The sequence below is a fragment of the Furipterus horrens genome, unplaced genomic scaffold, assembly GCF_987537825.1.
Source record: "Furipterus horrens unplaced genomic scaffold, mFurHor1.1.pri manual_scaffold_9, whole genome shotgun sequence".
Lineage (NCBI taxonomy): Eukaryota > Metazoa > Chordata > Mammalia > Chiroptera > Furipteridae > Furipterus > Furipterus horrens.
Window position 1 is genome coordinate 66333608 of NW_028327179.1, and position 144179 is coordinate 66477786.

At 36.7% G+C, this 144179-nt stretch overlaps 1 protein-coding gene across 1 annotated transcript; it reads right to left on the minus strand.

The window, feature by feature from the left end:
* Window positions 1–19421: 19421 nt before the first annotated feature.
* Window positions 19422–94860, minus strand: PPP1R3A (protein phosphatase 1 regulatory subunit 3A). Its single transcript, XM_090287391.1, has 4 exons — window positions 94055–94860; window positions 26721–26779; window positions 26501–26625; window positions 19422–24638 (listed from the first exon to the last, which is right to left on the minus strand). The coding sequence occupies exons 1-4, from the start codon at window positions 94837–94839 to the stop codon at window positions 22326–22328; spliced, it is 3282 nt and encodes a 1093-aa protein (XP_090143517.1). The 5' UTR covers window positions 94840–94860; the 3' UTR covers window positions 19422–22325.
* Between the last annotated feature and the right edge of the window lie 49319 nt (window positions 94861–144179).

Consider the following 144179-nt stretch of genomic DNA (forward strand, 5'->3'; position numbering starts at 1 on the left):
TGAAATCAGCTCTCCTTACTTGGAATATATAACATATTTAGACTCTTCATAATCTTAAAAATAATCTTTGCATAAAATTTTCTCTTACTCTATGGATTTGTATATGTATTTTGAGGAGAAAGCATTTTCTTTAAATTTCTTGTGGAGGTAAGATATAAAAATATACACAATAAAATCAATGCATTTTTCATTTTACACAAGCAGTGATAGTAAAACAGATAATTATTTTAATTTAATATATAAAATTTGTTCTAAAAGCTGCTAAACTTTTCAACCATAATTAAAGCATGTAACTTAATATTGCCGTTAATGAATTTAACAAGTAAATATTATTTGGAACCTATGTGATATGCTAATTTCTGTTCAAATAAAAATATAAAATGTGATTTTCATTTTAATTATTTTATAGTTAGTTGAGAAGGACAAATAAAGTAAAAATCATATAGTATTATGAGACAAATGATGTAAATATTAAATAATATTAATAATATTAAATAAGTTCACAGTTTCTTCTATGTATTTGAGATTAAGGAGAGAACATAAGGAAGATTACATGAAGGTGGAAGAAAATAATGGAAAGTGGCTCAAATTATAGTGTTACTAAACACAGTGAGATTTGGCTGCCTGCTGCCATACACAAACATTAAAATTGGTGGGAAAGGAAAAACAGTTTTTATTAAAAGGTTGCTCAATTTGGGGGCTCCGGGGTGTGTGTCCTCGGCCCTAAGCCATTCTTTTCCTCAAGACACAGAAATAATCCAGCCACCCTAGGACCAGAATCAGTGTCCAGACACTGGCTCTATCTTACTTGATCTCCTGGGTCCCAAGGCTGCTACACACACAGGGACACCTTTCTGGCTTCAGGCTTCCTCTCTCTCTGGAGCATTCATTTGTGGGGCCAGTATCTTTATTGCCTTGTCGGAGCACCGTCCCTCTTCTGGGGCCAAGGCACATTGCCAGATCCGTGCAACTGGTTATGCGAGATGCTATTTTCCATGGAGCCCTGGTGCCCAAGGCTGCTCACACCCCTGGGGCCACATGTCTGTCTACTGGTCTCAGAGGAGAGAAAGAGAGCAGTCTGGGACCTATGCTGTGAGTGTCAGGGCCACAGTGTCCTGAAGACTTCTTCCGGGCAAGGCGCAAGCTTGCTCCCGACTGGATGACCAAGACAAGAGCTACAATGGGGCCTTGTTTCTGTCAGGTCTTCTAAATGCATCTGTCTCCCCTATCCCAAGATTGGGCAGACAAGGAGAACCCCCCAAAAGGGACAAGTCTCTCCATGCTCTCCGTTTGAATATTTTGTCCTAAAATCCCACACAAGGCGAAAGTGTCCAAATTCCAAGCCAATCTAGGCTGGCACCCACCATGTGAGTCAGCCTTCACAGCATCTCTGCCCCTGCACCTGCCACCAAGACCCAGAAGAGGGTAGGAGGATTTCTAGCCACACCCAGCCTATGTAGGCTCTGTGCAAGCCGTGTCACATGGTTTCAGTTGTGCTTTAAATCTGCTAATTTTGGCAACTCCTCACCCTTTTTGTGTATCCCTGCCCTCTGCCCAGTGATCTGGAAAGACCTCTCTATAACAATAAAATAGTTCATATTATGTGCTTTCTTGATTGGATTACAGGGTAGTTAAGATTATGTGTTCACTGGAGGGGTCTGAAAGGGTGGTCAGGTATTAGAAGGAGGGGGTGTATTAACCTAAGTGCACAGAAACAATGGGTAGGGCTTGCTCAGAGCAAAGATAAGCCTTTTATAAAAGAATTTTTGTATTCACCATGATCTATCTAGTAAAGAATTTGTGATCAGATCACATTGGGAGACTACTTTCTGTAGAACCCCCTTTCGTCATCTACACACTAAATTATGGCAGCATGCCTGAATTTCTTTGAATGTCTGTAGTAATAATACTCTTCCCTTTCCCTCCACTCTATGACCTGTTACCAAAATGACCTTCAAAAATGTGTTTGATTTGTCACTGACTTGATTAAAGATCTCTAGAGATCTGAATTTAAGGCTTCTTTCCTGGCTTTTCTTTCACCCTCCTTCTCTTCATGCAACCTAAATGCAAGACAAGCTTTTCTCCAGACATGTTCTGAATGTTTTTAAAAAACCATGCCTACGTGCACATTGTCTTTTTATTCCACAATGGCTTCCTTCTTATTTCTTATTTTGCAAGCTTATCCATCTATTGTTAAACCCAAAAAATATCTATAAACTCTTTCTTAATCTCTTTCAGTTTAAATTAATCTTGCTTATACTTAATCTATTATACCTCTGAAGTATAGATCTATTGTTCTTAAAAATCTGAAAGTTTATTGAGGACTGAGACCTTCCACTTATCATATTTATCACTTGCAGTACATTGAATAACTTACACATAGCCACATAGAAGCAGCAATCTCATAACAGTTTATTAGTAACAACAATAATAAACATAATTAAAACTGTTAACATTACACTTTTGGCCAAGGCGGAGGCTTAGACTGACATGCTCTGTCTCCCTCTACAACTAAGTAAGAATACAACTACCTCAAAACCAAAGATAACCAGAAATTCCAGAAAACAAAACTACATGGAAGCCAAACGTATGAAGTTATAAACCAGCGGTGCTCGTCTGGATGGGTAGGAGGGGCGAAATCGGAATCGGGATGGAAAGGTCGGGCTGTGCTGTCTGCGGTAGCAGCAGAGATAGCAGCAGGAATGTGAGAAATGCCAGGGGAGCAATCCTGGTTGTAGTCGAGACCCGGCAGCTCACGATTCCAACGTTGGGGAAGGCAGACCCCCCATTGCCTTGGACGGTGAGGCTGTGGGGAAGGAGCCTCCCGGTCTCTCAGTGGAGAGTAATGGCAGGAATCCATCTTGGACACCCGCCCCCACACAAAGCGCCACAGAGCATGTAAAAGGTTGCCAGTCACCAGGTAGTGATGAGTGCACAGGGCACTTCCCCCTACAGCCTGCCCAGGAAACAAAGGTAAACAGAAAGCTGACAGGATGAAACAGACCATGATTGAAATCCTGGTGACACAGCTCACCAGGCAGCAGATGAGGGACCTAACGGATGAGCAAATAAGAAATCTTTCTGAGGCTCAGTTCAGAGCTATAGTCATAAGGTGGCTTACAGAATTAACAAAAGATTTGGAACAAGATGGGGAAGGAATGAAAGTTACTCATACTGAAAGGAATGAAAACACATATGAGACAAGTGTTGAGGAAATGAAAACTAGAGATCAAATTAACAAATCGGAACATAGGGAAGGAACAAACAGTCAACCAGTGCAGAAAGAGGAAATAAAAAGGGAGGAACAAGAGGAGAGGCTCAGAAACCTCTGGGACAGCTGCAAGTGAACAAACATTCAAATAATTGGATTGCCAGAGGGCGAAGAAGAAGAACTAGAAATAGAAAAATTATGTGAAAAAATAATGAAGCAGAACTTCCAGAACTTGGGGAAGGAAATAGACTTACAGGTCCAGAAAGCACAGAGAGTTCCAGAAAAACTGGACCCAGGGAGAACCACTCCAAGACACATTATAATCAAATTGTCAAAAATTAAAGATAAAGAGAGAATCTTAAAAGAAGCAGGAGAGAAGAAAAGAATTATGTACAAAGGGGTCCCAATTAGAATATCAGCTGATATCTCAAAGGAGACCCTGCAAGCAAGAAGGGACTGACAAGAAATATTCAAGGTAATGAAAATCAAAGACCTACAGCCACGAATACTCTATCCAGTGAAACTGTCATTCAGAATAGAAGGGCACAGAAAGTGCTTCCAGGACAAAGTAAAACTGAAGGAGTTCATTAGATCCAAACCACTATTATATGAGATGTTAAAGGGACTGGTTTAGAAGAAGGAGGATCAAAATTATGAACATTAAAATGAAAATTGCATGACAACAACCAACAACAAAAGCTAGGGAATCGAAACAAAGGCAAACTAAGCAGACAACGAAAGTGGAAAAAGTATTATAGATATGGGGAAAATTTTTGCGGGGAGGTCATTAGGGAGGGGGAAGGAGAAAAGGGAGGGAGATGGTACAGGAATTAAGAAGCATAGTAGGAGGGAATGGAGTAGGCAGGGAGAGGTTGAGAAAAACTATATGCACAACGAACGGACATGGACTACGGGGGGAGACAACTGGAGGGAGGGGGTCACTGGGTGCAGGGGAGCAGAGGGAAAAGAAATTGGGACAACTGTAACAGTATAATCAATAAAAGATATTAAAAAAAATAAAAACGAAAGAACCCACCTGTAAAAGAAAACTGTTAACAGTCCTTAAAAAACAAAACAAAACAAAACAAAACAAAAAAAACAACCCATTTTCCTATTGCATAACCAAAACAAAGCAAAACAAAAAACAGTTAACATAGTTTGTTACATCATGAGGCAGGATCTAATCTAAGTGCTATAGGGAGAGTCAACATTTGAAGCTAGGCTGTAGATGCCAGGATCCATGTTTTTATCAAGGTGGGCTCTGGAGCCAATTGTTATGATTCTACCTCTTGATAGCTGAGTGATCTCTCTGTGTCTCAGGGATTCACTTATAAAGTAAAAAATATTAATAGTGTCTAACTCATAAGTTTTTAAATAGATTATGTTAGATAATTCATGCCTAGTACACAGCCGTGCTGATTCGGCATTAACTCTATTATCATTTGTTCTAAGTATTTGTTGAGTTAAATGACAAATCTTAGATAAAGTTAAACTTATCTTACCTTCTCACTTCCTACCAAAATCTTATTCTAGTTTAAGGACCTGTCCATGAAACAGCTCCTTTGGAAAATCATTTCCAGCACAACTAGGATTATTTTTTGAGTTGTACACTACTAACTTTACACAGTAGTTAACTATAATGTCAATTAGCTTTTGAAAATAGTTATGGTCAACTAAAGTTACCAATAATGTGGTAAATATAATAATGACCAACTTTTCCTAGTGATGACAACAACAACAACAACAACAAAATAGATTGTCTAACCTTTTGTGCTTTGAATTTAATCAGTGCACTCATTTGCCTAAACATGTAAAAACTCTTCTTGTAGTAGGCAGGATATTTTGAAAGACCTGAGTGGGAATATAAAACTATACTTGGTCACAACTATAACAGAATTCAAATTAATAAATTGGAAGAAAAAATACTCCCAAGGCCCCCAACTAGTGTTAAAATGACAAAGATGAACTGTTTACTCAATATGCTAATAAAATTGTAACTTAATTCAATATTTTCGATTACAGAAATTATTTTCGTATCTGGGGAATCACATTCAATTTTTTCAGGTTACAACAAAGCAGGTTTTTGATTTGGTAATCCATATAGATATATTGTCTTATAATAAAATATAAATATATATTAGACATTTCCTCTGAATAAGATGAAAGGAATTTTACAATTTTCAGAACTTGATAGTTTGTTAGGTCAGCCATACCTGAAATGTGGTTCAAGACAGTGACACAAATATCTAAAGGGGATTTTGCAATGAGATATTTTGATGCTGTTGTATTTTTGGTCATGCATTGTAAAGCTGAAACATAAAGACAATCATTAGGTAATGTGTTTTCATCACTGAAATAATTTTTCATTACTTTTCCTTAGTTATTTAATAGGTAAAATGTACATAGTATTAGGTATTATTTTATATTTTAATGGGATCATAGCAAACACTAATCTATCTTGACCCAGTCCTAAAATATTCTGAGATTTTATATTTTTTACATACTATATATTATTTTATAAGTGGCTAATACAATCTGGAGGTAATAGTAAGATACTCATAGTGGCAATGATTAAGAAAAAAAAGAGAGGTACAGTAGTCCCTCTCTATATCGTGGTTCACTTATCGTGGCCTCACTATACTGCAGGATTTTAAAAAATATTATATTTAATCATTTATCGCGGATTTTTCACTATATTGTGAGATTTTGTGGTACTGTATATGTATGTTGTTAAAGTTATGTAGGTTTAAGAGTGTAGAATATGTTTACTAACATAAGTAGTGTTTATAAAAGTGTGGAAAAGGTTAATAAGGGAGTGGGGAAGGTTAATAAGGGACCAGGAAGGGTTTATAAGTGTGTGGGAAGGGTTTATAAAGCCTTAAAATAGATATAAATACTAAAATAAATGTAAGGTTCTTACTTAGCTGATTTTCACCTATCGCGGGGGGAGGGGTGGGGGCTCTAGAGCATAATAACTGTGATAAGTGAGGAAATACTGTATATGAAATGAAAGTGAATAAGAAAAAGATTAGAAATCTAAAAGCTATATTTCTTCCAAGTATCTCTATGGAACATTCTTGTATAAATCACTCTCAGTTTCCTTGTTAAAAGTGTGAAGAATTTAAGAAAAATAATATCAACTACCTCAAATGCATGTTTCTAGATTTCATGGCAAAGGGGGCTTGATTACAAGTCATTCAAGCACCAGAGAACACTTGAATTACAATGAAATAATCATTTTATCAAATGTCTAGGAACCTCTAATAACTTGGAGTAACAAGTTTTAACCTAATTCTTGGTTAGTTCAATTTTTCAGCTGTTTCAAACTTAAATAGACATGCTGATTTCAAAACTGCAGTTAGTTTTCGTCTATCATGTCAAGGTTTTCCTGTACAGCTTATCTTAATGCAACCATTCTAGGCTGGATCGAACCTGGATCGAAAGAAGCACTAGTGCATTCCTATTAGCTGAGAGCAAACCTCCCTTGAGTGGGGAGTGATGACCTTGGGACAAGCAACAGGTTCATAGTTGTCTAGGCTATTCAGTTACACATGAGAGTATGGTGAGAGGTTGTGTGCCACTCTGTATAGTGAATCGTATTCTTAAGGGTGGTCCGAGTTCTTACCTGTATACAAAGAGTTAGCAGAATTTATTTGTTTATTTACATATGCACTTATTTCCTTTCCTTCAGATCATGTGTGCCTCTGCTGTTTCTTGTCCTAAGTGCCTAAACAACCCTGATTCATTTTGTTATATCTGTGGCAGTTTCACCATTCCCAGTCAAAGGACAAACATCAGCGCATTTGTCAGGTAAGCCTATTTTGCATATTTTAAAGTAAAACTTGGTGATCAAGATAAGTCTTGGGCCCCTTACAAGGTGTGCAAGCAGTGTGTCAAGAGTTTACGGATGTGGACAAAGGGAACATGTGATAAATTCCCATTTGGTATACCTGTGGTTTGGTGAGAGCCCAGAGATCATTCAAGTGACTGTAACTTTTGTACAGTGAAAATGTCAGAATATAACAAGAAAAATAAATGTAAAATAGAGTATCCTAGTTTACGATCAGCTATATGCCCAGTGCCTTCAGCTGAAATCTTGGTGCCAGTTTTCATTGAACAGACCAATAACAAAGAAGGAAATTGAAACAGTAATTCAAAATCTCCCCGCACACAAAAGCCCTGGACCGGATGGCTTCACAGGCGAATTCTAAAAACATTCAGGGAAAAACTAACTCCTATCCTCCTCAAACTGTTCCAAATTATCCAAGAAGAGGGGAAAATCCCAAACTTTTTCTATAAAGCCAGTACTATCTTAATCCCCAAACCAGATCAAGGCACAACAAAGAAAGAAAACTACAGGCCAATATCACTGATGAACATAGATGCTAAAATCCTCAATAAAATATTGGCAAACAGGATCCAGCAATACATCAAAAAGATCATACATCATGATCAAGTGGGCTTCATTCCAGGGATGCAAGGATGGTTTAATATTCGCAAATCAATAAATATAATACATCACCTAAACAAAATGAAAGACAAAAATCACATGATCATATCAATACATGCAGAAAAGAATTTGATAAAATACAACACCCGTTTATGATGAAAACACTCAGCAAAATGGGAATAGAGGGAGCATACCTTAACATAATTAAGGCTATATATGAGAAGCCTGAGGCCAACATCATACTCAATGGACAAAAACTGAAAGCATTTCCCCTGAAATCAGGAACTAGACAAGTTTGTCCACTCTCTCCACTCCATTTCAACATAGTGTTGGAAGTCCTAGCCACAGCAATCAGACAAGAAAAAGCAATAAAAGGCATCCAAATTGGGAAAGAGGAAGTAAAACTTTCATTATACGCAGATGACATGATAGTATACCTAGAAAATCCTATAAACTCCACTAAAAGACTACTCGATATAATAAGAGAATTTGGCAAAATCGCAGGGTACAAAATAAATATACAGAAATCTAAGGCATTTCTGTACACCAACAATAAAATATCAGAGACAGAAACAAAAAAAAAATACCATTTACTATAGCAACAAGAAAAATAAAGTACCTAGGAATAAACTTAACCAAAGAGATAAAAGACCTGTACTCTGAAAATTACATAACATTGAAGAAAGAAATTAAGGAAGATACAAATAAATGGAAGCAAATACCATGTTCTTGGATGGGAAGAATCAAGATCATCAAAATGGCCATACTACTCAAAGCAATTTACAAATTCAATGCAATCCCTATTAAAATACCAATGACATATTTCACAGATCTAGAACAAATACTCCATAAATTCATATGGAACCAAAAAAGACCCCGAATAGCAAAAGCAATCTTGAGACAGAAGAACACAGCAGGAGGAATCACAACACCAGGTATCAAACAATACTACAAAGCCACTGTAATCAAAACAGTCTGGTACTGGCATAAGAACAGACATATAGATCAGTGGAACAGAATAGAGAGTCCAGAAATAAACCCAGGTCTCTATGGTCAACTAATATTTGAAAAAGGAGGAAGAAAGATAAAATGGAGTGAGAAGGGCCTCTTTAACAAATGGTGCTGGGAGAACTGGATAGGGACCTGCAAAAAAATGAAACTAGACCACCAACTTACACCACACACAAGAATAAACGCAAGATGGATCAAAGACAAATGTAAGCCGTGACACCATAAAAGTCCTAGAGGAAAACATAGGCAAGAAAATATCAGATATTTCACGTAACAATTTCTTCACGGATACATCTCCTAAAGCAAGAGAAATAAAGGAAAAAATAAATAAATGGGATTACATCAAACTAAAGAGTTTCTGCTCAGCAAAAGAAAACATCAGCAAAATGAAAAGGAAACCAACCATATGGGAAAACATATTTGCCAATGACATCACAGACAGGGGACTGATCTCCAAAATATATAAAGAGCTTATATGACTCAACATCAAGAAAACAAACAACCCAATTAAAAAATGGGCAAAGGACCTGAACAAACACTTCTCTGAAGAGGACATACAGAAGGTCCATAGACACATGAAAAAATGCTCAACATCATTAGCCATCAGGGATATGCAAATAAAAACCACAATGAGATACCATTTTACACCAGTCAGAATGGCCATCATCAACAAATCAACAAACAACAAGTACTGGTGAGGATGTGGAGAAACGGGAACCCTACTGCACTGTTGGTGGGAATGCAGACTGGTGCAGCCACTATGGAGAACAGTATGGAATTACCTCAAAAGATTAAAAATGTCACTGCCTTTTGAACCAGCGACTCCACTACTAGGATTATACCCAAAGAATCTTGAAACACCAATTCAGAAGAACTTATGCACCCCTATGTTCATTGCAGCACTGTTTACAATAGCTAAATGCTGGAAACAACCTAAGTGCCCATCTGTAGATGAGTGGATCAAAAAACTGTGGTACATTTACACAATGGAATACTATGTAGCAGAAAGAAAGAAGGAACTCCTGCCATTTGCAACAACATGGATGGAACTAGGGAGAATTATGCTTAGTGAAATAAGCCAGGCAAAGAAAGCAAAATACCATATGATATCACCTAATACAGGAAACTAAAGAACAACACAAACAAAGGAACTAAATAGAACAAAGAGCAGAATAACAGTCAATATGTGGGAGGGGAGAGGGAAAGAAGGGAGATAAGTAAGGGAAGGGTTTAGTCAAAGAACCCGTATAAATGACTCATGGACATGGACAACAGGGAGAGATATGATTGTGGGAGAGGGGGTGGGTTGGGTGGGGGATAGAAATTGGTGGAAAAGGGGACAACTGTAATTGAAAAACCAAAGAAAATAAAAATAAAAATAAATAAAAACAAACAAACAAACAAACAAACAAACACGAAACCTGTACTGAGAAAACTACATAACACTGAAGAAAGAAATTAAGAAAGATACAAATAAATGGAAGCAAATACCATGTTCTTGGATGGGAAGAATCAACATCATTAAAATATCCATACTACCCAAAGAAACTTACAGATTCAAGGCAATCCCTATTAAAACACCAGTGACATATATCAAAGATTTAGAACAAGTATTTCTAAAATTTATATGAAACCAAAAAAGACCTCTTATAGCGACAGCAATATTCAGGAAGGAGAACACAGTAGGAGCAATCACAGTACCTGATATAAAGCTATACTACAAAGCAACCATAATCAAAACAGCGTGATACTGGCATAAGAACAGACATATAGATCAATGGAACAGAATAGAGAGCCCAGAAATAAACCCAGGTCTATATGGTCAACTAATATTTGACAAAGGGGAAAGCAACATAAAATGGAGTGAAAAAAGTCTCTTCAACAAATGATGCTGGGTGAACTGGACAGGGACAGGCAAAAAAATGACACTAGCTCACCAACTTACACCATAAACCAGCATAAACTCAAGATGGATAGAAGATTTAAATGTAAGAAATGGCAACCTAAAAATCCTAGAGGAAAACATAGGCAGGAAAATTTCAGATATCCTATGCAGCAATGTTTTCACCAATATATTTCCAAAGGCAAGAGAAATAAAGGAAAGAATAAACACAGAGACTACAGCAAATTAAAGTGTTTCTGCTCAGCAAAAGAAAACATCAGCAAGATGAAAAGAGAACCAACCATATGGGAAAACATATTTGCCAATGATTCTTCAGACAAGGGATTGGTTTCCAAAATATATAAAGAACTTACACAACTCAATAGCAAGAAGACAAAAAGTTTTGTTAAAAAATAGGAAAGGACCTGAACAAACACTTCTCCCAAGAGGACATACAGAGGGTCCAAAGGCATATGAAAAAATGCTCAACATCCCTAGCCATCAGAAAGGTGCAAATTAAAGCCACAATGAAATATCACCTCATACCAGTCAGAATTGCTATCATAAACAAATCAACAAAGTTAAAGTCGCTGGTGAAGATGTAAAGAAATGGGAACCCTAGTGCACTGTTGGTGGAAATGCAGACTGGTGCAGCCACTATGGAAAACAGTAGTGAATTTCCTCAAAAAACTAAAAATGGAACTGCCTTTTGAAACAGCAATTCCATTGCTAGGATTATACCTGACAAATCCCGAAACACCAATTCAAAAGAACCTGTGCATCCCTATGTTCATAGCAGCAGTATTCACAATAACCAAGTTCTTGAAACAGCTTAAGTGCCCATCTGTAGATTAGTGGATAAAAAAGCTATGTACATTTACACAATGGAATACTATGCAGCAGAAAGAAAGAAGGAACTCCTACCATTTGTGACAACATGGATGGAACTGGATAGTTATGCTTTGTGAAATAAGCCAGGCAGCAAAAGAGAAATAGCATATAATATCACCTAATACAGGGCAGTAATGAGCAACATAAAGAAATGAGCAAAATAGAACCAGAGGCAAATAAACATGTAGCAGGCTGACAGCAACCATGGGGGCGGGGGGAGGAGAGAAGGGGTGAAGAAAGGGGAAGCTCTTAGTCAAGGAACTAGTATAAATGACACGTGGACATGGACAACGGTGTAACAGGGCAGGAATGGACTGTGGGAAAAGGGGTTGGTGGGGAGGGTTGATGCGATGGGGGAAAAAGTGGGACAACTGTAATAGAAAAAACAATAAATAAATTATAAAAAACAAATAAAAAATAAAAGAGAGAAATATTTTTGGAAAAAAATAAATATAAATATATATCTATAAGTCTGACCCCAAATATTAAATACTACAAAATAAATATGGAGGATATTTTTAATCTCTTACATCCTCTTTTCCTATCCAACTTCCAAAAAGGAGAAATGTATTTAAAATATTACCATTTATGTTTCTGAATGTAGAAATATTTTTTTAATCAATAACCATCTTACTTAAACATGGGGAAAGTGTATTTACATAATAAAAATGACAAGTGCATTTTCTGAACATTTATGAATTAATGGGGAAGACTACTTAGTGTTTAGAATGAAAAAGTAAAAGCACTTCTTTCATGATGTTGTAAAATATAAATGGGTTATTTCACACAAAGAGCTGAACAAGGTCCAATTATTTTTAAAAACTAAGAGTCAGCTATGGTCCTATTATAATAATAATTATAATTATTACTATGGTTAAAGATTGAAACTCATATACACAGATCAATGAAGATACAGAGGTAGATGTTGTGCTCAAACATTCAGACTATAAATTGGGTTCTTTGTTTATTCATTTAATAAAAATTCAACATGATGCATCTAAATTAAATGCTAACAAGGTAAGTCAAATAATTCGCATGCGAGAAGACAGCTGACTTAAATTGAAATCTATAATGAATTACCAGAAATGGAAACTAATAAAAGAATACTGTTCTCAATTGCTTCAAAAAGAATAAAATACCTAGGAAAAAATTTAATTGAGGATGTAAAAGGCCTGCATTCAGAAGATTATAAGACACTAAAGAAAGAAATTGAAGAATATACAAATAAATGGGCATATACACCAGGTTCATTGAAAAGAAGAATTAACATCATTAAAATGTCCATACTACCCAAAGCAATTTTTAGATTCAATGCAATTCCTATAAATATACCGATGGCCTATTTCAAAAAAATTGAACAAGCTTTTCAAAAATTTATATGCAACTTCAAAAGGTCTCAATTAGCAACAGTGATCTTGAGAAAAAAGAACAAAGTTGGATAAATCATGCAAAATGAAAACAAGCTATACTACAAAGCCATAGTAATCAAAACAGCATGGTACCAGAATTAAAAACAGACATACAGATCAATGGGAAAAAAATGAAGAGTCCATAAAGAGACCCATACATTTATAGTCAATTAGTATGTGACAATGGAGGCAAAAACACACAATGAAGTAAAGATAGTCTATTAAATGAATGATATTAGAAATATTGGACAAATGAGTGCAAAAAAATAGACAACTTTCTTACACCATACAAAAGGATGAATTTGAAATGGATTAAAGACTTAAATGTTAGACTCAAAACCACACAAATTCTAGAAGAAAGCATAGGAAGTAAAGGCTTATACAATTTTTGTATCAGTATTTTTCTGATATATCTTCATAGGCAAGGGGAAAAAAATAAACAAATTGGACTACATCAAACTAAAAAGCTTTTGCACAGAAAAAGAAACCAGCAACAAATGAAAAGACAGTCCACTGAATGTGAGAACATATTAACCAATGATACATCTAAGGGGTTAATATCCAAAATTTATAAGGAAATTATCCAACTAAACACCAAAAAAACCCCAAAACCAAAACAAAACAAAACAAAAAAACCCCCCCAAAACCCCCACAAACAATCCAAATAAAAAATGGTTAAAAGACCTGAATAGACAATTTTTCAAAGAGGACATACAGATGGCCAATAGACCTATGAAAAGTAGCTCAATGTCACTAATCATTAGAGAAATGCAAATTAAAACCACAATCAGATGTCACCTCCTACCTTTTAGAATGGTCATCAATAAGTCAACAAACAATGGTTGGCCAGAATGTAGAGAAAAGAGAACCCTAGTGCACTGTTGGTGAAAATGAAGACTGATGAAGCTACAGTGAAAAACAGTATGGAGTTTTCTCAAAAAATTAAGAATGAAACTACCCTATGATCTGGCACCCCATTTCTGGGAATATATCTGATGAAACCTGAAACACTAAGTCAAAAGAATATATGCACCGCTATGTTCGTTGCAGCATTATTTACAATAGCAAAGATTTGGAAACATCCAAGTGTTCAGTGGATGAGTGGATAAAAAAGCTGTGGTGTGTTTACACAATGAAATACTACTTGCCATAAAAAGAAGAAAATCTTACCCTCTGTGATAGCATGATGGACCTGAAGAGCATTATGCTAAGGGAAATGAGCCAATCAGAGAAAGACAAGTAACATGCAATTTCACTCATATATGGAACAAAATGACTTAACAAGCAAAATAAAGACAGAGCCATAGATAGGGAGCAGGTTGACAGCTGTCAGGGACAGTGAGTGGCCTGGGGGGTTTCAGGGATTGAGAAAAAAAAAACAGCCAAAAAGAAATAAATAAAACTCATGGATACAAACAACAGAGTGGTGATTGTTGTGGTGGTGGAGGGAAGGGTAGAAGAGGATAAGTGGTAATTAACAGAGACCTGACTTGGGGTAATACCGCGTACAGATGATATGTTGTGTAATTGTACACCTGAAACTGGTATAATTTTGTGAGCCAGTGTCAATCCAAAACATTAATAAAAAGGAATAAATAAATAAAAATAAGTAAATAAATAAACCTCTAGGCCTGACCCTAAACATTAAAGATCGCAAAATAAATATGGAGGACATTTTTCATTTCTTACTTCCTCTTTTCTTATCCAAATTTTAAAGAGTAGAAATATATTTAAAATATTACCACTTACATTTCTGAATGTAGGAATGGTTTTATTTAATGCAGAACTGTTTCGCTTAAGCATAATGAAAATGACAAGTGCATTTTATGAAGATTTATGAATTAATGGGAAGATCACTTAATTTTTAGAAACAAAATATTCATTTCATTTTAGGGTGTATGTATAGAAATAAGTTAAATGTGTAATATTTTTATAAATGCCTTATGTTAAAAATATTTTATAAACTGTCTGTTGAAAATTTCCTACATAAAATTGTTAAAAGTAGATTATGGATTACTTAAGTGTCTACAAAAAGAAATTCTAACTCCTTATAGTGGTTTTTAAGTATCATCTCTCTGCTGTTTAATATTATGTTTAATAGAGTATGTCTTCAGAAAATTCTAAGTGTTTCCCCTCAGAGTGAAGTCAACTAATACAAGATGCTGATGAACTCTACAATATAGTAGACATCTATCTGGCTTTGATTTAAGTCTTAAGAAAATAATTACTGGTGGTCATAAGCTATTAGATAACATGCTACTAAATTTCCAGGTCATAAATGGCTTTTCTTTAGAGTCTGACTCTAAAACAGGCACACTTCTGCATCATCATTTTAATTTTATATCTAAATATAACATGAATTTCTTAGAGAAAGGTATAAACTTCTTACATGTTATATACATCATAATACATTGTATTAATAGAGTACATTCACTGTTGTTACTGTTGTCAGATGTTGGAATACTGTGTCTGCATGTATGTGCATGTATGTTTGTGCATGTGTGCATATGGATGTGGTTTTGTATATACATTCTTTTATATGTTAATAAAGCAAACATTTTCTTTAAAAAAAGCACTGACTATTTTTGTTATCTGTTCTATTTGCTTACCCTAAAATTTGACCTGCAGAACAGGTGTGATATTGGGAGGTCAGCCATTTTCAAAGGGCACGGCAACAGTTGGGAAGATTGAGTTTCTTACACCTTATACCTTGTGATGTTTGTTGATTTTAAGCTACTGAGATACTTTATCTGAACACATGTCTTATTCTATTAATTATCACATGAGCCAGTGAATGAAGATATGCATTATTATTCTTCTAATGTATAATGTGTGTATATTTCTTATGAAATCAAGTGAACAGAAAATATTCTGTGCTAGGAATATAGATATCAATTTAATTATTAAGAGAAATTGAGAGAAAAGATGGTCTCTCACTTCCTACAACCCAAATCCACCATACTACTATGTTTTCTCTCCATATTCTCTTTGAGTCTTTCTATATTCTCTTTGGTAGTTTACTAAAACATTCTAGCTTTGTGTTGATTAAATCTATTCATTTTAAAATAAGACCTCAGAGTATTCTGTCCCCATTTCAGGAGCAAGATACAAAGGAGACAGCATTGCAATTCAATTCGAGCCACAAGTATTGACTAAAGATTCCTATCAAACAAACTAGGTCTTGTGGGGATAAAAGGGGAAAATAAAACTTTGTCTCTGTCTTGAATAAGTAGGCAGTGCAGTCAGGATAATTAGTCAAATACCCAGGGTGCGCAAAGAGAAGTATGTCCTTAGAGACATGAAAATAGAGTGACCCGTCATCTGAAACAGTAGGAGAATTCAAAAGGATGAGGACTTGAGCTGTACACAGAAAAGGTGCAGAGTTGAATATGGAGAAGGGTGAAAAGACAAATGAAAGTGACTTCTAGATAGAGGGGCGACATGGCCAGTCATAGAGGAACCAGATGAGTATGTTCTAGGGATAAAGTAACTGGTTTGACAAACAGAGGACTTGAAGCAGAAAGCAGTAGAAATAAGGCTGCATGATGCAGACAGGATGATATGAAGTGCAAAGAAGATGCACAAATTCCAACCAAGACCAGTAACTTAATCAGGCACTGAAATATGTTGCAAAATCAGATCTTGGAGTCATCTCAGCCAAATAAAAATAATTTCTCTGTAAGCCATTGTTGATTTGTCCATGACCCACTAAATTATATTATAAATATAAAAATTTAGGGACTTCTGGCCAAGATGGAGGCATGAACAGACATGTTGTGTCTCCCTCATGACTAAGAAGAAATACTACTACCTCAAAACTAGATATAACCAGAAGTTCCAGAAAATAGAGCTGTGTGGAAGTCCCACAAAGATATAAAGGAGATATACTCATCCAGACAGGTAGGAGAAGCGAAGAGAACATTATGTGGTGGTGGCAGCAGTGGCAGACTGGCAGAAAACGCATTCATGCTTTTTAAAAAGTCAAGAGGGACACCTGGGGACCATTCCCAGCACCAGACCAGACCACACAGCTCATGGTCCTAGCACTGGGGAAAATAGAGCTTCATTGCTTCTGACTGCAAACCAGTGGGAGTTGGGGCAGAGGAAGAACTGCCAGTCTCTCAGCAGAGTCTGCCCGTTTAAAGGACCCCCATCACCCTAGAACATCCACAGACCCACTCACTCTGGGAACCATGGCCAAGGCAACAGCTAGAGATGCACCAGTCCCATACAGGAAGTGGGAGAAGTGCCTGGAAGAGGGGTGAGGGCCGAGCAAGCATCATTTTTCCCTCTCAGACCCATTTCCCACACACAGCGCCACAATATGGTGAAACGGGTCATCCTGACAAATACCTAAGGCTCAGCACCTTACAATGTAACAGGTGCAACAGCTCTACCTAAGACACAGATGCAAACAAACACAGGAGCCTGTCAAGATGAGGAGACAGAGAAGTATGGCCAGAAAGAGGAAATGGATCAAGGTTCCAGTAGGAGAACTAAGCAATGAGGAGATAGCCAACCTAACAGATGCAGAGTTCAAGACACTGGTGATAAAGATGCTTACAGACTTGACAGATATGCTTAAGTATGGCAAACACATAAGAGAAGAAGTGAAGGCTATGCTAAATGAAAAGAAAGAAAATCCACCCAAAACCAATGGTGAAGAGAAGGAAACTGGGGTTCAAATCAATGGTCTGGAATATAAGGAAGAAAAAAACAGTCAACCAGTACAGGAAGAGAAAACAAGAATTGAAAACAAATGAGGAGAGGCTTAGAAACCTCTGGGACAACTTTAAATGTGCCAATTTCTGAATCACACAGGTGCCAGAAGGAGAAGAGAAAGAGCAAGAAATTGAAAGCTTATGTGAAAATATAATGAAGGAAAACTTCCCAAATTTGGTGAAGGAAATAGACATACAAGTCCAGGAAGCCCAGAGTCCCAAAGAAGCTAGACTCAAAGAGTACCACACCAAGACACATCATAATTAAAATGCCAAAGGTTCAAGATAAAGAGAGAATCTTAAAAGCAGCAAAAGAAAAGCAGAAAGGTACCTACAAAGGGGTACCTATAAGACTATCAGCTGATTTCTCAAAAGAAACTTCTCTGGCAAGAAGGGAGTGGCAAGAAGTATTCAATGTGATGAAAAGCAAGGCCTTGCAATCAAGATTACTCTATCCAGCATTTAGAATGGAAGGGTTGATAAAGTGCTTCCCAAACAAGGTAAAGCTAAAAGAGTTCATCATCACCAAGTCATTTTATATAAAATTTTAAAGGGACTTATTCAAGAAAAAGAAGATCAAAACTATGAACATTAAAATAACAACAAAGTCACAACTATCAACAACTGAATCTAAAAAATAAAAACTAAAACTAAGGAAACAATCAGAATAGGAACTGAATCGTAGGTATGGGGATCATTTTGGAGGAGTATCAGCTGGGTAGGGTAAGGACGAGAAATAGAGAAATGGTGCAGAGATTAAGAAGCAAAATTGGTTGGTACAAAACAGACAGGGGGAAATTAAGAATAATGTAGGAAAGGGTGAAGCCAAAGAACTTATATGCATGACCCATGGGCATGAACTAAGGGGGGTGTGATTACTGGAGAGAATTGGGGTCCTGGGCAGAGGGGAGCAAAGGGCAAAACCCAGGAAAACTGTAAATACATAGTCAGTAAAATATACTTTAAAGATTTAGAAAAAGATTTAGCGATTTTTTTCTTAAATTTCTACATAATATATGGGTTTTTATAATTTTTATTAAATCATTTTTTATTGTTATTCTATTACCGTTTTCCCAATTTTTCCCTTGCCCCCTCACACGTAGCCCACCCCTCATTCCCAGTCACTTCTCACACTGTTGTCCATGTTCATGGGTCATTCATTTATGTTCTTTGTCTAGTTTTTTTCCCTTCATTTGACCATTATCCCCCTCCTCTTCTCCTCTGATCACTGTCAGTTTGTTTCATGTTTCTATGCATATGGTTCTATTTTGTTTGTTAGTTTATTTTGTTCATTAGATTCCTCTTATAGGTGAGACCATATGGTATTTGTCTCTTGCTGACTGGCTTATTTAACTTAGTATAATATGTATGTATTTAACAAATATAGAAATGACACAAAATAAAAATGCTGAACTTTTATGAGTTGTTTAATAAGGTTTTAACACTCTACAATAATAACTTTTTTTTTCAATAATGACATTTCTTGTATAATGTGATCATTCAAAGCTAGGCTGAAAATCTAGTGAAAATTTAATTTACTGTTTTAAAGAGGTTTCAGTAAAGTTATGGATACATTGGCTTAATGTTAAAATATGTTTTTAAAATATAAAAATTATGTTGCCATAAAGTATTATAAATTACTTTTGAAAATAGAAAAATAATTAATTTAATCAAATTAATGAAAAGAGCCTTTTATAGCTGTTCTCTTCATATAGGTATATAACTGTACATATACTGGAAAAGCACTCCCGAGTCGGACTGCACAGCCATTCTCGGCGGTGCAGATAGACTCTTAAGAAGCTACACCATCGTCTCTTGAGACGGACGGCAGCCGACGACGACTGGAAAAGCATGGCTGGTCATATGTCTTTCTTACCTTGCTGCACAATTAGAATAGATTCTATTCTTCCATTCCATAAGAACTAGCTAAGACAGGACTAATAACCAAAGGTGAGTCTTGTTGCATAGTTCAATTTCTATATTCATTCAATAAAAAGGGAAAGAATGATCAGAGATCTTGATAAGAGAAATAAATAGATGAACTGGCCCTAGAGATGACACAACCATCCTGCCTGCATCTGTATTAGTCCTGTTAGTTTTTCTTTTGCTTTGTTGTCAGTTTTGATTTATGGATATGCAAAATGTGAGCCTAATAAAGAAGACAATGACCCTGGTCATAATATTCATAACTCAAAGAAATTATTAAGAAAACAACATGAATGCTATTTAGAAGAAATAAAGTATTTTATTTATTTCCCATATTTGGTGTGTATATTTAATCAACAGACTGATTTAAGATGAAAAATAAAACATAATCCTGTTTATCTCACAAAATTATGACAGAATATCTATATATATATTTTATATGATATAATTTGAGGCTCAGAGGGAAACACAACTACATTAATTCAGTGTTCTTAAATGTTGAGAGATTAATATCATTTCAATGACTTCTTTCTTCTTACAGTGAAAAATATATTTGGCTTATACAAATGTGAATTTTTAAGATAATTTTACTATCTGCACTTGCTAGACTTGCCAATTAATTTTTTAGAGTTCTTTTTCTAACAGATAGAAGCCCAACAAGATAAAAGGTTATGGTTAGTATATCACATTTCTTACCCACTATAAGAAGTAAATGTGAAATGTATTTTAGCTTATTTTAATGCCATGCTCTCTTTTAGCTCTTAACCAATGCTTGAAAGACACAGCAAAGGCAGTTATGCTTGCAGAGAACATCCTTGTCATGATGATTCACAATCAAATCTTTATTAACCATGATTTGCCATGTCTTCCTGAGATCTACTTTTCTTGTTCAACATGGTGATGCGACTAAGTCTTGTTTCAGAAATCTACCTTTCCATCTAGCAATAGTCTTTATGTCTATGACTATTTCAAATGCATTATAAGTAACATTTGGGAAGTCTATTGAATCACCATATTTTTTAATTGCAGGCAGAGAAATACACAATTATTTAAATCATTTGGTTGTCATAATACAAATATGCATGAGAATGTTTAGTAAGATAATGTTACCAAAAGTGAAACAAAAGAGATAAAAGGGATTACATTTTTTTTGTGAATAAGGGAATAATTACTGTCCACACACCTATAATGAAGTAATGTAGCATTCTTTGCATTAAAAAGATATGATATTTTGACTAGAAATATTAAAGGTAGAAAGAAAAAAAAAACCCAAGCTATTAAGAACTGAAGAAATGTTAACCTTACCACCATTGTAATTTAGATCTGCCAACAAAGTTAGCAGAATAGCAATTTGAGAGATAACATTCTAGGTATGACCTACGATATTCCACTTATATTTAATAAAAGTGTACTTTCTCAATTAAATATTTCTCTAAGCTTTACTTCAAGATTTTTGTGTTTGTTTAACTAAAAAGTTAAAGTCAAGCATTTAATTTTAGTGGGACTTGAGACAGGATGCAATTAGGGGATTTAGAAATAGTTGTGTACGGAATAAAAATTATGGAAATCAAAGGGAGTGCTCTGCCATAAAACAGAGCACAGGGTTTTTCATATAGTAGTCTTTCAGTAAGTATTTGCATTACCCCCATGTGACTAAAATGACTAATTTCATTATTTCACAGACTTAAGTCATAGATAATAATAACAGCCACACTTCATACTGATTTCTCCTTCAGTAGATTTCCATATCTACTTATCTGCTTAGTTTAAAATTTGAGTTATCAACTAACAACCTGATAGTTATATAATAAATATCACTAATGATTAGTTGTTATCAAAATGCATGTTGAGGACAAATTCATTGTCTTTTAATGAGAAAAAAATTAAAATTTGTGTGAGGACAAAAATTAGGATAATTCCTTTGGAAGTATTTTAAAATTATTATTATTATTTAAAGCTTTATTGGAACTAATTCATTCTAAAGCAATGTTTGTAGAACTTCAAAATTTTCAACTCTGAATAACAGTTGACACTGAAGTTGTTCAGCTATGTTACACAGTCTCCATTTGTAAGAGAAAAAAGCTGCTTAAAGACCATTCACAAAATTTTGTAGAATTGAAAGATCATCTGCTGATTGTTTGTCTGTCAGATTTGACTCATGAATGCCTTGACTTTGAAGGTATAAAGGAGGTGAAAGCTATGTATGTGTATTAACTATTATTTAATTCAAGCAAATAATGTGTTTCTTCAATTTAAATTTACATATTTTAATATACATGTGTGTTCTTAAAATTTTAAATTGAATTTGAAAGATTTGATCTATCAAAATGTGCTGATAAATTATACAGTGGCAAATACAAATTTCATGGTCATTACTGAATGTTTTATCTATTTTTAAAAAACATAGAGGGAAAAATAGTCTTAGGGGAAAAAATGGAGTTTTACTGCAAGAGAAATGAATGCAAGAAATGGCACTTTAAGTAGTGAAGAGACGCGAATCATTGCAACTTCATAGACTGCTAAGGAGCAACAGTTGTACCTAATTTCAACTTGACATGCTTCAGAGCTCACATTCATATTGGCGATTAATGATCCAAACATAATGGTGCTATATAGAATAATTACTTATTGAAGGAGCAAACTTCATATGCATTTTTAAAAAAATCATCATTTAAGAGAAAACTGCACTGACTCATTGAACAATGAATAGTCTTTTCACCAATTCAAATGTTTGAGGTTGAAAAGCTTATCTTTGAAGAAAATTTTGCCAAGGTTACTTTTTTCTGGCAGACTTTTTTGGCCTCCCTCCTTCCCAAGATAGGCACTACCATAAAAAAAGGTAGAATGCCAAGCTGATCATTAAGTCATACTGGTAGGTGATTACAAGAAATATCAGAAACAAAAGGAAATAAGATATTTTTGAGTTGGTGTACTTCAAAAACAGAGATTCATTGCTTTGAATATGACATTCTTGGGCACGGAGATTAGCAGAATCAGAGCTCTCAGATTCCTTGTCACTTGAAGACCACACCGGTTGTCCAGAGTTTAGCAATACTTCATTTTTATGCCTTGCCTCTTCTTTGTTTTCAGTATCTTCAGTGATTAAAATCATTGGCCCTAAATATTTCTTCAAATTGCATTCTCCTTGTTGGAAAATCTGATCTATACATTTTCCACTTCTACAAACTGATGTCATTATTCCTGAATGTTTGGAAACTTCTTCAGGTATATCCCAAGGATGTGAGTATTTCTCAATACCTTTGATTTCACTTGATGGATTACAATTATATTCTGATTTTAAAGGAATAGATTGGAGAGTCATTGTAGTAACTGTATTCTCTATAGCAACTGCCTGTTCATAAGATGATACTGAAGTTTTAACATGGTAATTGGAAATGTGAGAGCCATACTCAGACAGTCTATTAGGGTCTGAGTTTAAAGCAGAATTAATCATGGCATTTAAATCTACTTCTCTTGATAATTCTTGGACATGCCCATGATCTCTATTTTTGGGAAATATTTTTTTGTCTGTTGGTAACATTCTCAAATGCAAATTTAGTTTTGAGTCTGCCTTTTCATTGCCTCTAATTTCCTGTAAGGATTCTTCTGCACATGTTATATTTCCAAAGCCACATTTCTTTGGAGGGTTGAACATAAGCAGGGTTTCTTCACTCTTCATTTCATCTACATGTACATTATAAGTATCTAAACATGTTTTTTGTTCAAAATCATTGTCATAGATTACACCTCCTTTATTTCCTTGACAAAAGGTATAATGTGAATCATCATTTCTCCCTTCATGTAGATCAAACACTGTTTCTTTTACCTCAATGGGCCTGTCACTTTGTGCTGTCTCTTGAGGGAGCTTGGCAATTATTGCTTTTTCTCTAGCAGACATGCTTTCTAGAGCACTTTCTGATGTTGTCTTAATTACATAAGCTGTACTTATTCCTGCTTTCTCAGTAATATGATCTGCTAGAGAAGACAGTTCACAGCTCTCAGTTTCTTGGAAGGTAAACAATTCTTCTATAGGAGTAGCATTCAAACTCTTTGTATTACCTCGTTTTTCCCACATGTCTTCACAATCTGCTTGTTCTTTGACCTGCTCTGTTGTATTTGTCCTACTCTCTCTTGCTTTTTCCTGACCTTCCAGAAAATTCCATCGTTGTTTATACTCTTTGTTCTTATTCTGATCTTCAGGATCAATCCAATATGAATTTTCTTCTTCAACTTGGAAATGATAATCTTCCCTCAGAACATTCCTTTTTCTTGAACAAACTCGACCAGGCATCTTTCCTAAAGTTGTGCCTTTACTAGTCAAGAGCTCACACTCTGGGGTTGTTAAGACAGCTTCTTCCCAACTTAGATTTCCTGTTGGTGATTGAAATAAATCTATTCTAATTGCCTGGTCAGGAGTTGTGGTATCTTTACCTGGCAGAACAGTTAGTTCTCTGCTACTAGCTCTGATTCTTTTCACACTTATTTCAGAGTGGCTCATCTTCTCTCGGTTGTGTAATATTGATTGAAGACTTTTGCTTTGTTTTTCATTAACTCCTAAGTGTTTCTCCTTCTCATTTGTACCATTACCATAATATTTCCTGGACGATCCTCTTTGTATTGATTCCTCCAAATGGAAATCTGAATCTAAATCTCTTAAACATCCCCAATCTTTTATTTTAATTTTCATAGCTTCTTCTTCATGTTTTTTATTAAGATTTTCTGCCATTAGTTGATCTGAGGAGGGACAAGATATTTGTACTCTGCCTCTTTTTTGAGCTGGATTAGCATTATCATGAAATACTTCTTTGATACTGATATGTAATTCCACTAATTCATCACTGTCAATATTTCTCAATGATGTCTTTATTTTTCTCATATCTGAAGTAATTTCCTTTGAAGGTTGATGACTACACTCATTTCCTGAGAAAAAGTTTTCATTGTGGTAAAAATCTCTCTTTAAAGAGCTTTCTGGTGATGAATTTGATGACAAAGTCCTTTTAAGCAAGTCAATGTATACTTCATCATGAATATGCTTCTTCTCTAATCCCTCAGCTTTATTTTGAAAATTGACGGTATCTGTTGAAAATATATTCTTTTCATCTTTAGAAGCAGGGCTTTCGATTAAGCGTTGATTTGCCTTAAGAAATAAAAAAAGAAATAATGACCAAATGATTTTAAATATACAAAATGAATCAGGTAGGTTTCATTAACTTGGCTACTAATTACTTGGTATTTTCTGAATTCATTTCATTTAGGGATTTAGTACAAACTCTGGAAGCTAGATGTTTTGGGGAGATCTTTATAGGCTATGACTTGGAAATGAGATTAATGAGAAAAGGGGCCAAAATTAATCATTCTCCTTCTCAGCTTACAAGAAACACATTGTATTATTCAACTATTCTTGCTTGTCATTGCGCTTTCTCATCACTTAGAATATACACATTGATAGCTCCATGCTAATCAATGAGAGAGTAGCTTTCTGGGTGCCCCTTGCTGCATTCACATTTGCTGTAGGTGCCCCTATTACAGTTTCTCTTATTAATATGTTTTCTGCAAAATCTCTCCAAACTATTAATAGCAAAACGTCACTCAAAGAAAAGTGAGAGAGTTAATGTCTCTGAAAATTCTGTTTTAATGGCCTTCTGCCAACGGGACTCAAATGTATTTGAGCTCTTCAGTGATGCCAACTGTCAAGATTTAACAGTGAGATGCCTGTTTTTTTTCTCCTCATAACTGACATTTGCATGATCTCAATAATTATATGCAAATCTTACGTTTTCCCCTTCTTTTCACATAAGGCTCATGCTACTTGTCAACTGCACAGCTGTCTTGTAAGCCAATGCCTGTGGGTTCTACAGATTTGGTTGTATTTCCATCTATTATAGAGCTTCATTGTTTTATGCATTAATGTCAGCATAGAGCAAATTAGCTTCCAAATTACAGCTCCCTGTTCATTTATTGGCATACAATCTCAGTAACTCCTAAACAAACTTTTATATTTGAGCCTGTTCATTGTAATGAGGTGTATTTGTGAAGTATGTAATTTTTCAGGGCCCTTTCTTTATATTCTGTGGTTTGAAAAATGGTAATGTTAACTTTCTGCTGGTAAGAATTCTCACAAGGGGTGACAACTTTGTAGTTTCTTAAAGTTAGAACAAAGTAAATTGCATACTTTAGTGATGCAACTCCCATATCACTATAGAAAGGGGAGAATGTGTGGAGAAAAGATGAGCTCTATTTCTTTTCTGTTTCAGGCCTGACACTTGAAGAGGCAAATGCCATTTTAATCTTAAGTAATTATAAACTTATGTGTTCTAATGACAAGAGCTCCAACCAAATACACAATAAAGAATAAATTATGTGATTCATTTACTCATTTCTTCCTTTTAAATAAAAATAATATGTAAACCACTCCCTCCAAATTCCAAATAGATTTAATGTTCACCAAGTGTGAAATTTATAAAAAAAATTAATACTAAATTGTACAATACTGTGTTTGACTCCTGTTTTTTAAATATGGCACAGGAAAGTTCCTCCATATTTTGTAATTTATTACTTTCCAGTGATATAAAACTTTGAGATTCTTACAAAGATAAAAGTGAAAACAAGTGCTGCTAAAAGCCATGCTGTTGGTCAGATCCCTAATAATCATCTAGTCCAACCCTCTATTGTTACAGATAAGTTTACACTAAGTGTACCCTTGTCATAAAGATTAGAAATTCACATCAGAGTAGTGCTACCACTTCTGTAATTCCTAAACTGTTACTCAGAGCTACTGGTAAAAGAGATAAAGAATGAATGTTATTAATTTACCACTGCAGAGAACAGAAGCAGCATATTGAACTCAAAGTGCCTTGTTGATCAAGCTAGGACAGAATAGGCTGTATTTGCACATTTGTGAATTTCATTAGTTGAAGATATTGAAAGGCAGGCATTGCAGCATCTTTGAAGCATAAATGGATTCATCTTCTCTAATACTGTGGCAAACAGAACACTTACCATAAGCTTTAATTCTTTTTCATTATCTTCACCACATTCCCTGTTTACATCTTTTACATCTTGATTACCAGTTTCTGAGTTTTCCTTCTCCTCATGAGAACAAACAATTATTGGGATGTAGGTATCTGAAAAGTTAATATAATTGTACCTATGTAAGAGTGTTTTAATCATAGACTTTAACAAAAGCAACAGATTTTGTTTAAAAATTAAATAATATTACCTGTAATCCTTGAATTCTCAAAGTTATTCTCATATGATGTTACTGATGATTCTTCTTTACTGTTAAATTTAAAACAAAATGTTATACATTTTTCTGAGGTTATATCTTTTAAGTACTTTTTATACATGAGGAATTTCAAATAAAATAAGTATAATATAAACTTTCATTTTTTTGCATTGTTTTGCATATTTTTAAGTAAAATTGATCTCTTGAAATGATGCAAAGGTATACATTAATTGTAGAAAAATTTAAAAATAACTTACACAATGCCATGTTTCTAAATAAGATTATGTTGTTCATATTAAAACTTATAAAACCAAAATAAAAATATATTAAAATGTAGATTATTTCATCATTAATAAATTTAATATTTGTAAGTGAGAATATTTTTCTCTCAGTTTAAGTGATAAAGTTTTATGACTGACAGTTCATTTGTGGTCATGGAAACTGTTGTCTACCATCCTAATTATTAATATTTTGTGTTCCATCTTAATCAAAATTCAGTCAGACTGTAATAATATTAGCTCTATCTCTCCAAAAAAGAAGAAGAAATAAACTTATTAAAAACTGAAAAGAAGCTAAATTTATACTGTTAAAGATTTTATGTGTGTATTGCTACAGGCCAATTTTAAAACCAAGACTTCAGATTGCTCATAAGAACGCATATATTTTCAAGTTGCATTCCCTTTTTTATTGTATTCTGATACTGATATAAAAAGATAAATACCTTTTACTTTAAAATTTAATCTGTTTGTAGGAGTATTTGTTGAATTATTAAATTTAGATTTGACCATAACATTCAGCAAAAAAAAAAAAAGTTAGTGAAGAAGCCCACTGTGTGTATAGTTACAAGTCAATCTATCAGATTTTTCTTGTTCTGTTTCAACTGACTCTGCAGTAAAAGAAATCTAGAGAGTCAGAAATGGCTGATAAATTTATGTAATAGAGTCTATTTTTCAATGGAAAATGTGATCCAAATCCCAGAAAGCCTAAACCTAGTTCAAAAAATCATGAGATAATAACAAATTCTTTCATACTGACTATCTAAGAAGGTATTTATTATTGTTTGTATTTATGATCCTTAATTTAAAGTTAACTGAAAGCATTTGGTACCTTTTAGTTGGTCTGTGAATGAAAATAATGTGTCTACATAAATATAACTTAATTAGAAAAAATATAGTATATAGTATATAGTATTTAAATGATTGATATTGACTTAATCTATAAATCTATATTTTTTAATGAGACCAATAACTATGTAAGATCAATTTTTTTGTGAAATACAATTGCAAGCTGTCACATTTTTTCTTCTCCATATATAAATATATAAACCATTAAATATCACTTAATTGTTTCTGTTTCCTCTTCATTTCCATAACAATGCAGAAAATTCATTTGTGGAGGGAAACTAGCCATTTAAAGCATTTTTGTTTTTTCTAACCAAAATGCTATTAATTGTTCTTTAAATTAAATTCTTTAAAATACCTCAATTTAAGAATGGTTGTGTCAAAACAGAAGAAACTTACTTTTAACTCATTTTGGAGACAAATAATTAATTAGCAAACTGTATATTATTATATTGATGTCTTATAAAAACATGTAAATACAGAAATATAGGGGGAAATATTAGATTCAGTGATAAATACAAAAATGAGAAGCTGAAATAAAGTTTAAGTATATAAAATGTCTATAAAAACTAATAGAAGAAATACAGTAAGACTGAAAAAGAATAAAACTGTATCAAGACCTCAAAAAATTGAGTAGTATACCATGTTCAGAGATAGAAAAGAGATGTTATGAAGATATTAATTCTCTCCCAAATTAATCTACTTTCAATTAGATTTTAATTAATATTCCTATTCAGTTTTTCACAATATTTAAAAATATGATTCTAAAAAAGTATAAAAATCTAAAGATACCTGGAATATTTATGAGAAATAGCAAGAAGGAGGAACCTCCTGTACCTGATTTTTTAAAGTATATTTTATTGATTATATTGTTACAATAGTTCCTCCTGTACCTGATTTTAAGAGTTCTTATGAAGTTAAGGCAATTACTTTGGCACAGAGACAGATGAGAATTGAGAAGCTTAGTAACACATCTAGAAATATTAAACCAGTATATGAGAAACATAGCATGTCAGACAGCAGGGAAATAAGCAACTTTCAGAAAGGGAGATTGAAAGAGTGGCAACTCCTATGAGAATGAGAAAAGGCAAAATTAGCAAAACATATATTCAAAAATCAACTCCAGATTGATTATGATCATAAATGTAAAAAAACCTTGAAATTATTAGTAGAAAAAATATATAAATATCTTTCAGATCTCAAAGTAGAAAATGTTTTCTTAAATAAGAAAAACACAGAGATTATAAAAAAAGATTACCATTTTAACTTTATCAAAATTGAAAATTTGTTCATTAAAATATATCTTTATAATGAAAAATATAAATTACAAACTGGGAGAAGATGCTCGCATTACTCAAAATAATCACAAGTAAGTTACTAACAAATCAAGAACTCCAACAAATCAATAAAAAAGCACAAAAATTTCAATAGAATCAGGGGAAGGAGGCAGACTTTTTACGAAAGACAAAATACACTTAGCCAATGAGTACATAAAGGGATGGTCAACATTATTACAGAACAGAGAAATGCAAATCAAAACCATAAGCAGTACTCTTTTTATAGCACTTAATTGATAAAAATTGCTATCAACTGCATAAACTTGTAGTAAACCAAATGTCCATCAAATGATTAGACACAAAACCATACCATATCATAAAAAATATTATATAAACCACAGAGAGCTACAAAAATATGAATAAATTTTACCAAAATAATATTAAATGGACAGTTCCAAAAAATTACATCAGAGAATGTTATTTTTTATTAAGCTAAAAGTAACTAAAATAATTTAAATATATATGCGAAGGAGCACATAGACTATAATAAAAAGCTACATAAACAAGAAAGTTTCATTTTTGAGATATGTTTTTAATCAGATGGGGCATGTTAGGGGATAGAAATGAGGAAAGGAAATTGTTAGAGCCAGTTACTGTTTTGAGTGGTAGTTTTGTAGGTGCTTATTACATTATTTATAATATCTGATTAATTAATTCTAATTTCAGATAATTAAAACAAATGGTTGTTTTATGGCCAAGATTGGAGTATACCTATAAATAAAATTCCACTCTAAAATTCAAGATATCCATCACCTGACCAATTACATCTAAAGAGTATAATTAAAACAAACATATAAAATAAAGCAAAAGATAAATTTGATGTTTGATGATGAAAAGGCTCAGATTTGTATATAATTGTGATATAAATGAAATATTTAATGTTTCTAGTCTCCCCTTTTTGTTTCTTGAGTTATTTTTGAATTTCCCAATGACTAACATAGTGCTTGACACATAATCTTGGCATAATAAAGGCTCTTGAGTAAATGCACAGCATCCCTTGTACTCTTCTCTCCTACCTCTTGTCACATTATCATAATATTGTTCTCTTCTTTCTTCATTAAAATTTAATTTCAGAAAAGGTTCTATCCAATAAATTAAATTATGTATATTTTGGATGTTTTTTTCATTGTTGTTAATTACAGTTGTCCCAATTTTTCCCACATTGCTCTCCACTACCCTGCCCATGCCCCACTCCCACAGTCAATCCCCACCCTGTTTGTTGTTAATGTCCATGGGTCCTTTATACTTGTTCCTTGATTAGACCCTTCCACTGCCTTCCCCATTATCTCCCTAATCCCTCCCCTCTGGTCACTGTCAGTTTCTTATTTCCATGTCACTAGTTTCATTTTGCTCATTTGTTTGCTTTTGTTCATTAGGTTCCATTAATAGGTGAGATCGTATGGTATTTGTCTTTCACTGCCTAGCTTATTTCACTTAGTATAATTCTCTCCAGTTACATACATGCTGTCATGAAGGGTAGGAATTCCATCTTTCTTTCTGCTGTGTGGTATTCATCAATATCACTAACCATCAGAGAGGGGCAAATTAAAACCACAATGAAACACCACCTCACGACAGTCAGAATGGCCATCATTAGCAAATCAACAAGCAAGCACTAGACAAAATGTGGAGAAAAGAGAACCCTGGTGCACTGTTTGTGGGAATGCAGTGGAAAACAGTATGGAAACCACTGTGGAAAACAGTATGGAATTTCCTCAAAAAACTAAAAATGGAGCTGCCTTTTGATCCAGCAATCCTACTTCTGGGATTATACCCTAAGAATCCTGAAACACCAATTCAAGAGAACCTAAGCACCCCAATGTTCATATTTTGTATGTCTTATAAAGCTTCAAATATTACTTCTTTCAAAGTTTAGGACGTTACTTCTAATTATGGTTCAAATAATAAAAAATTTAAAACATATAAATTTCAAAATTAAAAAGTAAAGAAATGAATATACTTTGTGGAGAAACAATTAATTTTCAGTGAACCTTAAATCATATAATGCAGTATTATTTAATCATAATATGGGTCATTAATTTTTCTAATAGGTATTTTGAATACCTATGATATACCATAAATTACAAGTAGTACTAGGAAATCACACATGAATAATCTATAGCTTCTTACCTCAAGAAAGCTATAATGTAATGATAAAAACATCAATAGTTGATTGTTATAATAAAGGGTAAATATTATAATAAATAATGTTATTTGATAGATATTCTTTTAGGAAGAAAGAGAAGACAGGAATGAGGAGAGCATTCTGTTGGGTGAAATCATAGAGTTTTTCACAAAAAGCAACATTCTGAATTAAATTTTAGGGAAAATAGAAGTCCCCAAATTAGAATAAAATGATAAGGTAATTCCAATCAGATGGAATAAACAAGCAGACAAAAATTTAAGGGTAAGAAAGCCCCAAAGAACAATACACACCTGGAATAAATAAAATGTTCAGTATTTGGACTGTGTTTTGGGGAAAAATTCAAACAAACAGAACTAAGGTTTGATTCAGCCAGGTTTAAAGGTCTTAGCATGCCATACAAAGTGATGCTGAATTCTTCATGCATTTTTTTAATCTGTGTGGGGATGTGTGGTGGTTGGGTGTGGAGGGAGAGTTAAAAGGGAGAGAGCAATAGTCAAATTTACACTTGGGGATCAATCTCTAAAGATACACTTAGAGAGCCCGGATGGAATAAGCAACAATATAGCAGGAAGGCTATTTATAAGTTTCCTGTAATATTTCAAGCACAAAATGATGATTAAATGTGACACTAATGAGGAAAGAGAAAGTTTGAGTAATTACAACTTTTGATGTAGCATCAGTATGATTTGTCGATAAATCTCCTGTAAATAGATTTTTTAAATGCCTCTCTCTGACTGAACTTGGCTGCACTCATGTGCTTTAGAAATCTAGTGTTTTTCCATTTTAAGACCTTGGCAATTCCAAGGTCTTAAAAGGGAAATTTTAAGGGAGAATTAAGTCAGGGATTAACTGGGGCTCCTGCACTATAAGTCAGTAAGGTCCTAAATTAATCTGAAGTCTGGGTTCTAATGTCTTATGGGCTGTGTGATTTGCTTCTCAGGTGCCCATGAAAAGTACCCTTGTCCCTAATCTCCGGTACATGTGTCTGAACAGTGGATCAGCAAGTTATGCCTAGGTTCCTGGCTTTTATTCTACCTAGCCTTTCACTGGGGAAAAATAAAATGCCTTTTCAGCCATATTCTGTTCACCTGGGTCCGTACCATTTTAAGTAGTTCTTAACCAACCTGGAAGTGATAACCAACCTGCTTTGCTAGATTTAGGCACTCTATTGAGAGGAATTTCTAAGAAACTAGAAATTAAGCTCATAAAAGAATTTTAAGCATCTTAGTTGTTCAGGATCCTTGCTACCGTGGCCCTTCTTTTTCCCACGAATACTATAACATTTAAATATAACAATAGTTCCCCAAATTACCTTTTATATCAGAAACACCAAGTCCTATCTCTGTAAGTTATAAATTAATAGACCTGCACATGAAGGTGGGGAGAGGGAATTGAGAATGATGTTAGTGGGAATCTCCTAAATTGGTTTTGATGTGAGGCCAGATTTGCAAACTCTTGATGTACACAATAATGGATCTCAGGACACTAAGCCCTTTGGACTTTGCTATTTAGAGTGCCCCTTCCCTAGGTACCTTTAAGAGTAATTCCTTCTCTTTAGTTCAACTTCCAGACACCAAACCTATTTCTTCTACATTGTACTAGTTTTATATGAGTATAGCATGCTTGTCTACCATCTAGACAATATGTATGAGTAGAGAAAAATAAAGGATGAGTCAGAGGCTTCTAATTTGAGAATTTAAAGATGGAACTCACATCACCTGAGATGGAGAATTTAGATTAGAAGGTCTTGGAGATATGGGCTTTTGATCAAATTGGAAGGAAAAATTAGTGCTTGTTAAATTAAAAATGCCTAGTTTTTGTTTTTCTTTTATCTCTCACAATATCATTGAGCAAAGACTGGCACCATCTTCACAATTTGAAGAAAAAATTTCCCCACTTCAAAGAAATGGGACATAATATTATGATGGACTTACATAAATATTAAACAAATATGTGCTGAATATATGAAGAAGTGAATGTTTTCAGCTAATGGTGATCCTTATGAAAATTAATAGTTATTTAAATATATAGCAATCCATTTTCATTAAATCATCAATCACTCATCATTTAACAAATATATATTCAGTGCCCACAAATTTCTAAATATTATACTAGATCACAACAAATAAGACAGAGAGTCCCTGCTATAAGAGGATTCACAAGGCAGTAGGGAAGATGGACAATTAAATAAGGCAATGCAGTCATCCCCCATTATCTGAGGCTTTGCTTTCCAAGGTTTTAGGTACCTATAGTCAACCATGGTCTGAAAATATTAAATAAAAAATTCCCAAAATAAACAGTTCATAAATTTTAAATAGCACACATTTCTGAGTATCATGGTGAAGTTTTGAGCAATCGTGCCCCATCCCATCCAGGATGTGAATCATCTCTTGTTTGGCATTTCCATACTCTAAATGCTCCCTACCCATTAGTCATTTATTAGCCTTCTGGGTTATCAGATAGACTATCACACTATTATAGCACTTGTGTTTAAGTAATCTTTATTTTACTTAACAAAGTCCCCAAAATGCAAGAGTAGTGATGCTGGCAATTCAGATATACCAAAGAGAAGCCAAAAGTGCTTGACTTAATAATGAATGTTTCTTGACTTAATAATGAATGTAAAATCCACATGCTAAAGTTACTAAAATATTTGGTAAGAACAAATCTTCTATCAATGAAATTGTGAAGAAGAAAACATGAATTCAGACTAGTTTTTTCTTCACATCTCAAACTGCAAAAGTTACAGTCATAGTGCATGATAAATTTTTAGTTAAGATGGAAAAGCCATCAAATTTGAGGGTGGAAGACATGAATAGAAAACATATATAATAAGGTTTGGTACTATCCATGGTTTGAGGCATCCACTGAGGTCTTGAAACTATCACTTTCAGATAAGCCAAGACTACTGTGACTGCATAATATAATAAATGTGTGCTCAGTGTGGTGCAGGATGAGGCAGGAAAGACTTCTAGGAAGACATGGACTCTAAGTTAAAACTTAAACAAAAGTAATATTAGAGAAGAAGAGAGCAACAATTTCAAGCTTAAGATATTATATGCAAATGCCTTATCAGTAAAAAAAATTGATTTTAGCATATCAAGAAATTCAATAATGAAAATATAAAAGCCAGAGCACCTTTTGATAGTCAATTAGTTCAAAAGACACAAACTTAAATATTAACAGTGTCTCTTAAAATGTAGTTCACAGACCTTCTCTGTGAAAGTCACCTGGAACTTATTACATATGCTACTTCAGGGGCCCCAAAACAAATCTACATAATTAGCATCTCTGGAGTGGGAAGTCAGCATTTCTTTTTTCTACTGGAAACTCAGGGGTATGTAAGTGCACTAGTGCATACAAAAGGGCAACAAGCAGATATTTAAGACTCTGGGAAGTGATGCAGGAAGTGCTTCTTTATGTCTCAGATGTTTTAACATGTCACATCCAACTATGTAAGGACAGCTGCAGCTCTACACACAAAAGAAAATCGTTTATCTGTCACATGTGTATCCAGGAAAGAAGAAACACATTGAAGACTAGACCACTCTATATGCCTTACAGAATGAAATAATAAAACATTGATGAGGTAGGAAATGAAACGTATTTATAAACTATCAAATAAATTAATAAGCAAACAACAATTTTTGTTTCTGAGCCAGCTGTTGATCATCCAAAATTGAGTCCTAGAGACTCTACCTCTGTACCTTATGTAACTTACAAAAAGTTTATTTTACTTTCTATGTCATAAGATCTCAGACCTGTAAGGGACCTCATACCTGAATAGTCCCACCCATCATATTATAGAGAAAGAAACTGAAGCCTAGTTAATATGGCAGAAGTCACAGAAACTAACTAGCAGTCAAGCTAGAATTAGACTCAAGTTTCTTGTTTATCATGTCAGTGTCTTTTTTTTTCAGCAGAAGGTCAATCCATAGTGATGTACATCTCAATCTTTCCTGTTATTTACCACTTACTGAGCCATTTACTATTCATGTGAGCACAGGCAAGGTACTTAACCCTTCCATGTCTCATTTTTTTCCCGATATATTGCCTATTTCTTACAAAGGGCATTTATTTGGCATAGTTCTCATTATGTGGAGTGTATTACCATATTACTACTGTAAATTATAATTATTAATATGTGGTAAATACCACAATGATTATTAATTCTATGCTACTGGAGTACCCAATTCCAATGTTACTCCTTTTACTTGGAATTATCTATATTTTTAATGTTTATTCTAATTTTGTATAAATTTAATTCACAATTTACTTTTAAGTGTAAAATTTGCAATCCATAATAGCATATTTGCTCAGTCTTTTATAATATGCTCCAAAGAAAAATCACTAAATCGTTAGTGAAATTAACCTTTTTTTAAAGCATCTTCTTCAAATGCAGTTTACATAGGAATGCTAATTCACCTTTCTGTTACTACACAACCAATTTATTCAGTGTCAGAATTAGGCAGCATATTAATATTACTGCAGTTTCTGGGTATATGGCTCTTCTGCTTTTTAAGTTATGGTTAATTTTAACACTTTCAAATTCTAGTAAATAAAATAAGTAGTAACTATATTATAAGTAATAATATGTCTTTCTTAAGATCCTGTAATTTCATTGTGCTAAAAGCCCCAAATCCTCTTAAATATGAGTGAATCTCTCAAAGACCTGTTTCACACTACCTAAGTCTGATGTGATGGAGTTTTCCAACCAGACATTAGTTTGTAAGCAGCAGAATTGTAACTCCATGTGGACAACTGCTTCTCAGGGTTTAGGGAATTGTAGCCCCGGCCTGAGCATGACTGCCACCGGCAATCCTGGCCATGCCTGTCTTTTAGTCTCAACATAAGGCTGTGTGTGGAACATGACTGAAAACCACTCAGAGGGTTGCCATGGGAATTAGATTTGAAAAATGCTTATTATGCTTTAGAACTTGCTCCGCTTTCTTTATCTGTAGTATAATATAAACAATTTATAGATAGGAATGTATGAAACCTTGCACCTAATGCCAGTGTGGCACCAAGATGTTTAATAAACCATAACATAGACTGGTCACTGTGCCCCCTGTACTCATACATGTAATCTGTTATTGTTAGCTGTAACCCTAAAGCCTCCAAACTATTAATGATTCATGAATCTCGACCTTGTATCTCTCATGTGTATCCTCCCCAATAAAAGGCGTGAGGGAAGAAGGTCTAGCTGCTGGTCTCCACTAGAGAGGCAGCCACCTTCCTTCCCCCAGACATAACAAAGTGTCCTGGGTAAAAGTTTGTTCCGCCGTGGCCATGAAGCCTCTGCTGGACAGAGCCTAGGGTGAGTGCAGCACCTTCGCCATAACTGCACTAAGGGGTATCAAAGAGCTGACATAAGAAGGAGCTTTCAGTCAAGATGGCAGAATACATAAATGCTGTACTAGCTTCTTCTTACTACTACATCAAAATTACGATTAAACTACAGAACAACAATCACTGAGAACTGCCTAAAGCCTAGTTGAGAAGAAGCCCTATAACTGAAGACATACAGAAGAAGCCAAGTAGAGACTGGTAGGAGGGACATGTGGTAGGTAAGAATTGGGAAGGATATCTCAGTCCTCTGAGGACTGAGGAGTCCTAGACCCACACCAGGCTCTCCATTTCAGGGTTCCAGTGCCAGAAACAGAAGTCCCCATAGCTTCTGTCTGTAAAAACCAGTTGAGATTGTGACTGAGTGAGATGAAGGGCTGCTGGAGTCCCAGTAGTTCCTGTTAAAAGGCCAACACATGAATTTACTCCCTGAATACTCACCTGCTAATAAATTCACTTGCTCAGAGATCCAGTACTTAAGCAACAACTTAAGAGACACTAGGGATATATGGGGAAGAATTTAAATGTCTGATATCAAGATGAGGGCTGGAAAGGCTGTTTTCTCCCAGAAAAGTGCTGGGAGAAGAGAGAGAGCAAGTGATTGAAAACATATTTGAAGAAATAATAATGAAAAACTTCCTTGGAGAAGGAAGGACCAGAAAGTACAGACAGTCTGAAAAAAGATGAACTCAAAGATACCCTCATCAAGACACATCATAATTAAAATGCCAAAAATTAAATACAAAGAGAGACTATTAAAAGCAGCAAAAGAAAAGCCGTTACCTACTCAGCTGATTTCTTAACAGAAACTTTGCATGCCAGAAGGAACTGACAAGAAATATTTTAAATGATGAAAAGCAAAGACTTACAATCAAGATTACTCTACTTAGCAAAGCTATCATTTAGAATCAAAGGGCAGATAAGGAGCTTCTCAAAAAAGAAAAAGCTAAAATAGTTAATCACCACCACCGAAGTTGTGGGTTCAATCACTGGTCAGGGCACATACAAGGAGCAACCATGGAGCAGGTAGGTGACAAGAAATAAGTGATTGTCTATGAGTCTTGCTACCTCAGAAGTCTGACATTTTTTATTCTCCACATTTTCTCTGTAAAGTGATTGGTAAGATCTTTACGCTCTTTCCACCTTTAGAAAATAACCAGAGTACTGTTATGTCTATTTTTCTTTTTTTAAAGTAATATTTTATTGATTATGTTGGACAGTAGGTCCAGTTCTTTTCCTCTTTGCTCCTCTCTGCCCAGTACCCCCCTTCCCTCCAGCAATCCCACACCCCTTAGTTCATGTCCATGGGTCCTGCATATAAGTTCTTTGGCTTCACCCTTTCCTATATTATTCTTAACTCCCCCCTGTCTATCTTGTACCAACCAATTATGCTTAGTCCTTGCACCATTTCCCCATTTCTTCCCCTCCGCCCTCCCAGCTGATAACCCTCCAAATGGTCCCCATACCTATGATTCTGTTCCTATTCTGGTTTGCTTAGTTGGATTTTGTTTTTATTTTTTAGATTCAGTTGTTGATAGCTGTGAGTTTGTTGTCATTTTAGTGTTCATAGTTTTGATCTTTTTCTCAAGTAAGTCCCTTTGACATTTCATATATAATAATGGCTTGGTGATGATGAACTCCTTTAGCTTCACCTTGTCTGGGAAGCACTTCATCTGCCCTTCCATTCTGAATGATAGCTTTGCTGGATAGACTAATCTTGGTTATAGGTTGCTTTTCATCATATTGAATACTGCTTGCCAGTCCCTTCCTGCCTGCAAAGTGTCCTCTGAGAAATCAGCTGATACTCCTATAGGCACCCCCCTGTAGGCAACTCTCTACCTCTCTCTTGCTGCTCCCAGGACTCTGTCTTTATCTTTCACCTTTGACATCTCAGTCGTGATGCGTCCTGGTATAGTCCCATCTGGGTCCAGCTCGCCCGGGACCCACTGTGCTTCCCAGACCTATATGTCAATCTCTTTCTCAAAACTTTGGAAGTTTTCCTCATTCTTCTGAATTCTTGCTTCCTCATTCTGCACTGGTTGGCTGTTTTTTTCTTCCTTATGTTCTAAATCACTCATTTGAAGCCCAGTTTCCTTCCCTTCACCATTGGTTTTGTGTGGATTTTCCTTTGTTTCACTTAGCATAGCCTTCACTTCTCTTATGCATTTGCCGTACTCAAGCATATCTCTCAAGCCTTTGAGCATCTTTATCACCAGTGTTTTGAGTTCTGCATCTGTTAGGTTGTCTATCTTCTCATCTGCTAGGTTGGCTATCTCCTCGTTGCTTAGTTCTCCCACTGGAACCTTGATCCATTTCCCCTTTTGGGCCACACTTCTCTGTCTCCTCATCTTGACAGGCTCCTGTGTTTGTTTGCCTCTGCATCCCAGGTAGAGCTGTTGCTTCTTTACTTGTAAGGGGTGGAGACTTAGGGATTCATCAGTAGAGGGTGACCTGTTTTACCACGTTGTGTCTCTGTATGTGGGGGAGGAGTCCGAGAGGGAACAATGCCACCTAGTCAGCACTCACACCTTTTCCAGGCACCTCTCCCACTTCCGCACCAGACTGCCACCCCTCTAGTGGCTGCCTTGGCCATCGTTTCCAGAGTGGGTAGGTCTGCGGACATTATAGGATGTTGGGGGCCCTTTAAACCAGCTGACTCTGCTGAGACCAGCAGTTTATGCCTCCACCCCAACCCCCACTGGTCTGCACAGTCAGAAGCAATGAGGCTTGATTTTCCCCGGTGCTGGGACCATGAGCTGCGAGGTCCGGTGAGGAGCTGGGAATGCTCCTCCCCAGGTGTCCCTCCTGACTTTTTAAAACATGTGACTGCACTTTCTGCTGGCCTGCCACTGCCACTGATGCTGCCGCCACCACTGCCACCACCACACCATATCCTCTCCACCCCAGCTCCGCCCCTCCTATCTGTCTGGATGAGTATTTCTTCTTTATATCTTTGTTTGCAGGACTACCACGCAGTTTGATTTTCTGGGACTTCTGGTTGTTTCTAGTTTTGAGGTAGTTGTACTCCTTCTTAGTTGTGGAGGGAGATGCAGCATGTCTGTCTACGCCTCCATCTTTGTTATGTCTATATTTTCTAAGGATACTAAATTTCAGGCATTATTTCTCTATAATGATATTGGTTTGTATGTGGTTGTATAAAAATTTATTTTCATGAATGTTGAGCCAGCTGGTTGAAGCTAAAGATGCTGATTAAACATGTTTTCTCTGTGGACTCTGCATTAAGCATCACCTAATTTATTTGGTTTGTAAATACTGAGCTTTGACATCCAAGTTCTATAGCATTTGTGTTACTCAGTGTCTTGAAAACTGTTTTAAGAAAAAGCAAAAAAATAGAAGTAGACTACAGTTTGTCCCCATGTACAAAAGTTAATTCAAAATAGATTAAAGACCTAATATAAGATTGGAAACAATAAATTACATAAAATACATAAGTACTAAATTTATGGACCTTGGTCATATAGATGATTTTATGAATTTGACCTCAAGTGCAAGTAAATAAAAGCAAAAAAAAAAAAAAAAAAAAGCCCTATCTCAGATAAAAAGCTTCTACACAACAGAAGGAACTGCCAACAAATAAAAAGACAAGCAATTCACTGAGGGAAAATATTTGCAAGCAACAGCTCTAACAATAAATTAATATACAAAATATATAAAGAACTCATACTACTCAACACCGGATGAATAAAAAATTCAACTTAAAAAATGGGCAGAGGATCTGAACAGACACTTCTCCCAAGAAGATAACAAATAACCAACAGACGTATGAAAAGATGCTCAACCTCACTATCTATTAAGGAAATGCAGTAAAGACTAAAACAAGATATTAGCTCACATAGTTAGAATGGCTGTTATCACAGGATCAGTAATAACAGTCTTGGAGAGATTGTAAAAAAAAAAAAAAAAAAAAAAAGGAACCCTCATTCAGTGCTGGTGGGAATGTGTAATGGTACAGCCGCTATGAGAAACAGTATGGAGGTTCCTCAAAAATTAAGAATAGAGTTACTGACTTCTGGCCAAGATGGAGGCTTAGACAGACATGCTCAGTCTCCCTCTACAACTAGAAAGGAATACAACTACCTCAAAACAAAAGATAACCATAAATTCCAGAAAATAAAACTACATGCAAACCCAACGGATGAAGTTATAAACAAGTGGTGCTTGTCCGGTTGGGTAGGAGGGGCAAAATCGGAACCAGAACAGAAAGGTCAGGCGGTGCTGTTTGTGGTAGCAGCAGGGATAGTGGCAGGGGGAGCAATCCAGGCTTTGGTCAAGTCCTGGCAGCTCCCGACCTCAACGCTGGGAAAGGCAGCCCTCCCATTGCCTCGGACAGAGAGGCCCAGAGGGTGGGGAGACAGAACCCGGGCTCCCAACAGAAAATAACAGCAGGAATCCATCTTGGGCCCCCATCCCCACACAAGGCGCCACAGCACTGCGAAAAATGTTGCGACCACCACCGGTTGCCGCGTAGTGATGAATACATGGGTCTCCGCCCACTATAGCCTGCCCAGGAAGCAAAGCAAAACATAAATCTGTCAAAATGAAGCAGACAACGATTGAAATCCTGGTGACGCAGCTCACCAGGCAGCAGATGAGGAACCTGACAGATGAACAAATAGGAAACTTTTCAGAGGCTCAGTTCAGAGCTATAGTTATAAGGCGGCTTACAGAATTAACAAAAGATTTGGAACAAGGCAGGGAAGAAATGAAAGCCACTCATACTGAAACAAATTAAAACACATACGAGACAAGTAGTGAGGAAATAAAATCCATAGTCAAATCAACAAGCCATAACATAGGGAAGGAACAAACAGTTAACCAGTGCAGAAAGAGGAAACAAAAAGTAAGGAAAGTGAGAAGAGGATCAGAAACCTCTGGGACAGCGATAAGAGACTGAACATTCAGATTATAGTATTGCCAGACAGTGAAGAAGAACTAGAAATTGAAAAATTATGTGAAAAAAATAATGAAGCAGAACTTCCAGAACTTGGGGAAGGAAATAGACTTACAGGTCCAGGAAGCACAGAGAGTTCCAGAAAAACTGGACCCAGGGAGAACCACTCCAAGACACATTATAATCAAATTGTCAGAAATTAAAGATAAAGAGAGAATCTTAAAAGCAGCAAGAGAGAAAAAAAGAATCATGTACAAAGGGGTCCCAATTAGACTATCAGTGGATTTCTCAAAAGAGACCATGCAGGCAAAAAGGGACTGGCAAGAAATATTCAAAGTAATGAAAATCAAAGACCTACAGCCATGAATACTCTATCCAGTGAAACTATCATTCAGAATACAAGGGCACAGAAAGTGCTTCTAGGAAAAAATAAAACTGAAGGAGTTCATTAGATCCAAACCACTATTATATGAGATGTTAAAGGGACTGGTTTAGAAAAAGGAGGATCAAAACTATGAACACTAAAATGAAAACTGCATCACAAGAACCAACAACAGAAGCTAGGGAATTGAAAAAAAGGCAAACTAAATAGGCAACAAGAGTGGAAAAAGAACTGTAGGTATGGGGAACATACTGGGGAGAAGTCAGCAGGGAGGAGCAAGGGGGAAAGGGAGGAATATGGTACAGGAATTAAGAAGCATAGTAGGAGGGAATGGAGTAGACAGGAAGGGGTTGAGAAGAACTATATGCACAACCAATGGACATGGACTAAAAGGGGGGGACAACTGGAGGGAGGGGGGCCACTGGGTGGAAGGGAGCAGAGGGAAGGGAAGTTGGCACAACAGCAAAATCAACAAGACATTTAAATAAAACAAACAAAACAAAACAAAACAAAAGAATATGACTTAGCAATCCCTCGTCTGGGTATCTACCTGAAAAAATTGAAAACATTTATTTGCGAAGATATATGTACTCCTATATTTATTATACCATTATTTGTGGTGGCCAAAATGTGGAAAAAACCAAAGTGTCCTTCTATAAATTATTGTATAAAGAAGATATGGTACCTATTTACAATTGAATACTACTCAACCATAAGAAAAGGTGAAATACTGCCATTTGTGGTGTCATGGATAGACCTTGAGAATAATATGCTAAGCATAATCAGAAAAACCTGAAAAGCATATGATTTCAAACAGAATAATATTTACATTTGGTTGTTTTTAAAAATTTTTTATGGGCAACAAAATGCCAAATGTCTCCAACCTTTTTTTTTATTTTGTTCCATTCTTGTTTCTTGACAAAGAATGTTAAGCATCTATCTATATTCCTCCCTTTATCTGGAGAGTAAATCATGTGAAATAGTGTATACTTCAATACAAATATTAGAAGAACAATTTTTCAATATTTCTTATAGGAGATCATAGATTCTATGTTTGTAAAAAATTACCAGATACTTAAATACAATAACTGGGATCAACAAAAGTCAAAGCATGCCAAATCATGTTAGAAATGTTAAGATACTTGATGTCATCTTATAAATACTTTTAATTAAATGTTGCATTTAAAAGTTATGAAGTCATATTGGAATCATTTATTTATTGTTATGTAATCAGTATATATCTAGTTCTCCTTTACAATTTTAAGTGTACTATACTATTAGCTACTGCCTTTTATTTTAAATAAGGTTTTTAATAACTTCTATGATATAAAATTTTCTGTAATTCATTTTCATTTTTAAGTGGTTTGGTTTTACAAATATATTTTCAAACTTACTATTCTGCTTATGCTAATCACAGCATAAATTGATATATCAGGAGAAAAAGAAATATGGTAAATTGGATTTGATGGTTTTGTTAAAATCCAAATAACAACCCTATGATCAAAGTGGATCAGTATTTAACTGCATTTGTAAAGTTTTCTAGGAAGAATCAGTAAGTCTTAAAGCATTTTTTCTAAATTTAATGTTTTTGTTAATTTGCCCAGCACATTCAAATCATCTTACTGCATCTTTTTGCAAATTCTTCACAATAGTACTGTAAAGAAAGGGAGGAGAGGATACATTTAAAAAGCAAATGAAAAAGAACTCAGTGGAAGCCCAAGAGGCTACCTGTTGATGAAAGCATACAGGAAAGTCATTAACATGCAAACAATTGACCTGATAAGGGGTAATAATTCCTCCAGAGAAGGTTCAGTCCATTGTGTCAGAGACTAGTTAGGGATTTTTTAACTTGAAGATTGGGTCTTCTTAACATGCAAAGTATTAATGCAAAGCACTGAGGAATACTGCAAAATGTCTACATTTTGTGTTACGTGTTTTTTATTTGCAACCCTTCACCTACACTTTAGTAAAATATTTTCTATCTTCCATTTTCTGTTACATATTTATTCACAAAAGAATTTATACTCATGGACTCCACCACTTCAAATAAGATTCCTTCCCTTTATCCCACATTTCTTTAAGGCAGGCTTACATTTACAAACCACTTTAACATATTGACTAAATCAGTCAAAATTCAGCACAAAATCTATGATATATTTTCCTAATTTTAAATTGTTTTTTAGCTAAAGGAAGAACATTGTGAACAAAGTACTTTAAAAAAAAAATGAGACTCTGAAACATGAATAGTATGACCAGCAGCCAAATAGTTTGGACTGAAATTGGGTGGGGAAAGAGTAGTGCAGTAGAGAAAAGAAGAGCAGGGAAAGGCCCAAAATAAGTGCAATTAAACCGAGTTAGAAGTGTATTTTTATCAGTGTAACACATTAAATGAGGAAATAGATTCAAACCATTCAATGCCTGGCATACAGCAAATAACCAATAAATATTAGCTATTTTTATAAGTGGGCATTTTACACTTATTCAAAGAGGTGAAGTTAATATCCACATCACCTATTGAAATAACAAAAAATGTCATCGAGTAAAAGTTGTTCAGTCTTTGAATTAAAATACTTTGAATAAGGGGATCAAAACTATATTCCCAATTCTTATAGTGAAATTAGTTATATAATTCATGGAAAGTTACTTAAATATTTTTGAATCTTATCCACATACCATGTATGTAAATTATGGTATAATACAACTCTTTATCTGGAACTTTATATGCTACCTATATTTATTTCTGCAATTTTATTACTCTAGCCTCATATATAATATAATACAATTTTTCACTACTATTTTTTCCAAAATTTCAGGAGAAGTAGACCCTGATTTTTGAACTTAAAAAACTCCATGGATTCTAAACTTTGCAGCAGGTCTACAGAAGTCCATATCTATGTATCATAAAATGTTTGTATCCTCATACAAAATCAGTAACATATTTTTAAGTTAACAGCTTTACTGAGGTATGATTTATATACCACTAACTGACCCATTTTAGTGTTCAATTATATTTATAAAGTGCAACCATTACCAAAATCTAATTTTAAAACATTTCCAGCACCCCAAAAAGAAACCATGTGCCCATTAGTGTCATTCCTCATCCTTACCCTCAGTCCTAGGCAACCACTAATCTTTCTTCTGTCTTTATATATTTGCTTATTCTGGACATTTCATAAACAGAAATCATGCAATATGTGTTCTTTTGTGTCTGACACCTTTTGAGGGGCATGTTTTTCAGGTTATTCAATGCTGTACAACAAATTGATACTTCCTTTATATTGTTTGAATTGTATTCCAGACTTCATTTATTAATTCACCAGTTGATGGGCATTTGAGTTGTTTCCACCATTTGGCTCTTGTGGATAGTGCAAATGTTTGGATATATGTTTTCATTTCCCTTGGGTAGATACCTAGAAGTTAAATTGTTGGGTTTATAATAATTCTATAATCTTGATTTCTCCACATCTTCCCTAACACTTATTATCTGTCTTATTAAGTATAGTCATTCTAGTGGATGTGAAGTGATACCTTATTGTGGTTTTGATTTGCATTTTCCTAGTTAATAATGATGTTGAATATTTTTAATGGGTTTATTTGTCATTAATATATCTTCTTTGGAGAAAATTCTATTCAAATTCTCTGCCAATTTTTAAATTGGGTTGTCTTTTTATTTTTGAGTTGTGAGAGTTCATCAAAATACAAGTCACTTAGTAGACATATGATTTATTCAACAATTATTTAATATGTGTTAGGCGTCATGCAAGAAGTTAAACCATAGAACAAGGCAATATTAAATAAACTCTGCCCTGCACAATCCCAACACAGCAAAAACAGAAGAGCAGGATCCCCATAGGCTCTAACAGTGGACCAGACTTGGGCTTCCTGGGAGGATTTCATTAATCTAGGAGACAGAGAAAGGGAGCTTTGCCATCAGGCGGGTCTCTAAGTGCCTAGTCCCAAAGGTTACCTTGGGTCAGAATTATTATAGCAAGTGACTCTCCTAAATCAACAGGAGTGGAGTTGAAGATAAGTTTGAAGTTGGAATCAGATGACTCGAGTTCAGGGTGGTCTTACTCCTGCATGTATTCAATCACCTGTGCATGGCACTCTTTCTCAAGTGCTCCTGCTCTCAAGAATGTCTAGCCAACACTGTTGAGCAGTGAGGAAGCATCAAGCTCACCCAAAACCCAGCTCTGAGACTATGAAGATTTTATATTGGAGAGTCTCAAAAGCTCCCAAGGGCCACAATGCCTTCAAATAAAAAGGCCTCTCAAGAGCGGCTATTCAGGAAGCAGATAATTCTTTAATTTGATTAAAAAGTGATCATGATTAGATCAAATATGATAGGAGAGTACAGTATTCCCTCACTTATCACGGGTATGACATTCTAGACCCCTCCTCGTGATAGGTGAAAATTCGTGAAGTAGGAACCTTACATTTATTTTAGTATTTATATATATTTTAAGGCTTTATAAACCCTCTCCACACACTTATAAACCAGTCCCAGTCCCTTATTAACCTTTTACACTCTCTTATTAGCCGTTTCCACACTTTTATAAACACTACTTATGCTCTTAAGCATATTCTACACTCTTAAACCAACAACATACATATACAGTACCACAAAATCCCACAATATAACAAAAAATCCATGATAAATGATTAAATATAATACTTTAAAAAAATCCCACAGTACAGTGAGGCCACGATAAGTGAACCACAATATAGAGAGGGACTACTGTAAATGGAAGCTACACTAACCTCTTGCCAGAACCAATCTGTAATTACAATGGAATTATAGAGAAATCATCCAGAATAACCAACTGACCACTAACTGGAGAGAATCTTTATGACCAAGATCAGACAGAAGAAACCACGTCACCATAATGAGACTGGTAGGCAGGGTAGAGGTAGCATGAGAGGGCTGAATGGACTCCCACATGTGACAGCTGTAGTTATGGAAGGATATTTAAGCAGAAAGGGGGTTCCCCCTGAGAAGTGTGGGGCCTAAACTCAAAGCTGGGCTCCCTTGCCTACCACAATAGAGCTGGAAAGGAACCCACATAACATCCAGCTGTGAAAAGCATCACAGTTTCTGTCTGTGGAGGGATATGGCTGGAGACTCTGAGAGCCTCTTAAAGGGTCAAACACAAAATTTTATTTGCAGCCACTTACTCTGCACCCTGGCAGAGGGAGGGCAGAGTGGACTAGATATGCTGGAGTTGAGTCTGGGGTTGGTGGTTCTCAGGAGAGAACTGATGAAACAGCTACCCTGTGCTGTCATTCTCCATACTGAAATAAAAGTCATCCAAATTGGAAAATAAGAAGTAAAACAGGATTCCTGCCAAGATGGAGGCTTAGACGGACACGCTCGGTCTCCCTCTACAACTAAAGAGGAATACAACTACTTCAAATCAAAAGATAACTAGAAATTCCAGAAAATAAAGCTACATGGAAGCCCAACGTATGAAGTTATAAACCAGCGGCGCTCTTTGGGCAGGTAAGAGCGAAAGGGGGTGGAGCTGTTTGCGGTCGCACCTGGGACAGCGGCAGGGAGAACAATCCCAGCAGCAGGGATAACAATCCCAGCTGCAGTCAAACCCCGGCAGCTCACGACCCCAACGCTGGGGAAAGCAGCCACCACATCGCCTTGAACAGTGAGGCCCAGAGGGCGGGAGGACGGATCCCGGTCTCCTAGCAGAATAACTGTGTGAATCCATCTTGGACCCCCGCCCCCAAAGAAAGCACCACAGGGCTGCAAAATAGGTTGCAGATAGGCGCCGGTCGCTGGGTTGCGACAACAAAGCACCACGGCGCAGCGAGAAAGGTTGCGGATCGGTGCCGGTCTCTGGGTTGTGACGAGTACACAGGTACTGCCCCCTATAGCCAGCCCAAGAAAACAAAACGCCATCTGTCAAAATGAGGCAGACAACTATAGAAGTCCCGGTGGCACAGCTCACCAGGCAACAGATGAGGAATCTGACAGATGAACAAATAAGAAACCTGTCAGGGCCATTGTTTTCAGGTGGCTTACAGAATTAACAAAAGATCTGGAAAAAGATGAGAAAGAAGCGAAAAACACTCATAACGAAAGGAACAAAACCACATACGAGACAGATTGTGAGGGAAAAAAATCCAGAGTTCATTTCAACAAACCAGAACATAGAGAAGGAACAAACGGTCAACCAGTGCAGAGAGAAAAAACAGGAAGCAACGATGAGAGGATCAGAAACCTCTGGCACAGCTATAAAAGGCCCAACATAAGAATCATTGGCTTGCCAGAGAATGAAGAAGACGAACTAGAACTTGTAAAAATGAGTGAAAATATAATAAAGGAGAACTTCCCAAACTTGGGGAAGGAAATAGACTTACAGGTCCAGGAAGCACAGAGAATTCCAAAAAAACTGGACCCAGGGAGAACCACTCCAAGACACATTATAATCAAAATGTCAAAAATTAAAGATAAAGAGAGAATCTTAAAAGAATCAGGAGAGAAGAAAAGAATTATGTACAAAGGGGTCCCAATTAGACTATCAGCTGACTTCTCAAGGGAGACCCTGCAGGCAAGAAGGGACTGGCAAGAAATATTCAAAGTAATGAAAATCCAAAACCTACAACCACGAATACTCTATCCAGCGAAATTGTCATTCAGAATAGAAGGGCAGAGAAAATGTTTCCAGGACAAAATAAAACTGAAAGAGTTCATTAGATCCAAACCACTATTATATGAGATGTTAAAGGGACTGGTTTAGAAAAAGGAGGATCAAAACTATGAACACTAAAATGAAAACTGCATCACAAGAAACAACAGAAGCTAGGGAATTGAAACAAAGGCAAACTAAACAGGCAACGAGAGTGGAAAAAGAACTATAGGTACGGGGAACATATTGGGGGGAGGTCAACAGGGAGGGGGACCGGGGAGAGGGAGGGAGATGATATAGGAATTAAGGATCATGGTAGGAGGGAATGGAATAGACAGAGAGAGGTTGAGAAGAACTATATGCACAACTAATTGACATGGTCTAAAAGGGGGGGACAACTGGAGGGAAGGCGGGCACAAGGTGGAGGGGAGCAGAGGGAAGGGAAATTGGGACAAATGTAATATTATAATCAATAAAACACATTAAAAAAATAAAGATCATTAATCACTTAAAAAAAAAGAAGTAAAACAGTCTTTATTTGCAGATGATATGATACTGTATATAAATAACCCGAAATATTACATCAAGAAACTACTAGAGAGAAACAAGATGGCGGAGGAGTAAGTGGAAGCTACACTAACTTCCTTCCAGAACTAGTCTGGAATAACAACGTAATTTTGGAGAAATCATCTGGAATAACCAACCGAACACCAGCTGGAGAGAAGCCTTATAATCACGGAGAGACAAAAAAGGCCACTACATCACAACGTGACCGGTAGGGAGTGTGGAGACGCGGAAGGGCTGGCTGGGCTCACACGGGTGGCAGCTGAAGGGACTGAGAAACAGCTCAGCAGCCGGGGATTCCCCCTGAGAAGGGCAGGGTCCAAACCCCCAGCCGGGCTCCCCAGCCTACAGCAACAGAGTGGAAAGTAAAATAGTATCCAGCTGAGAAAAGCGAAAAGCCACAGGGTTTCTTGCTAGCCGGAGAGAAACAGCTGGAGAAAAAGAGCTCTTAAGCGGATCACATACAAAAATATTTTGGCCCCCACTTACCCTGGGCACAAGCAGAGGGAAGACAGAGAGGACTGGAAATGCTTGGGGAGAGTTTGGTGTGGTGGCTTTGAGGGGAGAGCTGGGGAAGCGGCCGGCCGGATCCCAGGGCTGACTCATCCCCACATTGCAGGCAGACCATTCCCGGCCAAGTGCCATCAGCCTGAGGGGAAGCAAAGGCCCTGCCTACAGGAATTAAGCGGCCACACCCACGGTCCTTAAGCCTGACAACTAATCACAGATTGAATAGATTATCAACTAAAGGAGACAGACAAAGGCAGTAGATCCCTGGAAGTCTCCAACAGGCTGCCTAGGCCCAGACTGGTACAGGATCTGACGCCACCAGGGGCAGACCCAGGAAGTGCAGATCATTCTAAGAAGCACCAACAAACAATAGGAGTCACAAAAATGGGGAGACAGAGAAACAACCCCCCATCGAAAGGAAAGGTAGAGTCCCCAGAAAGAGTGCTAAATGAAATAGAGGGGAGCCAACTATCAGATATGGAATTGAAAGCATGTATTATGGAGAAGCTCAATGAGCTCAGCGGAAACTACAAAGAACTCCAGAAAAACTACAGTGAACTCCAGAAGAACTATAAGGACCTTACTGAGAATTATACCAGCATCAAAAAGGACATGGAAGCTATCAATAAGAGCCAGGAGGAAATGAAGAATACGATCTCTGAATTGAAGAACACAGTAGAAGGAATTAAAAATGGGCTAGAGGAAGCAGAAAATTGGATCAGCGAGCTGGAGGACAATGTAGACAAAAACTCACAGACAGTGCAACAAAATGAAAAAAGGCTGAACAAGACTGAAGAGGCTCTAAGACAGCTGCAGAACAAAATGAAACGTAATAATATCCGTATCATAGGAATTCCAGAAGGAGAAGAAGAAGAACAAGGAATAGAAAACCTCTTTGAAAAACTAATGACAGAAAACTTCCCTAACATGAAGAGAGAAAGAATCATGCAAGTCCAGGAAGCACAGAGGGTCCCAATGAAGATGAACCCCAACAGGCCCACTTCAAGACACATCATAATTAAAATGGCAACATTCCAAGACAAAGAGAGAATCCTAAAAGCAGCAAGAGAGAAACAACTAATAACATACAAGGGAGCTCCAATAAGGCTATCATCAGATTTCTCAGCAGAAACACTACAAGCCAGAAGGGAATGGCAAAATATATTCCAAGTAATGAAAAACAAAGGCCTACAACCAAGAATACTCTACCCAGCAAGGCTCTCATTCAAAATGGAAGGTGAAATAAGGAGTTTCCAAGACAAAAGAAGGTTAAAAGAATACATCTCCACCAAACCAGTATTGCAAGAGATGCTAAAGGGTCTGCTTTAAGAAGATGAAGAAACAGAGAGAGACAGAGAGGAACACGAGTACAAAGGGGGAAAATGACATTGAATAAGTACTGAAAGAAAGAAGGAACTTCTACCATTTGCAACAACATGATTGGAACTAGAGAGAATTATGCTTAGCGAAATAAGCCAGGCAACAAAAGAAAATTACCTTATGCTATCACCTGTTAAAGGAAACTAATGAACAACACAAACAAATGAGCAAAATTGAACCAGAGGTATGTAAACGAGGAATAAACTAACAGTAACAAAGGGGGAGATGGGAGGGAGAGAAGTGGTAAGAAGGGGAAGGGTCTAGTCAAAGAACATGTATAAATGACCCATGGACATGGACAACTGGGTGGGGACTGAATGTAGGAGAAGGGAGGAACAGGGTGCAGAGAACCAAGAGGGGCAAAAAAGTGAGACAACTGTAATGGAAAAACAAACAAACAGAAAAATTTTTAGTGGGGGGAAAAATAAAAATATAAAGAATAGAAATGCAAGTTCAGTGAATATTAGGACAAGGATTTTCCTTCACACTGTATATATTTTCTCCCTATCTGATCCCTCCAGAATTTGGCATTCTAAAGAAGTAAGTAATGACCTAAGTTTCTTTGCATAAAACTAATAAGACCAGTTGTTAATAACGATTTTTTTTGACTAAGACTTTGACTGGAATGTCATGCCTAAAGGAGACATGCTTGGGCTTTGGTTGTTACCAAAAAGCCCTGAGCAACTGGGACTGACTTTCAAAGGTAATAAAAGTCTACGAGATAAAAGGCCTGGTACCTTGGATGGATGAGCGGTCCATAGCAATCTTTCCAGGGAAGGAACGAAGGTTGTTTTCCTGAAAGATGGCTAGAAGGGACCTTAAGGCACAATGGAAAACCAGGAGGACCTGGAAAAGACAGGTGTTTACAGGCAAGGCTGAATGCCAGGTATGTGGGTCAGCTTCTGTGCCCTGAAGGGCAGACTGAAGGTCACCCTAAATGTTCCTTGCGTAAGTTCCAGCAAAGCAGAACTAAAGATCATAAGTGGTCATTTGCTGCTCTTGTTGTGTTTATGCAAATGAACAGGATAAATTAAAAATGAACTTAATGCAGTCCCTTTAATGACAAGGAGGGTAATCTTAGGGAGAAAAATCAAGATTCAAGGAAGATCACAATGCCCAATGGTAGACTATAAAGTAGTGCAGCTAACCGTCTTTAAAGTTTCTTTTCATTTAAAATTTGTTTTCATTTGAAAGTTAAACTATGTCTGTGGCATTATCAAAGATGTTTAATTTACAGGCAAGAAGAATGTCAAATGCCTTGCAACTGGATGTCTTTCCGATAAGACAGTCCTACAGTTTTAAAGACTTGTATGTGGGTTATGTTACATAAATTAACATGTGTTTTCTGTTTTCAAAGGGCATAAGCCTACGATCTCATTACCTGAGTGATTGTCTGTACGTATAGGCCTCACTTAATCCTGTCTGCATTGCTGCCTCCTGAGACTCAATGGTTTGGCTGAACTAAGTGGCTGGGTTGGTGAAGAACGGGGTGGTCTGTGGGCTTCACTTTAAAACTGGTTTCTCTTTTCTATCCTAATGGCTTGGACAGAAAGAGCCCAGAGGCCTGAGAGGGGGGAAACCTAAAATATTTCCCTCAGTCCAAACTAAGTATAATGGGCAAAAGTGTTTTGGACAGGTGAGATGTACCTGGCATACCTTCCTCCAAAGAAACCCTTCTTTTCCCTAATGTGGGACATTGAAAAATTAACACCTGTCTTTTGTCATCTAGTGGTTACAGATTGAATGATGTTCTTTAACCCTGTTGCCAAATCTGCTGCCTCCAGAATACAACATGGATGCCAGCCGGTTAAACCAAGCATGCCGTTGTCCAGAGACAGCCAACCAACCTGGAGTCTGCACGATCCTTCCCCTTGTGGGAAGGCCACCCTCCCCTCCACACCCCCACTCTTATTAGGGATTTCTTGACCCAAGGGTAGGTAGGACGATGACCATGTCCAGCTTGAAGCAGCTAGAGGAGCTCGAGACCTTCGTCCATTGTCCTTTATAAGATTGTAAAGGGTCTTAAGTCTGAGAGGAAGGGATTGTTATTTTTTATTGTTAAAATATTTAACTAATTAATTAATTATTTAAAAAAAGAAGAATATATGAAAGGGTGAGCCATGGGCATGGACTTGGGGAGGGGATTGTCAGGGAAGGGGGGTGCTGGGTGGAGGGGAGCAAAGGGGAAAAAATTGGAACTATTGTAAATATAATCAATAAAATATACTTAAAAAAAAAACTACTAGAACTGACAAATGAATTCAGCAAAGTATCAGGATACAAAATCAATATCCAGAAATCAGTTGCATTTTTATATACCAGTAATGAACTAATAGAAAGGGAAATTAAAAAAATAGTCCATTTACAATTGCTTCAAAAAGAATAAAATACCTAGGTATAAAGCTAACCGAGCATCTAAAAGACCTGACAATTGAAAATTATAAGAAACTGAAGAAAGAAATTGAAAAACATACTAATAAGTGGGAACACATACTGTGTTTGTGAATAGGAAGAATTAACATCATTGAAATGTTCATACTCCCCAAAGCAATCTATAGATTTAATACAATTACTAACAAGATTCCAATGACACACTTCACAGAACTAGAACAAATATTTCAAAATGTTATATGGAACTACAAAAGGCCCCACAAAGCAACAAAGATTCTGAGAAAGAACAAGGTTGAAGGAACCATGCTACCCTATGTCAAACGATACTACAAGACCATAGTAATCAAAACAACCTTGTACTTGCATAAAAACAGCCATATAGAATATGAGACTTCTGGCCAAGATGGAGGCTTAGACGGACACGCTAGGTCTCCCTCTACAACTATAGAGGAATACAACTACTTCAAAACAAAGGATAACTAGAAATTCCAGAAAATAAAACTACACGGAAGCCCAACACATGAAGTTATAAACCAGCGGTGCCATTTGGGCAGGTAAGAGTTAAAGAAGGCAAAGCTGTTTGTGGAGCGGCGGGCGGGGTGGCGAAAAATCCCGGAGGCAATCAAGCCCCTGGCGTGAGGGACTCCAATCAAGCCCCTGGCGTGCGCGACTCCGGCGCTGGGGAAAGCAGCCGCAGCATCGCCTTGAACAGTGAGGCCCAGGGGGGCGGGAGGACGGATCCCGGTCTCCTAGCTGAATAACTGTGTGAATCCATCTTGGACCCCCGCCCCCACAGAAAGCACCACAGGGCTGCGAAATAGGTCGCAGACAGACACCGGTCGCTAATTTGTGACACGTACACAGGCACCGCCCCGGACAGCCGGCCCAGGAAAACAAAACGCATCTGTCAAAATGTGGCAGACAAATATAGAGATCCCGGTGGCACAACTCACCAGACAGCAGATAGAGAACCTGACAGATGAACAGATAAGAAACCTGTCAGAGGCTCAGTTCTGGGCCATTGTTATCAGGTGGCTTACAGAATTCACAAAAGAGCAGGAAAAAGATATGAAAGAAGCGAAAAACTTTCATAACGAAAGGAACAAAACCACATACGAGACAGAAGGTGAGGAATCCAGAGTTCATTTCAACAAACTGGAATATGGAGAAGGAACAAGCAGTCAACCAATGCAGCGAGAGGAAATAGGAAGCAACAATGAGAGGATCAGAAACCTCTGGTACAGCTATAAAAGGCCCAACATAAGAATCATTGGTTTGCCAGAGAATGAGGAAGATGAACTAGAACTTGAAAAATTGAGTGAAAATATAATAAAGGAGAACTTCCCAGACTTGGGGAAGGGAATAGACTTGCAGGTCCAGGAAGCAAGGAGAGTTCCCAAGAGACTGGACCCAGGGAGAACCACTCCAAGACACATTATAATCAAAATGTCAAAAATTAAAGATAAAGAGAGAATCTTAAAAGCAGCAAGAGAGAAGAAAAGAATTATGTACAAAGGGGTCCCAATTAGACTATCAGCTGACTTCTCAAGGGAAACCCTACAGGCAAGAAGGGACTGGCAAGAAATATTCAAAGTAATGAAAATCCAAAACCTACAACCACGAATACTCTATCCAGCGAAATTGTCATTCAGAATAGAAGGACAGAGAAAGTGTTTCCAGGACAAAATAAAACTGAAAGAGTTCATTAGATCCAAACCACTATTATATGAGATGTTAAAGGGACTGGTTTAAAAAACAGAAGCTAGGGAGATGAAACAAAGGCAAACGAAACAGGCAACGAGAGTGGAAAAGGAACTGTGGGTAAGGGAAGCATAGTGGGGGGAGGTCAACAGGGAGGGGGAGTGGGGAGAGGGAGGGAGATGATATAGGAATTGGGGATCATGGTAGGAGGGAATGGAATAGACGGAGAGAGGTTGGGAGGAACTGTATGCACAACTAATGGACATAATCTAAAAGGGGGGGACAGCTGGAGGGAGGGGGGCCACCGGGTGGAGGGGAGCAGAGGGAAGGGAAATTGGCACAAATGTAATATTTTAATCAATAAAACACATTAAATCTGAAAAAAAAAAAAAAAGGAACTAATATGAATGACCCATGGACATGGACAACTAAATGGGGATGGACTGTGGGAGAGGGGGGATGTGGGTGGAGCAGGGGAGAGCAAAGGGGGAAAAACTGGAAAACCGATAGAAAAACAATAAAAAATAAATTAAAAAAAAAAACAAAAACAGCCATATAGATCAATGGAACCAAATAGCCCAGAAATAAATTCATATATTCATAGTCATTAATATTCAACAGAGGAAGCAAGCATATATACAATAGACTAAAGATAGTTTATTCACTAAATGGTGTTGGGAAAATTGGACAGATAAATGCAGAACAATGAAACTATACCATCTTTTTACACCATACACAAGAATAAATTCAAAATAGATCAAAGACTTAAATATTATAACTGAAACTATAAAAATTGTAGAAAAAACGTAGGCAGCAAAATCTCAGACATTGCTAGTAGAAGTTTTTTAATGGATATATCGCCCCAGGCAAGGGAAGCAAAAAAAAAAAAAAAGAAGAATAAACAAATGAGACTACATCAAACTAAAAAGTTTTTGTGTAGCAAAGGAAATCATCAACAAATAAAGGACAACCCACAAAATTGGAAAACATATTAGCTGATACATCTGACAGGGCGTTAATACCCAAAATTTATAAAGTATTTACAAAATTCAACACCGAAAAACAAACAACCCAATTAAAAAATGGGCAAAGGATCTTAATAGACACTTCTCCAAAGAGGACACACAGATGGCCAATAGACTTAGCAAAGTAGTGACTCTGCTTAAAGTCACTACTCATCAAAGAAATGCAAATGAAAACCACAATGAGATATCATCTCAAACCTGTCAGAATAGCTATCAACAAGCAGCAAGAACTGGCAAAGATGTGGAGAAAAGGGAACCCTTTTGAACTGTTGGTGAGAATGCAGATTGATACAGCCACTGTGGAAAGCAGTATGGAGATATCTCAAAAAATTAAAAATAGACCTTCCTTTTGACCTAGTGATCCCATTTCTGGGAATATAGCTAAAGGAACCCAAAATGCTAATCCAAAAGAACATAAGCACCCCTATGTTCATTGCAGCACTATTTACACTCACCAAAATATGGAAGCAGCCTAAGTGTCCATCAATAGATGAGTGGATAAAACAACTTTGGGACATTTACACAATGGAATACTATTCAACTGTAAAAAATAAGAAAATTTTATCCATTGTGATGGTATGCATGGACGTGGAGCAGATTATAATAAGTAAAATAAACCAATCAGGGAAAGACAAATACCATATGATTTCACCTATATGTGGAATCTAATGAACAAGTTGAACTAACAAGCAAAACAGAGACTCATAGCTGAAGAGCAGATGACAGCTAGTGGTGATGTGGGGTGGGGGGTTAGCGGGTAGAGGGTAGAGGGATTGAGCAGAAAGAAAAATGGACTCATAGACATTGACAGCAGTGTGGTGATTGCTGGGCAGAGGGGGGGTGATAAGGGGACAAAATGGTAATAAAAAAATACAGTAAAAGTTAAATTTAAAAAAACCCTCTCCTTTATAAAGTTTGCATTATAATGAAGGATAAAGGCTAATTAATAGCTTAAAATCAAAATTGTATCTTCTTTGATTGGGGTATTTGGGGTCCTGTAGAAGTAAATAATTAAAGTGCTAACTCAAACTCAGGGAAGACAGTAGCAACTGTGTATATACAGATCAGATTAAAAAATTTGATTTTCTGAATCATGAAATACTCATTTTTAAAAAAGAAAAAATAAATATTTTCTACAGTTTTGCTTTTTCTAAATGAAAATTAACTTAACCACGCTACTTAATATGTTCTTTTCCTCTTCCTCAAGTTGGCAAATGAGCAAAAAAAAATTTAACAAATGCCTTATTTGTAAAGCTTACCATTTGTATGTCAGTATCCCACAATCCTTAATGTTGGTATTATTGGCTAAAGATTTCTCACACCATATTTACAAAATTATTGTTTTGTTTTGATTTACTAATTTTCCTTTGTTTAGTATTTTTTGTGGATACTCATAATAAATGACTTTCAATCTCAAAAATAATTATAACTCAGGACACTTGTGTTTATGCTTGTTTGTACCAGTCATTCTGAACCCCTGTGCATATCTGAATCACATCTGAAGCTTTATAAAAATATTTATCTCTCTGGGACCTCTCCTAGACCAATTAAATTAGAGTCTTTGAAGTGGGATCTCAGTATGGATACTTTATTTTCCTTTCCCTATGAGCAGACAAGTTTGAGAAGTCCACCAGTGTTTCTCAAAATACAGTATAGATATTGAATTCTATACTAGACTTAACTATATGAAGGCAGCTGAGTGAGAAATTAGGTCTTTCAGTAAAAGTACTCTGCTCTTAAGGTATTCCATGGACTGTGGAGAGGAGAGGGCACACAAAATCAAACAGGCCAAAATTAATGTAAATTATATATGGATTGTACTTCTGATCCTGTTAGCTTCATAAAACAATTTTCAGTCATCATTGAGGTTCCATATCTATACTTCGGTAGATTTAAATTTACTATTATTATTATTTAACATTATTTATGTTTTTCTATTACAGTTGTCCCATTAACCCCCATTGCTATCCCCACTCTGCCCACCTACCCTCCCACAGCCTATCCCTACCCTGTTGTTCATGTCACTGGATCATATATATTAGTTTCTTGACTAGAACCTCCCTTTTCTTTCTCCCCTTTTCCCTCTCCTCCCTGGTCATTGTCATCCTTTTCCTTGTTTACATGCCAGTGGTTCTATTTTGCTCATTTGTTCGTGTTGTTCATTAGTTTCCTGTATTAGGTGATATCATATGGCATTTGTCTTTGGCTGCCAGGCTTATTTCACACAGCATAATAATCTCCAGTTCCATCCATGTTGTCACAAATAGTAGGAGTTCCTTTTTTTTTCTGCATCATAGTATTCCATTGTGAAAATGTTTCACGTTTTTTTGATCCGCTCATCTACTGATGGGAACTCAGACTGTTCCCAGCACTTGGCTATTGTAAATAGAGCAGCTATGAACATAGGGAGAAAAGGTTTTTCTGATTTGGTGTTTTGGGATTCTTCAGGGGTAAACCAACAATGGAAGTGCTAGATCAAAAGGCAGTTTTATTTTTAGTTTTTAAGACATTTCATACTGTTTTCCATATTGGCTGCACCAGTCTGCATTCCCACCAACGGTGTACTAGGGTTCCCTTTTCTTCACATCCTTGCCAGTAGTTGTTGTTTGTTGATTTGTTTATGATGACCATTCTAACCACAGTCAGGTGGTATCTCATTGTGGTTTTAATCTTCATCTCTCTGATGGCTAGTGATGTTAAGCATTCTTTCATATGCCTATGGCCCTCTGTAAATTCTCCAATTCTCCTTGGAGAAGTGTTTGTTCAGATCCCTTGCCCATTTTTTAATTGGGCTGTGTCATATTGGTGTTGAGTTACATAGGTTCTGTATATATTTTAGAGATTAAACCCTTCCCTGAGGTATCATTGACGAATATGTTTTCCCATATGGTTGGTTACTTTTTCATCTTTCTGATGTTTTCCTTTGCTGAGCAGAAACTCTTTAGTTTGATGAAGTCCCATTTGTTTATTCTTTCCTTTATTTCCCTTGATCTAGGAGATAATTTGGCAAAAATATTGCTATGTGGGATATCTGAAATTTTCCTGCCTATGTTTTCTCCTATGATTTGCATGGTGTCACAGCTTACATTTAAGTGTTTTATCCATCTTGAATTTGTGCCAGTGTATGGTGTAAGTTGGTGGTCCAGTTTCATTTTTTTGCATGTCTCTGTCCAGTTCTCCAAGCACCATTTGTTGAAGAGGTTATTTTCACTCCATTTTAAGTTCCTTCCCCTTTTGTCAAATTTTAGTTGACCATACAGACCTGGGTTTATTTCTGGGCTCTCTATTCTGTTCCATTAATATATATGTCTGTTCTTATGTCAGTATCAGACTGTTTTAATTACAGTGGCCTTGTAATATAGTTTGATATCAGGTATTGTGATTCCTCAAGATTGCTGTGGCTATTCAGGTTCTTCTTTGGTTCCATATATACTTTTAAAATATTTGTTCTAAATCTGTGAAATATACCATTGGTATTTTAATAGGGATTGCGTTGAATCTATTAATTGCTTCGGGTAATATGGACATTTTAATGATGTTGATTCTTCCCATCTATGAGCATGGTATATGCTTCCATTTATTTGTATCTTCCTTAATTTCTTTCTTCAGAGTTCTGTAGTTTTCCAAGCACAGGTTTTTTACCTACTCAGTTAAGGTTATTGCTAGGTACTTTATTTATCTTATTGCTATAATAAATGGGATTTTTTTTTTTTTTAGTTTCTACCCCTGATATTTATTGTTGGTGTACAAAAATGCCTTTGATTTCTGAACATTGACTTTGTACCCTGCTATTTCAAAAAATTTACTTATTAGGTTGTGAAGTTTTTTAGTGGAGTCTATTGAGTTTTCCGTGTACACTATCATGTCATCTGCAAATAATGATAGTTTTATTTGCTCTTTTCCAATTTGGATGCCTTTCATTTCTTTTTCTTCTCTGATTGCTGTGGCTAAAACTTCAAAAACTATGTTAAATAGGAGTGGAGTGAGTGAATATCCATGTCTTGTTCCTGACTTAAGTAGAAAGCTTTTAATTTTTGCTTATTGAGTATAATGTTGGTGGCAGGTTTCTCGTATATGGCCTTCATTGTTACAATATGCTCCCTCCACTCCCACTTTGCTGAGTACTTTCATCAAATGCTTGTTCAGCATCAATTGATATGATCATGTAATTTTTTTCTTTCATTTTCTTTATGTGGTGTATTACTTTTGTTGATTTGAGAATATTAAACCATCTTTGCATCCCTGGGAAGAAACACCCTGATTGTGGTGTATGACCTTTTCAATGTGTTGCTGGGTCTGTTTTGCAAATATTTTATTGAGGCTTATAACATCTATGTTCATCAACAATATCAGTCTGTAGTTTTCTTGCATTGTTGTGTCTTGACCTGGTTTTGGAATTAGGATTATACTGGTCTCATAGAATGAGTTTAGGAGTCTTCCCACTTTCTGATTTCATGGAATAATTTGAGAAAGATAGGAATTATTCCTTTCCTAAGTGTTTGATAAAATTTGCCGTGAAGCCATCAGGTCCAGGTCTTTTACCAGGAGTTTTTTCATTACTGATTCAATTTCACTGGTTGTTATCAGTCTATTCAGGCTTTCTGCTTCTTCTTGATTCAGTTTTGAAAGATTATATGTTTCCAGAAATGTGTCCATTTCATGAGGTTGTCAAATTTGTTTGTAGTAATTTCTTACAATCATTTGTATTGTTGTGGTATTGGTGGTGATTTCTTTTCTTCCATTTCTGATTTTATTTATTTTGGTCCTATCTCTTTTTTTTTCTTGATGAATCTGGTTAAATGCATGTCGATATTGTTTACATTTTCAAAGAACCAGCTCCTGTTTTTATAAATCTTTTGAATTGTTTGTCTAGTCTCTATGTCTTTAATTCTGTTCTGATCTTGATGATTTCCTCCCTTCTGCTCACTCTGGGTTTGTTTCTTGTTGTTTCTCTAGTTCTTATAGCTCTTGGGTTAGGTTTTTTTATTTGAGATTCTTCTATCCTTTTTAGATAGGCTTGTATTGCTATGAACTTCTCTCTCAGGACTGTTTTCACTGTGTTCCCTATGTTTTGGGCTGTTGTGTGTTCTTTATCACTTGTTTCCAGAAACCTTTTGATTTCTTCCTTGATGTCATTGTCATTCATTATTTTAAAGCATGTTATTTATTCTCCATGAATGAATGTTGTTTTTTTTAATGTTTTATTGATTATACTGTTACAGTAGTCCCAATTTCCCTTCACTCTGCTTCCCTCCACCCAGTGGTCCCCTTCCTCCAGTTGTCCCCCCCTTTTAGCCCATGTCCATTGGTTGTGCATATAGTTCTTCTCAACCTCTTCCTGTCTACTCCATTCCCTCCTACTATGCTTCTTAATTCCTGTACCATATCCCTCCCTCTTCCTCTTCCCGCTCTCTGCTGACCTCCCTCCAGTATGTCCCCCACACCTATAGTTCTTTTTCTAATCTCGTTGCCTATTTAGTTTGCCTTTGTTTCAATTCCTTAGCTTCTGTTGTTGGTTCTTGTGTTGCAGTTTTCATTTTAGTGTTCATAGTTTTGATCCTCCTTTTTCTAAACCAGTCCCTTTAACATCTCATATAATAGTGGTTTGGATATAATGAAAATCCTTCAATTTTACTTCGTCCTGGAAGCAGTTTCTGTGCCCTTCTATTCTGAATGACAGTTTCATTGGATAGAGTATTCGTGGCTGTAGGTCTTTGATTTTCACTACTTTGAATATTTCTTACCAGTCCCTTCTTGCCTACAGGGTATCCCTTGAGAAGTCAGCTGATATTCTAATTGGGACCCCTTTGTACATGATTCTTTTCTTCTCTCTTGCTGCTAAGATTCTCTCTTTATCTTTAATTTCTGACAATTTGATTATAATGTGTCTTGGAGTGGTTCTCCCTGGGTCCAGTTTTTCTGGAACTCTCTGTGCTTCCTGGACCTGTAAGTCTATTTCCTTCCCCAAGTTTGGGAAGTTCTGCTTTATTATATTTTCATTTAATTTTTCAATTTATAGGTCTTCTTCGCCCTCTAGCAATCCTATAATCCATATGTTCGATCTCTTATCGCTGTCTCAGAGGTTTCTGATCCTCTCCTCACTTTCCTTACTTTCTGTTTTCTCTTTCCACACTGGTTGACTGTGTTCCTTCTCTATGTTCCAGTTTGTTTATTTGACCTCTGGATTTTATTTCCTCACCACTTGTCTCATATGTGTTTTCATTCATTTCAGTATGAGTGGCTTTCAATTCTTCCTGGTCCTGTTCCAAATCTTTTGTTAATTCTGTAAGCCACCTAATAACTATAGCTCTGAATTGAGTCTCTGAAAGGTTTCTTATTTGTTTGTCTGTCAGATTCTTCATCAGCTGCCTGGTGAGCTGTGTCACCAGGATTTCTATAGTTGCCTGCCTCCTTTAGACAGATTTGTGTTTTGCTTTGTTGTCTGGGTAGGCTGTAGGCGGCGGAGTCCTGTGTGCTCGTCACTATCCAGCAACTGGCGGTGATCCGCAACCTTTTTTGCCGCACTGCGATGCTTTGAGTCAGGGCAGGCGTCCAAGATAGATTCCTGCCATTATTCTCCACTGGGAGACCGGGATCCATCCTTCCGCCCTCTGGGCCTCACTGTCCGAGGCAATAGAGGGGCTGCCTTTCCCTGTGTTGGGGTCATGAGCTGCCAAGGCTTGACTGCAGCCTGAATTGCTCCCCCTGTCACTATCCCCGCTGCTACTGCAAACAGCACCACCCGATTTTGTCCCTCTTACCCTTCCAATGAGCACCGCTGGTTTATAACTTCATATGTTGGGCTTCGGTATAATTTTATTTTCTGGAATTTCTGGTTATCTTTTGTTTTGAGGTAGTTGTATTTCTTTCCAGTTGTAGAGGGAGACTGAGCATGTCAGTCTAAGCCTCCAACTTGGCTGGAAGTTGAATGAATGTTCTTGAGTTTATTCCTTGATGTTGGTTTCCAGTTTCAAGCCATTGTGATCTGAGAAGATGCTTTATATAATTTCAATTTTCTTGAATTTGTTGAGGCTTATTTTGTGTCCTATCATGTGGTCTATTTTTGAAAATGTTTCATGTGCACTTGAAAAACACCCCTTCTTTGGGGTGGAAGGTTCTATATATATCAATTAAGTGCACTTGATCTAGAGCGTTGTTCAATGTCTCAATATCCTTGGTGTTTCTTTGCTTCGAAGATCTGTTCATTGTTGACAGTGAGATATTAAAATTTCCAACTATGAGTGTGCTGCTGTCGATACCCTTCTTTTAGACTTCCAAGATTTTCTTTATACTTTTGGGTTTCCTATGTTGGGTGCATATATGTTTACCAGGGTTATATCTTCTTGATGGATTGTTCCCTTAAGTATTATAAAATGTCCTTCTTTGTCTCTTTTTATGAACTTTTTTCTAAAATTTATTTTGTCTGAAATAAGTGTTGGTATCCCAGCTTTATTTTTTTTCATGTCCATTTGCTTGAAATATTTTTTTCATCCCTTCACTTTCAGTCTCTGTAGATCTTTTGTTCTGATGTGGGTCTCTTATAGACAGCACATATATGGGTCATGCTTTATAATCCATTCAGCTACTCTATGTCTTCTGATTGGAATATTTCATTCATTTACATTTGTTTATTATTGATAGGTACTTATTCATTGTGATTTTTCCCCCCTTTGTACCTGTGTTCATCTCTCTTTTTCTTCTTTTTTTAAAAGCATTTCCTTTAATATCTCTTGTAATACTGGTTTGGTGGAGATGTATTTTTTTAGTCTTCCTTTTTCTGGGAAATTCCTTATTTTACCTTCTATTTTGAATTAGAGCTTTGCTGGGTAGAGTATTCTTGGTTGTAGGCCTTTGTTTTTCATTGCTTGAAATGTTTTTTGCCATTCGCTTCTGGCTTTTAGTGTTTCTGTTGAGAAATCAGCTCTTAGTTTTATTGGAGCTCCCTGGTATGTTATTTGCTGCCTTTAACATTTTGTCTTTGAACGTTGCCAATTTAATTTGGAGGGGGCCTCTTTGGGTTTCTCATCATTGGGACCCACTGTGCTTCTTGGACTTGTGTGGTTTTTTCTACCCTGAGGTCAGAAAAGTTTTCTGTTATTACTTTTTCAAACAGGTTTTCTATATCTTGCTCCCCTTCTTCTCCCTTTGGTATTTTTATGATACAGGTATTGTTATGTTTCATGTTGTTCTGTAGCTCTCTTAAACCCTCATCATTCCTTTTCATCTTTTTTTCATTTTGTTGCACTGTCTGGCAATTTTTTTTTACGTTGTCCCCCTGCTTGCTGATCTGATCCTCTGATTCATTTAGCCTGATTTTGATCCTTCTGCTGTGTTCTTCAGCTCAGAAACTGGATTCTTCATTTTTTTCCTGGCTCTTATTGATAGTTTCTATGTTCTAAGTAAGGTCCTTGTAGCTTCTCTGAAATTCTTTGTAGTTTCCTTGGAATTCTTGGTAGTTTTCCTGAAGTTCTCTATAATTCCCCTTGAGTTCATTGCAGTGTTCTCTAAGTTTATCAATTTCACTGAGCTTCTTTTTAACTATTCTTTTGAATTCCATGTCTGATATCTTGCTTGCCTTTGTTTCATCTAGCAGGATTTCTGGGGATTTCTCCTTTCATTTTGTTGGGGGATTGTTTCTTTGTTTCCCCCTTTTAAGTGACTCTTCTTGCTTGTTTTTGTTTCTTAGATTTGTCTGCTTTGATTTCTTGCCTTTGTGGTGTGACCTTCTTTAATAGACCTGTAAATTCAGTGGTGCAGTCTCTTTCATCTCCTGATCTTGATGCTCTTGGGATGCCCATTATGCTGTTTATTTGGGCTGTTTGGTTATATTTCTGTATTGGTTGTTGTCATGTTGCTTTCTGATTGACATTCACTCCACTCAGCAGATCTTGAATTTTTTTGTGGAACTGCATTTTCTTATCTTTCTGGATCCACCCCGGGTCAAAGTTTCAAGGTTTTTGTATCTTCCTTTTTGGCAGTCTGTGGGGAGATCTAGCTGTTTTCTGAGGTTGTTATTCTCTTGCTCATGGGTCTGCCGACCTTTCCCCTTACTGCAGCTCTCCACTGTGAGCTGCACAGGGTTGGGTTCGCCTGACTGGTCCTGTGGGGCCCTCTAGCAGCACTCTTATGATGGTAAGCTGGTGTGCATGCCCTGATTCTTTGCCAAGTCTCAGGTCTTGTTTAAGCTATTCTTCCACAAAAGTGTGTGGCTTCCAAACTGCTGCACTGGGTCTACGTTTTGGTTTAGCAGAGCCATTGTGCCTGAGCATAAGCCTGCCAGTCTGGGGTTCTTTATCAAGTCTTTGTTCCCTCCTCCACCTACCTCTGTGTGGGCCACCTCTTTGTGGCTTCATTCTGCATTTTTGTTCAGCGGATCCCTTGTGCTCATGCACAGGCCTGCAAGACCAGGGGTCCCTACCATGTCTCAGTCCCACCTAAGCTTTCCTTCCAAAAGAGGTTCCATGTGGTCTTCATGCTTCAGCACCAGTCTCCATGCTCTCCCCTACTCAAAACTCACACAGTCTTTCACAGTCAGGGCTGGACTCTGTCTTCTTGAGACTCCAACAGTTTCATCCAAACTTGACAGGGCACCTCTAGTGGGGACGCTGTTTCCAGGCAGGTCCCAGCTAATGAGCCACTACGTGGTGCACCAAGAAGTGCTGAGCTGGGCAGCCCAGTGACTCCATTTAGGAACTGCAGGCCTCAGTTTCTACTCTCTCCCATGCTGTTCCCACACGCTTGTCCCTGTTTGCTTTTTCTGAAAACAGCTCTCACTCACTCTCTGCTCTATGTTTGTCTCCAGGTCCCTCTGTGATAGGAGCAAGCAGACAAAACTGCGACCTACACTGCCACCATCTTTCCCCCCAAATTTATTATTTTTTAACTGAAAGGAAGTCTAATTTTGTTTGGGGTAATAGACATTCATCATTTCTATATGAACAACTATATTGCTCATCATAAAAATGATAATGTTTATGAAGATTTAGACCTAAGCTAATAAAATGCTTTCCAGGTGTACTATATAGCAAATTGCCCAAATAATTATTATAAATGAAAACATACAGTATACTGCCAAAGACACTAGTAGATTAGAGCTCATAAAAGAAACAATTATAGTCCAGAAGTAAAAATAATAGAGATAAAGTGATAGTTACTTAAAAAATGTACACTCAATTTAATGGTTTAAAAATGAATTTTGTAACACTGGTAGTTTAACATGTCAGAAGTTTATCATATGTAAGAGAATGTTTTATATCGTCGGCAGCCGTCCGTCTCGAGAGACGATGGTGTAGCTTCTTAAGAGTCTATCTGCACCGCCGAGAATGGCTGTGCAGTCCGACTCAGGAGTGACACGGTATCTGTCTCCTCCCGTGTTGAATCGACATCTTGCGATGATGCTGGAGTGTCATCTCCAGTGGAGCTGAAGCTACAGAGCCTGGGCAGGGTGATATGGAGGGTCTGCTGTTGCCCATGCAGCAGACCCCCCCTCTCTTCGCAGCTGAAGGGTCCAAGGGAAAGACGGAGTCAATACAGCTTGGCTTCAGGTGCGCTGCAGGAGTTGCCGGTGTTGACTACAACGTCAAACCGCCTTAGGGACTCCGGCTCCGGATTTTCTGTTGGGGTTTACTCCCTTAGCCTTTCCCCCGAAGAGGTATGCCGCAAGGCAGCGGAGGTTTTTTAGAATCAGAGTTTTCCTTCTCTGATGTGCCCTGACTGGAAGATCGAACCAGCGACACTTAGCTCGCAGGCCGACGCTCAATCCACTGAGCCAAACCAGCCAGGGCATATATCTCCCGAGTATATATCTGGGGTGGAAATGCTAGGTCATAATATGATGTGATGTTTAATTTTGTTTGAGGAACTGCCAGGTTGTTTTTCAAAATGATGGCACCAATTTTCATCCCCCTGCCAACATGTTAGGAATCTAATTTCTCCACATCCTTGTCAACACTTGTTATTGTCTGTCTTTTAAGGTAGAATGTTTTATATAAAAATACAATAATAACATATTGTGGCCTTATGTTTTCATGATTTGGTAATAGTGAAGGCACTTGCAAGAGTAAACTTTATATCTTTCAGAAAAGTTATTTTATAATGGTTTGCTTGATGTATATATATTGTATATGGTGTTGATATTGTTAATTAATTAATTTACATGGTATAAATTTTATTAAAAGTTTTCCTCTCAGAAGTGCTAATTTACTTTTTAATTATAATCTATTGATCATGCTATTACAATTGTCTCAATTTTTCCCTCTTTGTCCCCCTCTACTTAGCACGCCCCCCACTCCCTCAGGCAATCTTCACACCATTGTTGATATCCATGGGTGATGCATATAAGTTTATTGGCTACTCCATTTTCTATACTGTCCTTTACATCCCCATGGCTATTCTGTAACTGCTTATTTGTACTTCTTAATCCCCTTACCTCTTCATGAATTCCCCCATACCCCCCCATCTGGAAATCATCAAAACACTCTCCATATCCATGATTCTGTCTTTGTTCTTATTTGCTTAGTTTGTTTTATAGATTCAACTGTTGATAAGATATGTATTTATTGCCATTTTATTGTTCATAGTTTTGGTCTTCTTTTTATTAAATAAGTCCCTTTAACATTTCATATAATAATGGTTTGGTGACGTAGAATTCCTTTATTTTTTTCTTGTCTGTAAAGCTCTTTATTTGTCCTTCAATTCTAAATGATATCTTTACTGGGTAGAGCAATTTTGGCTGTAGATCTCTGTTTTTCATGAATTTGGATATTTATGCCAGTTTCTTCTATCCTGAAATTTTCTTTTGAGAAATCGACTGACAGTCTTATGACAACTCCCATGGCTTGGAGTGGGCCTCTTTTCATCCATCTTGCTTGGGACTCTCTGTGCTTCCTAAACTTATATGTCTATTTCCTTCACCAAATTATAAAAGTTTTCATTATTTTTTTCAAATAAATTTCTAATTTCTTGTTCATTCTCTTCTCCTTTGACATTCTTATGATGCAAATGTTGGGACACTTGAAGTTGTCTGAGAGGATGCTTACACTATCCTAGTTTTTTTAGATCATTTTTCTTTTTCTTGTTCTGATTCGTTTTGTTTTGTTTTTTTGCTTCCTTACATTCCAATTCATTGATTTGATTCTCCGCTTTATCCACTCTAATGTTGTTCCCCTGAAAATTGTTCTTTATTTCAATAGTGTATCATTCACTTCTGACTGGATCTTTTTATACTGTTGAATTCCTCAGTAAGTTCCTTAAGCTTCCTCATAACCAGTGTACTAAACTCTGCATCTTATAGATTCCTTATCTCCATTTAGTTTAGGTTTTTTTCTCTGAAGTTTTGACCTGTTTTTTGATTTGTGCTGTACTTCCTTGTCTTTTCATTTTGGAAGCCTCCCTGTGTTTGTTTCTATGTATTAGGTAGAGCTGCTATGACTCCCTGTCTTGGTAGTGTGGCCAATTGTTGTAAGTGTCCTGTAAGGTCTGGTGGCACAGCCTTCTCTATAACCCAAGCTGGGTACTTGAAATGCATCCTTCATGTGGACTTACACCCTTCTTTTATAGTTGAGTCTTGATTGCTGTTGGCAAGTCAATGGGAGGGACTTACCCAGGCCAGTCAATTGCAAAGACTGGCTATGACAAATGACCACCAACCTCAGCCCTTTGTGGAGGATCAGCTGTGCAGGGTGGTTGTGGTGGTGCTCTGAAGTGGGCTGTAGCTGTTCACTGGGTACGCAGGCTTTGGTGTTTCCTGGGTGATAAAGGCCAAGGTCAGCCCCAACCTGTGTTCTGCTCAGGGCCACTCTGCATGAACTATAAAGCAATCTGAGATGGCTGCTACTTGTGCTGAGCTTAGAGATTCCCTGGTGAAGCCAAGCTCTGAACCTAGGATGCCTACTGCTAGTGCCAGACCTGGGGCCACTTAACAATAGGCACAGAAAATGGAAGCTCACTGAGGTTGGCTGTTGCTTGTTTGTGAGGATTTAGGAAGTTGTGAAGCATGAGCCAAGACTAGGTATTTATATGGAAAAGTCACTCTTAGTAGCTTAGGTGGGCCCATAAGTTGGGTAGGAACAGAATTTCAGGGCATCTCCAAGGAGGGGAAAACAGTGTTAGCCAAGCTTGGTGGAGTTCCATATATGGTATCTACCTGCCAGCTCTGTGGCTCTGTGGCGGGGGTGGGGGGTGGGGGTGGGCAAAGGAGGAGTTGAAAATGGACAGTGATATCTGCCTGCCTTTTTATCTGAGAGAAAGCTTTCCCCAGCTCTTGCCTTAATGCCAGACACTTCAGTTCCTCCATGTATGTCTCTGGTGCCTCTGAAGCTGCTGCCCTGGTGCTGGAGCTCAGAGGAAGTGAGTCTGAGTAAGTCTGTAACGTATGTTAACCATAACTGCTTGGGATTCTATAAATTTCTTCCATTCTCAATCCCCACCGGTTTTTGCAGCTTAAAGCTGTGGGGACATATCTTTCAGGCACTGGGACCCTGGGGTGGGGACCTGGAGTGGTGCTGAGACTCCTCACTCCTGAGATACCCTCTTGAATTTTTATCTACTGCAAGTAGTTATGGGAGCAACCCATTTCCCATATCCACCTCTCATACCAGTCTGGATGGATGTAGTTTCTTTAATTCCATAGTTGTTGGACTTCCATTCAACTAGATTTTTGATGCTTCTGAGTAATGGTTGTTATATAGTTTAGTTGTGATTTTGATGTGGTTGTGTGAGGAGGAGAGCTGTGTTTACTTATGCTGCCATCTTGACCAGAAGTCTCACTCCCACCACAAGTGTTAAGTTACAAAAACTTATCTGACATGTATAACGCTAGTAGTCTATATCTGAGATAATCAAAACATTTTGAAAATAAAAATAATGATACAGTTATTTAGTACTTATTAAGAAAAAGCACATATCTGATTAGATTAACTGGAACAGAACTCTACCTTCACTAACACAAAATTGCAACTGTATCTTTCAGTGGAAAAAATGAGCCTCAAAGATAAGGTATGGGGATCTGTGCAGCTAAAAAGCAGCCAGAGAAAGGAGAAAGGGACTCTAAAAAATATTGATACCAAAGACAAACTTCTGGTTTCTTGTTTAATCTGTTTTTTCTGCACTCTCCCTTTCTTTCAGAGACCCTGATGGTAGTGACTAGTCCTATGGAAAATAAGTTCAAGAGTATATAGGAGACCTAAAGATCAAGAGAACCCTATACAAACAGAATGGAAGGTTCACCACTTGAACTTGCTTAGTGTATTTGCACTGGTTGCTTCATTCAACATGAAACTCTTGTTCCCCATATTTGACTATCTTTGAATCTCTATTCAGTTATAGCCTTCTCAGTGAAGTACAGTTTTTACTCCTTATTCTTATTATGCTGCTCTGCATTTTATATTCTCAACTGCATGTATTATCTTCTAACATATTTATTTTATATGTTTATTACTTACTGGTTTTTCCTACATTAAACAATAAGCTACATGAGGACAAAGACTGTCATTTTTTTTTTTTTTTGCTGATATATACTCAGTGCTTAGAATAGTAACTGGCACATATTGTGTATTCAATAAATATTTATTGAAGGTATAAAGATATATAGTAATTTCTTCCATCAATGCACAAACTACAGACCATTGTAAGAGCTTTGTAACTGATATAATTATTTTTATTTCATGTTAAACAAAACCCATACCTTCTCAGTCTTGAGGTCAAGATTATTATAGAGGAAAACATATTAGTGTAATTCAAGAAGATAAAATTTTAAATACCTGAGATAATATTTTTACTGTTAAAATATAGCCCTGTCTGGTGTGGCTCAGTGGATTGAGCAGCAGCCTATGAACCAAAGGGTCACTGGTTCGATTCCCAGTCAGGGCACATGCCTGGATTGTGGGCCACGTCCCCAGTTTGAGGTGCATGAGAGGCAACCACACATAGATGTTTCTTTCTCTCTTTCTCTCTCCCTTCCCCTTGCTCAAAAAATAAATAAATAAATTTAAAAATTTAAAAAATATATAAACCATAACATTTTAAAGGAAAAGTTGAGATAAAAACTAATTGCAAAAATAAGTTCTTCTAAGCACAATAAAATTAAAATGAATCAACTATAGGTTTTATATATATAAATATATATAAAAAATATATATTTATATAATTTATATCTACTGATATACATTAAAAATGAACTATAACAGAATTCAATAATTAATATTGAGATAAGGATAAAAATTGTTTTAAACATTCCAACATGTAGGACAATAAGTATGAAATGGTTATAAACATATACAAGATAACTTAATCCATGATGGAAAACATCTAAAGAGAAAAACATTAAGGAAGTTATACTTAACACTTACAGTTTTTAAAGACTATGAAAACAACAAAAGCATTCATTATTAAGTGATCCCACTTTTGGGAATACGTCTTAGGAATCCTAAAACACGAATCAGAAGAATATATGCATCTCTATGTTCATAGAATCATTATTTACAACAACCAAGACCTGGAAACAACCCAAGTGCCCATTAGTAGATGCGTGGATAAAAAAGATGTGGCATATTTCAATGGAATACTATGTAACTGTAAAAAAAGAAGGAACTCTTAGCCTTTGCAACAGCATGGATGGACCAGGAGAATATTATGCTAAGTGAAATAAGCTAGCCAGGGAAAGACAAATACCATATGATTCCATTCATATGTAGAATATAAAGAATAAAATAAACTGATAACAAAATAAAACCAGAGGCATGGACACATGGAACAGACTGATAGATCACAGAAGGGAGTAGGGGGACTGGACAAGATTAGCCAAAAAACATATATGCATATGTGCAAAGCCCATGGACAAAGACAACAATATGATGAAAGCTTAGAAAGGGGAAGCTTGGTGGGGAGGGGATAAAGGTATCTGTAATAGTGTCAACAATAACTTTTTTTAATGAAAAGAAATAAAAGTTAAATTCAAAAATCTATAATAAACATAATTAATTATCTGATAATTTAGTGATACTTTGTATTTTCTAGGCCTCAACATTTTCAATGATAAAACCAGTTGCCTTTAATATCTTTCATAGCTTTTTATGTGCTAAACACTGTTGGTCATTGAGGGGAATTATTTTTAGACTAATATATCATGATTGACCTCAATTTGGGAAGTTGGCATACATGTCAGATATTTAAAAGTTCAGGAGACTGTTAAATTTTGTTAACCAGTGTCACCCCAATAAATTCAATAAAAAGGAAAATATATGAAAAAATGCTAGAGGAGGAAAAAGTCACCATTTTATAAATGCCATCATTGTAAAAATTGTGACTAAACATATATAGAAGGCCATATGGCAAAACTAATCTTCTTTCTAGACTTAAAAATATCTGATAAACATTAGGTCTTTGTTAAATGTTAATTTTGTTGCCAATAAATCAATTGCACCAGATGCAAACATGACAAATAGCAGCCCTTTCCTTAAAGAAATGTTGTTTTTTTTTTTGCACCCTTTAGGTAGCTACTTCATAAATATTCTCAGAGATACTGCTAATTTAAAGGAAGTATAACAAAGAAATGAAAGGGCAAAAGCAAATCCCATAATATAGATAAATCAACAACTGGAGTAGGGATTCTGCTGAATGATGTGAGTTTCATAAGATTTAGAAACAAATGTTTTGGTATGTTCATATAACTAGCATTGTCTAAAAATTTGGTTTGTCAAAGTTAACTTTGACAGGAGGTAAGATGGCAGAGGAGTGAGGAGAGGTTGCGGTTTCAGGCTCCCGAGACCCGTCTGTAGTTTGGACTAATTGCAGACAGAACATCTCAGTGAGCAGCTGGACACTGGCAGGAGTCGAGCCAAGGCACTGCTGGATTAGAGAAAATCCATCAGGGAACAACCTGTTTAGTGAGGATAGCGGAGGAAAAGGGGATGAAACGGGATTCCTGACTGGGGCGGCTGCCCGAGCTGCAGCAGGAAGCACACAAAGGCTTTTTGGCGAACACAGGCTTCCCCGGAGAGGAGTTGGGAGGAGAGCGGATCTCTGCCCGCTGGCAGAGATGGGACTCGACCAAGTGGCATTGGCGCTGAAGGACAGGAGACAGCGTGCTGCCGGGCAAGTGAGAACATAATTCTCCTTTATATTTTTCTCTAGTAGACGGTGGAGAGGGGAGGAAAGTTTGGGGGTGGTAGGCCATTCTTGAGGAGCCCAGGCGCAGAGGCGCGCTCATCCACTCCCCAACCCTACCCTTGGGTTGCGGGGGCACGCATAGGGAAGTGCTCTCACTCACTGGCCCAGGTGCATGGGGCTGTGAGCCCAGGCGCCCCTTGGACACTCCCCAACAGACATAAGATCAGTGCCCCAACGGGCACAGGGAGGGCCCACTGAACACACAGAGGACCGTGCGCAGATACCCCTAGACAGCTCCCGTGGGCGCTGGGCCCCAGGCCGGAAAGCAGACCACTAGCACAGGCTCTGTTTGTGCCCACCCAGATGGGTGAGGGAAGGCGGGTGGCTGCAGCACTGGAACAGCTGGAGGCAACGACTCACTGACGCTCACTTCCACTGAGCACAAATGTCCGAGGCCCCGCCCTAAGAGGCAAGAGACCAACTCCTGGAGCTCCACTCAGCGGGACTAAGGGCACAGGCGGTGCGCGAGCATGAAAACACCTCAGCCCGGGGACAATAGGCACCAATCTCGGGGCAAGCTCTCGGGCCGCCCGCGAGAGCAGGGACGTGCGCAGGGAAACCTCCGCTCGAACGCTGAACCACCTCGGCCTGGCAACAATAGGCTCCACCCACAGGACAAACTCTCGGGCCGCCTGAGCGCGCAGGGGCTTGCTCAAGGGCACCTCAACTGGCTCCAGGGGGCAGCAAGGGAGCGCGCCGTACCGGCAACCGAGGGTGCACGCCATTGCGGCAACTGTGGGCGCACACCAGTGCTGCAAGAAACAAGAACCTCTGACCTGCCACACTAGACCAGCTGCGGACGCAGAAAAAGAAGGCAACACACCAAGGCTAAAACAGAGTAAAAACATTGTTTTTGTTTTTTTTTCCAATTCTTTTCTCCCTTTTTCTTTCTTTCTTCTTAATTCGTTCTTTCTTTCTTTCTTTCTTTCTTTCTTTCTTTCTTTCTTTCTTCTTTCCTTGGGTTTTTTGGGGTTTTTTTTTTTTAAGGGGGTATAATTTTTTTTCCCATTTTTTTCTTTTTTCTCCCTTTTTCTTTCTTTCTTCTTAATTCATTCTTTTCTTTCTTTGTTTGTTCTTTTCTTGGGTTTTTTGGGGGGTTTTTATTTTTAGGGGGTATAATTCTTTTTTCTTTTCCAATTTTTTTCTCCCTTTTTCTTTCTTCTATATTCTTTCTTTTCTTTCTTTCTTCTACTTCCTTAGGATTTTTTTGGGAGGGGGTGTTTGTTTTTCTCCCCTTCCAAAAAGAATAACAAACTTTATCTCTAACGTGTTGCATATAACCTCTCTTTCTCATCCTTTCTCTTTAATCGTTGTTTATTCATTTGTGTGTCTAGTTTAGCCCCCCTATCACTCTAAATAATAGAATATAATTACTATATAAACCCAATACAATACAATCCCACTTTCTTAGTATATTATGCATTTTTCTATCCTTTTCTTCTATTTTTATTAACATACAATGTAAATATTACCTACTGGCTTGCACAGTCTCAAATATTAGTAATCTATCACCCCCTCTATCAAAAATTATATTTTTCATCCCCCAAAACAACTCTTATCTATTCTTCTTATAGTATAAAAGCTCTAATCTCTTTACATTTATATTAATACGGGCTCGTTGGCTGACGATAGCAGGATAAAGTGGGGGATACTTGTTGAGGGTGTGGGTCTCCTGCCTGGGCTGTGTGTTTATGCTTTTAACAGCATATCCACAAAAGAACTCAAGACAAAGCGGATAGAGTGACTCTCAACCAACTAGCCAGAAGGAAGATCCTATCAAAGAACATCTGAAATATAACCAAAGAGCATAAACAAACGACATAAAGGGTAACTCAAGAACATCAGGCTCAGGATATCAAAGAGAGTGCACCACTGAAACCCCCAGATCTCCGATAAAGAATCTCACACCACAAAGGAGGGAAGTCAAAGCAGACTACCCCCCCAAAATAAATAAATAAATAAATAAATAAATAAATAAATAAATAAATAAATGAATAAATAAAAACAAAAAGAATCCAACATGGTAAGATGCAAAAACAACCCCTCAATGAAAAGAAAAGAGGAATCCTCAGAAAGAGAGATAGATGAAATAGACACAGCCCAAATGTCAGACATGGAATTCAAAACAATGGTGGTAAAGAAGCTCAATATACTCGACATCCTTAAAATCAACTATGACAACCTTCAAGGAAGTTACCAGCAGCTCCAAGAAAATTACAGAGAACTTGCAGAGAACTACACCAGCATAAAAAAAGACATAGAAACTGTTAACAAGAACCAGGAAGAAACAAAGAATGCAATCTCTGAACTGAAAAACACAGTAGAATCAGTCAAAAGCAGACTAAATGAAGCAGAGGATCGGATTAGTGAGTTAGAAGATAATGTAGAGAAAAACTCCCAGACAATAGAGCAAAATGAAAAAAGATTGAAAAGATATGAACAAGATGTAAGGGAATTACAGGATAGCATGAAAAGAAATAATATCAGGATCATAGGAATTAGAGAGGGAGAAGAAAAGGACCATGGAATTGAAAAACTGGTAGGAGAAATAGTGACAGAAAAATTTCCGAACCCGATGAGAGAAAAAGTTATACAAGATTAGGAAGCACAGAGAGTTCCAATGAAGAGGAACCCCCAAAAACCCACTCCAAGTCACATCATAGTTAAAATGGCAACATTCCAAGACAAAGAGAGAATCCTAAAAGCAGCAAGAGAAAACAGCAAATAACATACAAGGGAGCTCCAATAAGGCTATCAACTGATTTCTCAACAGAAACATTACAAGCCAGAAGGGAATGGTCAAAAATATTTCAAGCAATGAAAAACAAAGGCCTACAACCAAGAATACACTACCCTGCAAGGCTCTCATTCAAAATAGAAGGTGAAATAAGGAGTTTCTCAGACAAAGGAAGACTGAAAGAATACATCTCCACCAAACCAGCATTGCAAGAGATGCTAAAGGGAGTGTTCTAAGAAAAAAGAAGAAAAGAACAGGAGAGGAGAGGAACAGAGGTACAAAGGGAAATGAATAAATATACGTCAATAATAATCTTAAATGTAAATGGATTAAATGCTCCCATTAAAAGACATAAGGTAACGGAATGGATAAGAAAACAGGACCCACATATTTGCTGTCTACAAGAAACACACCTGAAAACAAAAGATTTACACAGGCTGAAAGTAAAGGGATATAAAAAAATATTCCAAGAAAACGGACCGGAAAAAAAAGCCAGGGTAGCAGTCCTCATATCAGACAAAACGGATTTCAAAGCAAGGACAATAAAAAGAGACAAAGAAGGACATTTCATAATACTTAAAGGAACAATCCATCAAGAAGATATGACTTTCATAAACATATATGCACCCATCATAGGAGCACCCAAATACATAAAGCAAATACTAGAAGACCAGAAAGAGGATATCAACAACAACACACTCATAGTAGGGGACTTCAACACTCCATTATCAACAATAGACAGATCATCAAAGCAAAGAAACACTAAGGATATACAGGCATTGAACAACACACTAAACCACATGGATCTAACTGATATATATAGAACTTTTCACCCCAAAGAAGCAAAATATACATTCTTTTCAAGTGCACATGGGACATTTTCAAAGATAGACCACATGATAGGTCACAAAACAAGCCTCAACAAATTCAAGAAAATTGAAATCATATCAAGCATCTTTTCAGATCACAATGCCTTGAAACTAGAAATCAACCTCAGAGAAAAAAATCAAAGACACCCAAGCTCACGGAGATTGAATAACATGCTATTAAATAATGAATGGGTTCACAATGACATCAAAGAAGAAATCAAGAAATTTCTAGGAACTAATGATAATGAGCACACAACAACCCAAAACCTGTGGGACACAGCAAAAGCAGTCCTGAGAGGGAAGTTCATAGCAATACAGGCATATCTGAAAAGGATAGAAGAATCTCAAATAAAAAACCTAACCATAATGCTACAAGAAGTAGAACAACAACAACAAACAAAGCCTAGGGCAAGAAGAAGGAATGAAATCATCAAGATCAGAGCAGAACTAAATGACATAGAGACTAAACAAACAATCCAAAAGATCAACAAAACTAGGAGCTGGTTCTTCGAAAAAATAAAATCCACAAGCCTCTAGCCAGTCTAATCAAGAAAAAAGGGAGAAGACCCAAATAAACAAAATCAGAAATGAAAGAGGAGAAATCACGACTGATACCTCAGAAATACAAAAGATAGTTAGAAATTACTTCAGACAACTGTATGACAGGAAATTTGACAATCTAGAACAAATGGACAAATTTCTAGAAACATACAACCTTCCAAAACTGAATCAAGAAGAAGTGGAAAGTCTCAACCAACCAATAACAAAAAAGGAAATTGAAACAGTAATCCAAAATCTCCCTGCACACAAAAGCCCTGGACCGGATGGCTTCACAGGCGAATTCTACAAAACATTCAGGGAAGAACTAACTCCTATCCTCCTCAAACTGTTCCAAAATATCCAAGAAAAGGGGAAAATCCCAAACTCTTTCTATGAAGCCAGCATTATCCTAATCCCCAAACCAGGTCAAGACACAACAAAGAAAGAAAACTACAGGCCAATATCACTGATGAACATCGATGCTAAAATCCTCAATAAAATATTGGCAAACAGGATCCAGCAATACATCAAAAAGATCATACATCATGATCAAGTGGGCTTCATTCCAGGGATGCAAGGATGGTTTAATATTCGCAAATCAATAAATATAATACATCACCTAAACAGAATGGAAGACAAAAATCACATGATCATATCAATAGATGCAGAAAAAGCATTTGATAAAGTACAACACCCATTGATGATGAAAACACTCAGCGAAATGGGAATAGAGGGAGCATACCTTAACATAATGAAGGCTATATATGAGAAGCCTGAGGCCAACATCATACTCAATGGACAAAAACTGAAAGCATTCCCCCTGAACTCAGGAACTAGACAAGGTTGTCCACTCTCTCCACTCCTTTTCAACATAGTGTTGGAAGTCCTAGCCACAGCAATCAGACAAGAAAAAGCAATAAAAGGCATCCAAATTGGGAAAGAGGAAGTAAAACTTTCAGTATATGCAGATGACATGATAGTATACCTAGAAAATCCTATAAACTCCACTAAAAGACTACTCGATATAATAAGAGAATTTGGCAAAATCGCAGGGTACAAAATAAATATACAGAAATCTAAGGCATTTCTGTACCCCAACAATAAAATAGCAGAGAGTGAGACAATAAAGAAAATACCATTTACTATAGCAACAAGAAAAATAAAGTACCTAGGAGTAAACTTAACCAAAGAGATAAAAGACCTGTACTCTGAAAATTACATAACAATGAAGAAAGAAATTAAAGAAGAAACAAATAAATGGAAGCAAATACCATGTTCTTGGATGGGAAGAATCAACATCATCAAAATGGCCATACTACCCAAAGCAATTTACAGATTCAATGCAATCCCTATTAAAATACCAATGACATATTTCACTGACCTAGAACAAATACTCCGTAAATTCATATGGAACCAAAAAAGACCCCGAATAGCAAAAGCAATATTGAGACAGAAGAACACAGCAGGAGGAATCACAACACCAGGTATCAAACAATACTACAAAGCCACTGTGATCAAAACAGTCTGGTACTGGCATAAGAACAGACATATAGATCAGTGAAACAGAATAGAGAGTCTAGAAATAAACCCAGGCCTCTATGGTCAACTAATATTTGATAAAGGAGGAAGGAATATAAAATGGAGTGAGAAGAGCCTCTTTAACAAATGGTGCTGGGAGAACTGGATAGGGACCTGCAAAAAAAAGAAACTAGACCACCAACTTACACCACACATGAGAATAAACTCAAGATGGATCAAAGACTTAAATGTAAGCCGTGACACCATAAAAGTCCTAGAGGAAAACATAGGCAAGAAAATATCAGATATCTCACGTAACAATTTCTTCACGGATACATCTCCTAAAGCAAGAGCAATAAAGGAAAAAATAAATAAATGGGATTACATCAAACTAAAGAGTTTCTGTTCAGCAAAAGAAAACTTCAGCAAGATGAAAAGGAAACCAACCATATGGGAAAACATATTTGCCAATGACATCAAAGACAGGGGACTGATTTCCAAAATATATAAGGAGCTGATACGACTCAACATCAAGAAAACAAACAACCCAATTAAAAAATGGGCAAAGGACCGGAACAAACACTTCTCCGAAGAGGACATACAGAAGGTCCATAGACACATGAAAAAATGCTCAACATCATTAGCCATCAGGGAGATGCAAATAAAAACCACAATGAGATACCATCTTACACCAGTCAGAATGGCCATCATCAACAAATCAACAAGCAACAAGTGCTGGCGAGGATGTGGAGAAACAGGAACCCTACTGCACTGTTGGTGGGAATGCAGACTGGTGCAGCCACTATGGAGAACAGTATGGAATTACCTCAAAAGATTAAAAATGTCACTGCCTTTTGAACCAGCGACTCCACTACTAGGATTATACCTGAAGAATCTTGAAACACCAATTCAAAAGAACTTATGCACCCCTATGTTCATTGCAGCACTGTTTACAATAGCTAAGTGCTGGAAACAACCTAAGTGCCCATCTGTAGATGAGTGGATCAAAAAACTGTGGTACATTTACACAATGGAATACTATGTAGCAGAAAGAAAGAAGGAACTCCTGCCATTTGCAACAACATGGATGGAACTAGAGAGAATTATGCTTAGTGAAATAAGCCAGGCAAAGAAAGCAAAATACCATATGATATCACCTAATACAGGAAACTAAAGAACAACACAAACAAAGGAACTAAATAGAACAAAGAACAGAATAGCAGTCAATAGGGGGGAGGGGAGAGGGAGAGAAGGGGGATAAGTAAGGGAAGGGTTTAGTCAAAGAACCTGCGTGAAGGACTCATGGACATGGACAGCGGGGAGGGATATGATTGCGGGGGTGGGGTGGGTGGGGGAGAGAAATTAGGGGAAAAGGGGACAACTGTAATTGAAAAATGAAAAAAAAAGTTAACTTTGAATGACACTAATATAGAAAATGCAACATACTAGGAAAAAATGAACAGAAGAATGCCTTTATTATATTTATTAAACACATATACACACACATAAGATAAGGTTTAAATAAAGCTCATGCATACATATGTGTGTATTTTTTTCTACTAAAAAAGTAATGCATCAATGTAGATGTTTTGAAAGTATACCGCTTCCTATAATTTGAATTTATACTACTTATGCTTAATTTACTAATTAACTGCACATATTCATTGACCAGAACAAAGAACTCTTAGTTAAAATTTTACACACACAAACACATGTCAAGAAATTTAACATGCATTCAAATGAATTCTACCTGTAAACACAGTATTAATCGTTCTACAAAAGGATACACTTATAAAAAATTTAAATTTCAGCTAATCAATATAACATTTGTTTTTTACAAATCTAACCAAGATTTTGCACAATGTCTTACTATACAATTAGATTCCTAACACATTTTACTTAAAACTGTATATGTAGAAAATAGTGTAACTAGTATTTTACATTATTTATCATATGTCTAAAAGGGTCTCAAAAATTCTAACACAACTCTCATTTTAGGTAGGATTGAAATATAAAATGAGTAATTAAAAAATTTTAATTGTGTAATTTTGTAAAAAAAAGTCCTTTCTCTGACTTTCATAGGAGGTACAGTAATAATATTAATACCTTTAATACTCAGTCTTGAAACCAAAGAGAGAGAGAGAGCTCTATGGCTAGCCTGCTATTAAGCTATTGGTTGCTGCTTTTAAAAATGTTTAAAGTTGTTTTTCTATTACAGTTGTCTGATTTCTTCCCCCATTGCTCTCCCCTGACTCACCCACCTAGCCCCTCTCCCAAGTCAATCCCCACCCTGTTGTTGGGTAATTTATACTAGTTCCTTGAGTATAACTTCTCCTTTTACCCTGCTTACTCCTTGATACATTAATGCTGGCAAAGCACAGTTCTTATAATACCAATAAAATTAATTCCTTAAGACAATCCAGTTGGTGATCAGATTTTTTCTCCTCCAAATTTTGCATTAAAATACTACAAACTATTTTATTAGTTTACTAGTTAAGATCTCAAAGGAAAAAAATTTAAATATTTTGGTTAGTTGAAAAAGAAAATAATAATCAGTGACAGAAACAATATAATTCCTCTAAATTTTAATGTATAAGGATATGATCTCCAACATTTAAGTCAAGTGAGAATCAGAGTATAAATAAGTAGTTTTAAGAATCATTCTTTCTGAAAGCAAAGGTTCAAATTAGATGATATATTCTATAACAATATGATTCACTTCTGGCCAAGATGGAGGCATGAATAGACATGCTACATCTCCTCACAACTAAGAAGGAATTTACAACCACTTCAAAAGTAAAGAAAAAACCAGAAAATCCAGAAAATAGATATTACAAGGAAGTTCATCAAAGAAACAAAAAAATAATCAACCTGAAAGGTAGGAAGGGTAGAACCAGGATGGAAAGAGGAGCAGAACAACAGCTGTGGGGGCGGTGCTTGGCAGGCAGCACGGCGAGAGGCAGCAGTGACTGGTGGGAGTATGGTGGGCAGGTGTAGCTAGCAGTACAGTGACTGTAACCATGGTGAAAAACAGAGTCATACAGTTTAAATCCAAGTGGTAATCCCAGCCCCAAACCAGATGGCTCCCAGGCCCAGACCAGACTGCATAGCTTGTGGTTCCAGCACTAAGGAAAATAGAGTCACATTGTTTTTGACTGTGAAAATCAGTGGGGGTTTGGGTGAAGGAAGAAGCTACCAGTCTCAAAAAGGACACAGCTTGCTTAGTATGGGAAGGGGGAGAAATGCCTGGAAAAGGAGAGGCAACTGGTACTGTTCCCTCTCAGAACCCTCCCCCACATACAACACCAGCACTAATGATACCTAAGGCTCCACCCCGTATAACATAACACGTGCAATGGCCCTACCCAAATTACAGAGGCAAACACAGAAAGCTGTCAAGATGAAGAGACAGACAAGTAAGGCCCCATAAGGGGGCAGAGCACAGATCAAGATCCCAGTGACAGAACTAAGCAACAAGCAGATAGTGAACCTAACAGATGAGGAGATAGAAAATCTAACAGATGCACAGTTTAAGGCACTGGTGATAAAGATGCTCACAGATTTGACAGAAAATGTTAAACAGGATGGGGAAAGAATGAAGGTTATCCTGGGTGAAATGAAGAAAAATCTGCATGAAACAAGTGGAGAAGGAAAAGAAACCAGAGTTCAAACCAACAAATTGGAACATAAGAAGGAAATAAATAGTCAACCAGTACAGAAAGAAGAAATGAGAATTGAAAAAAAATAATAAGAGGCATAGAAACCTTTGGGATAGTTTTAAACATGTCAACATCTGTATGATAGGGTTGCCAGAAGGTGAAGAGGGAGAGAAATAAATTGAAAAATTATTTGAAAAAATAAGGAAAACTTCCCTAATTTGGGAAAGAAATGGACATATGGGTCCAGGGAGCACGGAATCCCAAACAAACTAGACCCAGGGAGGACCACACCAAAAAGACACATCCTAATCAAAGTGCCAAAGGTTAAGAATAAGGAGAAAATCTTAAAAGCAACAAAAGAGAAGAAGGAAATTACCTACAAAGGGGTACCTGTAAGACTGTCAGCTGATTTCTCAAAAGAAACTTTACAAGCAAGAAGGAACTGGCAGGAAATATTCAAAGTGATGAAAAGCAAGAACCTACAACCAAGATTACTCTATCCAGCAAAGCTATCATTCAGAATAGAAGGCCAGAAAAAGTGCTTCCCAAACAAGGTAAGTTTGAAGTAGTTCATCATTATCAAACCATTATTATAGGAAATGTAAAGGGACTTACTTAAGAAAAAGATAAAAACTATGAACATTAAAATGAAATCAGTAACACAACTATCAACAACAGAAGCTAAGGAATGGAAGCAAAGGCAAACTAAGCAGATAACATGAGTGGGAAGAGAATCATATGTATGAGGAACGTGTAGGGGAAAGTAAGTTGGGAAGGTGAAAGGGGGAGAGGGAGGGAAATGGTGCAGGAATTAAAAAGCATAGTAGGAGGGTGCAGAATAAACAGGTGGATGTTGAGAAGATTTTATATGCACAACCTATGGACATGAACCGGGGTAGGGACAGCTAGAGTGGGGAGTTGCTAGGTGGAGGGGAGCAAAGGGAAAGAAAATTGGGACGACTGTAACAGCATAATTAATAAAACATACAAAAAGAAAAGAAAAAGAAAAACAATACAATTCAATAAAAGGTTTTTAAAAATCATTGGAAACAAAGATTAAAACTTTACATTAAAGGCAACAGTTTTATACACATATTTAAGATTGTATGTAAAGCTTATATTATTTCTCTACTACACCTGAATATAATTTTTAAAATCTGTGCAATTCTACTGATAAATACTCAGAATATTTAAGTTGTAACAAAATATAGTGAAATAATTTATAAATATTAATTATCAAAAGAATGCAAAATGTAAATTTTTGCTGAGCTTCATTTCATGTATAGCTTATAAAAATGAAATGTATCTGAGCAATTCTATGTGTTTTGAGGTTGTGTGAAGACACCAACAGGAAATTTTAATAATGAAAACCAGCTTGGAATTTTTCTTATAGATTTAGAGTCATTAGGGTAGGTTTGTATCATGGCTTAATTCTTTTAAACAAATCAGAATAACATCAGTGTTATATGGGCTGTAACATCTGTTTCACAGAATTAGGAAAAGCATCTACTATTTGGCATGCTTTACAAATATATATTGGGCAAATATTTCGATCTTTTTGACCACTACAAATTTAAAAAGGGATAAGTAAAATTTAATTCCAAAACTCCAAAAATGCCTTCAATTTTTGAATATTGACTTTATATCCTGCTATTTTACCAAATTTACTTATTAGGTTGAGTAGTTTTTTTGGTGGAGACTTTAGGGTTTTCTATGTACACTATTGTGTCATCTGTTAATAATGACAGTTTTACTTCTTCCTTTCCAATTTGTATGTACTTTACTTATTTTTCTTATCTGATTGCTGTGGCTAAAATTTCCAGTACTATATTGAATAAGAATGGTGAAAGCAAACATCCTTGTATTGTTCCTGATCTTAAGGGGAAAGCTTTTAGTTTTTGCACTTTGAGTATAATATTGGGTGTAGGTTTCTTGTATATGGCTTTTACTATGTTGAGGTATGCTCCCTATACTCCCACTATGCTCAGTGTTTTTACCATAAATGGGTGCTAGATTTTATCAATTGTTTTCCAGCATCTATTGATATGTTCATGTAATTTTTGTCTTTTATTTTGTTTATGTGGTATATTACATTTATTGATTTGCAAATTATTGCACCAACAATGATATATCAGAAAAAGAAACTAGGGAAAATCTTATTTATGATAGCAATGAGAAAACAATAAAGTGCCTACAAATAAATTTAACCAAGGAGGTAAAATACCTGTACTCAGAAAATGATAGAACACTGAAGAAATTAAGGATGATACAAATAAATGGAAAAGTATACTGTGTTCGTGGATTGGAAGAATTAACATCGTTAAAATGTCAATACTACCCCAAACAATCTACAGATACAACACAATTCCTATTAAGATACCAATGGCATATTTCACATATATAGAATAAATATTTTTATAAGGTGTATGAAACTCAAAAACCCTGAATAGCCTCAGAAATCCTGAGAAAGAAGAAGAGAGTAAGAAGGATCACAATACCTGATATCAAATAATATTACAAGGTCACTGTAATCAAAACAGTCTGGTATGCTATAAAAACAGACATGTACATCAATGGAACAGAATAGTAAAGCCAGAAATAAACCCATGTCTCTATGCTTAATAAATATTTGACAGAGGGGGAAGGGACATCAAATGGAGTAAAAATAGACTTTTCAATAACTGGTGTTGGGAGATCTGGACAGCTACATGCAAAAAATGAAACTAGACCACCATCATATACCATACAATAGAATAAACTCAAAATGGATAAGAGATTTAATTATAAGTTGTGTGACAACATAAAAGTCCTAGAGGAAAATATAGGCAGTAATATTTCAGATATCCTATGTATGTAACAACATTTTTGCTGACATATCTCCTAGAGCAAGGGAAATAAAAGAAAAAAATAAACAAATGGGACCACATCAAATTATAAAGCTTCTGCATAGCTAAAAAATTTAAAAGGGAACTGATCATATGAGAGAACATATTTGCCAATGATACATCTGACAAAGGTTTGATCTCAAAAATATATAAAGAATTTATATGATTTAACACCAAGAATACAAACAATCCAATTTAAAAATGGGCAAATGACCTGAATTGACACTTCTCCAAGGAGGACATGCAGAGGGTCTATATACATGAAAAGATGTTCAACATCACTAGCCATCAGAAAGATGCAAAGTAAAACCACAATGGCATATCACCTCACACCAGTCAGAATGGTCATTATTAATAAATCAACAAACAAGTTTTGGTGAGGTTGTGGAGAAAGGGGAACCCTAGTGCACTGTTGGTGAGAATGAAGACTGGTGCAGCTGCTATGGAAAAGAGTATGGAATTTCCTCAAAAACTAAAAATGGAACTGCCTTTTGACCCAGCAATTCCACTGCTAGAAATATACCCTAAGAATCTCGAATAGCCAATTCAGAAAGACTTTTGCCCTCCTATGTTCATAACAGTGCTATTTTATATAGCTAAGTGCTGAAATCGGCCTAAGTGCCCATTAGTAAAGGAGCAGATCAAAAAACCATAGTACATTCACAGAATGGACTACTACACAGCTGAAATAAAGAAGACTCCTGCCTTTGGGACAGCATGGATGGAACTGGAGAATATTATACTAAGTGAAATAAGACAATTGGTGAAAGACAAATACTATATGATCTCACCTATAAGAGGAATCTGTTGCCCTGGCTGCTGTGGCTCAGTGGATTGAGCATCAGCCTGTGAGCCAAGTGTTGCTGGTTTGATTCTCAGTCAGGGCACATGACTAGGTTGCACATCAGGTCCCCAGTTGGGACATGAGTGAGAGGCAACCACACAGTGATGTTTCTCTCCCTTGCTTTCTCCTTTCCCCTCTCTCTAAAAATAAATAAACAAACAAACAAATAAATAAATAAATTTTTAAAATAGGAATCTGTTGACCAAAATTAACTAATGAGCAAAATAGGACCAGAGACATGGAAACATGGAACAGACTGCAAGTGACCAGAGGGGAGGGGAAAGGGGCATAAAGGTGAAAAGAAAAGGAAGAGACTAGTCAAAGAACATGGATGAATAACTCATGGACATGGTCAAAGATATGGGAACTGACTGTGCAAGCAGGGAGTGGGCTGGATGTAGGTGGGCAAATGGGGAAAAATTGGGACAAGTTTAAAAGAATAGCAATTAAAATTTTACAAAAAAAAGGATTCTTCATGTATATTCCCACAACCAATAGGAACCTAAAGAGAAATGACAAGTTTGTGTAATGAGGTATCTGGACTGGAATACTGGAACAGAAAACAGACATTATTTAAAAACTAAGGAGATCTGAATAAAATATGAAATTTGTTAAAAAAAGTAATCCACAACTCCACATAGAACAATAATTACTTATGATGTTAGAATTGTACTTCTAATTGTAACTTGAATAGCACTATTGTGCAATACACTCAGACCATTTTCAGAGTACTTAATGGGGGAAAAAACAGCAAAATGTTATAAGTTTTGTTTAATGTATGAAGTGTTTCTCTTATTAAACAATGCAGTAGAACAATTTAGCAATATATTTATATTTGTCATAAAATGTTTAAACAGCAGGACAGTATAATGGAAGTTGAAAAACAAGTTATTAACACTACCATGCCAGTTACCAAGTAAAGCCATTAGAGAAGCAGAATTATAGTGTAAAAAGATTTGAGAGATGTTCTGAGGAGCTTTTTCTTTTTTATATAGTGGTGGGGTACAAGGAATGCTTCAAGACAAAGAAATTGCTGAAATGTAATGGTGTATGATATATTTTCTTGAAGGAAAACAATTGTATAAAATTCAGTTTTATCTTCTATTAATAGATATGCAGGTATGAGAAGGTGAAATTGGGTACAGCCAACTCAGTTATTTAGTCCAAAAGAACCATATTACAAAGAACTACTTTAAGAAAAAACATGTTGTATTTCATGCTTTAGCTAGTGTCCAACTTATGAACAGGTGGTGTTTCAAAATCTTTTGTAACCCAGAAGTTGCTAGAATTTGAAAATAATTTTCCCCATAGAATCAATGCCACAAATATTATTTAGATTTCCTTGTTAGTGACTAAAACCTTATTGAACCCATAACATATCTAATTTTAAAACTATTTGTTTTAGCCTGGGCCCTGGCAGCAGGAATGATATTGAGAAAAACAAGAATTTCTTCATTAATTTTGAGCATTAATCTCATCATACACAAGGTTTTTAAGTGTAGATCTTATCACGTGCCATTTCGAGTATCTGCAAAGTGCCAGCAATTGGGAAATGCATGTTAGTGAATGTATATTTTATAGCAATTCTGGCAAATAGAAATTATTATCCCTATTTTGCTCCTGAATAAAATGGATACAAACTACAATTTATCCAAGTTTACACAACAGTTAATTAGAATGAAACCTAAAATCTGCCCCACTTTAAGGCCTGTGCTATTTCTATTATACTTCATTGTTTTTGAGTCTGCTTTTCCCTCAAATCCATAGACACAGAGACACAGAAACACACACACATGCACACTCCACACCCTCAAAGTCCTCAGGCTTCTGTAGAGTCCTTACCATAACTGTGTACTCAAATCTGCCTGAAACCTCATAATGCTTTCTGCTCTAAAACTGTCCATTTCTGTGGTCTCAATACAAAGTCAAAGCCCATTTGTACAACTGACCTTAATCAGGTGTAAGACAGAGATAGTACCTGACATCCCTGACATTTAAATGTCTGCATTTAAATATGGGGAATTGTGTGTCTGTGTGTGTGTGTGTGTGTGATATGTCTGTGTGCATACACATATAAACACACACATACACACACACACATATATAAATATATACACACACACACTTTTTTTAGGAACAATTTCAAAGTGAGGTGTCATAGTAGAGGGGACTTTTTAAGTCTGACAGGGCACTGGGCAATTAGGCCCACTTGAACTGTGTACCCTTTAGGTCACTTCACTTACGTTATTTCTGTTGTGGTGTTGAAATAAAATTTGAAACAGAGAAGGGTCACAGTCAGCAGAATGAGAAGGTGAAAAACAGTGTCCTACTTCACAATCATTTTTATTTTTTTCTGGTCTGAAGCTTTATTGGCTCAGAGCTCTGGAGCCCTGTTCCATTTTTTATAGGCTGCAGATGGGCGTTGATTGGGGAATTAGGTTCAGAGAGAGATCCAAGAGGATCCAGGTGAAGCATGATATCCATAGTGATTCTCTTCTGCTAGAGTTTCAGAGAAAAATTGAATGATGAGGGCTGCTTCTTCTCGCAGGAAAAGTTTAAAACTACTCTAAGGGAAGGCTAAGTCAAATGGTATGGATTTCCACTGAACCAGGAAGCAAGAAACCCTGGTAGATCTCCAAGGAAACTTTAAGCTGTTTGTCTCCAAACAGTACTCTTGACAGGTTCTTTGCAGCTGTGTTTTATGTTTCTATATGGCCTTGACAGAAGTCCCTCCACAATTAGGGTAGTCAACTCAAAACAATTTAGCTATAAAATACATTACATCCTAATGGCCTCGTGGGGCTATTTGGACTATTTCCAGAGTCCCAGATTATACTGTAATTGTAATTTAAGGAAATCTCACAATCCAATGGCACTGACTGGAACATGATGCCCCATTTTCCAATGCTTGTCTTGGCTTCATGATAATGATTTTACTACCCTGAATGGTAAATACTCTGTAATCTTAAAATTATGCCTTAGAAAATATTTCTCTCTTCCCAGTTCTTGAATGTGCCCAGTTCTATTCCTCAGGTACAAAAATTGACTACTAACCAATTTTCTCCTTTGGCATTAAATTTTTTTCAGAAATTTATTGCATTTACCTGGCCAAGTTAGAAATACCTTCCAAAAATCTATATCATGGCATCTCTTTATTTAAAATAATAAACTGATTGCACTTACTGAAATACAAAATCATATGAAGTTAGTGTGTGTTCCCAGTGGGTGGGAACATACAGCAGCTGGTGAGAGAAAAAAAGATACTGAAAAGCTACATTCCCTTACCCAATACACAAGATCAGTTACAGGTCACACATTCTAGAAAACTCTAAATGTAATGTAAATGGTTCTTATTTCTTTTTTATCCATGGCTTCCATTGTATACCAAAAACATCTGAGTTTGGTTTTTGTGTTTTCTCTCTCCCTCTCTGTTTTCATCCCCTATGAGACCTTTTCCCTACATATGCCCAACACTGTACTGAAAACTTTAAAATATAATTTCATTTTATTTTAATTTAATCATCACAATATCAGGTATTGTTTCACCACTTACAGATGATTAAACTGAAGCTTTGGGAAATTAAGTGATATGTCCATGGCCATATAGCTATTAAGTATACATTTACTGAAATTAATGCACATGTCTTTAAAACAGCAAAATTAATGTCTTTTTACCCTTTTCAATCTGGTTCTCCATTGTTTCATCTATTAAATATGGAATATTAATAGTTATTAAGATCTTTTCCAACTTTAAGATGCTCCAGATATAAGATGACACAGATCTCAGAAAATTTTCAATTTAATTAATTTTGCTTATTTATTAAAGTCCTGCAAGAGACAAAGAAATGGTTGTCATAATCTGAAAATTTAGAAACTCTGAACAGAGAGAGGAGAGGAACTTTTGGTCAGGTTAAGCCTTTTTAGGGTTTTCCACATCCACCTAAACTAGATTTAGCTTTGTCTTTTCTTTTTACAGCAGTTAATATTTACTGATAATTTACTATGCGCCAGACATTATGTCAAAAGTTTATATGCATTATCTCAAGTATCTCAAAAACCCCTATGAGATAGTACTATTATTATTCCTAATTAAAAGATGAGGAAACAAAATTTAACTTGATCAAGAGTACACACCTAGCATGTGATGAGACTTGGACTCAAACCACATATGTTTGACTCTGAAGCCCATAATTTTATTTTATTTTATTTTTAAAAATAATTTATTTATTTATTTGTTTGTTTATTTTTTTATTTTTAGAGAGAAGAGAAAGGAGAAAGGAGGGAGAAAAACATCACTGTGTGGTTGCTTCTCACTCACGCCCCCAACTAGGGACCTGACGTGCAACCTAGTAATGTGCCCTGACTGGGAATCGAACCAGTAACACTTGGTTTGCAGGCCGACGCTCAATCCACTGAGCCACAGCAGCCAGGGTCTGAAGTCCATAATTTTAACTTTGAGGTTATACTGCTTCTGTGTGCTACTTTTAGCCTGTTTATCTATGTACATTTCATGTAAATTATATCAATGTCACTTTTTTTTTTTTTTTGGAATAAAGCCCATGGGATGTAGATCAGAAATCTGCTTAGCTTGCTAGCACATACCCCAGTGCCATATATGTGATAACACTTATCAAGTATCTCATGATGCATGCTTTATTGGTACAATTTAATAGCTTTGGGTCACTAGCAGTCACACACCTATGAGCTAAAAACTTTTTCTCTCCTTATAGATGTTTCTTTTTATTCAAAGTAGATAGATTTAACAGGTATCAAAAAATAAGTAACCACATCAATGTAGAGATTTGCAATCTCTGATCTGAAAACAATCTCCATAGCAAAAAACATATTGCCTAAGGTGATAGACTTAATTGAAATCCTACCTTACTAAACATGCTTTCACAGTTCATTCTGAACTTACTAGAAGGAATTATTATTGACACTTGCAGAAGATGCAATCTCCAAGACCCCCATAGCAAATTAACTTTGGTATTAAAAGAATTCAAGTTAGATGTTCCTCTCTACATTCGGACAACTTTATTTTCACTTTAACTCTGACTCATATTATACACTAATAATAATCTGCTTGCATGTATGAAGCTAAAATTCACATACATTTCCTTTTTGTATTATCTTTGGAATCAAGTGACCTCCGAATTAAGTGTGGATATGCTTAAGAGACTCATTTTGATTTTATAACTCTTTAGGAAAAGAAGGATATTTTAGAGGCTATAATTTTCATCAAATAAGTATTAGTTCATTTTTATTTTAGCCAAGTACACATTTTATAAAATAACACTAATAAGGTTTGTCATTTCTCCCTAACCAAATTCTTCACAGTGAAATCCAACTGTAATATTCATTTAGAAATTTGATAATGCTCTCTTCTGTGAGTTTTGAGAATATTTGACACTCCATTACATATAAATTATATCATGGAAAAGCTGTATAAATATTCTATAAGGCACATGCTGTTCTAAGTTTTGTCAGGATATCCTTTATACACTCCATTTTGAGTGGTATATAAATCAGATGTAAAAATTCATGTTGGAATGAGAGGTAAATGCTTTTTTTCAAAATATGGTTTGAATTATGTTAGTGACTTTTAAGTTATAGAGGTGCAGAAAGTGTATTTGTGGTTTTGAAAGACAGAGATTTTTTTCCCATTTTTATTACTCATTAGGAAATTTTACAGGCCTTTAGACCATTTTTTGGTTTAGTTCTTCTCAGGGTTTTCCCCAAAGCAATATTAAAACTTAAATGGTGTCTGCTATGAATCCAGTGTTTACTGTTCTGATACAAATGGTGTATAGATATCTTTGCAGGATATAGCAAAAGTAGGTTTACAGTAGTGAGTATGAAAAACAGTGTATTCTTGTACTATTATTTATTAATTATTTTATTATTTTCCATACAAACAACTACTGTTACCTCACCCTGCATATAGCTACACAGATCTTAGACTAAAAATTTCAATAGTATATTAGCTGAAGTTGATTAAGCCTATCAGTTGCCTGCTTGGTTTTTAACATCAAATGAAAGTTTGGTTTATCAAAGTAATCCTCTTTCTATACCATAGTTCAGCATGTATTCCTGGTAATTTTAAAACTGCATTTTTAACTAGCAGAAAATTCCTAAGTCAAACAATCCTTCTTTTATGAGATTGTTTTACAATAAGTTTTTTCCTTTTCTAAATTTTGTTTTCCTCTAACATGTTGAGCTATTTGCAGTATTTAATAGATATCATGATGATGATCTCACTTAGAAAGTATTTAATACATGTATGTTCATGTATATAAATTAGCTTGTTAAGTAGTGTTGAAGTTATTTTGTCTATATAACTAATGTTGCTGAGTTATTTAATAAATGTCTAAATTATTATTTTAGCATATGTAAAGATCATTATTATATTTTCTCTTTTCATAGCATCAGTTAAAATCTGAGAAAGTTTTCTTTGGACTAAGAAAGTTGGCAAAATTTACAAAGTTGAGTACACTGATCTTTCAAATGACTTTAAAGGATAGTAAAAATAAAAATATTTTATGTGGTTGAATTGCTTCCATTAAATTATAATTTATTAATGCATTAAAATTATACATTCAGATCAGGTATTAAAACATAAATTAAAAAAAAATTCCCAGTGTTATTTCTTAGGTTTTTATTTAATTGTGTTTAGAATCTAGGTGTCTTGATCCCTAATACAGTTCCTTTTTCATTATATTGTACTATTTTTCTAGTACAGCTACTACAATCTTTATGTCTAATGACAGTCTAGACAACCCAGAGGATAAATAAACACTTGCCTGTGGCTGGTGGAGCACTGTGAATTTTTCTACTGGGACACTCTGCAGAGCAGAAGGATTCTATCTCCTCCTGGATGTTTTATCTACTAACCAAGTGTCATGAAAATTAGACAGCTCTACAATAAAGAGATTTGACTGTCAGTTTTCTTTTTTCAATATTAACAGGAGAGCAAGATTATTTCTAGTTGGGTATTTTTAAAATTCTGCTACACTTACTTTTATTAAATTACACCACTTTGCATCTCATCTTACATTTGGTTATAATTATATTAAAAAGTTTTATGTGTAATTCATACATCACTTATATAATTATTTCTTTCTCTTAGTTTATCATTGAAGTCATAGCTTTTAGGATTTAACTTAACATGTATCATTCCAAACAAAAAATTTTTGCAAACTTTAGGGGAAATCTACAAATTTCTGAACACTGGGTACATTGAAACACAGTTTTATGTTGTTCAAAAATGTTTTGAAGTACAGCAAAGACATTTTTTAAATACTCAAAATAAATATGATGTAAATGACAAAATAAATAGTTTTATATGTTAAGACTCTAGATTCAATGGTTTGAATTTAAGCAATTTATATCTCATTAGGCAAGCAGTATATATATTGCACTCTCCCCTTCATTTATTACATTATACCATATTTTTTCCTTATATTTGGAGGAGAAATAACACAGTGCTATTATTTCAATAGCATTGACTTTGTTAAGGCATAGCAGCATTGTTTTACTCACAACAAGCAGTATATTTTAAAATATAAAGGCTATCTCTTAACAGCACATGAAATAAACAATGACAAAGAAAAACTTTAAGATTATCAAGAGTAAAGAATGTAAGATATATTCTCACCTTGATTTTACCTTTAAGCAGCCTTTTATTTGTCTATTAGAAACTTCTTCCCAAGGTTTAACAGACTTCAGCTCTTGTTCTTTCTTTTGACAAATCAATATATAATTTGTGCCATTATTATTTGACCAAAATGTACCAACAGAAGTTTCATAACGTATACAAAATTCAACTTTACTGCCATTTTTTTGATAAGGAGGAACCAATGAAATCTTAAAGGAGAACTGATCTGTTTCACCGTCACATGAATTTGGGATATATTCTGCTAAAATGTCATAATGTGTCTTCCAATTATCTAAGGACATTCTCACATATACTAACTTCTCAAAAGAAATATTTAAAACTCGAATAATGCCTTTCATACTTGTAGACCCAGGAAGATACTCAGCTGACTCCAGTATTGCTTTCTGCATTTGAAGTTGTTGCATAAGCTCTTTTGAAGAAGGTAAGTCAAATAGTGGAGACAAAATATATTCTTCTGGGTGCAAAATGTCCTTCCTTAAGTCAAAATTGCTTAAAACACTTGGTAAATCCCAGCAATCAAATTCTTTGACAGATACAAGATTGAATCCAAAGCTGTCAGCAAATGAAACTCTTCTTGCACCTGATGACGGAGTGTCCAGGTACATATCTTCTGAAGAATCAGAACCTCGTCGACTAGGTTGAGGGGAGAAACCAGGTTTGAAGGTAGCTTTAACTTCTTCATCCGCAGAAAGAGAATCAAATAAGTTAGGAACTTCTAAAAAGTTATCTTTGTTAATCTGACTAGATCCTTGAGAAGGCTCCATTGTACTCTCTGATATCAGATAAATAAGGGAGAACTGTACAACTAGTACAGGCTGATATTTGAGATACAAAGGCTAAAATAAGTATAACGTTACAGTTGACATTACAAGAAGGAGTCAGCTCTATAAATAGGTTTGTTGGCATGCAAACTATGCCAGCTTGCCTCTAAAGACCTTTAATATGTTACTCTCACCAGTATGTTTCAGATTTAACTCTTATTTTTCAAAGTTGCATGTGTTTATGAGCTGAGTTCCAAAGAGAAATTTTGCTATGTTAACATATCTGGAACTTAAGAATAAAAATACTATTTTATTCAGTTCTTAAAAATAAAATCTCAGACCTTTTATTTTAAAAGAAAATAAAAGTAGTATCACAACATTAAATATGTAGTTTGAGCTAAACCAATCTATTGGAGCAGACAAGCACAACAGGAGAGAATAAGAACATTTATAGAACTGAAAATATCTGGTGCCTAATAATAATAATAATAATAATGTTATTATTTTTATTATTCTTTATCAAGAACTTATATTGTTAAATAGAAGTACTGGGAGTTCAAAGGAAGAAAAGCATGATTTAGATGGACAACGTCTTATTTAAAATAAACAAATAGGGGCCGGTAAGACATCAACATGAAAGACTGAAGTGAGGTGGATTTTCAAAGTGGAAGAAATAGTGTGAGTCAAGGCCTAGAACAAATAATTAGTCAAATATATTATTTTAAACATTAGTATGTTTTAAAATTAAGTTATGGAAAAATACACACAACTAATGTGTTATTGACTTAAAAAGGTAAGTGAGCAACGGTAAGCTTTACCCAGGAGTAAAATATTTATGTATTTTAAAATATTTATATTAGGCAAATTTCCATTGTATGCTCAAAAAAGAGTGTAGATATAGTGTTGTGTGTAATCAAGCGACACTTAGGTAATTCCAGCAGACAGAATTATTGGATGAATGGGGGGCTGCCGCACACTCAGGCAAGTCAGTGGAGAGCATGAGACCCCATCGTCCCTTTATTAGGATTTCAAACGTTACAAAAAATAGAACGGGGGGGGGGGTGGCTCTACAGCCAATAGTGAAAGAATTCTTATAAAATACAACTAGGGTAACTTATGACTTAGATAGCACCTATCAAGGATACAAAGCAGACCCACTAATTCTCAAGGCCAGCTCCAATTAAGACTTTATTTACAAGGAGGCAGAGGGAGTACTTAACAGACCTCTTTGATCTCAGGATTCTATGACTCAGTGGCCTGTACAGCCTAAAGCCACAGGCGGAGACAAAGCCAGCTTATCTCCTGAGCCACAGGACACCTGGACAGAGGAGCATGTATACATACCCCTACCCAGAGATCTGAGTTCCTTTAACAAAAGAGAAGTTATTCATATCTTGCAGTTCAATGTGAGTTTTTTAAAAATTAATTTATTTGTTCATTTGTTTATTTATTTTATTTTTAGAGAGAGGGGAAAAGAGAAAGAGAGGGAGAGAAACATCACTGTGTGGTTGCCTCTCATGTTCCCCCAACTGGGGACCTGATGTGCAACCTAGTCATGTGCCCTGACAGGGAATCGAAATCAGCGACAGTTGGCTCATACGCCAACGCTCAATCCACTGAGCCACAGCAGCCAGGGCTTGGTTGCTAACATTTAAAATTTGTGATTTTCTACATTGAAGAGTCTTGACTAACCAACATATTTCTTTGATACATAAAACAGCTACATTGGTCTGATTATAATTGATTTTGTACAGCATATAAGTGCTTTCTCTGGTGCAACTTTCTTAGTCATCAAAGAGCACAAGCATCATTGCACACCATACATATTAGATATAAAAACAGAAGACATGAATGGTATGGAAAGCCAGGGTGCTTGGTGGTGGCAAATGTAGCTCAGCACCAGATTTGGAAAAATCACTGGGAGCATGGCGGCACACAGGACCTACTCCACACACTGGTTTTCCCATGGGGAACCAGGCCTGCATTTCTATACTAGCGTAAAAGCTTAGTTTCTCCTAAAGGACCCCCTCATTCTGGGCTGAGAGCAACAGATGTTCAGCATGTAACCTTGAAGCAGTTTCTTAGGGCCTATTCTGGGCTGATTTTTAAGAACAGGATGTGGCTAGACAAGTTATCCTTATCATCCATGCATGTGTGACATTCTTTTCTCTGTTGTATAAAAGTAATAATCATATAAGGCAATAATTGGCACAATGAATCCTAACTTTCTTGGATGCAATCCACCTAAGAATTAATAAAAGCCTGTTAAAGCAGGGGCAAACTGTGCTTTCTCCTCTAGAAAGTGGCCAGTTTTGTCCCGTCTTCTCCACAGGATTCTTGCAGTCTATGTGCATTTATTCATTTCATCTACAACGCTGTGGACCCTGCGACAGAACTGTAACTGAATTCTTTGTACTTCTAAAAATTTTATTTTATTGTTTTGCTTTAATCCCTCTTCAGACCTGTCAAACACCTCAGAGGAATTCATTTAAATTCCTAAGTTTTAGCCCTGGCTGCTGTGGCTCAGTGGATTGAGCGTCGGCCTGCAAACCAAGTGTCGCTGGTTCAATTCCCAGTCAGGGTACATGACTAGGTTGCACGTCAGGTCCCCAGTTGGGGGTGCGAGTGAGAGGCAACCACACAGTGATGTTTCTCTCTCTCTCTTTCTCCTTTCACCTCTCTCTATAAATAAATAAATAAAATTGGAAAAAAATTTAAAAAATAATAAATTCCTAAGTTTTAACCAAAAGATAACCCCACAAAGAATCCTAAGAACTATGATTAATAAAAAGCAAAGAACAAATTGTGATGTCTCCTTTTCCATACTGTTTTCAAAACATGTATTACATCCCAAATGACTTCAAACGGTGTGTATTTCAGCTCTGTTTATCCTCTGAATTCTACATAATATGCACTGTAGGAAACATTCAAAAGGAATAGAATTTAATTTAACTATTTGTATATTCCAAAGCAATTGTTTTACATACAAAGAAAAAACACACACATGAATATGTAGTTTTTTAGTGGAATTTATTGGGGTGACATTGGTTTGCAAAACCATACTGGTTTCAAGTGTATAACTCAATAAAACATTATCTGTACACTGCATCATTTGCACATCACCCTAAGTAAAGTCTCTTTCTGTCCCTATTTCTACCCCATTTTGCCCAATTCTGTCTAGCCCTGCCCCACTTTCCCACAACCACGTATATTTTCAATAAAAAGTTAAACTCTGAAAGTAGTGAATGTATTTGAGGGTCCTTGTTTCCTTTTTTAAGACATCTTACCCATTTTGCTTACAAAGATTGTTCTGTGCTTGAATACTAATGTTTTTTGCCCACAGTAGGGATATTTTAGAAGTTTGTGTGTGCCCAATATCCACTATCCTTTTGTAACAGTATTGCTACTACTTTTGGAAAATTAAATCTTCCCCATTATCTCTGTAATTTTGCTGGTCCATGAAATATCGAGGCCTCCAACTACAAAGCCTTGGGATTCTTTCCTGGCCCTTCTACAACAAACAAACAAACAAAGAAAAAAACTCATGGAAGAATTGGAATTTCATTCCTCCCAGAGTAGTCCAAACCAGTCTGTTCTTTTTTGTAGTTGAGGTAAAATTTTGCAAGAGTAACATAATATTAACCATTAACAATTTTAAAATGTTTAATCTATTGCATTTACTACACTTACCATTTTGTACAGGTATTATATCTACCTCATTCCAAGATAGACATAATGCTAAAAGGAAACCCCATACACCTTAAGCAATTACCTCTCATCTTCCCTTTTTCCAAGCCCCTGGCAATCACTGGAATGCTTTTTGAAACTATTGTTTTACATATGATGAATATTTCATTTAAATAGAATCATCCAATATGTGTGACTTCTTTCACTTAGCATAACGTTTTCAAATTCCATCCCTACTGAAACATTTATCAGTACTGTCTGCTCTTGCCTGGGTTTCTGCACCTCACAAGCCCAGCTATTCTGTCAGTGCCCTTCTTGCTTTTCTTCATCTTTCTTACAGTTAAACAGTCATTGGTTTGTGTTTCACACAATTGATAATAAACTGACACACTTTTTCACTAGGCACATTAACTGCTACCATCTAACTAGATATGAAAGTCCAAAGGTTTATTTCCATATTCTATTTTTGTTTTAATTGAAAATGCCAAGTAACTTTTTTTCACAAGTTCTTTACAGCATTTTCTCAAGATTGCTAACATAAGTAACTTTTTGTTTGTTTTATTTTTCAATTACACTTTGCATTCAGTACTTTGTTTTGGTTTCAGGTGTACCACATACTGGTTAGACAACCATATATTTATTTATTTATTTATTATAAAATTTATTGGAATAACTGGTTAATAACATTATATAAATATCACATGTACTTTATAATATATCATCTGTATACTCTATTAAGTACTCGTTGCCAAAAGATTAGTCTCCTCCTGTCATTTTTACCCTTTTTATCTTCTTCCTATTTTTTTTCCCCTCTAGTAACCACAATTCTATTCTCTGTATCTATGTTTTTGTTTGTTTGGTTGATCAGATTATTTTTTTAATATTCCAACAATGAGTAAAACACGAGATTGTGTCATTTTATTCTTTTGATTAGTGAAATCTCCCTCTTCAAGGTCACACTGTGATAAGAATCATATTAGGCAATATCTTTAGGGGATTTATTTTGCTCATTGAGATATATCAATCCATATACCTCTTCCCCAAATTTTATTATCAACAATTTTATGATAACGTCTGTTGATCCAAAATATTGTTCAAAGTCCATAACTCAGCATATATATATCTAGTAAATTATCTTTTCAAACACACTGAATGATGAAGTGAACTGTCCAAAATTATGTACTTTGGGAAGGTTTCCCTCACGCAGTGTGCTTCACCTATTTCCCACACATTGTCTGTCATGCTGCAGCTGTCCACTTTCTAGTGGTAATACTTTCTTGTGCTACACTGTTGGAAAATGGGGTCATTTCTTTCCTTTATCAAAAGATCATAAGGAGCTACCCATGAGGTCACAAGTATATGCTAAGAAAGACACACACTATATATCAGTAAGGACCAAAGATATTTAGGCCACTACTTATGTAACTTAGCTGAGCCTTCAGGGTCTTCCCACGTTCAATCATGATGATGTAGGATTCCTGTGCATGGTCAATTTTATTGTTCTATAGGTGTTGTCCCATCCAGGTCATAATGAGCAACTCAGGTTGAATAATAAATGGTACCCTATGGTTATGCATTTATTTATTTTTTACATTTTTTAAAAATTTATTTATTTATTGTTTTTCTATTACAGTTTTCCCATTTTTCCCCCATTGCTCTTCCCCAAACAGCCTACCACTTCTCCCTCAGTCATTCCCCACCCTGTTGTCCTTGTCAATGGGTTATTTACACTAGTTCCTTTACTAGACCCTTCCCCTATTAACCTCTCTTCTTTCCCTTCCCCTTTTCCCCCTGATAACTGTTATTCTGTTCCTTGTTAAGTTTTGTTTATTTGTTTGTGTTGTTCATTAGTCTCCATTGCCTGGCTTATCTTGCTAAGCATAATTCTCTCTAGTTCAATCCATGTTGTTGCAAATGGCAGGAGTTCCTTCATTCTTTCTGCTGCATAGTATTGCATTGTGTAAATGTACCACAGTTTTTTAATCCACTCATCTAAAGATGGGCACTTAGGCTGTTTCCAGCATTTGGCTATTCTAAACAGCGCTGCTATGAACATAGAGGTGCATAGTTTCTTTTGAATTTGGGTTTCGAGGTTCTTTGGGTATAATCTTAGCAGTGGAATTGCTGGTTCAAAACACAGTTTCATTTTTAGTTTTTTGAGGCAATTTCATACTGTTTTCCATAGTGGTTGAACCAGTCTGCATTCCCATCAGCAGTGCATCAGGGTTCCCATCTCTCCACATCCTCGCCAGCACTTGTTGTTTGTTGATTTGTTGATGATGACCATTCTGACTGGTGTAAAGTGGTATCTCATTGTGGTTTTTATTTGTATCTCTCTGATGGATAGTGGTGTTGAACATTTTTTCATATACCTAGGGACCCTCGGTGCATCCTCCTTGGAGAAGTGTTTGTTCAGGTCCTTTGTCCATTTTTAAATTGGGCTGTCTGTCTTCTTGGTGTTGAGATGTGTAAGTTCTTTGTATATTTTGGAGATCTTTTTTTTTTTTTTTCTGAGGTATCATTGGCAAATATGTTTTTCCATATGGTTGGTTCCCTTTTATTCTTGCTGATATTTTCTTTTGCTGAACAGAAACTCTTTAGTTTGATGTAGTCCCATTTCTTTATTCTTTCCTTTATTTCCCTTGCCTGAGGAGATGTATCAGTGAAAATATTGTTACATGGGATATTTGAAATTTCCCTGCCTGTGTTTTCCTCCAGGACTTTTATAGTGTCACAGCTTACAATTAAGTCTTTGATCCATCTTGAGTTTATTCTGTTGTGTGGTCTAACTTGGTGGTGTATTTTCATTTCCTTGCACGTCCCTGTCCAGTTCTCCCAGGACCAGTTTTTGAAGAGGCTCTTCTAACTCCATTTTATGTTCCTTCCCCCTTCTTCGAATATTAGTTGACCATATAGACCAGGGTTTGTTTCTGGACTCTCTGTACTGTTCCATTGATCTATATGTCTGTTCTTATGTCAATACCAGGCTGTTTTAATTACAGTAGCTTTGTAATATAGTTTGATGTCAGGTATTGTGGTTCCTCCTATGGTGTTCTTCAGTCTCAAGATTGCTGTGGCTATTTGGGGTCTTTTTTGGTTTCATACAAATTTTTTAATTATTTGTTCTAGGTCTGTGAAATATGTCACTGGTATTTTAACAGGGATTCCATTGAATCTATAATTGCTTTGGGTAATATGGACATTTTAATGATATTGATTCTTCTCATTGGTGAACATATTTGCTTTCATTTATTTGTATCTTTCTTAATTTCTTTCTTCAGTGTTATATAGTTTAAAACTATGTTGAGTAGAAGTGGAGAGAGTGAACATCCTTGTCTTATTCCTGATATTAGAGGGAAAGTTTTTAGTTTTTGCCTATTGAATACGATGTTGGCTTCAGGTGTCTCATATTACGTTGAGATATGCTCCCTCTACTCCCATTTTGTTGAGTGTTTTCATCATAAATGGGTGTTGTGCTTTATCAAATGTTTTTCAGCATCTATAAATATAATCATGTGATTTTTGTCTTTCATTTTGTTTATGTAGTGCATTACATTTATTGATTTGAAAATATACCATTTTTGCATATCTGGGATGAAACCAACTTGATCATGGTGTATGATCTTTTTAAAACACTCAACAATTAGAGATTTCTGGACCCAAGGGTAGGTAGGACAATGACCATGTCCAGCTTGAAGCAGTTAGAGGAGCTTGAGATCTTCGCCCATTGTCCTTTATAAGATTATAAAGGGTCTTAATATCTGAGAGGGAGGGAATGTTATTTTTATTGTTAAAATAATTAATTAATCATTTATTTATTTAAAAAAAGAAGAATAAAGAAATAAAAAATAAAATACTCAACAAAATATTGAATCCGGTTTGCCAATATTTTTTGAGGATTTTGGCATCTATGTTCATCAGTGATATTGGCCTGTAGTTTTCTTTCTCTGTTGTGTCTTCACCTGGTTTTGGAATCAGGGTAATACTGGACTCATAGGAAGACTTTGGGGGTCTTCACTCTTCCTGAATATTTTGGAATACATAGTTTCAGAAGGATAGGAATTACCTCTTTCTTAAAAGTTTGGTAAAATTCTTCTGTAAAGTTGATGGGATCAGGGCATTTGTGTGCTGGGAGCTTTTTTTATTACTGTTTCAATTTCACTGGTTATAGGTCTTTCCAGGCTTTCTGCTTCCTGTTGATTGAGTTTTAGAACATAATGAGTTTCTATAGATAAATTTGTCTATTGCACCCATGTTGTCAAATTTCTGTACACATAGTTGTTCATAGTAATTTCTTTCAATCCTTTGTATGATAGCAGATGTAATTTCTCCTATTTCATTTTTTTTGTTCTTTCTCTTTTTTTCTTTATAAATCTGCTTAAAATCTTGTTGATATTGTTCATCTTTACAAAGGATGATCTTCTAAATTCCTTGATCCTTTGAATTGCTCTTTTAGTCTCTATGTGATTTAATTTTGCTCTGATCTTTAGTATTTCCTTCCTTCTACTCACTTTGGGCTTTGTTTGTTCTTATTCCTCTAGTTCTTGTAGCTATAGGGTTGGGTTTTTTATTTGAAAATTTTCTATCTTTTTTAGGCAGACCAGTATTGCTATCAGCTTCCCTCTCAGGTCTGCCTCCACTGTGTCCAGCAGTTTTGGCGCTGTTTTGCATTAATTTTCATTTGTTTCCAGAACCATTTTGATTTCTTCCTTGATGTCATTGTTAACCCATTTATTATTTAATAGCATATTATTCATTCTCAATGTATTTGAATGTTTCTGAGTTTTTTCCTTGAGGTTGGTTTCTAGTTTCAAGCTGTTGTGATCTGGGAAGATGCTTGATATAATTCTATTTTATTGATTTTGTTGATGCTTTTTTTGTGTCGTACCATGTGGTCTCTCTATGAAAATGTTCCATGTGCAGTTGAAAAGAATGTATATTCTGCTTCTTTGGGGTAAAAACTTTTGTATTTATCAGTTAAATCCACCTGGTCTAGAGTGTTTTTCAATGCCTCAATATCTTTGTTGTTTCTTTGCTTGGCTATTCATTGTTGAAAATGGGGTGTTAAAATTTCCTACTTGGGTGTGTTGCTGTCGATATCTTTCTTTCAGTCCTCCAAGATTTTCTTTATATATTTGGATGCTCTTATTTTTGGTGCATATATGTTTACCAGGGTTATATCTTCTTGTTGGATTGTTCCCTTCAGTATTATGAAATGTCCTTCTTTGTCTCTTTTTATGGTCTTTGTAACAAAATATATTTTGTCTAATATAAATATTGCTTCCCCAGCTTTTTTATTTCATGTCTATTTGCTTGAGATACTTTTTCCATTTCTTCACTTTCAGTCAGACTCTATAGGTCATTTTTACTGATGTGGGTCTCTTGTAGACAGCATATATGTGGGTCATGTTTTTTGTTTCCATTCTGCTATCTTATGTCTTCTCATTGGAGCACTTAATCCATTTAAATTTAGGGTTATTATTGATAGGTACTTAATTCTTATGACTTTTTCCATTTGTACCTGTGTTCCTCTCCCTATTTCTTTTTCTCCTTCTTCTTAAAAAATTCCATTTAGCATTTCTTGCAATGTTGGTTTGGTGGAGATGTATTCTTTTAGTCTTCCTTTATCTGGGAAACTCCTTATTTCACTTTTCATTTTGAAAGAAAGCATTGCTGTCTAAAGTAGTCTTGGTTGTAAGTCTTTGTTTTTCATTGCTTGAAATATTTTTTTGCCATTTCCTTCTGGCTTGTAGTGTTTCTGCTGAGCTCCTTATTGGAGATCCATTGTATGTTATTTACTGTTTTTCTCTTGCTATCTTTAGGATTCTCTCTTTGTATTTGAGTGTAGCTACTGCAATTATATGTGCCTCGGAGTGGGCCTCTTTGGGTTCATTCTCATTTTGAGCCTCTGTCTTCTTGTGCTTGTGAGACTTTTTCTCTCTTCATGTTCAGGAAGTTTTCTGGCACTACTTTTTCAATCAGATTTTCTCTCCCTTGCTCCTCTTCTTCTCCTTCTGGTATCGCTATTATATGGATATTATTGTGTTTCATGTTGTCCTGCAGCTCTCTTAAGCCCTCTTCATTCTTTTTCCATTTTGCTGCACTATCTAGGAATTTTCTTCTACTTTATCCTCCAAATCACTGATTCAATCTTCTGCTTCATTTAGCCTGCTTTTGATTCCTTCTACTGCATTCTTCAATTCAGAAATTGTATTTCATTTCTTCCTGGGTCTTATTGATAGTTTCTAAATTATTTTTAATGCTGGTGTAGTTCTCAGTAGTTCCTTGTAGCTTTCCTAGAATTATTTGTAGTTATCCTGGAGTTCATTGTAGTTTTTCTGAGTTTTTTGAGTTCATTGATCTTCTTTATTACCATTGTTTTGAATTCCATGTCTGATAGTTTGTTTGCTTCTATTTCATCCATCCCTCTTTCTTGGAATTCCCTCCTTCCTTTTGATGGGGTGTTGTTTCTTTGTCTCCCCATTTTATCTGGCTCTTCTTGTTTTTTTCTGCTTCTTAGATTGATGTGCTTTAACTTTCTGCTTTCATGTTGTGACTTTCTGTGGAGGGAGTTCTCTGGGATTCAGTGGTGCATGCTCTTTGATCTCCTGAACTTGATGCTCTTGGGATACCCTCTATGCCTTTTATTTGGACAGTCTGATAGAATTTTGGTTTTGCTTATGTTGTGTTGCTCTTTAGTGGGTACTTCCTTTAAGCTAGCTGACTGAGAATCACTTTTCCCACTTTGTTTTGTAAAAGTTGTTGAGCTACTGCTAAAACAAAGCCACCTGTCCCGACAAGAATCCCATGCCCACAAAAGTATCCCCCACCCTCAATCACCATGTCAACTCCTAATGAGCCACAATTAATAAGGATGTAATTGTTACAGAAACAGGGGAGTCCAAAAATCCCCAGAGTTTGCTGCTGGGGGATGGGGAGAAGTAAGCAGCTTTTCAAATGCTTCCACATGCCTGAGGCTGGTGGCTACTGTCTTTCTTATGCAAATGGCTTTAATGCATCCAAAGCCTCAGGCAGATGGGAGGAGTCTTGAACCAGGGGATGGTATGGAAAGCACACAGAGCCTACGTAACGTTCTGTGAATGGTCAGAACTGTTTGCAACGCCCACTGCGTCAGATGACGCAGTCAGGGATATATAAGCAGCTGCAGACATTTTAGCTCGGACTCTCTCTGGCTCTCGCTCGTGCTCTCACTCTGAGACTCTCTCGCTCTCTGACTCGGGCTCTCACTCGCGCTCTCGCTCTGGCTCGCGCGCTCTCTCGCACGCTCGCTCTCGGGGTCTCGCTCTCACTCTCGTGTGCTCCCTCCACGTGGCTTGGTGAAGGGGCCTTCTCCATGTGGTTTGGAGAAGAGGTCTCCAGGCTGCGTTAAGAGGCTCTCGCCATGCGGTTTTGAGAAGGAAAGGAGATCCGCGCAGTTTGCAGGAAGAAGACAGTTTGCAAGAAGGCTGAGAATCCAGGTGGTTCTGCATTGAGAGCTGGAGGGCACCACAGCACAGAAAGGACCTCCCCAATCAGATTGAATGATTGGCAGCTGCTGGTAAAGCTGAACTGTGTTTGGAAAGTAGGGAAACAGTTTCTCTGACTTTCCTAAAACTAGCCTGGTTTGGAAGGGGGGGAGGCAAGGATATGTGTTTGTGGGTATTTTAAAGAGCATAAGACTTAACAACAGAAATCCGCAAATAACTAAATCTATATAACTGTTAAATAAACAATTCTTTTTCTTTTCACCAAACTCTGGTATTGAGAGTTATAATTTTGGCGGCGGGCAATCGGGCCCCTAACTAAAGAGCCCGTGGGTTTGTTTTCAACTGGAGCAGCCCAGGGGTTCTGTAACATAATGAGTTTGAGACTTTATAAGAAAGAAAAAACAAGAATTGAGTAACTAAAAAAAAATTTGGGGGAGGAGGAACAATACTAGTAGCGACTAGGGACAATGCAATGAGAGACAGAAAGTAAAATTTATATTATATATTAAAAAGGGATGGAAGAAGGCAGGATGAATTAAGAGAGGGGAAACATGTAGTGTTAGGTTTAAAAAGAAGTTGTAAAAAATATATAGTGTGTGTGAGGGAACCAACACATTCACACAGACACAGAAAAAAATAATAAGGAAGATGAATAAGTAGAGAAAGTAGAAAAAAATAATCCCCAAATCAGATTAAAAAATTTCACCACAGCACTAATGGTAACTTATTAGATCAGATTAGTGTAGGTGTGATGTGAGAAAGAAGTTAAAAAAGAAAGAAACATAAGCTTAAGAGATGTCTGGAGGAAAGGGAAGTGATTTTGAGATGATAGAGGGAGAACAAACACTTAGAATGAGGAATAAAATCCAGGCTAAGACAGGGAAAATTCAAATTTAAAGTAAACAAAGGAAAGGGCTGGAGGAAGGTAGAGATGTATTAGGAGAGGGGAACTATAAGATTTGAGATTTGAAATGCCAATGTAGTGAAGATCTATGAATAATGTTTCAGGAATTTTACAGATTGATCACAGTGTTGAGAGAGTAAATGTACTTCATGATGGGAAAATAAAAGGCTGGAGAGGTGAGAAAAATGAGTGCAGATTGGAAACAAGTGATAGTAAGAGAAAATATAGAATTTAAAACAAAAATAGAATGAGGAAATCACATGGTAAAATTGATTGAGAAAATGGAGGTACAAAACATGAAATTTAAAATAAACTATAATATGAAGACTATTTACTTTTAATGCATAGACTGGGAGGACAAAGAATGACTATTAGAATGATATGTAGTCCTGAACATGCTGGATCTCGTCTCATCTCAGAACCTAAAGGATATGTAGGAGGCAACTTCTATATCAGGTCAGAACAGAATTTGTCTCTGTAGTTTCTGTATTTCTTCTACTTTCTTCTCTTTCTGGAATGGCCCTGTTGACTTCAGCTTGTGTCCAAGTCTGGATCTAGGAAAACTAATCTCAACTATTGATGCTCTTCTGCCAGGGTCTCTCCCTTTTGCTGTTTAGTCACTCTGAAACCAACAGTCAGGCTTAAGCACCATGGGGTGGGGCTAAATACTTTCTTCATGCGGGGCTACTGCTTTCCTTTGGTCTGTTGCCACTGGGAAGGCATCAATCTCCACAAATGATTTCTCCTGCAGCACTCAAGGTCTCCAGTCCACCTCACACCTCCACCAGAGCCCGGAGCAAGTGCACACGTGAGCTCCCCTTAATAATGTTGTCGCACATCTAGCTGTTTTTCTGGGGTTGGCAAAAACAAATGAGCAAACAGACAAACAAATTAAAAAAACAACAACTTTGCATTATGCCTGTTAGAAGCAGACCCCTCCTGTCTTACTGTGAGCTCTGCCAGCAGGCCCAGCCTGAATTTCAGCCCCCACATCTCAGGGAAAATCTTCTGGGCACTATAAAATCTCTCTGTGCACAGAGTCACAGTCTGCAAGTGCCAAGCCAGCATTGCTGGGTTCCTGCCAGCATCTCTTCCATGATCTATAGCTGACAGGCTGTTAGGAAGCAGCCTCCTGCATCTGCCTATGGCCACTGAACACAACCACAGGCAGTGTCCAGTGGTCGTACATATGATTCCTCAACAATTAAGCCAAGGATTCAGACCCAGGGGAAGGCCAGCATACTGTTTCATTGAGTCCCTTCTGGATATCACTGGACAGGACACCCGTGGTCGGAGCTCAGTCCCCAGGCCTCTGCACTTCCCCAGCCTTCACTCTTCACCCCCTCAGATTCCTGCTACTGAGTTGATCTGCCAGCGTCCCTTTTCAGTGCAGCCTGAGGTGTTGGGCTTGAGTGGGGGTCCTGGTGACTCACTTGAGAAAGTGTGGGCTGGGGTTCCTTCTCTCTCCCATGGTGTTACCACACTCATGTTCCTGTTTGCCCTCTCTGAAAGCCACTCTCACCCACTCTGCTCTCTTCCTGTCCTCAAACTATCCTCTGCAATAGTAGCACACCCATCAGGCTGCTGACTACCCTGCCACCATTTTCCTTTCCAGTTTTGAAAGCCATTTTAGTTGACATGAGTGACTCCACTTTCTTTTGTATACTTTATGTTATCTTGATCAGAACAATGTAACTTTATTGGTCCTGTTCTCCACAAGCAGAACATGAAATTTACAATAAACTATTATAATATAAAACCTGGTGACATATTAGGCCCAGACTTGAAGGAAAATAAATGAATATGAAAAAGCTATACAGGGGATCCAAGATGGCGAAAGAGTAAGTGGAAGCTATACTACCTTCTTCCCAGGACCAATATGGAATTACAACTTAATGTGGAGAAATCATCCGGAATAACCACCAGAACACTAGCTGGAGAGAAGTCTTTTAACCACATACAGACAGAAGAAACCACTTCATCACAACATGACTGGTACAGATGCAGAGGAGACATGAGAGGGCTGGCTGGACTCCTATGGGTAACAGCTGAAGACACAGAGAACTATTTCAGAGCCTGTAGGGTTCCCCCTGAAAAGTGTGGGATCTAAATCCCAAGTTGGACTCTCCCCAGCATTCATCATCAGAGCTGAGTAAACCAGATGAGATCCAGCTATGAAAAGCAAAGAGCAAGCCCTGGCTGCTGTGGCTCAGTGGATTGAGCATCGGCCTGCGAGCCAAGTATCGCTGGTTCAATTCCCAGTCAGGGCACATTACTAGGTTGCACGTCAGGTCCCCAGTTGGTGACATGAGTGAGAGACAACCACACAGTGATGTTTCTCTCCTTCTCTTTCTCCTTTACCCTCTCTCTAAAAATAAAATAAACAAACAAATAAGTAATTAAAAAAAAAAAAAAGCAAAGCAATAAGCAACAGGTTTTTGCCAGCCTGAGAGAGACTGGTAGTCACAGATTCTTAAAGGGAAAATACATAAAATTTCATTGGCACCCATTTACCCTGGACTCCAGCCAAGGAGGGAAGAGTGGACTAGAGACACGTCAGGAGAGTTTGGGTGGTGGCGTTGGGGACAGAACTGAGAGAGCACCTTACAGGACCCCAGGGTTTACTCATCCCCCATACTGCAAGAACCATCTTGCTCAAGCAGAGCAGTCCCCTTCAAGTGGCAACAGCCTAAGGGAAAGCAATAGCTCCATCAACAGAAATTACTCTGTTCCACTCCGTGGTGCTTAAGCTTGACTCTTATAACAGATTGACTAGATTAACAACTGAAGAAGATAGCCGCAGACTGTGGATATCTGGCAGCCTTAAAGAGGCTGCCTAGGCCCAGACTGGGACATGATCTGATGTCACTATAGGCAGATACAGAAAGAGAAGAAAGCAGTAAAAGCAGATACTACTGAGACAAATTCCACCCCAGTCTTCTCCATGATTTGAGCTATTTTCTCGCCGGCATAGCTTTTCAACATTCATTTCTTGCATTCTCAATTTGTGCATTTTAAGTCAGTAGTTTTTATATTATAGCTTATTTCAAATATCATATTTTTCCCCTCCCTTCTCTTACTCCATTTTAACATTTTATTTCCTCGTCTTATTTTTGTTTTAAATTCTCTTCTCTCTTACTATGACTTGTTTCTATTCCATAGATTACTACTTATCCCCTCTCCAGCCTCTCAAAACCATTTTTCTCATTCTTAAAACACACTTATTCTAGCCCTGGCTGCTGTGGCTCAGTGGATTGAGCATCAGCCTGTGAACCAAGTGTCGCTGGTTCAATTCCCTGTCAGGGCACATGACTAGGTTGCATGCCAGATCCCCAGTTAGGGTGTGTTAGAGACAACCACATATTGATGTTTCTCTCCCTCTCTTTCTCTTTTCCCCCTCTCTCTAAAAACAGATAAATAAAATAAAATTAAAAGTAAATGAAATAAAGTAACCTTATTAAAAAATAAATTAATTAGAAAAAATACAATTTCAAGAAAAAACTCGAAAACATTCAAACTCATGAAGAATGAATAACATGTTTTTAAATTATGAATAGGTTAACAATGACATCAAGGAAGAAATCAAAATGTTTCTGGAAACAAATAATACTAAACACAACAGTCCAAGACCTATAGGACACAGTGAAGACAGTCCGGAGGGGGAAGTTCATAGCAATACAGGGCTACCTAAAAAGGATAGAAGAATCTCAAAAAAAAAAAAATTATACCAGACAGCTATAAGAACTAGAGTAACAACAACAAACAGAACCCAGATAGAGAAGAAGGAAGCAATTCATCAGGATCAGAGCAGAATTAAATGACAAAGAGACTTAAATAACAATTCAAAAGATGAATAAAACCAGCATCTAGTTCTTTGAAAAGATAAACACATTCAACAAGCCTTCAAACAGGCTCATCAAGAAATAAGAGAGAGGACCCAAATAAAATAAATCAGAAATGAAAGAGGAGAAATCACAACTGATACCACAGAAATACAAAGAATTATAAGAAATTATTACGAACAACTGTATGGCAAGAAATTTGACAACCTAGAGGAAATGGACAGATTCCTGGAAAACTACAGTCTGCCCAAACTGAATCAAGAAGAAGCAGAAAGTCTGAATAGACCAATAACAGCTAGCGAAATTGAAGCAGTAATCAAAAAACTCCCAGCACACAAAAGCCCAGGACCGGATGGCTTCACAAGTGAATTCTACAAAACATTTAGGAAAGAACTAACTCCTATCCTCCTCAGACTATTCCAAAAGACACAAGAAGAGGGAATATTCCCAAACTCGTTCTATGAAGCCAGTATAACCCTAATTCCAAAACAAGGTCAAGACACAACAAAGAAAGAAAACTACAAACCAATATAGCTGATGAACATAGATGCTAAAATCCTCAACAAAATATTGGCAAACCGGATCCAGCAACACATTAGAAAGATCATACACCACGATCAAGTAGGATTCATCCCAGGGATGCAAGGATGGTTTAATATTCGCAAATCAATAAACGTGATACACCACATAAACAAAATGAAAGACAAAAACCACATGATCATATCAATAGATGTGGAAAAAGCATTTGATAAAGTACAACACCCATTTATGATAAAAACTGTCAGCAAAATGGGAATAGAGGGAGCATACCTCAACATAATAAAGGCCATATATGAGAAACCTGAAGCCAACATCATACTCAACGGGCAAAAACTGAGAGCATTCCCCCTGAGATCAGGAACAAGACAAGGATGTCCGCTCTCTCCACTCCTATTCAACATAGTCTTGGAAGTTCTAGCCACAGCAATCAGACAAGAAAGAGAAATAAAAGGCATGCAAATTGGAAAAGAGGAAGTAAAACTGTCATTATTTGCAGATGACATGATAGTGTACATAGAAAATCCTTTAGACTCCACAAAAAAACTACTCAATCTAATAAGTGAATTCGGCAAAATAGCAGGATACAAAGTCAATATCAAGAAATCGAAGGCATTTTTATACACCAACAATAAAAACTCAGAGATAGAAACTGAAAGAAAAATCCCATTTACCATAGCAACAAGAAAAATAAAATACCTAGGAATAAACTTAACCAAAGAGGTAAAAGACCTGTACACAGAAAACTACATAACACTGAAGAAAGAAATTAAAGAAGATACAAATAAATGGAAGCGTATACCATGCTCATGGATGGGAAGAATCAACATCATTAAAATGTCCATACTACCCAAAGCAATTTATAGATTCAATGCAATCCCTATTAAAATACCAATGAAATTTTTCACAGACCTAGAACAAATACTTCAAAAATTTATATGGAACCAAAAAAGAGCCCAAATAGCCACAGCAACTTTGAGGCAGAACACAGTAGGAGGAATCACAGTACCTGATATCAAACTATACTACAAGGCAACGGTAATCAAAACAGTCTGGTACTGGCATAAAAACAGATGTATAGATCAATGGAACAGAATAGAGCGCCCAGAAATAAACCCAGGTTCATATGGTCAACTAATATTTGACAAAGGGGGAAAGAACATCAAATGGAGTGAAAAGAGCCTCTTCAAGAAATGGTGTTGGGAGAACTGGACAGGGACATGCAAAAAAATGAAACTAGACCACCAGCTCACACCATACACCAGAATAAACTCAAAATGGATCAAAGACTTAAATGTAAGCCGTGATACCATAAAAGTCCTAGAGGAAAAAATAGGCAAGAAAATTTCAGATATCCCACGTAGCAACATTTTCACTGATATATCTCCTAAGGCAAGGGAAATAAAGGAAAGAATAAACAAATGGGACTACATCAAACTAAAAAGTTTCTGCCCAGCTAAAGAAAACATCAGCAAGATGCAAAGGAAACCAACCATATGGGAAAATATATTCGCCAATGACATCTCAGACAAGGAATTGATCTCCAAAATATATAAAGAACTCATACGACTCAACACCAAGAAGACAGACAACCCAATTAAAAAATGGGCAAAGGACCTGAACAAACACTTCTTCAAAGAAGACATACAGAGGGCCCATAGACATATGAAAGTATGCTCAACATCACTAGCCATCAGAGAGATGCAAATTAAAACCACAATGAGATACCACCTCACACCAGTCAGAATGGCAATCATCAACAAATCAACAAACAACTTGTGCTGGAGAGGATGCGGAGAAACGGGAACCCTGGTGCATTGCTGGTGGGAATGCAGACTGGTGCAGCCACTGTGGAAAACAGTTTGGAATTTCCTTAAAAAACTAAAAATGGAACTGCCTTTGGAACCAGCAATTCCATTGCTAGGATTATATCCAAAAAATCCCGAAACACCAATTCAAAAGAACCTATGCACTCCAATGTTCATAGCAGCACTATTTACAATAGCCAAGTGCTGGAAAGAACCTAAATGCCCATCTGTAGATGAGTGGATCAAAAAACTATGGTACATTTACACAATGGAATTCTATGTAGCAGAAAGAAAGAAGGAACTTCTACCATTTGCAACAACATGGATGAAACTAGAGAAAATTATGCTTAGTGAAATAAGCCAGGCAACAAAAGAAAAATACCTTATGCTGTCACCTATTACAGGAAACTAATGAACAACACAAACAAATGAGCAAAATTGAACCAGAGGTATGTAAACAAGAAGTAGACTAACAGTAACAAGGGGGGCGTGGTGGAGGAAAAGAAAGGTGTAAGGGGAAGGGTCAAGTAAAAAAAAAAATATATGAATGACCCACAGACAGGGGCAACTGAGTGGAGACTAAATGTGGGGGAAGGGAGGGACAGGGTGCAGGGAAACAAGAGGGCTAAAAAAGTGAGACAACTGTAATGGAAAAACAAACAAAAAATTTTTTTAGTGGGGGAAAAATGAAAATATGAAGAATGGAAATGCCAGTTCAGTGAATATTAGGACAAAGATTTTCCTTCACGTTGTATATTTTTCTCCCTATTTGATCCCTCCAGAGTTTGGCATTCTAAACAAGTAAGTAATGACATAAGTTTCTTTGCATAGAATTAATAAGACCAGTTGTCAACAGAGGTTCTTTTTTTTTTTGACCAAGTCTTTGACTGGAATGTCAAGCCTAAAGGAAACATACTTGGGCTCAGATTGTTACCAGAAAGCCCTGAGGAACTGGGAATGACTTTCAAAGGTAATAAAAGCCCGTGAGATAAAAGGCCTGGTACCATGGTTGGTTGTGCGGTCCACAGCAATCTCTCCAGGGAAGGAACGAAGGTTGTTTTCCTGAAAGATGGCTAGAAGGGACCTTAAGGCACAAGGAAAGACCAGAAAGACTTGGAAAAAACAGGTGTGTACAGGCAAGGATGAATGCCAGATATGTGGCACAGCTTCTGTGCCCTGAAGAACAGACTGAAGATCACCCCAAATATTCCTTGGGTAAGTTCCAGCAAAGCAGAACTAAAGATCATAAGTGATCATTTGCTGCTCTTGTTATGTTTATGCAAATGAACAGGATAAATTAAAAATGGACTTAATGTAGTTCCTTTAAAGACAAGGAGGGTAACCTTAGGGAGAAAAATTATTATTCAAGGAAAATCACAATGATCAGTAGTAGAGTATAAAACAGGGCAACTAACCATCTTAAAAGTTTCTTCTCATTTAAAATATGGTTTCACTTGAAAATTAAACCATGTCTGTGATATCATCAAAGATATTCAAGTTGCAGGCAAGTAGAATGTCAAGTGCCTTGCAACTGGATGTCTTCCCAATAAGACAGTCTTACAGATTTAGAGACTTGTTTGTGGGTTATGTTACATAAATTAACACGTGTTTTTTGTTTTCAAAGGACATAAGCCTATGATCGCATTACCTGAGTGATTATCTGTACGCATAAGCCTCACTTAATCCTCTCTGCAGCGCTGCCTCCTGAGACTCAATGGTTTGGCTGAACTAAATGGCTGGGTTGGGGAAGAATGGGGTGGTCTGTGGGATTCACTTTAAAATGGGTTTCTCTTTTCTATCCTAATGGCTTGGACAGAAAAGGCCCAGAGGTCTGAGAGGGGGAAAACCTAAACTATTTACCTCAGCCCAAACTAAGTATAATGGGCAAAAGGGTTTTGGACAGGCGAGATGTGCCTAGCACACCTTCTTACAAAGAAGCCCCCCTTTTTTTTTCCTAATATGAAACATTGAAAAATTAGTCCCTGCCTTTTGTCATCTAGTAGTTATGGATTGAATGATGTCTTTTAACCCTTTTCGCCAAATCTGTTGCCCCCAGAACACAACAAGGACACCAGCCTGTTAAACCAAGCACGCCGTTGACCGGAGACAGCCAACTGACCTGGAGTCTGCACGATCCTTTCCCATGTGGGAAGGCCACGCTCCCCTCCACACCCCCACTCTTATTAGGGTTTTCTGGACCCAAGGGTAGGTAGGACGACGACCATGTCCAGCTTGAAGCAGCTAGAGGAGCTTGAGACCTTCGCCCATTGTCCTTTACAAGATTTCAAAGGGTCCTAATATTTGAGAGGGGGGGGATAGTTAATTTTTACGAACCAGGGATATGGACTTGGGGGGGATTGCTGGGGGAGGGGGGTGCTGGGTGGAGGGGAGCAAGTGGGAGAAAATTGGAACTGTTGTAACAATATAATCAATAAAAAACATTAAAAAAATAAATAAAATATGTTTTCATTTGAAAGTTAAAAATAAAAAAGAAATGAAAGAGGAGAAATCACAACTGATACCACAAGAATACTAAGGATTGTAAGAAATTACTACAAATGACTATATGAGAAGAGATTTGATAAACTGGGTGTAATGGACAAATATTTGGATACACACAATTTTCAAAACTGAATCAAGAAGAAGCAGAAAGTCTGAATAGACTGATAGCAACTAGTGAAATTGAAGCAGTAATAAAAATATTCCTGGCACTCAAAAGCCCTGAGTTGGATGGCTTCATAGGCAAATTTTACAAAAAATTTAGGGAAGAACTAAATGATATCCTTCTCAAATTATTCCAAAAAATCCAAGACGAGGGAAGATTCTCAAATTCTTTCTATGAAGCCAGTTTTACCCTAATTTCAAAATGAGGTCAAGACACAGAAAGAAAACTACAGGTCAATATGACTGAGAACATAGATGGTAAAATCCTCAACAAAATATTGGCTAAACGGATCCAGCAACACATTAAAAAGATCACACATCATGATCAAGTGGGATTCATCCCAGGAATGCAAGGATGGTTTAATATTCACAAATCAATAAGTGTAATACACCACATAAACAAAATGAAAAATAAAACACACACGATCATATCAATAGATGCAGAAAAAGCATTTGATAAAGTACAACACCCATTTATAGTGAAAACACTCAGTAAAATGGGAACAGAGGGAGCATACCTCAACATAATGAGGCCATATATGATAAACCTGAAGCCAACATCATACTTAATGAACAAAAACTGAAAACAGTCCCCCTGAGATCAGGAACAAGACAAGGATGTTCACTCTCTCCACTTCTATTCAACAGAGTGTGGGGAGTTCTAGCCACAGCAATTAGAAAAAAAAGAAAGAAAGAAAGAAAGAAAGAAAGAAAGAAAGAAAGAAAGAAAGAAAGAAAAAAAGAAAGAAAAAGCATCCAAATTGGAAAAGAGGAAGTAAAACTGTCATTATTTGCAGATGATATGATAGTGTACATAGAAAACTGTATAGAGTCCCTAAAATACTACTCGACATAATAAGTGAATTTGACAAAATAACAGAGTACAAAATCAGTATTCAGAAATTGAAACCACTTCTGTTCACTAACAATAAAATATCAGAGATAAAAGCTAGAAAAAGATTCCACTTACTATAGCAACAAGAAAAATAAAGTACCTAGAAGTAAATTTAACCAAAAAGATAAAAAACCTGTACTTGGAAAATTACATAACACTGAAGAAAGAAATTAAGAAAGATACAAATAAATGGAAGCATATACCATGTTCATGAATGGGAAGAATCAACATAATTAAAATGTCCATACTATCCAAAGCAATAAATAGATTCAATGCAATCCCTATTAAAATACAAGACGTATTTCAGAGACTAGAAAAAATACTTCAAATATTAAACGGAACTAAAAATGACCCTAAATAGCCACAGCAAACTTGAGGCAGAAGAACACAGTAGGAGGAATTACAATACCCAACATCAAACTATACTGTAAAGCCACTGTAATGAAAGCAGTTTGTCACTGCCATAAAAACAGACATATAGATCAATGGAACAGAATAGGGAGCCCAGAAACAAACCCCAGTCTCTATGGTCAACTAATATTTGACAAAGGGGGAAGGAACATCAAATGGAGTGAAAAGAGCCTCTTCAACAAATGATGCTGGGAGAACCGGACAGGGACCTGCAAAAAAAATGAAACTAGACCAGTAACTTACACCACATACCAGAATAAACTCAAGATGTATCAAAGACTTAAATGTAAGACATGGCATCATAAAAGTCCTAGAGAAAAACATAGGCAGGGACATTTCAGATATCCCACATAGCAATACTTTCACCGACACATCTCAAGGCAAGGGAAATAAAGGAAAGAATAAACAAATGGGACTACATCTAACAGAGTTTCTGCTTAGTGAAAGAGAACATCAGCAAGATGAAAAGGTAACCAACCATATGGGAAACCATATTTGCCAATGATACCCAGACAAGAGATTGGTCTCCAAAATATGTAAAGAACTTATACATTTCAACACCAAGAAGACAGACAGCGCTATTAAAAAATGCGGCAAAGATCTGAAGAAACACTTCTCCAAGGAGGACATACAGAGAGTCCATAGGCATATGAAAGTATGCTCAACATCACTAGCCATCAGAGAGATGCAAATAAAAGCACAATGAGATACCACGTTACACCAGTCAGAATGGCCATCATCCACAAATTAACAAACAAGTGCTGGCAATGTTGTGGACTAATGGGAACCCTAATGCACTGTTAATGGGAATGCAGACTGGTGCAACTACTATGGAAAGGAGTATGGAATTACCTCAAAAAAACTAAAAATGGAACTGCCTTTTGAAGCAGCGATTCCACTGCTAGGATTATACCCAAAGAATCCTGAAACGCCAATTCAAAACAACTTTTGCACTCTTATGTTGACAGCAGTGCTATTTACATGCCAAGTGCTGGAAACTGCCTAATCATCCACCTGTAGATGAATGTATTAAAAAACAGGTACATTTACACAAAAGAATTCTCTGCAGCAGAAAAAAAAGGAACTCCTGCCATTTGCAATAACATCAGTTGAACTAGAGAAAATTGTGCTTAGCAAAATAAGTCAGGCAACAAAAAATAAAATACCATATGATATCACCTAATACAGGAAACTAATGAACAATACAAACAAATGAGCAAAATCGAACCAGAGGCAAGTAAACAAGGCACAGACTGACAGTGACCAGGGGCCAGGGGGAAGAGGGAATAAGGAGAAGGGTCTAATCAAGAAACTAGTATAAATGACCCATGGACATGAACGATGGTGTAACGGGGTGGGAACAGACTGGGAGAAAGAGTGGGCAGGCTGGGGAGGAGCAATGGGGGAAAAAGTGGGACAACTGTAATAGAAAAATAAGAATAAATAAATTAAAATTTTTTACTTCCTTACCCATTGCTTAGTCCCTTCTTGCTGTAAATATTGCTCTTTCCTCTCCACCGTCAAAAATTATTTTTCTTTCTGGTTAGTCTTCTCATATGTTTTTTCTTTTTTATAATAGTCTCAATCTCTTTACATATTTATTAATACTGGCTCCTTTGCTGTTGATAGTGTGGTTGTGGGTGGGGGTTATTTTTGTTATTGTGGGTTTCTTTCCTGGTTTGTTTGGTTTTATTTGGCAGCACTTCTACAATAGTTTACAAGACGTGGGAGGTGAGTGACTCTCAGTCAGCTAGCTGGAGGGAAAGACCCACAAAGAAGTGACACAACAACCACCAAAATCCAAGTACAACCAGACATCCCAAGTAAATGGCATAAAGGGCACCCCTAGAGCAGTAACTTCAAGATATCAAAGAGACTGTATCACTGACCTCAAAAGGTCTCCTACCACAGAAGATCACATCACAAAGACAAGGATGAAAACAGATCAGTGTAAGAAGCAGAAACAATGGAAGACAAAGAAACAACAGCCATTTGAAAGTGAAGGTGGAATCCCCAGAAAGAGTGCTAAATAAAATAGAGACAAGCAAACTATCAGACACTGAGTTAAAAATAATGGTTATATGGAAGCTCATTGAGCTCAGTGATCTCAGAGGAATTATAAAAATCTCCAAGGAAGCGACAGGCACTTATTGTGTACTACCCCAGCATTAAAAAGGACATAGAAACTATCAATAAGAGCAAGGAGGAAATGAAGTAAACAATTTCTAAATTCAGAACACAGTACAGGGAATTAAAAGCAGGCTATATGAAATAAGAGGATGAATACAGCAAGCTGGAGAACAAAGTAGAAAAATTTCCAGAAAGAGCAACAAAATGAAAAAAGACTATAAAAGAATGAAGAGGGTTTAAGAGAGATGCAGGACAACATGAAATGTAATAATATCCATATCACAGGGATACTAGAAAGAGAAGAAGAGCAAGGGCTCAAAAACATGTATGAAAAAGTTACAAGAGAAAACTCTCCTAACTTGATGAGAGAAAAGATCACTCAAGCCCAGGAAGCACAGAAGGTCCCAATAAAGATGAACCCAAAGAGACCCACTCCAGGCCAGTTCATAATTAAAAATGGAGACATTTAAAGACAAGCATAGAATTTTAAGAGCAGCAACGGATAAGCAGTTAGTAACATACAAGGAAGCTCCGATAAGGCTATCAACTGATTAATCAACAGAAACACTACGAGCCAGAGGGAATGGCAAGAAATATTCCAAGCAATGAAAAACAAAGGCCTACAAACAAGACTAGTCTACCCAGCAAAGCTCTCACTCAAAATGGAAGATAAAATAAGGATTTTCTAAGACAAAAAAGGGCTAAAAGACTGCATCTTCACCAAAACAGCATTGCAAGAGAAGCTAAAGGGAGTACTTTAAGAAGATGAATAAAGAAAGAGGAAAAGAGAGGAAGAGAGGTACAAAGGGAAAAATTCACAATGGACAAGTACCTATCAGTAGTATCCTTAAATATAAATGGATTAAATGCTCCAATCAAAACATATAAGGTAGCTGAAAGGATAAGAAAACAGAACTCACATATATGTTGTCTACAAATTACCCACCTCAGAACAAAAGATCTACGCAGACTGAAAGTGAAGGGATGGAAAAAAATATTTCAAGCATATGAAAAAAAAGCAGATGTAGCAATACTTATATCAGACCAACTATATTTCAAAACAAAGTCCATAAAAAAGACAAATAAGGACACTGCATAATACTTAAGGAAACAATCCATCAAGAATATCTAACCCTTGTAAACATATATGCACCTAATGTAGGAACAGCCAAATATATAAGGAAAATATAGGAGGACTTCAAGAAAGATATTAATAGCAACACACACATACTAGCAGATTTAACACCCCATTGTCAACTATGGACAGATCTTCCACACAAAGAAACAACAAGAATATTGTGACATTGAACAAGACTCTAGATCAGAGGGACTTAGTTGGTATATGCAAAACCTTTCACCCCACAGAAGCAAAATACACATTATTTTCAAATGCACATGGAACATTTTCAAAGATAGACCACATGGTAGGCCACAAAACAAGCCTCAACAAATTCAAGAAAACTGAAATTACATCCAGCATCTTCCCATATCCTAACAGCTTGAAACTAGAACACAGCTTCAAGGAAAAAAACTCAAAAACATACAAATGCATGGAGACCATACAACATGCTATTAAATACTAAGTGGCTTAACAATGTGATAAAGGAAGAAATCAAAATGTTTCTGGAAACAAATGATAATGAACACACAATAGTCCAAAACCTATGGGACACAGTGTAGGCAGTCCTGAGAGGGAAATTCACAGCAATACAGAAAAAACATAGAAATTTTTCAGATAAACAACCTAACGATATAGCTACAAGAACTAGAGGAACAACAACAAACAAAGCCCAAGCAAGTAGAAAAAAGGAAATACTCAAGATCAGAGCAGAATTATATGACATAGAGACTAAAAGAGCAATTTCAAATCTCAATAAATCCAGAATATGGTTCTTTGAAAGATAAACAAAACTGGCAAGCCTTTAAACAGACTCATTATTTTAAAAAAGTGAGATGTCCCAAATAAACAAAATCATAAATAAAATCACAACTGATACTACAGAAATGCAAAGAAATTGCTACAAACAACAATATGACAAGAAATTTTGACAACCTGTGTGAAGTGGACAAATTTCTAGAAACATATAATCCTCAAAAACTAAACCAAGAAGAAGCAGAGAGCTTGAATGAACCAATAAAAACTAGTGAAATAGAAACAGCAATAAAAAAACTCCTGACACACGAAAGCCCTGGGCCTGATGGTTACGCAGGCTAATTTTACCAAATATTTAGGTAGAACTAAGACTATGCTTCTCAACATAATTCAAAATATACAAAAAAGAGGAATACTCCCAAGATCTTTCTATGAGGCCAGGATTATCATAATTCAAAAACCAGGTCAAGACATAACAAAGAAAGAAAACTATAGGCCAATAGTTCTGATGAACATAGGTGCTAAAATCCTCAGCAAAATATTGGCAAACTGGATCTAGCAACACATTAAAAAGATCATACACCACGATCAAGTGGGATTCATCCCAGGTATGCAAGGATGGTTTAATATTTGCAGATCAATAAATACCATATACCACATAAACAAAATTAAAGACAAAAATCACATGATCATATCAACAGATGGTGAAAAAGCATTTGATAAAGTACAACACCCATTATGATTAAAACACTTAGCAAAATGAGAATAGAGGGAGCATGCCTCAACATAATAAAGCCCATATATAAGAAACTAGAAGCCAACATCATATTCAACAGACAAAAACTGAAAGTATTCCCCTGAGATCAGGAACAAGACAAGGATGTCCACTCTCTCCACTCCTATTCAACATAGTGTTGGAAGTTAAAGCCACAGCAATCAGACAAGAAAAAGAAATAAAAAGCATCCAAATTAGAAAAGAGAAAGCAAAATTGTCATTATTTGCAAATGACATGATAGTGTACATAGAAAACCCTATAGACTTCCCAGAAAACTACTCGATTAAATAAGTGATTATGGGAAAATAGCAGAGTACAAAGTCAATTATCAGAAATTGCAGGTTGTTTTGTACACCAACTATGAAATATCAGAAACAGAAACTATAAAATAAAAACCTAGTAACTGTAACAACAACAGATAAAAATGAAGTACTCAGGAATAAACTTAACCAAGTAAGTAAAAGAACTGTACTCAGAAAAACCACAGAACAGTGGATGAAGAAATGAAGGAAGATACAAATAAATGGAAGAATATACCATGCCCATGGATTTTGGAAGAATTAATAGCATTAAAATGACCACACTAACCAAAGCAACTTATAGATTCAATGCAATCCCTATTAAAATATCAATGCCATATTTCACGGACCTAGAACAAATACTTCAAAATTTTTTATGGAACCAAAAACCACCCTGAATAGTCTCAGCAATTTTGAGAAAGAAAAGCAAAGTAAGGGGAATCAGGAAATCACAATACCTTATATCAAACTATATTACATAACCATTGTAATCAGTCTAGTACTGGCATAAGAACAGACATATAGATCAATGGAATAGAATAGAGAACCCAGAAATAAATCCATGTCTCTATGATCAGTTAATGTTTGTCAAAAAGGAAGGAGCATAAAATGGAGTAAAAAATAACCTCTTTCACAAATGGTTTTGAGAAAACTGGAGAGGGACATGCAATAGAAATGAAACTAGTTCACAAACTTACACCACACACCAGAATAACTTCAAGAGAAAAGACTTAAATAAAAACTGTAACATTCTAAAAGTCCTAGAGAAAAACATAGGCAGGAAAATTTCAGATATCCCAGATAGCAGTATTTTTGCCTACTTAACGCTTAGGGCAAGGGAAATAAAGAAAAGAATGAACAAATGGGATTAAATCATACTAAAAAGGTTCTGCTTTGCTAAAGAAAATATTAGCAAAATGAAAAAGGAACCATTATGGGAAAACTTATTTACCAATGATATCTTGGGCAAGGGTGTATTATTCAATGCCAGGAAGACAAACAATTTAATTAAAAAATTGGCAAAAGTCTTGAGCAGCCACTTCTCCAAGATAGACATACAGCGAGCCCATAGGCACATAAAATGATGCTCAACCTTGCTAGTCACCAGAGAGATGCAAACTAGAGCCACAATTAGAGGCTAACTCAGACTGGTCATAATGGCTATCATTTACAAAGCAGAAAACAAGAAGTGGTGACAAGGATGTGGATAAAGGGAACCCTAGTGCACTATTGGTGGGAATGCAGCCTTGGGAACCCACTGTGGAAAACAGTATGGAATTTCCTCAAAAAACTAAAAATGGAACTGCCTTTTGACCCAGTGCTTCCACTGATGGGATTATACCCTAAGAATCCTGAAACACCAATTCAAAAGAACCTATACACCCCTATGTTCATAGTAGCACTACTTACAATAGCCAAGTGCTGGAAATAGCATAAGTTACCCATCAGTGGATGAGTGGAACAAAAAACTGTATTACATTTACACAATGGAATATTATACAGCAGAAAGAAAGAAGGAACTTATACTTTCTGGCACAGCATGGATAGAACTGGTGAGTATTATGCTTAGTGAAATAAGCCAGATAGTGAAAGACAAATACTATATGATCTCACCTATAACAGGAACCTAATGAACAAAATAAACAAAGCAAAACAGAATCAGAGGCATGGAAACAAGGAACAGACTGACAGTAACCAGAGGGGTGGGGTAGGGGAAGAATGGGGGAAAGAAGGGGAACAGTCTAGTCAAGAAACTAGTGGAAATGAGCCATGGACTGGTATAACAGGGTGGGGATTGACTGTGGGCATGGTGGGTGGGGCAGTGGAGAGCAACAGGGGAAAAATTAGGACAACTGTTATAGAACAATTAAAAAAGAAATTCTAAAAAAATGTGAAAGGAATTGAGAAGTACAAATTGCCAATTATAAAAATAGTCATGAGGATATAAAGTACAGCACAGGGAATGTAGTCCATAATATTGTAATTAGTATATATGGTGCCAGGTGGGTACTAGACTTATCAGGGTGATTAGTTCATAAGGTATATGAATGTCTAGTTGGTATGTTGTACAACCAAAATTAATATGATATTGTATGTCAACAGTTAACTAAAAAATAAATTTAACAAAATGGAGAATTTCTAAAAAATTAGTGTATAGTTCTACATTTAAAAATATTACAATATTTTTAAATGCTTATTTTATTTGTTATTTTATTTTCTATTATTTTTCTATTAGAGTTCTACCATTTTCCCCTCTTTGCTTTCCCTGGCTCCACTCATCTCTCTCTTCTGCCACAGACCATCCCCATTTAGTTGTCCATATCCATGGGTCATTCATATTAGTTCCATGGCTAGACCCTGCCCCTTCTTTTCCCCCTTTTCTCCCTCCCCCTGCCCCTCTGGTCACTGTCAGTCTAGTCTCTGTTTACACGCTTCTGGTTCTATTTTGTTTGTTTGTTTTGTTCATTAGTTTCCTGTATTAGGTGAGATCATATGATATTTATCTTTTGCCACTTGGACTATTTCACTTAGCATAATACTCTCAAGTTTCATTCATGCTGTAGCAAAAAGCAGAAGTTCCTTCTTTCTTTCTGGTGCATAGTATTCCATTGTGTAACTGTACCACAGTTTTTTGATACACTAATCCACTGATGGGCACTTAGGCTGTTTCCAGCACTTGGCAGTAAATAGTGCTGCTATGAACATAGGGGAACATAGGTTCTTTTAAATTGGTGTTTGCGGATTCTTTGGGTATAACCCTAGGAATTGAATTGCTGGATCATGAGGCAGTTCCATTTTTAGTTTTTTGAGGAAATTCCATACTGTTTTCCATAGTGGCTGCCAGTCTGCATTCCCACCAAAGGAAACTAGGGTTTCCTTTTCTCCACATCCTCGCCAACACTTGTTGTTTGTTGATTTGTTGATGATTGCCATTCTGATTTGTGTGAAGTGATATCTCATTATGGTTTTAATTTTCATTTTTCTGATGGCTAATGATATTGAGCAGTTTTTCATGTGCCTATATGCCCTTTGTATGGCCTTCCTGGAGAAGTGTCTGTTCAGGTCCTTTGCCCATTTTAAAATTGGCTTATATGTCTTCTAGGTGTTGAGTCATATCAGTTCTCTATATATTTTGGAGGTCACACCCATGTCTGAGGTGTCATTGTCAAATATGTTCTCCCATGCAGTTGGTTCCCTTTACATCCTGCTGATGTTTTCTTTTGCTGAGCAGAAACCCTTTAGTTTGATGCAGTCCCAGTTGTTTATCCTTTCCTTTATTTACCTTGCTGTAGGAGATATATTGGTGAAAATCTTGCTAAGTGGGATATCTGAAAATTTCCTGCCTATTATTTCCCCTGGGACACTTATGGTATCACGGCTTACATTTAAGTCTTTGATCCATCTTGAGTTTATTCTGGTGTATGGTGTAAGTTGGTGTTCTAGTTTCATATGTTTGCATATTCCTGTCCAGCTCTCCCAGCACCATTTGTTGAAGAGGCTATTTTCACTCCATTTTATGCTCCTTCCCCCTTTGTCAAATATTAACTGACTATAGAAACCTGGGTTTATTTCTGGGTTCTCTATATCATTCCATTGATATATATGTCTGTTCTTATGCCAGTACCAGACTATTTTTATTACAGTGGCCTTGTAGCATAGAAAACTCTATAGACTCTACCAAAAAACTCCTCGACCTAATAAGTGAATTTGACAAAATAGCAGCATACAAATTCAATATTCAGAAACCAAAAGCATTTCTGTACACCAACAATAAAATATCAGAAATAGAAACCAGAAAAAAAATGTATTTACTTTAGCAACAAGAAAAATAAAGTACTTAGGAATAAACTTAACCAAGGAGGTAAAGATCTTTACTTGGAAAACTACAGAACACTGAAGAAAGAAATTAAGGAAGATACAAATAAATAGAAGGATATACCATGTTCATGGATGTTAAGAATTAACCTCATTAAAATGTCCACATTACCCAAAGCAATTTATAGATTCAGCGCAATCCCTTACTAAATATCAATGACACATTTCACAGACCTAGAACAAATACTTAAAAAATTATATGGAACCAAAAATGATCCTAAATAGCCTCAGCAATCTTGAGAAAGAACAACACAGGAGGAGGTATCATAATACCTGATATCAAATTAAAATGCTTATTTTAAATGTAAAAATGTTTTATCTGTTACCATTACTAGCAGAAAGCTATGAAGACTAAGAAAAAATATTTGTTTTCTTATGAAAGTTTTATGAATTTGCAACATAAAACCTACATCTTCCTACCAGAATTAGTACAAAATCTAACAATTTATACAAGTATAGTTTTTATGTTATCATGTGTCTACTTCTCTTCTTATGCTCTCTATATGTAAATTTGTATATTTTAAGTATGAATAGTATACACCTCTCTGAACACTATAACAAATGAATTAGAAATAAAAACAATCATACTACATTTATACGATGGAATACTAATGAGCCTTAAAAACTTAAATAAATAAAATCTTATTCTTTATGACAGTATGTATATACCTGGAGAACATTATGCTGAGTGAAATAAGCCAATCAGAAAAACAAACACTGTATGACTTCACACATATATGGAATCTAGTGAACAATTTGAACTAAAAAGCAAAATAGAGACAGACTCACAGATAGAAAGCAGACTGACAGTTCTCAGTGTGTTGGGGAGGGAAAGAATCAAGCATAAGTAGGAAAAGACTTGTGAACACAGGCAACAGTGTGGTGGTCTCAAAGGGAAAGGGTGTGTGGAAGTGGAAGAGAGTATAAAAATGATAGATGGTAATGGAAAATATACAATACAAATAAACTTAATAAATAAACAAATAAAAATTTTATTGTGATGTATAATACACAATTTATATTAAAATGATTTTTTCTTAATTATATAAAAATCAATAACAATAGAACTTATTCTTCATAAATATTTTCATTTGTCAGATAACACAAAGTAAAATATAAAGATAATTTTCCTGATTCTACACTTAGCTTCTAATAATTGTCAATAACTTCTATGCTAATATTATATTTATGGAATTAACAAAGGTATAATTTAATGTATGCTTTAGTAACATTAATATTAAATTATTAATATTAGTATTTTCCAAGAACACATAATCAAATGAATCTTCCTACATGTGCTGTTAATTGTTGAGTAAAATAAATAAAATTATTTAATAGATAAAACATGTAATAAACTTAGTAGGTTATCCCACTAGTTTGTAAGTTAGGTAAAGTTTGAAAATCACTATTCATTGTCTTCTTACTATGCAATTGATAATGTCAGTAAAAATTAATCTCAAACCTAGGCCAATTGGTCCCACAAGCTCTTTAATAGACTACAATTGACTATTTACTACTGACTAAGAGCAAATAATGTTGTAAAATCTAATAAAATATAAAATACTTAAAACTTTCATGATGACAACCATAACCTTTTTTAAAATGAGTGGGCAACTCTCTTGAGGTTCATTAATAGGCTGATAAAAATGAACATGTGAGAAAAGAGGAGTATGTTGTCCTGCTACACCTACACACTACACCAGGAATCAGACATCTTCTTACAGACTTACTCAGATAAAGCATCTGAGACAAAGGCCAACAGGTGTAGTTGAGGTCTTAAGTGCTCTGATAAGCCAGCACTGAAAATTTATTTTTTATTTCTGTAATCATACAGCAAAAGATGCTGAATATGTATAAGATAAAACTGGTTTATCTTATGCATAAACTGGTTTTATACAGGTTTTTAAATATATATTTTCTTCAAAAAATAATTTGTAGTATCTTACTGAATATCAAAAATAGCTTTATAGAATTCATTAATATTTATTGATATTTTAAATAATGCATTTTAGTTCATCTTTATGTTTATTTTCTAATTTAAGCAATTTATGCCAAATCTGGAGCTGACATATATACATAGTCTCTCAAAATAATAAACTACAGTAATCTACAATGAGAAAATTCTCGTTACATTGTAGTAAACTGTAAAGTTAAACATCTTTGAATACTGAAACAAGTAACAAGAGGGTGGATATGAAAAAGGAATTAGAAAAACTAATATAAAGACATGACTCCTCAATTTAAAGTTTACAATCTAGTTGAAGAGATGGAATCCAAAAAAGATACTCTTACAGACCTAAAAAAAAGCCATGTACAAAGCAACATCACTTCATGCACAAATCAACACAGTATAATTGAATACATAAACTCTGAATGAAGGAAAGAATCATCAGTAGAGTCAATGACACTCTGTTTTCCATAAAAGTTAATGTAGCAATTGACAAGAAAATGGGTCCTTAAGTTAGAAGGAATGCTTTCTGGGTAGTGTGCTACCTGTAAAATCACAAAGTATGTACTAAGCAAAAATTTTGGCTGAAGGAAATGACATTTATTTCAAGTGAATAAAAAAATTGTAACATGTTGTCACAAGAAAGTAGCAAAATTAAATTTAAAGCAAAACTTGTAAACCAGAGTATACTCTGGAGATTAAATAATGAATACATTTTATATTATCAATTATGCGCTGCTGTAAGCATTACATACAAAACTGTTTACTACTTATATTACACATATTTTGCAAAGACATAAAAAGAATAAAATATTTTACACTTAAAATTATTAAATAACATTTCTATATTGATTTCACAACCCACAAAGTAAAAGTAATGTGAAGCAAGTTTAACATCATAAAATATTAGAATATCATTTAAATTAAAGGAAAAAGAGAAAATGTTTAAGTTTATGCTAATTGTTAATATTCGTAAAGTTTTTTAATGAGATTAGGTTGCACCTTGAAGAATTTAACATTAAATATATTTCCTAACAATAAATGATAATGGTTATAAAACAAAACCAAAGGAAGATTCAGGAGACTGTGTTAAACAAGCAAGAAAGTTTTATGTGAGGGATACATTAAAAGGAGTCTAAGCATCATTCTATAATAGAACAGTTGACTAACAACCTGGACACTGACTCTTAGGGTTGCCTGTAACAACGAAGCTAACCCAACTTGTTACTTATTAAAGTTTATAAACTTTCACCACTTTTATTTAATGTAGTACTGGAAGTCCTAGCCATAGAGTAGGACCAGAAGAAGAAGAAGAAAATCCAAGTTGGAAGGAAGGATGTAAAACTGTCATTATTCACAGACAACAGGATATTGTACATAGAAAACACTATAGGTTCCACCAAAAAACTACTCTACCTAATGAATTTGGCAAAATAGCAGAATACAAAGTCAATATTCAGAAATTAAAGGCACTTTTATACACCAATAATGAACCAGCAGAAGGAGAAATGAAAGAAACAATCCTTTTTACTATTGCAACAAATAAAATAAAGTACCTGAGAATAATTTTAACCAAGGAGGTAAAAGACGTGTGCTAGGAAAGCTTTAGGACACTGAATAAAGAAATTAATAAAATTACAAATAAGTAGAAACAAATACCATTTCATAGATCAGAAGAATTAACATTATTTTTTTTGTTTGTTTGTTTTTAATGTTTTTTATTGATTATATTGTTACAACAGTTCCAATTTTCTCCCCCTTGTTCCCCTCCACCCAGCATCGCCCTCCCCCAGCAATCCCCCCCAAGTCCATACCCCTGGTTCGTAAAAATTAACTATCCCCCCCCTCTCAAATATTAGGACCCTTTGAAATCTTGTAAAGGACAATGGGCGAAGGTCTCAAGCTCCTCTAGCTGCTTCAAGCTGGACATGGTCGTCGTCCTACCTACCCTTGGGTCCAGAAAACCCTAATAAGAGTGGGGGTGTGGAGGGGAGGGTGGCCTTCCCACATGGGGAAGGATCGTGCAGACTCCAGGTCAGTTGGCTGTCTCCGGTCAACGGCGTGCTTGGTTTAACAGGCTGGTGTCCTTGTTGTGTTCTGGGGGCAACAGATTTGGCGAAAAGGGTTAAAAGACATCATTCAATCCATAACTACTAGATGACAAAAGGCAGGGATTAATTTTTCAATGTTCCATATTAGGGAAAAAAAAAAAAAGAAAAGCTTCTTTGTAAGAAGGTGTGCTAGGCACATCTCGCCTGTCCAAAACCCTTTTGCCCATTATACTTAGTTTGGGCTGAGGTAAATAGTTTAGGTTTTTCCCCCTCTCAGACCTCTGGGCCTTTTCTGTCCAAGCCATTAGGATAGAAAAGAGAAACCCATTTTAAAGTGAGGCCCACAGACCACCCCATTCTTCCCCAACCCAGCCATTTAGTTCAGTCAAACCGTTGAGTCTCAGGAGGCAGCGTTGCAGACAGGATTAAGTGAGGCCTATGCATATAGACAATCACTCAGGTAATGCGATCATTGGCTTATGTCCTTTGAAAACAAAAAACACGTGTTAATTTATGTAACATAACCCGCAAACAAGTCTCTAAATCTGGAGAAGAAACTTTTAAAACGGTTAGTTGCCCTGTTTTATACTCTACTACTGATCATTGTGATTTTCCTTGAATAATAATTTTTCTCCCTAAGGTTACCCTCCTTGTCTTTAAAGGGACTACATTAAGTCCATTTTTAATTTATCCTGTTCATTTGCATAAACATAACAAGAGCAGCAAATGATCACTTATGATCTTTAGTTCTGCTTTGCTGGAACTTACCCAAGGAATATTTGGGGTGACCTTCAGTCTGTTCTTCAGGGCACAGAAGCTGTGCCACATATCTGGCATTCATCCTTGCCTGTACACACCTGTTTTTTCCAAGTCTTTCTGGTCTTTCCTTGTGCCTTAAGGTCCCTTCTAGCCATCTTTCAGGAAAACAACCTTCGTTCCTTCCCTGGAAAGATTGCTGTGGACCGCACAACCAACCATGGTACCAGGCCTTTTATCTCACGGGCTTTTATTACCTTTGAAAGTCATTCCCAGTTCCTCAGGGCTTTCTGGTAACTATCTGAGCCCAAGTATGTTTCCTTTAGGCTTGACATTCCAGTCAAAGACTTGGTCAAAAAAAAAAAAAAAAGAACCTCTGTTGACAACTGGTCTTATTAGTTCTATGCAAAGGAACTTATGTCATTACTTACTTGTTTAGAATGCCAAACTCTGGAGGGATCAAATAGGGAGAAAAATATACAACGTGAAGGAAAATCTTTGTCCTAATATTCAGAAGAATTAACATTATTAAAACAGCCATACTACCCAAAGCAATCTATGGATTCAATACAATTCCTAGTAAATACAAATGGCATATCTCACAAATCTACAAGAAATATTTCAAAAACTTATATGGAACCTGTCATGTCAGGGTGACAATAGCCAGGATCCCTGCCTCCATACACATGTATTTTCCCAGGTCACCCTTGTCTAAGAGAATGCCTTAGTGTGCACAGGTCATGCTATCTCACAGTAGTTGGTCATGTGCCACTTTTGTTTAAATATATATGAGCCCCTGTTGTTCAGGTGGTAGAGATGATTGGCTCCCACCACACCCATCACCATGAGACTAAAGGCAGATGATTTGTCTGCTGTTCTCACCCACCACCACAAGAATAACCTTGGTATGCATTCCCTCTCAAATGCTCCGCTGTCACTTTTCAGTCTTACCAAATCCAAAGTAAGCCTGCCTGGAGCTGAGCTCCTGTGGTACACTTGCCACAGAGAGCAGGGTTTGCTGCAGACCAAAACTATGGAGCAGGGGTCAACCGCAGCCACGCAGGGTGGGCTATCAAATTGGACCACCATCGGTATGTGGTTCATGATGGTGACCATTGCTGGATACTTGGGCACCCATGGAAGATTGGAGGGGGGAGGGTGTAGAAGTGATACCTGAGGCAATAGAGAAGGCCCTGCTGAAGATGGGCTCTCTAGAGAAGGAAAGTGCTCAGAAGTGGGCTGGTTCTGTGGGTTGGCTATTTTTCACTGTTCTGTGTAATGCAGTTTGAGAGTCACTTATATTGAAAGCACAGCTCTGAGAGTTGAGAGAGGACCTGTGCTGGGAACTAGAGTTGAAAGCTGCCTGGAAGAAGGCACAAGAGCTTTAGAGGTATATGGGGCTGCCTTGAGGGCCTGGATCAGAGCCAGTGGTTCCATGAGGGATCAGAGATGCAGATCATAGACTCCTGAGAGGATGAGGATAATAGGGAAGGCCAGTTCATGTCCCTGTTTCAGACACGACCAGTGGTAACACAGAAGGTTAAGACTGGGCATCCCCAAATGGCTGCAGGCCACAAGTCACAGAGTACTTCACAATGTATCTGTACTTGCAAGCAGAGCTGGTGGAACTGGGGAGCCAATTCCAGCAAAAGGCATCGAAGTCCTTAGTGGCTTGGTTGCAAAAGTTATGGAATCTATGGATGGGTGACATTTTGCTTTCTGGCCAGGAAATGGGTAAGCTTGCAGCCATCACCATGCACCTGGAGCTGAGACAGTGACTCCAAAATGTGCACCAGACTCCAGCTCAAAATTCCCTGTTAGACGGGAGCATGGTGGTTGCTTCATTATGTGGCCAAACCCAGGAGATTTGCCATCTACAACCAGTAGGTGGCAGTTATAAACTGAGTTACACCAGATGTTGTGAAAGTTGGGAACTTATCATTCATTACATTGAAGATATTAAGCTGACTTCTGACTTTTACAGACTTAGAAACTGCTGTACCTGCCTTGCTGAAGCATTGTAGCATCAAGGATGGGCAGTAAACATGAATAAGATACAGGGATCTGGCTTATCCATAAAGTTCTTGGGGGTTGTCTGGTTGGGTAAGACGGAAGCAGTGCCAGAAGCAATAATTTATAATGTAAAGACATTTCTAATGCCCACAACGTTTAAGTAATTACAGGAATTCTTGGGTGTTTTGGGCTATTGGAGGTTGTTTATTCCACATTTGGAACAAATTCTAAAACCTTGGTATCATTTGGTACAGAAAGAAGTCAGGTGAGACTAGGAATATGAGCATGAGATGGCTTTTGCTGCAGCTAAATGGGCTGTAAAAACAGTAAAGGCCTTCCGTTCTTTGGATCCAACACAACTTTGCAAGTTGGATGTCCATGTCACCCCTGAAGGGAATGGCTGTGGTCTAGGACAATAGCAAGAATAGATGCGACAACCCACTGGATTTTGGTTGCAACTTTGGAAGGGAGCAGAGGTCCATTACTCCCTAATTGAAAAGCACCTAGTTGCCACCTATCATGCCTTGGTAGCTACAGAGCTTATTACAGGCATTGCCTCCATAAAGGTGACAACAGCTTATCCAATAGTAGGCTGGGTATGTGACTGGACACAAAAGCTCAAAAGTGGGGTGGCACAAATGCCCACACCAGCAAAGTGGAATGTATATTTGCAACAGTGAAGTACCCTGTCCTTGGGCCACTTTGGGATGCAGGAGACAATAGGATCAATGCCTGAGCTGGCTGCCCTTGTGAGCCCCTATAAAGAAGGCCACCCCTGATACCATAGGATGCATGGTATCCATTTGGGTTAAGCCAGGGGCAGCCCACCACATGGAAAGCCTTAGCCTTCCATTTTGACAAAAACCATATTGATGGAACATAGAACAAGACAGAGTAGTCAATGAGCAGAGTTATAAGCTGTGTGGATGCTTGTTATCAACAAACTCCCCTCTCTTGTCATTTGTGCCAACAGCTGGGCCAGTTATTGCAGTTTGACTTTCTGATTGCCCACATGGCTGGAATCTGTATGTATGATGGTTCATAGGCCCTTGTGGGGCCAAACCACATGACAAAACCTATGGACATTAGGGCAGCAGAAACAGGTAACCCAGCCCCATGTTATTGGACATGCCCTATTGGCATGATCTGGAAATGATGAAGCAGATACCCTTGCTCAGGTACAGTGGCTAGGAGAAGCTCCAGACTCAGACATGGCTGCCTGGCTCCATAGGTGACTCTTTTATGCAGGTCAGCACACTATGTGGATGGTGGTGAAACAATGGGGATTGTCCTGACCTTTGAGGCAGTGGTACAGGCATGCCAAAAGTGTGTGGTCTGTTCCAAGCCCAGCTGTTGTGAGTTCCCTGAGAAATATCACATAGCTTTAAAATTCAGATCAGTAATCCAGCATAATTGATTTATTGTAAGTGTAAATAGAGAATTGTAGTTTTCTGATAAGTTAATAAATTTTCTATTTTTAATTGAGTTTATTGGGGTGATATTAATAAAACAATGTACATTTCAAGCGTAAAAGTTAACAAAACACCATCTTCACACCTCATTATGCACCCATCACAGAGTCTCTTTCCATTCAATTATTTCCCTTTGCTCTCCTCCACCTCTCCCACCCCCTTTCTCTCTGGCTATCACCACACTGCTGTGATATATATATAAATCCCTTCATTTTTTTTCACCTAGCCCTCCAAACCCCCTTCCCTCTGACAGCGGTCAGTCTTTTCTATGTATCTGTTTCTATTTTGTTAAATTATACTGTTCATTAGATTCCACATATATAAGCAAGATCATATAGTATTTGTCTTTCTCTGACTGGCTTATTTCACTTAGCAAAGTATTCTCCAGTTTCATCTACACTATCAAAAAATATAATAATTCCTTCTATTTGATGGCTAAGTAGTGTTCTAGTGTGTAAACACACCACATATTTTTAATTCGTTCATCTACTTTTGGGTGCTAGGGCTCTTTCCAGATCTTGGCTATTATAAATAATGCTGCAATAAACATGGGGTGAATATATTCTTTTTGCCCTGGCTGGTTTAGCTCAGTGGATTGAGCGTCGGCCTGCGAGCTAAGTGTCGCTGGTTCGATCTTCCAGTCAGGGCACATCAGAGAAGGAAAACTCTGACTCCAAAAAACCTCCGCTGCCTTGCGGCATACCTCTTCAGGGGAAAGGCTAAGGGAGTAAACCCCGACAGAAAATCCGGAGCCGGAGTCCCTAAGGCGGTTTGACGTTGTAGTCAACACCGGCAACTCCTGCGGCGCACCTGAAGCCAAGCTGTATTGACTCCGTCTTTCCCTTGGACCCTTCAGCTGCGAAGAGAGGGGGGGTTTGCTGCATGGGCAACAGCAAACCCTCCATATTACCCTGCCCAGGCTCTGTAGCTTCAGCGTCATCGCAAGATGTCGATTCAACACGGGAGGAGACAGATACTACCATGTCACTCCCGAGTCGGACTGCACAGCCATTCTCGGCGGTGCAGATAGACTCTTAAGAAGCTACACCATCGTCTCTCGAGACGGACGGCTGCCGACGACGACGACGAATATATTCTTTCAAATTAATGTTTTGAGATTCTTCAGATATATTCCTGGAAGTGGAATCACTGAGTCATAAAGCAGTTCCAATGTAATATTTTGAAGAAACTCCATATTATTTTCCCCAGTGGCTGCACCAATTTGTATTTTCACCAAAAGTTCAAGTGTTCAGTTTTCTTTGCATCCTCAACAGCATTTGCTATTTGTTGGTTTGTTGAGGGTAGCATTGTGACAGGTGTTAGGTGCTATCTCATTGTTGTTTTAATTTGCAACATTGTGATGATTAATGACATTGAGAATTTTTATATGTCTATTGGCCCTCTGTATGTCCCCTTTGGAGAAGTGTCTATTCAGGACCTCTGCTAATTTTTTAATTGGGTAGTTTTTTCCCTTGGTATTGAGTTGTCTAAGTTGTTTATGTATTTTTGATATTAACCTTTATCAGATCTATCATTGGCTAATATGTTCTCCAATTCAATGGGTTCCTTTTTCATTTTGTTGATGGTTTCTTTTGCTGTACAAAAACTTTTTACTTTAATGTAGTTCAATTTGTTTATTTTTTCTGTTCCCCTTCCCCAAGGAGATACTTCAAAAGATATATTGCTATGAGAAATCTCTGAGACTTCATTGCTTATGTTATATTCTAGGATTTTTATGGTTTCACAATTTAGATTTAAGTATTTTATCCATTCTTAGTTTATTTTTGTGAATGTCATAATTTAGTGGTTTAATTTCATTTTTGCATGCACCTGTCCAACTTTTCCAACACCATTTATTGAAGAGACTGTCTTTTCTTTATGTTTTTGTGTCCTTTGTCAAATATTAAGAAGTCATAAAAGTGTAGGATTTCTTCTGGTCTCTCTGTTCTGTTCACTAGATCTGTATACATGTTCTTACGCAGTGTGAGGCTGTTTTGATTCCTTTAGCCTTGTGGTTTGATAACAGATAAAGTGATACTTCCAACTGTGTTTTTCTTTCTCAAGATTGTTGAAGCTATTCAGGGTCTTTTTTGGTTCCATATAAATTTTTGAAATATTTATTGTAGATCCACGAGATATGCCTTTGGTGTTTTACTATAAATTTTGTTGAATCTATATATTGCTTTGGGTAGTATGGGCATTTTAACAATGTTAATTCTTCCTATTAATGAACCTAGTGTCGGCAGCCGTCTGTCTCCAGAGACGATGGTGTAGCTTCTTAAGTGTCTATCTGCACCGCCGAGAATGGTTGTGCAGTCCGACTCGGGAGTGACACGGTATCTGTCTCCTCCCGTGTTGAATCGACATCTTACGATGACGCTGGAGTGTCCTCTCCAGTGAAGCTGAAACTACAGAGCCTCGAGAGACAATGGTGTAGCTTCTTAAGAGTCTATCTGCACCGCCGAGAATGGCTGTGCAGTCTGACTCGGGAGTGACATGGTATCTGTCTCCTCCCGTGTTGAATCGACATCTTGTGATGACGCTGGAGTGTCCTCTCCAGTGAAGCTGAAGCTACAGAGCCTGGGCAGGGTGATATGGAGGGTCTGCTGTTGCCCATGCAGCAGACCCCCCCTCTCTTCGCAGCTGAAGGGTCCAAGGGAAAGACGGAGTCAATACAGCTTGGCTTCAGGTGCGCCGCAGGAGTTGCCGGTGTTGACTACAACGTCAAACCGCCTTAGGGACTCCGGCTCCGGATTTTCTGTCGGGGTTTACTCCCTTAGCCTTTCCCCTGAAGAGGTATGCCGCAAGGCAGCGGAGGTTTTTTGGAATCAGAGTTTTCCTTCTCTGATGTGCCCTGACTGGAAGATCGAACCAGCGACACTTAGCTCGCAGGCCGACGCTCAATCCACTGAGCCAAACCAGCCAGGGCTACTGAACCTAGTGTATGCTTCCACTTATATGTATCTTCCAAATTACTTTCTTCAGTATTGCATAAGTGTCTGAGTACAGGTGTTATACCATCTTGGTTAAATTAATTCCTAGACACCTTATTTTTTGTTGTTGCAATTTTAAATGAGATTGTTTCCTTAATTTTATTTTCTGATATTTTATTTTTGGTATATAAAAATGCCAAGATTTTCTGAATATTAAATTTCTTTCTTACTATTTTACTTAATATATTTATCAGTTCTAGTAGTTGTTTGGAGTTGTTTGGTGGTCTTTAGGGTTTTCTATATGTGGTGTCATGTCATCTAAGAATAATGACAGTTTATTTTCTCCATTCCAATTTAAATGTCTTCTATTTATTCTTCTTATGTGACTGTTGTGGTTAGAACTTCCAGTACTATCTTGAATAAGAATGGTGAAAGTAAACATTCTTGTCTGGCTTCTGATCTTTAAGGAAACACTTGTAGTTTTTGCCTATTGAGTTTGATGTTAGCTGTGGGTGTGTCATATGTGGACTTTATTGTGTTGGGGTATGAGCCTTCTGCTTCCACTTTGCTGAGAGCTCTTATCATAAATCGCTACTGGATGTTATTAAATGCTTTGTCTGCATCTATTGCTATGGTCATTATAATTTTATCATTCATTGTTATGTAATGTATCACGTTTATTGACTTGCAAATATTGTATCAACCTTGTATTCCAGAAACAAATCTCACTTGATCATAGTGTATGATTTTTTTAATGTATTGCTGGATTCGGTTTGCTAATATTTTGTTGAGGATTTTAACATCCATGTTATCAAGAATATTGTCCTATAATTGCCTTTCTTTGTGGTGTTTTTATCTGGTTTTGGAATTAGGATAATGTTAGCCTTGTAAAAAGAGCTTGAAAGTTTTTCGTCGTCTTGATTTTTTAAAGTAGTTTAAGAAGGATAGGTATTTCATTCTTTGAGTGTTTGGCAAAATTTACCTGTGAAGCCATCCAGTCCAGGACTTTTGTTTGCTGGGAGTTTTCAAAATTACTGATTCTATTTTAGTAATTGTAGTTGCTCTATTAGTATTTCCTAATTTTTCCTGATTTAGTTTGCAAGATTGCATATTTCCAGACTATCCATTTTACCCATGTTGTCCAGTTTGTTTGCATATTATTCATTATATTTTGCTACAATCCTTTGTATTTCTGTGGTGTCAGTTTTACTTCTCTTTCACTTCTGATTTTATTTATTTGGAGCCTCTTTTTTCTCTTATAAGTATTGTTAAGTGTTTGTCAATCTTTTTTATCATTTCAAATAATTAACCTTTGAGTCACTTTTTAAATCTCTATGTCATTTATTTCTGCTCTAATCTTTATTATTTTCTTCTCTCTGCTTATTCTTGGCTTTGCTGTTCTCTTACTAGTTCTTTTAGGTGTAAGATTAGATTCTTTATTTAAGACTTTTTTTTTTAAGTAGGCTTGTAATGCTATGAATTTCTCTTTCAGGACTGCTTTGCTCTGTCCTATATATTTGGGGTTATTGTGTGTTTATTTTCATTTTTCTCCATATTAACCCATTTATCACTTAATAAAATGTTATTTTGTCTCCATGTGCTTGAGTGTTTTTGAGTTTTCATTGTAATAAATTCTTGTTTCATACAACTGTGTTCAGAGAAGATTAATGATGTTGTTCGAATCTTCTTGATTTTATTAATACTCATTTTGTGCCTATGTTAGAGAATATTTTATGTGCACTTGAAAATATATATATATATTCTGCTGTTTTGGGAAGAAATGTTCTGTAAATATCAATTAAATCCATCAGGTCCAGTTTGTCATTTATGATTGCTGTTGCCTTGGTGATATTTTAGACCTACCTATTGATTTCAATGGGTTTTTTAAAGTTTCCTAATACGACTGTATTGTTGCCATTGTCTCTCTTAATATTCAACAATATTTTCTTTGTGTACTTAAGTGTTCTTATTTTGAGTATATATATATATATATATATTTTAAATATTTGTTTTTATTTATTTTTAGAGAGAGAGGAAAGGAGAAAGAGAGGGAGAGAAACATCACTGTGTGGTTGCCTCTCATGTGCCCCCAACTGCGGACCTGACGTGCAACCTAGTCATGTACCCTGACTGGGAATCGAACCAGTGACACATGGTTCACAGGCCGATGCTCAATCCACTGAGCCACAGCAGCCAGGGATGAGTGCATATATATTTACAAGGGTTCTATCGTCTTGTTGGATTGATCCCTTTAGTATTACATAATGTCCTTCTTTAATCTTGTTAGGACCTGTTTTTTTGATTCTATGCTTTCAGATATGAATATTGCTACCTCAGCTTTTTGTTTTGTTTCCACTTGCATGGAATATTTTTTCTATCATTTCATTTCTGTCTGTGTTTATCTTTTGTTCTGAGTTTGGTCTCTTGTAGACAGCATATATATGGGCCATATTTCTTATTCATTCAGTTACCTTATATCTTTGGAGTGGAGAATTTATTCCACTCACATTTAAGGTTATTATTGATAGGTACTTATTATTGCCATTTTAATATTTATACTTCTACTTCTCTTTCTATTTCTTTTTATGATTTTTTCTTCTTAAAGAACATCCTTTAATCTTTTTTGCAATACTGGTTTAGTGGTAATGAACTTCCTTAGTTTTTTTTTTTGTCAGGAAATCTTTCACCTCCAATTTTAATTGATATTCTTGCTGGATAGAGTATTCTTGGTTTTAGGTCCTTGTTTTTTATCACTTTAAATGTTTCATGCCATTCCCTTCTTCCCTGAAGTGTTTTTGTTGAAAAATTAACTGACAATCTAATGGGAGCTCCTTTGTGGGTAACTAATTGAATCTCTCTTGCTGCTTTAAGATTCTTTCTTTGTCTTTAACCTTTGCCATTTTAATCATGATGTATCTTAGTGTGAGCCTTTTTTTTCTTTTCTTTTTCTTTTTTGATAAGGATTCTCTGTGCTTCCTAATCGTGTGTGACATTTTCTATCATCAGATTAAGGAAGTTTTCAGTCAGTAGTTCTTCAAAAATGTTTGTATCCCTTGCTTACTCTCCTCCTCTTCCTCCTGGTATCCCTATAATGAGGATGTTGTTAAGGCTAATGTCCCAGAGGTCCCTTAGATTTTCCTCATATTTTAAAATTCTCTCTTCTTTTTGTTCTGTTTGAGTGATTACTATTATCTTGTCCTTTAAATTGCTGATTTGTTCATCTGCTTCATCTATCTAACCTGCTAATGATAACTTCTAGCATATTCTTTATTTCAGATATTACATTCTTCATTTCTGACCCTTTAAAATAATTTCTGCGCCCTTTTTAATACTTAATATCTATTTGTTTAAGTCCTCTTTGATATTACACATTTTTCCCATAAGATCCTTGATCATCCTTATAACCATTGTTTTTAACTCTGCATCTGGTATCTTGGTTGCTTTTATTTTATTTAATTTTTTCCTAAGAATTCCCACTTTTTCTTTCATTTGGAGTATATTTCTTTGTCTTCCAATTTTGTCTGCCTTTTTGTGATTGACTCTGTATATTAGGTATATCTGCTATGGCTTGTTATGAGGGCTTTCTGATGTAGGTACATGGTGGGTCTCAGTGGCACAATCTTCCAGATTACATATGCTCCAGAAATGTTTCTCTTGTGAGTTTTGTGCCCTCTGTGTTGTAGTGAGTCTTGAATTCTCTTGTCCTTTTCATGGGTAGAATTAACCCTTAGGCTTTCAGGCTATAAAAATAAACTTTATTCACCATATTTGAGTTGCTGTTCAGTGGCTTCCCCTCAGGACAAAGTTTTTCCCAGAAGGTTCTGATGCCTACTTGAGTATTTCTTTGGCTATGCCTTTTGTTTGGCCAGTTGGATCAAACTCTGGTAAGGTTTGAAGTCCACAAGTGGTTGTTTTGGTTTAGGCCCACTTGGACAGGGTTCTGGTGCAATTCAGTGTGTGACATTCTAGTAACTGGTTTTGGGCTACGTGTATGCAGCTACCATGTTATTCACTGATTGTGGGTGGGTCTACTAGACCTGGATGTGCATGAGAGGAACCAATCTCTGTTTAAGGGTCAGCTTTCCGCAGTCTGAGCTGGTGGCAGATCAATAAAAGGTCTGATGCTTTATGAGTTCAGCTACTCCACCACACCTGAGATAGCCTGGACTTCTTCTAGAGGCTTTTGAAGAAAGAATGTAGAGTTGGCCCAGCTGTCCACTCCCTAAAGTCCACTTCACATAATACAAGTTCTGTAGGACAAGGTGAGCAGGTTGGGATGACAGGGCTAGTGGTTGCTTACTTGAGAGCAATGTGGTGAGGCATTTGATGGTGAGATTATGGTCCCTACTAGAGTCATACCCTCAGTCTCATCACCTCTAATTTTAGCTTCCCTAGGAGGAGCATATTGTAAGAAACAACTTCACCCTATCCAAAACTCAAGAAATGGACTTGGAGATGAAAAGTACAGTGAAAGCGAGGCTTTAATAAGTCTCGCAAGATTAGGTGTCTGCCTTGTAGGCAGGCACACCCAGTGGAGACACAGCGGGGTTTTTATTCCCTACAGTGTAGGTCCCTTCTCCCAGTTCCTCACTGACTGAGTATTATAGGAGGTACAATCCTTTGGATCATGTCTAAAAATGATTGGTTATTCCTTACCCCCTTTGTTCTTGAAAGCATTCATGGCAAGTAGTGTAAGTCCCTTGCTCTTACCTCTAACGTCCACATCCTCTCTCATGCATCCTGGGAAGTATGGCACTTCCACTACGCTGTTTGTGCAAGCTGGCCACAAGTTGTTTTCTATTAGCTGTACTACCCTGAAAATAAACCATTAATATCTCTATTCCTTCCAATACCACTGGTTCAAGTTGGGTGCAATCAACTGTCCCCACTGCAGGATCAAGCTCAGCAGGGAAGGACCATTGGTATTTGAGAAAACAAGTCCAGACAGTCTTCCATTGAGGGTGGTGCTGGTTGAGCCTACAGGTGGAGGGTAACACTGGCCCCTTTCCAAACCACACAGCTCAATGACTGCTTAGAGCTTTTTCAGTAAAAAATTATACAAAGTGTCCATGTTCAGCATAGCCAACAGAACTTTCTGCAACACTCTAGCTTGGCAGGGCTGTGTCACTAGTAGCTGGATGTCCAGGTTAGTGTACTTCCCAGGATGGTTTTGTAAGAATAGAAGTGGGAAGGTGGCATGTGAGTGTGGTGTGGAATATTAATTCAGGACCAAGAGTTCAGTTGCTGACTCTCCAGGTCTTCTCTTTATGATTTTCATATGTCCTGAGTCACATTCCCTCTACCAAAATCCCAGTTGAGTCCCCAAAAGCAAGATCCTGTGCATTGGCTTTGATATTCTAGCAGAATCCCTCCTTTTCTGATTTCACTGCCAAATGCTATGCATGCTCCTCTTCCTAGCCTTGGTGGTCTGTGTTGGGTGTCCTGGCATGGGGTTGAAGCCCCATTCTCCTGTGGAGGGACTTTTGCTGCTGAGATATTCATCTAGGTTCTCAGCCACCACCTGTGGGTGCAAAGACCAGCCTTCTTCATGTCTCCAAACTTATTTGCACTCTCTATGTACCTTCTTCAATGAATCCTTGGATATAATACTCCTATTCAACTGTCCTTCATTTGGTCATTCAGGTTGATTACTCTATACTCTAGCTGTAAATCCAGTTTGGCAGAAGTGATGAGTGTAGTTTCCACCTACTCTGCAGCTATCTTGAAACTAATAAACTATATCTCAATAAATCTATTATTAAAACTAACATTTTCAATTTTTGAGAAATTATCATACTGTTTTCCATAGGAGCTGAATCAGTTTGCAGTCCTACCAATGGAGAAAAGGGGTTTACATTTTTCCACGTCCTCACCAAAATGTTATTTGTTGAATTTTTTTTATAATAGCCATTCTGACTGGTGTGAGGTGATAACTCATTGTGGTTTTGATTTGCATTTCCCTGATGATTAGTGAGGTTGTGCAGCTTTTCATGTGTCTGTTAGCCATCTGCATGCCTTCTTTAGAAAAATGTCATATCACATTCTTTGTCCATTTTTTGATCAGATTTTTTAGTTTTATTATTGAGGTATATTTTAGAAATATATATTTTAAATATCAACCCCTTATCAATTTTTGTCATTTATGAATATGTTTTCCTAATCAGCAGGTTGCCTTTTTGTTTTGCTAAACCATTCCTTTGCTGTGCAGAAACTTTTTTGGTTTGATGTACAGTAGTCACTCTCTATATCACGGTTCACTTATTCTGGCCTCACTGTATTGTGGGGTTTTAAAAAGTATTATATTTAATTATTTATCACGGATTTTTCAATATGTCGTGGGATTTTGTAGTACTATATATGTATGTTGTTAAAGTTACATAGGTTTAAGAGTATAGAATAAATGTAAGGTTCCTACTTCATGGGGGGGGGTCTAGAATGTAATAACTGCAATAAGTGAGGGAATACTGTAGCCCCGTTTGTTTATTATTTCTTTTGTTTCCCTTGCTTAAGGGGACATGTCCAAAAGAAATATTATTCAGACCGATTTCAGATAGTTCACTTCCTATGTTTTCTCCTAAGATTTTTGTGGTTTCGGGACTTACATTTAAGTCTTTAACCCACTGTGAATTTATTTTTAATATAATATAAAAGTGTAATTCAGTTTCTTTTATTGTTTGCATGTATCTGTCCAGTTTTCCCAATGCTACTTGTTGAAGAAACTGTCATTAACTTTCCTTTACAGTTTTGTCTTCTTTGTCATGGATTAATTGATCATATAAGTTAGGGCTTATTCATGGACTTTCTATTCTGTTCCATTGAGCTATGTGTGCATTTTTGTGCCTGTATCATACTGTTTTGATTATTACAGCTTTGTAGCATAGTTTTGAGTCAGAGAGAAGATACCTTTAACTTTGTTTTCTTTTTCAAGATTGCTTTGGCTATTTGGAATCTTTTGTGGTTCCATATTAAGATTATTTGCTC

Bases quoted from the DNA above. Each gene is read 5' to 3' on its own strand.
- PPP1R3A (XM_090287391.1), bottom strand. From the start codon at position 94,839: ATGGAGCCTTCTCAAGGATCTAGTCAGATTAACAAAGATAACTTTTTA. The intron at 26,626-26,720 runs GTAATATTATTT...TTAACTTTTCAG, and splicing joins TGAGAATTCAAGGATTACAG to ATACCTACATCCCAATAATT. The intron at 24,639-26,500 runs GTAAGTGTTCTG...TTATTTCTTAAG, and splicing joins AAAAAGAATTAAAGCTTATG to GCAAATCAACGCTTAATCGA.